Source organism: Camellia sinensis, chromosome 1 (assembly GCF_055761805.1).
Source record: "Camellia sinensis isolate YWXY chromosome 1, ASM5576180v1, whole genome shotgun sequence".
Lineage (NCBI taxonomy): Eukaryota > Viridiplantae > Streptophyta > Magnoliopsida > Ericales > Theaceae > Camellia > Camellia sinensis.
This window is the reverse complement of record NC_138961.1, coordinates 207,447,068-207,591,246: the sequence shown is the minus strand read 5'-3', so window position 1 is coordinate 207,591,246 and position 144,179 is coordinate 207,447,068. Positions and strand designations below refer to the sequence as shown.

At 42.6% G+C, this 144,179-nt stretch overlaps 2 protein-coding genes, 1 non-coding gene and 1 pseudogene across 6 annotated transcripts; 1 reads left to right on the top strand and 3 right to left on the bottom strand.

Annotated features, from left to right (window-relative positions):
- Positions 1-16,080: 16,080 nt before the first annotated feature.
- LOC114277158 (MADS-box transcription factor 27-like) lies at positions 16,081-23,551 on the bottom strand. The gene is made up of 6 exons (XM_082919179.1): positions 23,513-23,551; positions 21,343-21,404; positions 16,912-17,011; positions 16,738-16,779; positions 16,568-16,651; positions 16,081-16,447 (listed from the first exon to the last, which is right to left on the bottom strand). The coding sequence occupies exons 1-6, from the start codon at positions 23,549-23,551 to the stop codon at positions 16,289-16,291; spliced, it is 486 nt and encodes a 161-aa protein (XP_082775305.1). The 3' UTR covers positions 16,081-16,288.
- Positions 23,552-73,241: 49,690 nt separating this feature from the next.
- Positions 73,242-101,680, bottom strand: LOC114277171 (serine hydroxymethyltransferase, mitochondrial-like; annotated as a pseudogene). The gene is made up of 17 exons (XR_014343746.1): positions 101,523-101,680; positions 101,383-101,433; positions 101,212-101,297; positions 92,122-92,243; positions 91,898-91,973; positions 83,126-83,132; positions 82,056-82,180; positions 81,835-81,927; positions 81,261-81,353; positions 75,625-75,822; positions 75,375-75,479; positions 74,765-74,830; positions 74,529-74,606; positions 74,140-74,251; positions 73,943-74,053; positions 73,593-73,756; positions 73,242-73,430 (listed from the first exon to the last, which is right to left on the bottom strand). The product of XR_014343746.1 is annotated as a serine hydroxymethyltransferase, mitochondrial-like (transcript).
- An 8,818-nt stretch (positions 101,681-110,498) lies between these two features.
- LOC114277169 (serine hydroxymethyltransferase, mitochondrial) lies at positions 110,499-127,438 on the bottom strand. 2 transcript variants are annotated; one of them, XM_082893713.1, is made up of 16 exons: positions 127,279-127,438; positions 127,139-127,189; positions 126,968-127,054; positions 120,978-121,099; positions 120,747-120,823; positions 120,331-120,455; positions 120,110-120,202; positions 119,540-119,632; positions 113,216-113,413; positions 112,964-113,068; positions 112,046-112,111; positions 111,810-111,887; positions 111,421-111,532; positions 111,224-111,334; positions 110,874-111,037; positions 110,499-110,702 (listed from the first exon to the last, which is right to left on the bottom strand). In XM_082893713.1, the coding sequence occupies exons 1-15, from the start codon at positions 127,369-127,371 to the stop codon at positions 110,889-110,891; spliced, it is 1,560 nt and encodes a 519-aa protein (XP_082749839.1). In that variant the 5' UTR covers positions 127,372-127,438; the 3' UTR covers positions 110,499-110,702; positions 110,874-110,888. The 2 variants fall into 2 exon arrangements, with proteins under 2 accessions (XP_082749839.1, XP_082749847.1); XM_082893721.1 differs by lacking the exon at positions 119,540-119,632.
- On the top strand, positions 113,420-118,687 carry LOC114259562 (uncharacterized). Of its 2 annotated transcripts, XR_014343754.1 has the most exons (4): positions 113,420-113,971; positions 114,621-114,703; positions 115,154-115,294; positions 116,091-118,687. It is a non-coding gene; the product is annotated as an uncharacterized LOC114259562 (transcript). The 2 variants fall into 2 exon arrangements; XR_014343748.1 differs by having other exon boundaries at positions 115,154-118,687.
- Positions 127,439-144,179: the final 16,741 nt, after the last annotated feature.

Sequence of the window (144,179 nt, the reverse complement as noted above, 5' to 3'; positions counted from 1 at the left end):
AAATTAACTGAAATGATTAACGGCATATACAAAGTTAACAATTGACGGTTAATACCAGTTGTTCGGGGTGAGTCTTGGTTTAAAGACTGTACGGAATTAAGGGTTGACGGTTAACACCGGTTGTTCAGGGTGAGCCCTGGTTTTGAGAATTCTCACGTAAATTGTGTTGCGAAACTCTAAGATGGCACGGGACTTATTTGACCCCTTTTCGGTATTCGGTTTTGGAATAAGGGTGGATGTGCAGGTGGCACACAGGGAGGTTACTTACCCCTGGCAGACCGTTTCCTTGGGGACCACGGATGCCACTACTTGGGTATATAACTCCGGACGTGGGCATCCCTGGTAGTTACGGTTGGTAACACTTAAATATTTGACCAAGGGAGGGTTTCAAATTAACCGTTGCCATGCTTAGTGGTTGGTAAGTTAAATCTCTTTGGCGAGATTTCGAGTGTCATCTAATTTATTAAAATTACTGAAATTATTCTAATGGTTGTAATTTCTGTGTATAATTATATTGTTATCTCATGTTTAGAATATTATTATTTTTCTCTTAAAAAGAATAGTAGGTTGGTTACGTTTTCTTACTGTGTTGCAAAACTCATGGCATATATTTTGTTGCTCTGGCGTTTCATGCCAGATTATGTCGAAGAAGGGACTGAGGCTGAAATTGGAGCTGCTGCCAATATCGAACCTTGGCTGACTTAGAGTCAAGATTTTATTAAAATAAAATCCTGTTATCCCTTGTATTAGGATTTAACTATGTTGTGACGTTGTGTGTGAACTTGTAGTTTTATTTTGTTGTTGGACTTTGACTATGTAAGAACTTAAAAGTTCCTAATTAGTAGTTAAAACTTTATCTAGCAAGTTATCGTTATTTAAATCTTATGATGTTTAAAAAAAAAAAATTTGGAGCGTCACATATCAAATTTGATATATACATAATACGGTGTATAAATATATAAACAAATATGAAAAATATTTCTGAAGTATTTTAAAATTATGACTACCAATTACATGAACGGTGCTTCGAATATGTACTTTATCAAATTTTATTTTTGTTAATTTAACCACTCAAATTACGAAATATAAATTTAAATGGTCTTAACATTCACGCTATTTAAATAGATGAATAGAAATTGAGGTATTTTCAAAATTTTATATGAAATTTTAACAAAATTAAAATAGTCAAATACACATGGTCTTCAAATTATATAATTTGTTTTATTTTATTTTATTTTATTTTTTGAACTGGAAAAAAGGGCTCTGTGGTGTCATCACAGTCCCGTTGGGCCCTAGCCCCGGGGTAACCGGTTGCCAGCTAGGAATTAACCCCCACCAAGTGAGGGACCCATCACCAGGGCACCAATGGAGGGCAACCCCACGCCGCAGCAAAGGCCAGGGCCACCACTAGGGCACCAATGGAGGGCAACCCCACGCCGCAGCAGAGGCCAGGGACCGAGGGGTGTAAAGGCATTGCTCACAGGGAGTGATCTCAAATGCTCCTCCTAAGAATCGACCCTGGTTCCTCGGCTGGGGAATGGGCAGCTTCCTCCACCAGGCCACCAACCCTGGTGGTGTTTTATTTTGATGCATAAAATATGCATGTTATTGTATTTTAGTCCTAATTTTTTTAATTCTGTTTTATTTTTTAAAGTTTCAAAAGTACCTTACCAGTAATCAATTTAAGCAGCATATACATTGGGTCTATTTTATTATAAATTGACAAAGTTAAAATGTTAATCTTAAAAAAAAAAATTAATGGATTACAAAGCACATATTTATAACATTTTAATATAGCTGTATTATAATTTTTTTTAAAATTTAATTCTTAATCAAAGGTATACCACTCATCATCTTTTACAAGAATACAGAAAATGGATTGCGATTATCTCAATTCTAAAGTTGTAACGTAAGATTTTTATTACATTATCAATAGGATGACCATTTTTCCCCATCCGGCTCTACACTAGCATTCCCTGTCCTAACCCAGATGGATTTCCCATCACCCTGATTAAGAAATGGGATGGGGGTGAGTTTTGCTTTCCATGCCTCGTTCCACCCGGACCACACTCTGATTATATTTATTAAAATATATTTATATTTATATGTATATAATATATAATTTATTTATTTTTATTATAATAAAATTAAAACATTAAAATATTATACTTAATATTAATTTTATTCATTTATTTTCTATTTTATGTAATATAATTTTCATTAAGTATAAATTATTATTCATAATATACTATATTATTTGCCTCCTGCCCCGTTTCTGTCATCCCTGATTTGTCCCGCCCCCGATATAATATGGGGCGGGAATGAATTTCTATAAACTTGTCTCAAACCTGATCCGTGGCCATACCTAATTATTCAAAAATTTGTAATGATTGTTTCTAAATTTAAATAGTGATAAATTCTCATAATTATTTTACAATCCTTAAATGTAATGAGATCCTCAATTAAATAGAAATGACTTAAACAACTTGTATACTTAGACGTGTTAAAAAAATTTGGTGAAATGTATTTCAGTATGCGATAAATAAAAAATTAACCCCTATTGTACTTTAGATTAAATTTGAAATTTTTTTTAGGGTCTAAAATATTTTCATGAAAAAAAAAAAAAAAATTTCTACGTTTACCTGAACTGTCCCGCAGCCTCCCTCTCTCCGTTTTGTATCCACCAGCGGAGGCACGCTCCCATTGCCCCCTCTCTCTCTCTCTCTCTCTCTCTCTCACCAGGTGAGAATCCAAAGTCCATTATGTCCTACATATCATCAATATCATACCTACTTATCATCAACATCATAGCTCTCAATCTGTTTATCTTGACATTAATTTGTGTGTTTGTTACACTGTTTGGACCCTAGGAGAGAAAAAAAGAAATGATTACTTAAGTAATAAGAGAAAAAAAAAGAAAAAAAAAATGATTGTAATTTTTCTTATTTTTGTTTGGATAAGAAAAAAATAAAAGAAAAGAAATGATTATAATTTTTCTCGTTCTTGTTTGGTTAGATTTTATTAAGAGAAAAGAAAAGAAATTATTTTATATTATATTACCAAAATAATCTTTTTTTATTTTCAATCATTTTATTTCTTTTATTTTTATAGGGACAAAATTGGTATTATGAAAATAGTGATTTCTTTTCTCTCACAATCTCTCAACTTTTGGAAAGATTGAAAATGAGGCTTATAAGATAAATGAGTTTCTCTCCATTTCTCTCCATTTCTTTCAATTTCTCTCCACTTATGCTGTGTTTGGTTGAGGGATTTGGGGAGGGATTTGGAAAGAGAAAGGAAAAGGTGTGTGAAACTATGTGAAATATAGGCATGATTTTTATTCACATTTCACCTATCTTTTCTATTTTCCTTTCCAAATCCCCTAACCAAACACAGTATTAAGTTATCCAAACAAGTAAGAGAAATGCATATCTTTCCATTTCTTTTCTTTTTTCTCCAAATCACCCAATCTAAACATAGCGTAAATATTCTGATGATGTTGTCCGTCCCGGGTGGATGGGTCGGGTTGGTCCAGGCTCTTCAAGTTCCGGTTTAGGGTGATGATTCCGTCAAATGACCTGCATGCAAGTCCAAAGGGGAACGGGGCAGTCCCCCAGTGAACCCTCCGGCGTGAGAATTAGTAGAGGAAAAAGGAAATTTAGAGAGAGAGATGGATAGATAAAAAGCTTAACCTTTCTCTTGTCTTTCTATTCTTGCTTATATCCTTTGGTAATCATTTCACTGTCCCTTGTGACGTGCCCCCCTTCCGCCGAAAGCCTGTGCCGTAGCTTACCTTGTTCAGGGTGAGGGGGCTCTATTCCGACGGGGGGGTGTTGTCGTAATAAATGCTGTGATGGGATGCATTAATGGTGATGTGTTGTGGTAATAACTCTGCAGATCTTTGTCTGCTGATGTGGCCCGTGTTCCACTTGCCATGTGCCCGAATGCCATTGGCCCCCCATGTCTAGATGGCCTCCAGCTGTCCTGGGCTTTGCCAACCGGGTTATGCTATTGGTCCTAAGCGATGGGTTCGGGGTGGTTTGCTGTGGGCCGTATGCCTCGTGGGCCTATCCATGTCAGTAGTCCCCCATTTCCGAGTGCAGCTTTAGTCCAACGAAGGGAATAGTAATAAGGAAGGGAAGTTCGAACCGAGTGGAGAGGTCTACTGGAAGCCGTGCCGATCGCAAGGGTGACTGAACGGGAGAAGCTGACCGTGAGGGTGGCCGAGTGAGAGGTGTCGACCGTGAGGCGTGCCAACCGCGAGGGTGGCCGAGCGAGAGGGGTCGACCGAGAGGCGTGCCGACCGCGAGCGTGGCCGAGCCGAATGGGTCGACCGAGAGGCGTGCCGACCACGAGGGTGGCCGAGCGGGAGGGGTCGACCGAGAGGCGTGCCGACCAGGACGGTGCGGGGCTCAAAAAGAGAGGGGGTAGGGTGGGCCATGTGATGATTCGAAATGAAAAGGACAGGGGAAGGGGAGGGGACAGTGCATCGTGGCTATACACGTGGTAATATCGTGGGGGAAGTGAAGCGTTGGAGCAGAAATGAAACGATAGGTCACGAGGGGGGTTTTAAAAATGCGGTTTTGGCGGTTGATTTGAAAGGTTTTGAAACGGGCGAAAATTAATGTGGATCCATGGAATACGGGTAAACCGTGGGTGTTTGGTATAATGCGTTTCACCTACCGTTTTACAAAAACTCAAATTATCCAAGTGTTAATTCCTTCACTGCGTACAACACACCTGTGTAGCATTCTCTCAACTTCCTTGCTCCTGCATCAGAAGTGATTTGTAAGCAAACCCTAGAAATGACACAAGAAGAAGTAGTCAATGTGATGGTGGACCCGCTGGGGGATGATGATGCGGAGGAGTTAGCAGCGCGATATAGGACGGAGACACGGGTGGTGGGGGCGGGGGTGGGGGAATCGGTGGGAGAATCGCAGGCGTCGGCCCTGATATTGGCTCCAAAGCCACTAAGCCAGGTAGAGCCAGATCAGTGGCACACTAAAGCGGACAAATCCACACTCACGGCGGCGGATTTGGAGGTTATCAGGGAACGATACCAGATTCCGACGGAGGTAGAGTTACTGCTGCCAACATCAAGGGAAAGGCCGTCTACTGCGAGGCCAGGGGAGTTTTCCCTGTACGAGGAGGTGCTAAAAGGTGGGCTGAGGTTGCCACTGCCTCAAGTGGTGGTTGACGTGCTAAATCGCCTAGAGGTAGCGCCGGGGCAATTAATGCCCAATGCACGGAAGATTCTGCTGGCCTGTGCGAGTGCGTGGCCTAAGGCGAATGGGGGGGAGGCCATGACGGTAGACGAGTTCTTTTCGTGTTACAAGGCGTCGGGGCAGCAAGAAACTTGGGTCACCCTACAGGCGGTGATGGGGAGGGGATTGGTGGCGGGGCTGCCTACGTCGATCAAGGGGTGACGGCCACGGTGGTTCTACGTGTCTGTTAATGAGGGAGTGGGGGTGCGCACCATCTGGAAGGTGCCAACCAGGTCGATGGAGTCGAGACTGGGGGCGATGGCGGAAGAGAGGGTGAAGAGAGTGAAGGAGTGAAAAGAGAGAGAGAAGGCCAAATGGGACGAGCTTGTCCAACCGTCTGCATTGTTTGAGGCGGGGCTGGGACCGCAGCCGAAGGACGGAGACCTCGGCCGGGCAGAATTGGAGGCGAGGAGAAAAGCTCAGGAGGTAGAGGATCGGGCCGTTCTGGCCAAGGCCACGAAGTTGAAGGAAACGCAAAGGGACCGACCGCCTCAACCGATCGCGCGGGAGAGGATCCGACCGTGCCCAAGGCCGTTGGGGGAAAAAGACTTAAGCAGTTTTGAGCCGCGGCCGCCTCCTGTAGACCCTGTAAAAGAACAAGCCAGAAAGGAGGGGGAGGCTCTGAAAAAGAAGAAGAAGAAGAGGAGTGCCCCAGAGGGAGCCGCAGATGAGTCTGGGGCCAAGAGGGCTGAGGTGGCCCCAACTGAGGTGGAGGTCCATGTGGCCAAGGATGCCCCAGAGGTGGTGGAGATCATCCCAACGGTGGAGGTTGTGGAGATTGTTCCAACAGTGCAAGTGGAGGCTGGGCTGACTGAGGCGGTGCCGAGTAGAAGGGAGCAGGTCCAGAAGGGGCTTGACCCCCATAAAGGAGGGGTTCGTCTGGCTACAGCGATCTATCATGCGCGCGCGGTAGCTGGGAGGTTGGAGAGAGAAGAAGGCCTAGCCAGGGCGGGGGCAGACCGCCTGGTGAAGATTGTGGAGGAGACAGCTCTGCGCGCGGCATCAGGATGTAATGAGGCTGACCTGCTGAGGGGGTTATGCTCCGCCCAAATGGAGGTAACTACCTTGGCAGGGGCCCTCCTTAGGAAGGCAGGGGCTGCCAAGTTAAAGGCTGAAGAGGCCAAGGCCCAGTTGGCCAAATTGAAGAAGGACAGTGCCGACTGGAAGACTGCCCATGCTGATCTGCCAGCAGTCAAGTTGGAGCTAGAGGACACACGCCGTAAGGTCGTGTCGCTTGAGTTCCAACTGGCTAGTGAACAGAAAAAGTTGGAAGAGTCTGAAAGGGCCTGCGCCGTGGCGGTCGAGCGGCATGAAGAGGCCATGATCAGCAACGAAGAGCTGGTCAAGCAAAAGGATGAAGCAGATTCCAGAATTGGAGATCTGTTGAAGGAGTTGGGGGAGGAGCGCGCCAGAGCAGAGGAGGAGAAAGGGAGGCTTCTGAGGGAGTGGGAAATAGAGAAGGCGAAAGCGGTGGCGGAGCTGGAGAGTCTGAAGAAGGAGGTGGAAGAGGAGAGGGCGACGGCGGCTGCTGAAAGGGGGGCCCTGCAAAGAGAGCTGGACGAGGAGAGGGCGAAGGCGGCGTCTGAGAGGGAGGCCTACCATGATCTGTGCGTCGCAGCAGTGGAGCAATATAAAGGGTCCCCCGAATTTCAGATGGTGGTAGACGCTGCTGTCGCCAGGAGTCTGGCTGGGCAAGAGTCTGGGGGGGTGGGCCCATCAAGGAAGACTGCTGGAGCTAGGACAGAGGCAGGGGTGATTGAAAGCTTCCAGCAGTCAAACTTCTACAAGCACGAAATGGCCGAGTTCTGGGACAGCGGTTGGAAGATGTTCAAGCGCAGAGCTGAAGAGCTGTTCCCACACTTGGACCTTAGTAGTGTAACAATAGGTGAAGATGATGTGGCCCAGACCCCCCTGGACGAAGGCATTGAAGAAGAAGATCTGGCGTCTAGCGAGGAGGAGTAGCCAAGGAGAAGAAGAGCTGGGCGTGCTCTGTGTTTGTGTGTTTGTTTTTTTTTTTTTTTTGTGATGAATTTGTGAACACATTGTAAAGGAATGAGTGAATGAATGAATGTATGAAAAATTTAATTGTAATGAATTTATGTACAAAGGTTATTTTGTTTATGTTGCCAGTTGAATTTTGTTTATTTTGTTTATGTTGCCAAAATGAATGAAGTGTTGTTATAAAAACTGGTCATAAAGATTGGGTCAATAAAAATATCGTGTAAAGTTAAAGTTAAAAGTTCCTCCCTGCGGAGTGTGATTGGAGTTGTATGAAAATTGAAAGGATAATAGTGTTTGATTGAAAAATTGGAGTAGGAAATTGTAGAACATAATATTAAGCACGGATGAAGAATCCACGGATGAGGACAAGAGGCGGGTTGCAAATTGTAACTAAACAGTTAATTGTAAACTGGGTGAGGTGGCAAATAATCTGATTAGTAAATAAAATACGTGAGAGCATGTTTGGAATTTAACTAGGTAAAAACGTGGTCCTGGAATTGGGAAGAAGCTTCAAAATGTGACTAAGTGTTAAAAATGTGGTTCTGCTTGGCTTTGAAGTGCTCAGTCTGGCCGAGGCTTGAAAGTGCTCAGCTTGGCTGAGGCTTTGAGTGCTCTGACTGGCTGAGACTTTGAGTGCTCGGTCTGGCCGAGGCTTTGAAGTGCTCAGTCTGGCTGAGGTTTTTGAAGTGCTCGGTCTGGCCAAGGCTTTGAAGTTCTCAGTCTGGCCGAGGCTCGAAAGTGCTCAGCCTGGCTGAGGCTTTGAAGTGCTCAGCCTGGCTGAGGCTTTTGAAGTGCTCGGTCTGGTCGAGGCTTTGAAGTGCTCGGTCTGGCCGAGGCTTTGAAGTGCTCAGGTTGGCTGAGGCTTTTGAAGTGCTCGGTCGGGCCGAGGCTTTGAAGTGCTCAGTCTGGCTGAGGCTTTTGAAGTGCTCGGTCTGGCCGAGGCTTTGAAGTGCTCAGTCTGGCCGAGGCTTTGAAGTGCTCAGGTTGGCTGAGGCTTTTGAAGTGCTCGGTCGGGCCGAGGCTTTGAAGTGCTCAGACTGGCTGAAGCTTTTGAAGTGTTCGGTCTGGCCGAGGCTTTGAAGTGCTTTGGCTGAGGCTTTTGAAGTGCTCAGTCTGGCTGAGGCTTTTGAAATGCTGCAAGTGAAAAAGTTATGGGGGCGACATAGAGACAGTTGAATTATGAAAGCCGAGGTCACCAGTCGGAATTTGCATTATGTAAAAAAGGGAAATACAACAATATTGACAATACAAAAGTATGAACTTATTGATAGTAACGCTTCAAATGTTCCGCATTCCAGGGATGGGGCAGGTCTCGGCCTTCCATGTCTTGAAGTCGGTAAGTGCCTGGTCGTGGTCGGGCTTTCACAATGTAGGGCCCCTCCCATTTGGCTGCCAGTTTGCCCTCGATTGGATTCTTTGTGGCAAGAGTCACTTCTCGTAAGACAAGGTCCCCTACAGAGAACTCTCGTGGTCGAACTCGGCGGTTGTAGTGTGTTCTCATTTTCTGCTGGTACAAAGCCAATCTGAAAGCAGCGGTCTCTCTGAGCTCTTCGACGAGGTCCAAGTCTGTTCGATGGAGTTCTTCGGCTGCGGCCAGATCCGGATGTAAAACCCTGGGAGTGGGCAAACCGACTTCTACCGGAATAACCGCCTCGGCGCCATATGTTAAGTAAAAAGGGGTTTCACCAGTGGGAGTGCGAGCAGTGGTTCGGTAAGCCCAGAGTACGTTTGGTAGTTCCTCAGCCCAAAGGCCTTAAGCAGCTTCGAGCTTAGTTTTGATGATTTTCAGAAGGGAACGATTGGTGACCTCAACTTGGCCGTTTGCTTGGGGGTGACCGGGGGAAGAGAAGCATGGTTGAATCTGGAGATCTGCACAAAATTTTCTGTACTTCGCTTTATCGAATTGTTTGCCATTGTTAGAGATGATGGCTTGAGGGATGCCAAATCGGCAAACGATCGATTGCCAGATAAACCTGGTGGTGTTCCGCTCGGTGATTGTGGCGAGGGGTTCAGCCTCGACCCACTTGGTGAAGTAATCAATGGCGACAATCGCGAACTTGGTCTGGCCTCGACCGGTGGGAAGTGGACCAACCAGGTCGATCCCCCACTTGGCAAACGGATAAGGGTTGCAGAGTGTGATTAACTCTGTAGGAGGAGCATGAGGGATGTTGGCAAAGCGTTGACATTTATCGCATTTGAGCATGAAGTCGGTCGCATCCTGATTAAGAGTTGGCCAAAAAAATCTAGTACGGAGTATTTTCTGGGCAAGGGACCTGCCACCTGAGTGATTACCACAAATTCCCTCATGGATCTCCTGCATTACATAAGTTGCTTGAGCTGGATTGAGGCACCGTAGATATAGCCGGGAGAAATCGCGCTTGTACAATATACCGTCGACAATGACGTAATTGGACGCTCGGGATCGGACTTTGGCAGCCTGCTGCTGGTCATCTGGGAGTGCTCCTGTGGTCAAGAATAGGAGAATGTCGGATGCTCAAGGGATGGGTTCGTTTTGGATGTATTGTACAGCTTGCAGATCGGGTGAAATGACTGGGTGGTGTAGATATTCGACGCGGACATCATGGCTGAGAGTAGGATGGTCAGCAGAGGCCAACTGAGCCATCTCATCTGCTTTGGAGTTTTCCGCCCGAGGAATGTGCCTGATGTGGAAGGTATTGAAGAGGCGAGCAAGGGGGAGTGCTAGGTCCCTGTAAGCTCGCATCGTGTTTTCCTTGGCATCAAAGTCCCCCGTCATCTGACCGACGATGAGTTGGGAGTCGCTGAATACTCGGAGGTGGCTGACCCCTATGTCCTTGGCAAGGTGGAGTCCTGCTATTAATGCCTCGTACTCGGCTTCATTGTTGCTTGCTTCAAACAAGAAACGGAGGGCACATTTGAAGTAGCCGCCCTCAGGGGAGGTGAGGATGAGGCCGGCACCACTTCCTTCTCTTCGGAGGAGTATTTGCTTTTGACTAGCATGTCATCGACGTAGACTTCCATATTCCGACCTATTTGGTGATGGAAAACAGCGTTAACCAGCCGCTGATAAGTGGCCCCAGCATTCTTCAATCCGAACAGCATTACACAGTAGTGGTAGGTACCTCGGTCGGTAATAAATGATGTGTGCTCCCGATCAGATGTGTGCATCAGGATTTGGTTGTACCCAGAGAAGGCATCCATGAAGCTGAGCATTTGATGACCGGCCGTGGCGTCGACCAGCAGATCTATGCGGGGAAGGGGGTAGCTGTCTTTGGGACAAGCTCGGTTCAGGTCAGAGTAGTCGACACAGAGCCGCCATTTGCCATTGTGTTTGCGGACGAGGACCACGTTGGACAACCACCTAGGATAGTCCACATTTTTGATGAATTGGGCCTCGAGGAGTTTGTCAACTTCGGCTGGTATAAGAGTGTTGCGCTCCGGATGGAAAATGCGTTGCTTCTGGAGGTGGGGTCGAAAGTGGGGTTCGATGCTGAGGCGATGGGTTATGAAGGAGGGGTCGATGCCTGGCATGTTAGAATGGGTCCAGGCGAATATATCTCTGTGCTCGGTCAGGAGAGCAGTAAGGTCGGCCTTGGCTTGGGAAGGTAATTGGCTGCCAATCTTGGCGGTTTTGATTGGGTTGGTGGGATCAATGTTAACTTCAACAAGTTCCTCTACAGGTTCACCTCTGACCAGCTCGTCCTCGTCTCGGACGTCAAGCCTTTCGACGATCATGGCCTCTTTTAGCTTGACTTCTTTGAGTGAGGTGACATAACACTCCCTGGCCACGGTCTGTTCTCCTTTGACAGTTCCGACACCGAGATCGGTAGGAAATTTGATGGCAAGATGATATGTAGATGTGATGGCTTGGAAGGCGTTGATGGCTGTGCGGCCAAGGATGATGTTGTAAGCAGAGGGGCAGTTGACCACAAGAAAGGTGAGCAACTTAGTGGTCTGCCGCGGGTGCTCGCCAATGGTGATAGGTAGATTGATGAAGCCGATGGAGGTCACACGGTTGCCGGTGAAGCCGACCAGAGGGGTTTGGAGAGGAGACAAGCTTTCTTCCCCAATCTTGAGCTGGCGGAAGCAATTGAGGAAGATAATGTCTGAAGAGCTGTCGTTGTCTATGAGGACTCATCTGACTTTGTAGTTGGAGAGGATGGCGGAAATGACAAGGGGGTCATCATGTGGGTAACGGACTCCTGCACAGTCAGTGTCGGTGAAGGTGATGGGTTCGATCCATTGTTTTGACTGTTTGGGAGGTCGGTCCACCGTCGCCACTGCTTTGTCTGAGCCCTGCCTGATTTTTCTGAGTTCTGCCTTCTGAGCCGAGCGAGATGGTCCCCCGCAAGCAAGGCCGCCTGAAATAACTCGGATTTCTCCGACTGGTGGAGGGGGATTACCAGGAGGCCGAGGCTGTGGTGGTGGGCGATCGTGGCCTTGGTTAGGTGGGGCTTGATTACGGGGTGGTGTTTGTCGGCGATTGTTCCTGGTGAGGTCGGTTCTTTGCCTCTGTGGAGGGCGGGTGTCTGTGAATCGGTTGAGGCGGCCCTGGCGTATGAAGGTCTCGATCTGATCTTTGAGGTTAATACACTCGTCGGTGGTATGACCATGGTCTTGGTGGAAACGGCAGTATTTGGACTGATCTTTTCGAGTGGAAGGGTTTCGTGAAGGTAGGGGCCACTTGAGGAGGTAGTCCCGCTGGATCTGATTGAGGACGTGCTCCATAGGGGAGTTGAGAGGTGTGTATCGCTCAAACCGACCGGGCGGTCGGGTCGGAGTCGACCGGTCGGCACGGGGGGGTCGGTCATTATAGTAGGGTGTTTGGCTATTATACTGGGCGGCTCTGGGTTCAGAGTCTTTCCTCTTGTCTCTGGGGATCGGATTTTTAGGGGTGGGCTCTTGCCGAGCGGCCAGGGAATCTTCAGCATTCATGTATTTCTGGGCTTTGGATAGTAGGGCTGCCATGGTGGTTGGAGGGTTTTTGGAGAGGGAGAAAAGGAAATCCGACGACCGCAGGCCGGCCATGAAGGCGGTGAGGATGACCTTGTCGTCATTCTCCGCTACTTGAAAGGCCTCGGTGTTGAAGCGGGTGACGAAGCTGCGGAGCGACTCCCCCTCGGTCTGACGAATGTTTAGGAGTTGGGTGGCTGGGCGTCTCTGACGCTGGGCCCCGATGAAGTGGCTCAGGAAAGAGTCACTGAGGTGTTGGAAGGTGGAGACGGAGTCCGCCGGTAACTGGCTAAACCACAATCGAGCTGATCCCTTTAGTGTCACTAGAAAAGCTCGACACATAATCTCGTCAGGGAAAGCATGGAGGATCATGAGGGTGCGGTAGGTTTCCAGATGGTCGACTGGGTCTGTCGTGCCATCGAATGAGTCAATGGTAGGCATTTTGAACTTGGCAGGCAACGGTTTGTCGCGGATGGAGGCAACAAAAGGCGAGTTGGCGGTGGCTGAGTGCTTGTGCTGGATGTTCTGCATGACCCCTTGTAGTTGGAGTTTCATAGCTCGGAGTTCTGCGTCCCAGAGGGGAATGTTGTCGTCATGGTCGGTCAATGGGGGCTGGACACTGCTGGCTTCCCCCTCAGGGGCTAGTGGCACGACTGGCGGGCGTGGAGGCGGAGGTGGTAGGCTCATATGTAGAGGAGGAGGGGGTTGTAAACCTTCTGGGTTGGGGGGAAGGGGTGGTGGAGCAGTGTGGTCCGGGGTTCTTTCTTGGTTGGGTGGAATGTCTGGGGGTGGAGCAGGGAGGTTTCTTTGGAGCAAAGCATTGATCAGGGCCTGGTTTTGCTCGGCCATGCGGTTAATACTGTTGGTAAGTTCGATGATGTATTGTGGTGGGTTGTTTGGATGGGAAGGGTCTGTTTGATGATCGGTGGTATTATGGTGGGAGGCCATGGACCTAGTCGTGACCATACACCTGGACGGGTGAGAGGAAAAAGGTAATAGTGAGAAATGAGGGCTCCGGCGATAGCGAACACAACTAGCGCACGAATAAACCACAAGGTTCCCATAGACGGCGCCAACTGATGATGCTGTCCATCCCGGGTGGATGGGTCGGGCTGGTCCAGGCTCTTCAAGTTCCGGTTTAGGGTGATGATTCCGTCAAATGACCTGCATGCAAGTCCAAAGGGGAACGGGGCAGTCTCCCAGTGAACCCTCCGGCGTGAGAATTAGTAGAGGAAGAAGGAAATGTAGAGAGAGAGATGGATAGATAAAAAGCATAACCTTTCTCTTGTCTTTCTATTCTTGCTTATATTCTTTGGTAATCATTTCACTGTCCCTTGTGACGTGCCCCCCTTCCGCCGAAAGCCTGTGCCGTAGCTTACCTTGTTCAGGGTGAGGGGGCTCTGTTCTGACGGGGGGGTGTTGTCATAATAAATGCTGTGATGGGATGCATTAATGGTGATGTGTTGTGGTAATAACTCTGCAGATCTTTGTCTGCTGATGTGGCCCGTGTTCCACCTACCATGTGCCCGAATGCCATTGGCCCCCCATGTCTAGATGGCCTCCAGCTGTCCTGGGCTTTGCCAACCGGGTTATGCTATTAGTCCTAAGCGATGGGTTCGGGGTGGTTTGCTGTGGGCCGTATGCCTCGTGGGCCTATCCATGTCATGTTCTATATTGAATTATCTTCAATACGGTTTTGGGCCTAACAACATGAACTGATCAGATGCCACACAGCAATGTAGCTATCAAGATTAAGAAAATCACTTCTAAAATTAAGTTCAATTCGTAAATGTTTGTGTTCAATTGGTAAAAGCTTGAATTACGAGATTTTGGGGTTAAATCTATGGTGTAAGGCATGTTATGTCACTTATTTTGTGTAGGTTAGTTATGCCACTTTGTGTAAAAGTTATGAATAAGCAAATTAAGGGTTGGTTTGGGATGTTCTAAAAAAGTGCACTTTTTGACTTTTTGGCTTATATGGGTTGGGTTTGATGTGATGTGTTACAGAGGTGATGTGATTTAAATAAGATGATATGACTTAAATAGCATAGTGACTTTTCAACTTTTTGTATTATTTAGTTTATGCCAAACCAACCCTAATTGTGTTTTGTTATGCACAATATGGTTACAAACTATTTCTGGTGAGAAATGTTAAGATATATCGTGGTTTGTGTTTCGAAAAGTATGACCATTTCCACAGTTTTTCCTCTTTATGTATTTATTTTCCATTTTAATTTGCTTTTTATCTGTGGCCGTTGCATGTACTGCCATATGTCGACAAAATCCTCCATGTTACTAGTCTCTGTCATTTTCAAGTCAATTATTTTATGTTCCCTTATGTTTTGCAGGCAAATTTATACTTTGCATTATATTTGTTCACAAAAGACTTTCTTTATGTTGTTCCCGGAATGTGATTATGAGTCATGGCATTAATTGGGTGGTCTTTTGTTTGCTCAGTACTTTCCCTTTTGTAAGGACTATGATATTTGTGGATAAGATATTTCCTGCATGGCTTATTTTGGATGGAAAAGTATAGTGAATTGACGACATTTGTAATTAAACCTTTTATATTTGTGTTAATTTTATGGGAGAAATATATGATTTTGAAGTGGTTTACGGGGAAAAAATAATTACAAATCTGAAGGAACTTTGGGTATAATTCTTGGTTATTTCCTTTTCTTTTGGTGGATTTGTGTTGTATTTTATTGTTTCATATTCATTTGACAAGAGCGTTACACGAGAGATGGTTGTGTCTCTGACTTTGTTTTTGAGCTACCTTCTCTCTGCATATAAAATAAAACTAGGAAAGGCTCCTTGCAAGATGCTGACATGAAAGTGAAAAAGGGCCGTGTAAACTAACTGATAATATTTGGACTAGTCATTTTGGGGGTGTGGTGGGTTTGAACTTTGCAAATTGTGTTGAATACGAATGCGTTCACCTATAAACAGGAGAAAAAATTAACTGATAATATTTCAGTTCCTACCCTTTCAGGAAGATAATATATGTTTTTTGGTTGGGGAAAACAAGGTATGTAGGTTGATTTTCCTTAAAATACTCTGATAATGGTTGGTGCTGTATGCCTATCCATGTACCAATGCATTCAGTGAAACTTCGTTTGGCTAAGATTTTGGGACTAAACAATCATAAAAAGACAAAATTGATTATAAAAACCAATAAGGTAAAATACTATTTTTTATCCATAATCATTACACTTTTTATCTCACAAAAGTCAAAAAAGTCTCAAAATAAAAATCAAACGAGACTAAAAAAGCCAAGCTAAAAAAGTCTCAACACAAAAAAGTTGGCTAAAAATGCCAATGCCAAATGAGCACTTAAGATTATTAAAATTTGAAGACTAAACTTTCATTCCAGTTATGCTTATACTTTGACTGTTCTTGAAGCGAACATAAAAACTGGTGTGTTTGGTTTGAGTTTTCTGGATTAAGTTTTTTGAAAATTGAGTTTTTTGGTTTTCGTATTCTTTTGTTTTTAGTGAATATTTTTTAAATTTTAAACATTTTTTTTTACTTTTTTAGATGTGCCTTAGTTAGATGTATTAAAAAGTAAAAAATTTGTGAAAAAATATTTTAAAAAATTAATAAATACATAAAAATACAAAAAATGTACTGAATTCTTGTATTTTTTTGTATTTTTTTTATTTTTGGTATTTAGTGAATTTTTAATAGATTTTTTTTACAATTTTTTTTACTTTTTAGGTGTATTTATGTTAGGTGTGTCTAAAAAGTAAAAAAATTGTTTAAAATATTAAAAAAATTCAGTAAAAACACAAAAACAGGAAAAATAAAAAAATAAAATTTTTAAAAAGTGTTTTTTGGAAAATGAAAACAAGGATTGGTTATGGGATACGTTATCAGTTGGGTGTGGGTTTGTGTGCATACTGCAATCTTGTGAAACATATTCCATTGATAAACTACTCAATTTCTTACTATACATATATTAAGATGGCCTTGGGTGGTGTGCAATTCTAATGCAATTGCAATTTGAAGCAGTTGATAAATATCATTGGGATCAAAGACTGCACAGAACACTTGGTATTATTGAATTACTTTTCAAGGGTGTGGAGAGAGTTTTACTGTGATCTTGTTTCCCTTGCTGGCATCTCATGACATTGTCGCTCAGGCTGGCTTAGCTGGAGATTGATGGGCACATATGAGTCCACTCCAATGCTGAAACCATGTGAATTTTGCGTGCTTCCTTCCGCTGCAGTCACATCCCTCGTTCCATAAATCTGAGGCAAGAAGTTTTGTCCCTAGTCAGGAAACTAATTTCACATATTATGTGTGCAAGCATTGTAGTATTTGAGTTTATTCAGGGATGCTAGAAGGTTGTTTTTAGTCTAACCAGATACCTTTTTACACAATTCCATGTTTTCTTGACGAATTAGGTTTGCCTTCTTATAGAGTTCGACATTTTCTTGATGCATAAAGTTCTCCTGTAATGAATCCAACAAAGCTTATTTTAGAAAACTGAAATTATTCTTGACAAAAAGTTTGATTAACATCCATCATTTGGAGAGACCTTTTGGCTTAGCTCCTGTATCTCGTCCATTAGAACCTGGTCCTGTTGAAGTTAAGAAAAAAACATCTAATGTAAATAGAAAATTCATGTTAAGTATGATGGACCTTCTGCATAGAAGGCCACACAAGTTCAACTCTTTAGTCTTAAGCATTGCATGAAGAGTAAGGGTATCACCTTTTCCATGCGGACACCTCGCAAACTCATTTCCAGTTGGTTCTCTAGCTTTTGTAGGTCTTGGACGCTCAAACCATAAAGTTCTTCTCCCATCAATTGCCTGTCTCATCAAAATTACAATCTTCTTTTCGCTATCAGACCTTAGTTATAATTCAATATATGATCTGTAAAATAACTGATGTATTATTATTGATTGTATTGATGTTGTTGTTTACAAATGTTGAGGTGCTGTTTATATAGGAGATGTTGAGTGTGGTAGTGGAGTGTAGTAGGTGAGGTAAATTCTAACAGCCCCCCGCAAACTCAAGGAGGATAGAAACTAACCAACTTGAGTTTGGAGAGAGGAACAAAACAAGAAAATACATAAAAATAAAAAAAAAGAAAATACATAAAAATAAAAAAAGATAGGGGACACTGTATGGTCGTGTCAGACCGTTGGTGAAGACTCTGAAAAGTGGTGCCATAACGTGGTAGAGGACACTGGATGGTGGTGTCATAACGGCGTAGAGGACACTGGATGGTGGTGTCATAACGTTGTAGAGGACACTGTATGGTGGTGTCATAACATGGTAGAGGACACGGTATGCTAACCGGAATCAATGTCGGGACAGTTGATGGGGTCATGTCGGACCGTTGAAGATGCTAACCGGAATCAATGTCGGGACAGTTTATAGGGTCATGTCGGACCGTTGAAGATGCTAACCGGAATCAAATGTCGGGACAGTTTATGGGGTCATGTCGGACCGTTGAAGATGCTAACCGGAATCAAATGTCGGGACAGTTTATGGGGTCATGTCGGACCGTTGGAAAAGTTGTACCCTCAAAAGGTGTGCCCAATTTCTCAAAAGGCGTGCCATCAAAAAGGCGTGCCGGAGTCATCATGGCGAGGCACGTGAGTGCCTTGGTTGGCGTGCCCGTTTGTCGGCGTCAAAAGGCGCGCGATGCGCGTGGCGGCCTCGGCTATAAGACAGAGGCTGAGGCTGAGGCAGAGAAAAGCTGCGAGAGATATTCTGAGAGAGAGTGCTGAGAGAGATTCGGTAACACTCTGTTGCGAGAGATAGTCTGTAATACTCTTGTGCCCAGAAAATGGCCTCGTCTTCCCGGAGTCTGCTCACTCTCTTTCCCGACCTCAACGAGTCAACAGGAGAGAGAACTGGTGCGGGGGCACTGGAACCTCAACCAAGTACCGCTGGGTATACTCCGTTGAACTTTCCGATGCGGTCTGTGGAGCAAAGAATGGCAGGGCTGTCGGATGTGGAGGCCAATCAGCATACTTTGAGGGCATGTGTGGAAAGCATGACGGCGGTCACAAATTTGTCGAACCGGCTGCAGAGTAGGACAAATGAGGTGCAGCATTTAAACTCCCAGCTGGCTCTGCTCCAACGCATGTATAAGGATGCGCGAGCAGAGATTAGCGTGCTAAGGGCAGAAAACAAGGAGCTGAAGCGGAAGGCCACCGTAATGTTCCGATTTGGAGGGCCGCCATATGCTGCAGTGGAGGAGCAGGGAGTAGTGATCATGCCCAGTGGAGTGGGAAACACGGAGGCAACGCCGGTAAGGGCCGCCCAGGACGGAGGCAAAAAGAAAAGACTGGCGGCAGAGTAGAGAAGAAGTGAGGTCGATGTGTGGCCGCTGCAGAAAAGAAAACAAAGCTGTGGTTGTTGTTGTTTGTTGTTTGTTGGTTGTTGTTGTTGTTTTTTTTTTTTTTTTTTTTGTGTAAAATTATGATCGGAGTGGATCCCGGAGAGGAATAAAATACGGGTGTTTGGCAAAGCTGTAAATGGTTTGATTTTTTTTTTTTTTTTTTTGTTTTTTTTTTTGTTTTTTTTTTTGTTTTTTTTTTTTGCTTGTTTAATAAAAAAAAATATATATATATAGATATAAAAAAAAAATAGGGAACAATATGATGTCTGAGAGTATCAATGAAGGTTTAGAATAAAAAATAAAATTTGATGAAAAAAATAAAGTGGGCGGTTGCTGTTCAAAAAAAAAAACAATGGAGGAAAATAAATATAAAAACAAAGAAAAGAAAGTGGGGTTGTTGGAAGAATAAAAAAAAAGAAAAGGGGTCTCGTTATGGAGGTGCAAGACGGCCAGTGGAGGGAAAAGGAAAAGAAAAAGAAAGGAAAAGAGAGGGTGGAAAGGGAGAGAGAATCAAGAAAGCAGAATGGGGTGGGGCGCAGAGAGAGAGAGAAGAAGTGGGGTGTGTGTGTGGTTAAATAAATAAAAGAAAAAAAAGGGTGTGTAGTGTAAGGATCACAGAGACTGCCTCTACATCTACACACGGGCATCTCTCTCTATTAGCAATGGCTCGGACCAAGCAAACAACACGGAAGTCCAACGGAGGCAAGGCTCCGAGGAAGCAGCTCGCCACCAAGGCCGCCAGGAAGTCGGCGCCGGCCACCGGTGGAGTGAAGAAGTGGAGTTGTATCAGCTTCTGGTGCCAAAGCCGGTGACACTGGATTGGGTGCAACAGAAGCTTGAGGACTAAGAGCAGCACCGGGAGACAAACAAGAGGAATGTAAGAACCGCGTCGAACCACACCCATCTTACTGGACTCCCCAATCTGGTCTCCTCCGATCGAACCGCGTCGAGGACCACCGACAACAATCCGGCGAGCTGGGCCGACGGAGTGGGTTCGGGTTCAACCAACACAGATCAGAGTTATTTGAGGGAAGTTACATTACTCAGGTTCGGCATCGTCGAATTTTCACAGTGAAAAGGGATCGGAAAATGTTTCAACCAGAGGTGAAGGTATGATGGAATCATGGATATGTTCTTCAGATTAGTAATCTTCTTCAGACAAACAAAAATGAGAACAAAACAATGATGGTGTTTATCATAATACATGAAAGAAACAAGAGGAATGTAAGAAGAAGATGCAGAGGGTCGGAAGGGATGATGCCCACGAAGGTATAAAGAAGGTATGTGTAGAGATCCAGCGGGCGGCCAAGGCGAGGCTGCCGCCCGCCGGTGAAACGAAAGTACTAAGTTGTTAACCTTGCTCTGATACCATGTAAAATAACTGATGTATTATTATTGATTGTATTGATGTTGTTGTTTACAAATGTTGAGGTGCTGTTTATATAGGAGATGTTGAGTGTGGTAGTGGAGTGTAGTAGGTGAGGTAAATTCTAACATGATCAGTCTTACATGTCTTGAAGAGATAAGGGAAGCAATTTTCATTATTTGTCTAGTGAAATCTAGGGATCCTCTAGGTTTTTTTTATCCTTTATTGGAGAATCTTATTGATTGTCAATCATGCCATTGATTTCCAGTTTAGGGGGCAACAATTACATGAACAAAGGATATATATTATCAAAAAAGAAACTGAAATATCTTGTAAATGTTAAAGCAAGCGAGAAATGTACTAAAAGACTTATCTCAACATAAAAGCATAAACAAAAGTGCCATGAGGAAGTCAATGTGCAGGTCAAAATCATGGAAATATATTCTTACAAGAGAGGGCTAGAAATGATGATGAAACATGCAAAAAGGGTGGCCAAAATTGTGTAATTGGATAACGAGAAAGTATAAAAGGAAACTGGATGAAACTTAAGAATGTAGACTAGAACAAAAGAGAAGGGAAAGGAAATCAGCAAGAGGGGCAACATAACATTTTGAAATCCTTTTTAATGCCAAAAAAAAAAAGAGTAATGTTAGGGATCATGAAAAATATATCATGAAATACATCATGAAGATTTTTCATCCCTTGATTAGTCTTGATTAGTGTGTGGTGTTTTATTGTAAGGGTAATCTAAAGGTTGAGAATCTTTCATGATAATATTCATGATATATTTTTCATGATCCCTAGCATTACTAAAAAAAAAATGACATAATGCTTCTGTAGTAGAAAATTTGTGATGTCCAAAATATGTGACCAATAAGAGTAAGAATTAAAAGGAGAAGGAAAAGAAAGAAAAAGAAGAGAAGAATGGGAAGGAGGAGAAGAATAAAGAAAACTGGAGCATCTGGCTCTAGCTTCTATTCTCTAAACCCACAACTGTTTTAAAGAGTGTTATTGAGGACATAATATAATCCTTAGTAGCACAAGCTATGTAACATATGGTACGGCTCTTTTTTTTTTTGTGATAATCATCCATACATTACATATATTTTAAATAATTTATGAAGCATATTATTGACATATAAGGAGGAGAAGAATAAAGAAAACTGGAGCATCTGGCTCTAGCTTCTGTTCTCTGAACCCATAACTGTTTTAAAGAGTGCCATGGAGGACATAATACAATCCTTAGTAGCACAAGCTATATAACATATGGAACAACTCTTCTGTGATAATCATCCGTACATTACATATATTTTAAATAATTTATGAAGCATACTATTTTACCAACTATTGTATGGTATCAAGTGCTATGCTATTTACCAGGTCAATCAAGTATATCCAAGCTAAAGGAGAAGGAATTTTACCGATAATTTTCTTGCAAGTTGTGTAATTGTTGCCTCAAGATTTTTGCCTCCCTTTGCCAAAACTAGCAAGTATGGTGGCACAAATTAAATTGTATACAGTAGAGTATGAGAGACTTCAGAGCGTCATGACTAAACCGCATCAGAGTGTTTGAAAATCTATGTCATGGATGTAACATGACACTTGCCGACAAAAGAAAATATAGCATGACACTTGCTTAACAAATAGGCCAGGCTACTAAAGCATTTGTTGCATTGGTGAGAGGGAGTTTTTATGAGCATTAAGACTGAGCTAAGCCCAGGCGTAGTAAATAGGCCGTTTTATGAGCCGTGGTGAAAAGGGCTTAGCAAGTGGACGTTAGTGTTAGCTCGGTCCAAGTATGATTAGAGTCACCACGGTCGGAGTGGTGATAATTAGCTCGGTCATGGTATTCGGAGCCGAGGTATTATAGCTTCTTATGGTGGACCTTGCTCTGGTTAGCGCGGTCAAAGCTTGCTGTAGTTAGCTCGGTCTCAACAGATAAAACCGAGGTACAAATGAACAAGAGTCGAGCTATCAGTTGCATGAGAAGGCGCTGGATTAAGTATGAAAGTGCTAGTGTTAGCTCGGTCATACTCTCATCCAACCGAAGCAAAACCATCTCACTTGGTTTAAGCAGTGAGGGGGGTGTTGAAGGATAAACATTATCTTTCAGCAGTGTGATTCCTAGGAGGACTCTACGTGGAGGAATAAGAGTCATACTAGGATTGTGCCAGGCAAAAACTATAAAAGATCACAACATAACCTATGTAGAGGTAACACAATTTTGATTCCCGAATACACAGAACTTTCGTCTATTTGCCTTTTTTTGCTGACTTAGGCATTGGAGAGGTATCCGGCACACACCCGCTGGCTAGCTCACGTTTGTGTTTTCAGGGAGTAAAGCGACGACGTTTGGAGGAGCGCAAACTTGATCAACAGGATTATACGAGAAGATAATTTCGTGCTCGTACAATTGGCGCCGTCTATGGGAAGTCCAGAAAGAACAAAACCTCTTGATCGAGTTTTCCTCTCCAAGCTGGAAACAATGGCGCACAATGAAGACTTACCACACTCTGCCATTGATGGGCAAACCCCGGAGGAGGGTGAGAGACGCGAAGGTTTGCCTTTTATCCCTCCCATGGCGGATTTAGAACCCCAGCGACAGAACCCCCGGAAGGATGCAAGGGGGAGACGGGCTGACAGCCCCCGTCGCTCTCAAAGTCCTAAAAGACAGAGGCGGAGGATAGACCCACAAGTTTTGGAGGATCGTGTGAAGGAGCAGGACGAGTTAATAAGGAGGATGGCGGCAGACATGGAGTCAATGAAGCGCCAGATAAAAGGAAAAGGGGTGGCGACAGGAGAGGGGCGCAAAGACAACACGCCCCCTCGCCACTCGGAGGATTATGATAGGCGTACCACACCATCGCAAGCAGAAAGTAGGAGCCTTAGAGCGGGCGACACTTAATTAAGGACTTCCAGGACTCGTTACTCCAGGTCTGAGAGAACGAGAATTGAGAGGTCATATATTGAGGGAAGCACCTATCGACCCTCGCATACGCACCAGACGTCATCTAAGCACACGGAGTTGCCTAGATCATCTAACTTACGAACTATGCTTGAAGAAAGGGCACGATGGAAGGAGGATACCAGGGCACGCGACCCGCGCAGAGTTGCAGCCCTTCAGCGGTTGGCACCTCAGACGCATGGGAGCGTCGTGATAGGAATGCCAATGCCGCGCCTTGCTTACGAACCAACCGACAAAGCATTAGCAAGGTTACAGAGCTCGGCGTTCATTCTGGCAATTGAGAACGCGCCACTACCTTCAGGCTTCCACTAGCCCAAATTCACCACTTATGAGGGGAAGACAGACCTTTACATGCACTTAAGCCACTTTCGCCAGATTATGGCAGTATACTGGCGAAACGAGGCTTTAATGTGCATCATATTTCTATCCAGCCTTGGCGACCTAGGTCTAACCTGGTTCGAAAGGCTACCAGAAGGCAGCATCGCCTCATGGGCACAATTGGCAGAGGCGTTCGTGACTAGGTTCAGAACGAACACCAAGACACCAGTGGAGATTGATCAGCTACTCTCCATTGACATGGGCGACAAGGAGATATTGAGATCCTACAACAATTGCTACTGGGAAACCTTTAACCAGATTGGGAATTGCCCTACAAACCTCGCCATTGCACAATATAAATGGGGCCTGCTAGTCGGAGACAAATTGAGAGACTCAATTACTATGACGCTGCCCCTCACGATGGAGGCCTTAATGGAGAGAGTGCACCAACATATTCGCGTGGAGGAAGATAGCGCCCGTGCTAAAGCAAAATCTGGCACAACAGCAATGTCAGATAAAAAGACTACAGCGAAGGTCAACACGGTAGAACAATCAAGCAGGAATGGGCGAGGCAGGCGGGCCAACAGAGAGGACCCAGATAAAAGGAGGTTAAGAGTTTGCACTGCCATTACCACAGTGTTCAAAAAACCAATCTACTAGATTCTCAGTGAGATACGCAATGAACCTTTCGTCCGATGGCCAGCTAAGTTGAGAGAAGCACAAAAATACTATGACGAGAGGTCCCGGTACACCTTCCATGATGAAAAGGGGCACCGCATTGAAAATTACACGTCGTTGAGGCAGCATTTGGAGGAGTTAGTGGCTGCTGGGCACCTGGACTAGTACATAGAAGGAGGGACACAGCCAGCCCCCCAGAACCACAACAACCCAAACGGGATGCCGGTCGATGCTCTACCTCAAGGCGTAATTAACGTAATACATGGGATATTCGAACCTGAGCGGGTATGTGAGCTTAGGGGGATGATTAAAAAGGCTGAACACTTAAGTGAGGTATTAAGTGCACAACCTACCATCAAAAAGGGGAGAACAGAGGCCACAAATGTCATATCTTTTTCGGACAAAGATTTAGCAAGGATATACTGCCCTCACAATGATGCACTGGTTGTCACTCTACGCGTCAAGAATTTCGACGTCAAGCGGATTTTGATTGACCAAGGAACCTCATGTGAGATAATGTATTACGAAACCTTCAAACAATTAAAACTGGAGGACAAAGACCTGGCACCTGCAACCTCTCCCCTAATCGGATTCAACTCAATGCCAGAGTGGCCAGTGGGCAAGATAATCCTCCCAGTCAAGGCAGGAACCATGACAAAACAGGTGGAATTCTGGGTATTGAAAGTCCCTTCCATTTACAACATAATCTTGGGAAGGACATGGTTGCACGCCATGCGTTCGGTAGCGTCAACCTACGATCAAGTATTGCGGTTCCCCAACGAAGTCGGAGTAATTGAAGAGGTCTTTGGAGACCAAATTATGTCCAAACAGTGCTTCGTCACAGTAAATGGAAGCCGCGCTGCAAAAGGGTATGTACAGATAGTAGAAGAGCCTGAGAGTAATGAACTATTTGCGGATGTTGGCAAAGCAGCTGAACAAAAGGCAGTGGAAGACTTGGCACAGGTAAGGATAGATGAAAAAAACCCAGAAAAGTTCTTTTTGCTCGGCTCGTCTTTGTCCAGCACTAAGAGAATAGAGGTCATGGAATTCTTAACCTCTAACATCGAAGTGTTTGCCTGGACACCGTATGACATGCCTGGCATTGACCCAAACTTCATCTGTCACCAACTGAACGTCCACCCAACTGCCAGACCAGTTATACAGCGTACTCGCAGATCAGCACTCTACCATGCTGAGATAGTGGCGGAAGAAGTGGGAAACTTGCTGGAGGCAGGAGCTACTAGAGAAGTGCACTATCCCAGGTGGATCTCCAATACCGTAGTAGTGCCAAAGAAGAACGAAAAATGGCGTGTCTGCGTGGACTACAAAACAGTCAACAAGGCATGTCCAAAGGACAGCTTTCCCCTACTATGGATAGACTAACTGGTAGACCTGACGGCAGGACACAATTGACTTAGTTTCCTTGATGCGTACAGAGGTTACCATCAGATCGCTATGCATGAACCAGATCAGGAGGTCACATCATTTACAACGCCTAGAGGATTGTACTGTTACAAGGTCATGCCCTTTGGCCTAAAAAATACAGGGGCAACATTCTAACGAATGATCACCAAGATGTTTGAACCATTGTTAGGCAGAATAATGGAGGCTTACATAGATGACATGGTGGTCAAAAGCAAGAATGAGAACGACCATCTCAGGGACTTAGATGAAATGTTCCAGATTCTGAAGACGAACAAGTTGCGCCTAAATGCATCCAAGTGTGCATTCGACGTAGGATCAGGCAAATTCCTAGGCTTTTTGGTGACCAATCGAGGTATAGAAGCAGACCCTTCTCAGATCAAAGAAATCCAGGATCTTGAGAGGCCCAACACAGTCAAGGAGGTGCAGCATCTCACTGGCCTAGCAGCCGCGCTCAACCAGTTCATAAGTCGGTCGTTAGACAGATGTCGACCATTTTTCCAAGCATTAAAGGCCAAGTTTGAGTGGGATGAAGAATGCGACCGCGCCCTAGAAAGCCTGAAAGAGTACATGTCTTCTCCACCGTTGCTAGTAACCCCAATACCTGGAGAAGAGCTTGTGGAGAAGTGATTTTGGAAATACTCTTCAGATCTTGGGAGACGCTAGTGATCCTCAGCTAGTCACCTGAAAAGACACAAATACTCCGGTTGGGGGTGCCGAAATTAGCACTCCGACGGACAAGTCAGTTCTTTTACTCAAAATAGCTTGTCTTCTAAGTTAAGCAAAAAGTGATTGTTACATACCTAATAAATCTGTTATTCTTGTATTTATACCTATTTCTTTTGGGCCTCGGGGCCAGGGCTTACTTTTTAATCATTGTTCTTTCTCTTATTCGGCCCCCTATTCTTGCAGGATACAGCCGTTAATATCAGCCTTCTATAGTGCGTGCCTTCTGACTTTGCTATTATTCGGCTCCCACAATTGCCCCCCGAACTCCCCATTGACGGTAGTTAATCGGCGTGTTTGGTTTTGAATTTGAAAAGTCAAAATAGGTCAGACAGCTTCGCATACCCTAATATAGATGTCAGAATGCACACACCTTTTTGGTCATCATTATACTTTCCCGCCTCGTTCGTGCATCCCTCGCATTTATTACAATCTGAAACTTCAGTCTTTTCGAATGCGTAATTCGTCAAGTATTCGAGACTCTTCGACCGCCAGCGGGTATCCCTTCTCTGACTCGCATTTTCTACAATTCTTCTCCGTCTATCCTTGCCCCGTTTACTCCTTGTAAGTCTTCTTCTTTTTTCTTTGCAATCCTTTTTTTTGTTTGTCATTTTGATTTCGGCGGAACCTTGAATCCCTGCAAAAATGGCTAAACACTTGAAAGACCTCATTTTTGAGGGTCGTATTTCCGAATTCCGGCGACACTTTTCCATTCCCGACGATGTCCACTTATCTCTTGTAACGGATAGTACTCTTGATATGGAGAAGGAGGATCAAAATACAATCGTCTTCCCTCTCTTATTAATAGCGGAGGGCGGAGTCCGTTTTCCCCTATATCCATTGCTTAGGGCTGTCCTTCGCTATTGGAGTCTGATTCCTTCTCAACCCAATGTAAATTTCTTTCAAATCATCATGGGGGTGATAGAGTTGAATCGACGCCTTAGGATCAACCTTGGCATTCCGACGATTCGGCACTGCTGCGCTTTGGCCAAATCTTTCGGTCGGCTGGGGCGATACTTTCTCAGTGCCAAGGACACTGACCATCACTTGATAACCATGCTTGCCAGTTCTGGTAAGAGAGTTGACGACGTAATGGTCAATGTCCGAGGTAATTGGGAGTTCGGTGAAGGCAAAGACCTCCCAGACCCTATTCCCAGACGGAAGGGTGGTCCAGGTTGCCATGTAACGCCTCGTGTTTGTTGATTTGCCTTTTATTCGGCTTTTTTCCTTTAATCACCCCTTGTTCTTTGCAGGTAATAGATTGAAGAAGATTCTTCCCTCAACCGACGACGCAGTCTTTAAGGAAATTAAGTCTGCACTCAGATACTTCGGCCGTCCAAACGTACAAAAGTAAGGGAGAGCTGCTCACATACTCCTTCGATATAAACCTACTTATACTACATTCTCGGCCGCGGACGGCATTCCAATTCCATCCGGCGATCAACACCTTTCGGATCTTCTCTTTCCCAGCTTCAAGAGCCTTAGGCAAATTGGCCTCGAAAATTCAGATTCGGGGAAAGACGCGGAGCCGGTGGTAGAGGTAATTGCCGAACCAACCAAAGAGGTCGCTGAGGAGGCCGAATAGGTCGACGAGGCGATACGCTCGGCGTTCGAGGCTGCCGGACTTAACCAGCCTTCACCGTCCACTTTAGGTCGGGTAGAGTTTTCTTCTAGAGATATTTTTGCGAATTTGGGAGACCTACCTGGCGATTTTTTCGAAGGTATGGCTGGGGAAACCCATTCTGAGCCCACCTTGATTAAAACTTTCATACCCATTATTGAAGAGACGGCTCAGGTTGCTGCGGTCGAAGCAGGGAAAGAGGTTGAACAACAGGTCATTGACGAACGGCTGATTCCGGAGGAGCGGGGTAAAAAGCGTAGTGCCGAGGGAGAGGCTGGGTCGGAGATTAGCCCTACTTCTAAATGGCCTCGTTTAGAAGAGTCGGATGTGGTTGCTCCTTTTATTATTCGGCCAAAGATCAAAGATACGCCAATCTCTTCTGACGCTTCAGCCATTGAGGATCCAGCCGTGGCGTTGAGCCTGGCGGCTTCAATTTCCTTGCCGGCTGACAACGCAGCCTTTCGCACCGTACCAGATGTTATGGCCGTAGCCCTATCTGCGCAGTCGGCGCTTCTGGTAAGTGACCATCTCAAATTCTCTTGAATTTATTTTCATTAAGGTATCTGACGATCCCAACTTATTTTGCAGACGGTTGGCAGGATCGCGGACTTAGGCCACCGCCTGCATGATGCCTTGGCAGCATTGATCGTTTACAAACGGAGGCGGACGGTCAAAAGAGTAGGGCCGAGTTTGAAGTGATGAGAGCCGCAATGGAGAGTGAGCGAGCTGAAGTAGAGGAGGAGAGGGCTCGCTCAGCTGAATAGCTCCGTTCTGACGCTGAGAGTAGGGCAAATGCAAGCGAAGAATCGCTCAAGTTAGCCAAGGAGGCCCTTGCCGAGGTGGAGGTTCAGTTAGAGGAGCTCAAGGCGGCCAAGGAAAAAGTCGATTCTGAGGCTTCTGCGGCATTTGAGGCAGGAAAAAGCGCCGCATTCACGGAATATGTAGATGAAGTCCCCAAATTCGAGAATCGGGGGTTCAAACATGGGTGACTCAAAGCCCTTGCTACCGTTGGAGTTACATTGGCCTTGCCAATTCCCTACGAGCAAGTGGACGTTGAGCCACTTGAATCTGACCCCGAGGATTGATCTGGGAGACATTTCAATTTTATTAAGTATTTTTAATTCCGATGTAAGTTTTTGTTCGGTAGACTTTTGTTGGTTCAAGGTAGTTTTCATATATAAATTGGTTATTATTTGCGCTCAATTTATTAATGAAAATTTCCTTGTTATTTCACCACCACTTGTACACAGTTTGTGAAGTTATGTTAATGAAGAATGTTTTGTCTTTCACTACTTTGGATAAAATCATTGCTGTGTTTGAGCTTTCAGAGATTGAATATCTTATGGCAATATTGATTTATCATTCATATGCCGAGTATTGTCGGCATTCAAGCCGAATAGGTTGGTGAGATTGCCCTGGCCCCAGGTGGTTCATGATCGTTCGGATGCCGGAGAGATAACCTTAAGAATTTTGAAGAATCGATTCGTGAGCCGTCTGGAGCACTTGAGCCGAATAGATTGATGAATCTGCCCTTGCCCCAGGCGGTGCATGATCATTCGGGCGCTGGATGAGACGACCTTGAGAATTTTGAAGAATCGATTCATGAGCCGTCTGGGGCACTTGAGCCAAATATATTGATGAATCTTAAGAATTTTGAATAATCGATTCATGAGCCGGCTGGGGCAGTTGAGCCGAATAGATTGATGAATCTGCCCTTGCCCCAGGCAGTGCATGATCATTCGGGCGCCGGGTGAGACGACCTTAAGAATTTTGAAGAATCGATTCATGAGCCGTCTGGGGCACTTGAGCCGAATATATTGATGAATCTTAAGAATTTTGAATAATTGATTCATGAGCCGACTGGGGCAGTTGAGCCGAATAGATTGATGAATCTGTCCTTGCCCCAGGCAGTGCATGATCATTCGGGCGCCGGATGAGACAACCTTAAGAATTTTGAATAATCGATTCATGAGCCGGCTGGGGCAGTTAAGCCGAATAGATTGATGAATCTGCCCTTGCCCCAGGCGATACATGATCATTCGGGCGCTGGACGATTGAGGTTTTCTCAATTAATGAGATTGCCTCGAGGGCGCTGCCTCTGTAAAGGATAAATGAACAAAGGTACAGCCTTTTTGAGCTTAGTAAACAGCTGACTCCAGCTCTTGGAGGAAGATTTATTGTGTGAATGTCGAACAGGCTCTTCTTTAACAGGAGAGGAAAAGTGAGAACGCTAGCTGAGCTGGGCGGAGACAAGAATCGAGGTGGTGAACCTTCGCATACAGGAAGTAGGAGTTCTAGGGATCGAGAGAGGCGTTAGTCTCCTCGACGTCGAAGTAGGTCACCCAGGCGGGACAAGCAATCGCAGGGCAGATCTCCACAACCCCGAGTCGAGAGGGGATCTGACGCGAATCCGTGCCCATTAAGCTTTGTGGTATTTGTGGGGAATAGACCCATGACAGAGGCGAACTCGATCCTTCGAGACCTAAATGTAGCGGTCGAGTTTGCTCGAGAAATTTTTCCTCTTGAGGTTCAGCAGTCAATTGTAGGTCGACAGGACTATGACGTATTTTGCGAAGGCATTCACGGGGCGGTGAAGGGGCTTTACACTGTCTATGAAATTGGCATGTGGCTGCGCGCTACTCGTCGAGAATTGGAGAAGAAGGAGGAACGTATTCGAAGTTTGGAGGCTCGCGCGGAGGCGGCTGAGCGTGAGTTAAGGAAGACCAGGGCGGCTCAGGCACAACCCGCCGGGCAAGGAAACCTAATTGCGGAGGAAAGGGTTACCAGTCGGCTCATCAGTACCGCGCTCGCCGATCGTGAGACGGCGAGTATGTTTGCAATGGAGTCTGCGAAAGGGAGGGCCTATGAAAAAGGTTTTCATGAAGGCCGAAAAGTTGGAATCGAAAAGACCAAGGAGAAGCTTGCTGAAGAGGTTTGCTGATGTGAGAATCGTGGATTTAGGCATGGTTGGATCAAGGCATCTCAAGTCGCGGAAGCTCTTCGAGCGTCGGGCATTGATTCGGCATCGCCACTCTACCACAGTAAACATTTTCCATTTTCCGCTTTTGAAGTCGAGAGAAGTGAGGATGAGGGTGACGCCGTATAAGAATACGTATTGTTAGGTTGAAATGCAATAAAAACTACGTAATTTATTGTTGGATTGAATAAAAACGTTTTATTATAAATATTTCGTCGTAGTTCGTATTCGGCATATACGTGTTTCGTTTTATTACATGGATGTTTGAATGAATATACAAACATTGATCGTATAGTGATATGCCGGCTTATAGACGAGGTCGGCCTAATCGTGATGGCCGTTTATTCTTGAATGTGGCCACTGTAATTTCAAGAGGCCAAAAGCCAGTACGTGGAGTGGCTGTGGCAAATTCCAGTCGGCGCGGGGTCTAAATACTTGGCCGGTTGGATTGATAACGCTGCCCCTATCCCAGTCAGTGCATGTGTTCCAAAAAGCCGTTTGGGTACCTAGGTCGTGGTGAATGTCAATCGACGTTCGTCTCTTGGGGTTTTGGCGTTAATGAAAATGCCTCGGGGTCACTGCCAGCATTTAAAAATAAATGGAATGGACTCTTCGTGCCAGTGACCTCATTAATATAACGCCATTTGTTGCGTGGGGTTATATAATATTGTGGATGTAAAACAGAGTTTCTTTAATCAGCCAAACTTAAACTTTGGCCGAGCTTGATGCCACAATGGATCGCAGCGGAGAATTCTCCGGTGTGGGAGGTAGGTCGTTAAAAAAGAAACGGGAGGCGCGTCAGCCTCCATGTCGTCGAAGCAGATCACCCCGAAAGGAGACACAACAACCGTTGCCCTTAACCTTCCTTGTCTTGGATCTTGGCCTTGACATTGTCTATGGTGTCAGAGGGAGGTCCAGAGATACGCTAATTCGGGCACGGTTGGTTCAAGGCATTTTGAGCCGCGGAGGCTTTCCAAACGACGTGCATTGATTCGGGGCCTCCGCTGTATCAACGCGATTAATTCCCCTTTTCGCCTTAGAAGTTAAAGATAGATATTGTAATGTTCGAACGCGGATTGCGTCTATGTAACAACTGTTTGATCAAATAAAAAGCTTTATTTCAAACATTTGCGTCTTACTCTGGATTTTTTATATGCTTAGCTAAGCACCTTATTTCGAATGTTGGCATGTTTTGTTTCGTTTTGTTCGTGCCAAAGGGTGCTCCGAATTCGGAGGTATGATCTGCCCTAGGGTGTTATGCACCAAAAGGGGGCTCCAAATCCGGAGACTTAGTTTGGCCAATCGTGATATCCACGAAGGGCGCTCCGAATCTGGAGTCTTAGTTGGCCCTAAGGTGTCAAGCACCAAAGGGGGCTCCGAATCCATAGACTTAGTTTGGCCAATCGTGATATCCACGAACGGCGCTCCGAATCTGAAGTCTTAGTCAGCCCTGAGGTGTCATACACCAAAGGGGCCTCCGAATCCGGAGACTTTAATCGGCCCTAAGGTGTCATGCACCAAAAGGGGGCTCCGAATCCGGAGACTTAGTTTGGCCAATCGTGATATCCACGAAGGGCGCTCCGAATCCAAAGTCTTAGTCGGCCCTAAGGTGCCATGCACCAAAGGGAGCTCCGAATTCGGAGACTTTAATCAACCTTAAGGTGTCATGCACCAAAAGGGGGCTCCGAATCCGGAGACTTAGTTTGGCCAATCGTGATATCCACGAACGGCGCTCCGAATCCGAAGTCCTAGTCGGCTCTAAGGTGTCATGCACCAAAGGGGGCTCCGAATCCAGAGACTTAGTTTGGCCAATCGTGATATCCAAGAATGGCACTCCGAATCTGGAGTCTTAGTCGGCCCTATGGTGTCATGCACCAAAAGGGGCTCCGAATCCGGAGACTTTGATCGGCTCTAAGGTGTCATGCACTAAAAGGGGGCTCCGAATCCAGAGACTCGGTTTGGCTAATCGTGATATCCACGAAGGGCGCTCCGAATCCGAAGTCTTAGTCGGCCCTAAGGTGTCATGTACCAAAGGGGGCTCCGAATCCGGAGACTTTAGTCGGCCCTAAGGTGTCATGCACCAAAAGGGGGCTCCGAATCCGGAGACTTAGTTTGGCCAATCGTGATATCCACGAACGGCGCTTCGAATCCGGAGTCTTAATCGGCCCTAAGGTGTCATGCACCAAAGGGGCTTCGAATCCAGAGACTTAGTTTGGCCAATCGTGATATCCACGAAAGGCGCTCCGAATCCGGAGTCTTAGTCAGCCTTAAGGTGTTATGCACCAAAGGGGGCTCCAAATCCGGAGACTTTAATCGGCCCTAAGGTGTCATGCACCAAAAGGGGGCTTTAAATCGGCGATATGACGAGCACTACAATGGGAGTTGGGAAATGAATTTGAGCAACAAAGAAAAATGGTTTGCATTGCAGAAGTGAAATGTATACAAGTATCAAAGCCCACAGGTCAGGTCAGTGATAAGGTTTTCATAAAATCTCTGCTTGTGCCGATTGTGGGGAGCCACAGATTTCTTCAATGCCGTGGGCTGTCGGAAAGCGTACAAGCTGATGACAAGTGCTTGGAACGACCTTCATAATATGTAACCAGGTTTGCCCCATGATGACGTTATACGGCGAAGGGAGCTTTACGACCAGGAATTCTACTTCGACTGTTCTGGAGCCCGCTCGAACAGATAGTGTGACCTTTCCTAACGGGTACTCAGGGTTCGTGTCAAAGCCTAACAATGGGTGAGGAGCCGGAGACAGATCTGACTTATTGAAGCCGAGTTTGGTGAAAGTCTTGTGATACATAACCTCTGAAGTACTCCCTGGGTCTATGAGAATGCGTTCAATGGTGAATCGATTTACGCGTAATCTGATGACCAACGGATCGACGTGGGAGGCTGTTGCACCGCTAAGATCGGAGTCATTGAAAGTGATTGTCGGAGCTTCTCTGGGCTATTCGGTCGAAATATGTTACTTTTGGGAGATTGGATGCGATTGGATTGCGTGCATGGTTGGGGGCACTGGCAGGCTGTAGATTATATGGATCACGCCAAGTGGGGGTGAGTCCTGCCTCAAGGCTAGTGCCTTGATTGGCTTGCCGTTTCTCACATACTGCTACAGTCAGCCATCTTGCACCAGTTCTTCCAGGTGATCCTTTAATGCGTAACAATTCTCAGTCTCGTGGCCGTGATCTTTGTGATACTCGCACCGCCTATCCCTTCTTCGCGTGTTGGGAGGTCTCACCATCTTCGACGGCCATTTGAAGAATGGAAGGTGTTGGACCTTGGTCATTATCACAGTGATTGGTTCGGACAATTCTGTGTACTTCTTGTCGGCACGCCTCAAGCGTCTGCTGTCGACTTGCAGTTGTTCATTCGTCTGGTGGGAGCATTGATCGCTTGATCGGCGAGAGTCCCACCTTTTGTCTCTTTTAGCGCGTTGTCATGGCTCAGGGCTCAGAGGTGGCATGGAACTTATTGGTTGAGCAATTTCAGGGAGTGTTGTTTTGTTGGACGTTTGTCCGGCTTTAATTCTCAAGGCATCGTCTTCGACTTTGCAATATTTCTTAACTTTCTTCATCAACGCCTAGACTGTTTTGGGGGGTCTTCTGGTCAGGGAACCGCGAAGAGCGCTGTCAGGGTGTAGTCCCATTTTGAAGGTAGTGATGGCCATGGAGTCGTTGCAAGCGTCGTCAACGAGATTGAAGCACTTCCAATAGCGTGCCGAGTACGCTCTGAGCGTTTCTCCTGACTGGATCTGCATAGCCCAGAGAGAGTCGGCCTATTTCGGTTGTACCTCGTTGGTGATGAACCTAGCCCTGAAGGATTTCTGTAATTGATGGAAGCTTTTGATCGAAGCCGGCTCTAGCTTATAATACCACCTGACAGCTAATGGCCCCAGGCTGCTGGGGAATATTCGACACATGAGAGCCTCGTTGTCTGCATGCAATGTCATGGCCTGCTTGTAGTGACAGATATGGTCAGTGGGGTCTAATTTTCTGTCGTAGAAAGTGAATGACGGAGCTTTGAACTTCTTGGACAGGGCCGCCCTTGCAATTTGTCGGACAAAGGGATCATGCTAGTCGTCTTCGTCTGAACTGCTTCTTCTGCGCTTGTTCCTTGTACGAAGACTCTTTTTGGAGGAGCTGGAAATTTCGGATCGTCCCCTCTTGTTGAGCTCCGTGGACAGTGAGTTGGAGTCGCTATTGGTATCCCTTGGCCGGGCTCGAGGTCGTTGTCCACCTGCCTTCGGAGGATGTTCGGGATCTTGGCACACGGCTTCTCTAGATTTTGCCACTTCCAGGGCCAAGTCTTGACGGAGGCGTTCATTTTCAGCGATCATGTTCTCCAGCCTTTGTTCATTCTGCTTTGCTTGTTCCATGATCGCTTGCATTGTCTCTTGCGTTAAAGTCGTTGGTGAATCGAAGTTCAAGGTGCGTCTTGCAGCGATGGTTTCCTTTCTGAGCATATTTGCTGGAGTGAGGTCATCTCTCTGTGTGGTCTCGTCGGTGGTTATCGGAGGATCTTCAGTCACGCTTGCCATGGATGTATTTGAGTATTCCCACAGACGGCGCCAATTGTGGAGAAGTGGTTTTGGAAATACTCTTCAGATCCTGGGAGACGCTAGTGATCCTCAGCTAGTCACCTGAAAAGGCACAAATACTCCGGTCGAGGGTGCCGGAATTAGAACTCCGACGGACAAGTCAGTTCTTGTACTCAAAATAGCTTTTCTTCTAAGTTAAGCAAAAAGTGATTGTTACATACCTAATAAATCTGTTATTCCTGTATTTATACCTGTTTCTTTTGGGCCTCGGGGCCAGGGCCTACTTTTTAATCATTGTCCTTTCTCTTATTCGGCCCATATATTATATTCGGCCCCCTATTCTCGCAGGATACAGCCGATTAATATCAGCCTTCTATAGTGCGCGCCTTCTGACTTTGCCATTATTTGGCTCCCACAGAGCTTTTTTTGTACTTGGCAGTTTCACAGCACGTAGTCAGTGCAGTGTTGGTCAGAGCGGAAGGAATCCAACACCTGTCCATCTTTTATGTTAGCAAGACCTTGCTGGGTACAGAAACCAGGTACTTACCATTGGAAAAACTGGCCTTAGCCTTGATGATGGCCTCAAGGAAGCTGTCACATTACTTCCACGCCCATACCATAATCATCCTAACAGCTTTTCCATTAAAAACTTTGTTTGAGAGGGCGAACTTTTCTAGGCGAATCTTGAAGTGGGCAGTGGAATTGGGACAATTTGATATCAAGTTTTAACCCAAAACTGCAATAAAAGCTCAAGCTTTGGCAAACTTTGTGGCAAAGTTCACAGTAGGAAGTCATCACATCTGCCTAGTTGACTTGACTGGTACAATAGAAAAGGGGATGGAAAGTGCCGCAGGAACTGGGCAACCCCCAAAACAAGATGCCTAATCACATCCCAAGGCATACCGGATCGCAGAATGGGAGGAAGAGGCAAACCATGCTTTACCCAGCAAAGACTCATCCACAAGTAAAAACTTGGTACAGTTAGATAGTGAAGAGCAAACCCCAACAGTAGGCGTGGACTTGGAAGAAAACATCACCAACACTCACGACCCCAAGACATCATCCGACCCCTTCACTTGCTGGAAGCTATTCGTTGGAGAGATGTGGAAGCTCTTTGTGGATGGAGCATCCAATAGGCACGGTGCAGGACTTGGCATAGTCCTCATCTCACTAGATGGCCTAGTAGTGGAACAAGCAGTCAACCTTGGCTTCCTAGCATCAAACAATGAGGCGGAGTATGAAGCACTCTTAGTAGGCCTAAAATCAGCACTTTTCATGCAGGCCACCGAACTAATGGTTTACAGTGACTCCCAGCTGGTAGTAAACTAGATTTTAGACGACTACAAGGCGAAAGATGAGAGGATGGCTAAGTACCAAGAGTTAGTCAGAAAAGAGATCATGAAATTCGAAGTAATGCGTATAGAACAGATCGGCCGAGAAGAAAATAGTAGAGCAGACGAACTAGCAGGCTTCGCTTCGATGGCGGATACATCCATCCCACATCCGTTACTGATCGACTACCTACCAAGACCAAGCATTGAAGAAACCGAAGTAGCTGAGGTATGTTGTGTCGAACTAGGCCCTTCATGGATGGATCCCATTATAGTATTCTTAAAAGACGGCGTCTTACCCGAAGAGAAGAAAGAGGCCAACAAAATAAGAGCAAAGTCACAATGATTTTAGCTCTCCCCATCAATGGCCTTGTACAAAGAATCCTTCACAGGACCTTACTTGGAATGTGTCCATCCTAGCAAGGTCGAGGCATTCTTGTTCGAGATACACGAAGGCGTATGCGGAAGCCACCAAGGGGGAAGACCATTGGCCTACAGAGCAATTTCACAAGGATGTTGGTGGCCTTACATGCAAGCAGATTCGGAGAAATATGTCAAGAAGTACGAGAAATATCAGAAGTTCGCACACCAAATACATCAACCAGTCAGAGAGCTTCTACCATTAACTAGCCTATGGCCCTTTGCAATGTGGGACTTGGACATAGTAGGACCACTTCCAACGGCACCCGGCAACAGAAAGTTCTTTCTTGCAGCCACAGACTACTTTACAAAATAGGTAGAAGCAGAAGCACTCGCCTCAATAAAAGAGAAAGATGTGAAGAAGTTCATCTGACAGAATATCATCACTCGGTTTGGCATACATAAGGCCCTAATATCTGACAACGGCACTCAGTTTGATGGCAAAATTTTTAGAGGCTTTTGTGAGGAGTATAAGATAGAATTCTACAATTCTACACCAACATACCTCCAAGCAAATGGCCAGGTGGAAGCATCAAACCAAGTCGTCTTGGATGGATTGAAGAAAAGGTTAGAGAAAGCAAAAGGAAAGTGGGTTGAGGAGCTTCCTCATGTTTTATGGGCTTACCGTACCACACCTCGGCAATCAACTAGAGAAACGCCATTCTCCTTAGCCTACGGCATGGAGGCAGTAATCCCATTGGAAGTTGGCCTCCCCACAATTAGAAGTGAAAATTTTGACCCAGATTTAAATGGAGAAGCCATAACCTTGGAACTCGACCCTGCAGAAGAGAGAAGAGAAAGAGCACTAGTTCACATCGCCTCATATCAGCAAGAGTTATCTAGAAAATATAACATGGCAGTACATCCGAGGATTCAAGATTGGAGATTGGGTACTACGCAAAGTAATGGGCAGCACTCTGGTACCCGGAGATGGCAAGTTAGGACCTAATTGGGAAGGACCATACAAAGTGGTGGGATTAGTAGGAATATGGGCATACCACTTGGAAGATGAAGACAGCAAGGCCATTCCCAGGCCATGGAACACTGTCAATCTCAAACTATTTTATTTTTAGCTTTTCTTTAAAGTACTTGTAATTTTTTTTTCCAATAATACAAGTAGTTTTCTTTTCAGTATAATTGTTTTCTTCTGTAAAAGCTGTTTTAGTGAGCTAGGGGCAATGAAAAAAAAGTTGGTCAGAATAACCAACACTCCGCTTTAGGTTGGCAAGAATAACCAACTTTGAGCTCTCTTCAGCCGAGATCAAGATCCAGGCTGAAGAAGTTTGGCAGGAATAACCAAACACTTGGCTCTAGGTTGGCAGGAATAACCAACATTGAGCTTTCTTCAGCCGAGATCAGGATCTAGGCTGAAGAGGTTGGTTGGAAAAACCAACACTTATCTCTCTTCAGTCGAGATCAAGATCTGGGCTGAAGGGGTTGGCTGGAAAAACCAACATTTATCTCTCTTCAGCCGAGATCAGGAGGAATAACCAACATTTATCTTTCTTGAGCCGAGATAAAGATCTAGGCTGAAGAGAGTTGGCTGGTATGACCAAACAGATTACAAGGTTAAGACCGAGATAGGTATCTCGCCCAGAAGATACTAAACTTTATACAAGTCACAGTTGAAAAATAAATGCATGAATGAAATAAACTGAGCAAAAAGAAGAAGATTTCATTCAAAATTCAGATCAAAGGTACAAAAGGTGGGGCCTCAGCCCAGTTACAAACTTCTTACAGTTAGCATCTAAAGAAAAGAAAGTACATGATCATGCAAAGAGGTCATCCAAATCAGCATCCAAATCAACCCGAGCTTCACCAGCTGGTAGCCCGGCATTGGCAGGTAGGTCGGTCCTTACCACATCATCAACCACAATGGACACCAATGGCTCCACCCGAGCTGACTGGGCAGTTTGAAGACCAGGATCATTGGCAACGACTGGGGCGTTGTTGGGTTCTGGGGATGCCTCTTCTTCTTCCTCAACTTGAAGAAATTTTTGCTGAATGGCATTGGCATACTCCACCATGTAGCTCGGTATGAAATGTGGAGGAGGGTTCTAGAAGACTTTGGTTTCTTGGCCATGACCGAGCTTCGCCACAGCCGCCTTCCATCCACATTAGAAGAATATATCTTTTGCGGCTTCACATTGTTGGATGTAAGTGGCCTCCCCTTCCTTATAACCCCGATCTTTAGCATCTTCAACACTCTTCTCCAGTCGGGCGATCTCAGCATTCTTCTTTTTGTCAAGCTTGGCAAGGTCGCGCAGGTATTTATCTTTTAACTCAGCTGAAGCCTTTTGCTTATCTGCGTCAGCCGAGTTGACTAGTCCAGTGAGTCGGGCAACAACTGATTGAAGCTCGACCATTTTCTGTTTAGCTTCATTTAGCTCGGCCGTCTTACTGTCGACCTCAGCCACGGCCAGCCTTGTCGTCTTACGCAATTCCAACACACGCTTGTGAGCAATGTGGTTTTTTTGCATGGCCTGCAAAAGGGCGGAAAGAAATTTTGAGTAAAATCGAGCAAACAGATGTACAAAATTGGAAAGCAAAGGAAAAAGTACTTACCAGCACCATCGATTTGGTGGCCAAGCGGATGGCTTTGAGCTTGGTAAGGTGGCCGTGGTGTTCCATATCAGGTGGCAAACACACACTTTTTGCAAGGTTGAAGGCGAGTGAGTGGTCTTTTTCTGCTACCACTGAGTTAGTGTTCGCTATGGCTCGGTTCTTGTACGTCAGTTTTGGTGCCCACTCTGAAGAGTTAGCACGGTCAGATCGTGTGGGCTCTAGGCTTGGCGAAGTGATATGTGGGAGCAAGATTTCTTCTTCATCAACAAGGCATGGCTCGGTTGAGGAAGTGCGAGCACGCTTGCTAGCTTGTCGAGATGATGAGGCCCGGGCTATTGGAAGGGCTACCACGGCCTCATGTGTTTGGCCAGCTTGTCGTATCTCGGTCTGGTCACCTACGGCTAAAGCCGTTGTTTCGGTAATAAGGGCTCAGACAGCTCTCTTCTTAGCCATCTCTTGCTCTTCTGTTAGTGAAATCAAATTGATTTGAGGTAGTGTTGGATCTGGTTTTGGTGAGGGTTCCAGGAGGAAATCTGTCACCCTGGTCTTCCTCCTACTGCTGTATCTGTATGTCGGTTCAAAATTGAGTAGCTCAGCCCAACCTCGATTGCGGTACCGCAGCGCGGCGTGGAGTGCGTCTAGATTGAGGTAACTGTATTGCGACTTTAGTTGGTTCAAATCTGCATAAAAAAAAAGGACAACGGTTAGCACTGTGCCAAACTTATAAACAGAGTAAAGAAAGCACAAAACTGGGCCGAGGTAATTATACCGGCTACTCCTTTATTCCAGTTAATCCGGTCTCCTGGTATTTGGGCCTTCTGATCTTCGAAGTTACCAGAAACCTAGAAAAAGTGGTCGTCGTTTACATCTTTATCTGGAGTGTTTTTCATTATTTTCTCTCGGCAGTGTCTTATTCTTAAGTAGTATACCCAGCCGTCTTCGTTCTGGCCAAGGGAGTATTAGTGAAATCGCTCGGCTAAACTGAGGTTAAGGCCAAGCCGGCGATTTAGTTCGGCGATGCCATTTATTATTCTGTAAGAATTGGTGCTGAGTTGGGTTGGACATATCCTAGTTTGCCTAAGGAATTCACAGAGGAGTGATTGGATAGGGAATCGGAGTCCGGCTTCTACAATGGAAAGGACGGTAAAGGGAATGAAGCCCTATTTTCCCCATGGAGTTGTGTCTAGCTCGGCTAGTGAAAGGTGGACGTCATCAAGGATGTTGTAGTCCTTGCGAAATTCGGCAATAGCCCCTGGTGAGTTTACTAGGACTCTATATTTGCCCATATGGACTTAAATTATGTATAAATTAGCTCGGTGTTGAGATGATGTTGAGTATCTCGGTTGAGCGTTCAAAGGAGTGCCTGGCCAACCTAAGTCAGTCTGCAAAGTGAAAAGGAAAAGTGTTAAGCCCAGATCGTTGGACCGTGCTAAGTATAAAGGCAAAAATAAATGTAAGCCTAGCTTGGTTACGTGGGAGACTATCCGTTCTTAGTTCGGTTGGAGCGAAGGACTTTAGCTCGGCCAAAGGAAGCAAAAGGTTCTTAGACCGACTGAAACTTCAAGTGTGGCATGAAGTTTTAGTTCGGTTATTGGGGGGAGTTATCTGTTTGGCTAAGTGCACACCTAACTACAAACAAGTTCCTAGTTCGGTTGTAAAACCTGAGGAGGCTCCTAGTTTTTTGCTCGGTCATTGGTTAAGCTTTTTAGTTTGAACGTAGTGCAAAGGGTGGTTCCAAGTTTAAGCTCGGTCGATGGGTAAGGCTTCTAATTCGGTCTAAAACGCGCCTATGGCAGACCAGTTCCTATCACAGTCGTGGTATGATTTTGGATCAAAAACATCCCATTTCAGTTTGTTTACAAATACAATTCAAAAGGTTCTTGCTCATTATTGTGAAAACCATTTGGGAGTGTTGTGAAAAAACACGTATAAACAATGTTACATATTGCTAAACTGTACAAATAGAAAGAAAAAGAGGATTAAGCGACTTACGGTTTGAAGACGAGAGGATGTAGATCAAAAACCGCGAAGATGGTGGTGAGAACGTAGGCTCTGCAAGTGCTATGGTTACAAACATGGAGGCTCAAACGGACAAGAGAGAGAAGATGAATAGTAAAAGTGGTTGGTTCAAAATGTAGGGTTTTCGTATAAGGCAAACAAAAGGCGGGATTGTTCAAAAATTTTAGAGTACGAGGGCAGCGTTGACAGCTGTACTCAACCAGTAGGGGCCAGTTACGTGTCTATGGAATAGCAAGTGATTCAGATGTACAGCGTGACTGAAGAGACGTTTTTCGACTAGACAAATCGGTAGCCCGGTAACAATTTAGCTCGGTTGAAGATCTGAAGTTTTAGCTCGGCTGGTAACAAATAATCCCAATCATGCCACGCAGATGGAATTAAGGGCAATTGAGAGGGAGTTTTTACGAGCATTAGGGCCGAGCTAAGCCCAAGCATAGTAAATAGGACGTTTTATGGGCCGTGGTGAAGAGGGCTTAGCAAATGGACCTTAGTGTTAGCTCGGTCCAAGTATGATTAGAGTCACCACGGTCAGAGTGGTGATAATTAGCTCGATCATGGTATTCGGAGCCGAGGTATTATGGCTTCTTATGGTGGACCTTGCTCTGGTTAGCGCGGTCAAAGCTTGCTGTAGTTAGCTCGGTCTCAACAGATAAAACCGAGGTACAAATGAATAAGAGCCGAGCTATGAGTTACATGAGAAGGCGCTGGATTAAATATGAAAGTGCTAGTGTTAGCTCAGTCATACTCTCATCCAACCGAAGCAAAACCATCTCACTTGGTTTAAGCAGTGAGGGGGGTGTTGAAGGATAAACATTATCTTTCAGGAGTGTGATTCCTAGGAGGACTCTACGTGGAGGAATAAGAGTCATACTAGGATTGTGCCAGGCAAAAACTATAAAAGCTCACAACATAACCTATGTAGAGGTAACACAACTTTGATTCCCAAATACACAGAGCTTTTGTCTATTTGTCTATTTTTGTTGACTTAGGCATCGGACAGGTATCCGGCACACACCCGCCGGCTAGCTCACGTTTGTGTTTTCAGGGAGTAAAGCGACGACGTTTGGAGGAGCGCAGACTTGATCAACAGGATTATACGAGAAGATAATTTCGTGCTCGTACAATTGGCTACAGTCATTAGGCTTTTATTAGGTTTCAAAATTGTTTTGTGAATATTTCCATTGTACCCATAAGCAAAATTTTGTAATTCGTTTTCTTTGAACTCATTATAGTGGACTATGGACCTATATCACAAAATTTTAAGAATTTGAGGAGTGAGGACTGGAAAATGTGAATTCTCAGTCAACTGGAGTTGAACATGTCAAATTATGTAACCATGCATTTTCTTTCTTTTACTTATTTTTCCTAATGTAATCTTATCATATTTTTACTTTTTATAATTTATCGTTTCTTTCTCAATCAACTCATGAATTCTATAAACATTGCAGGTTAATGAGCTCGTTCACTAGTAAGACATCCCATTTTTCTAAAATGGTCATCCCATTGTTATAAATATTTAATTGAAGTGGTGATTTTCGTTTGTTAATCTTTATGGGGAACGAGTTCATATTAGGATGTGCATGTTGAAGAGTGTGTGTGTCTCATGTATGCAAGTAACGCCAGAAACATGCTTGTCATATTGTCAATAATTTACGCATTCATGTCTATTTATATCTTGCTACCTGCAAGAAGAAACCATTCAACTCTTTCATGGTATTAACATCATTACAGAACCATTACTAGACCTTTTTTAAATCATAGAATAAATGCCTCTGCTACATGAGAAACAGATCACTCCATGCATCTAGTATCCAAAAGGTTCATTTACTTAATCCATTAACTTGTGAGCAGTTTCTAAAATTTTGAACTTGAAATGAATATCTGCTTTTAGAAATTCTCACAAGTATACTTCTTCTTCTTCTCTTCTCTCTCTCTCTCTTTCTTTTTTTCAATTAAACAACATGCCAGGGTTCCAAATGTTACTCCAGTGGGAAATTACACTACCTTGGTAACAAGATAACATCACAAGGTAACTTTTCACTAGAAGAAATATTTGCAAATACAACCCTTTACATTTTGATTTTAGGTGAAATTATTTTGCAATGTAAGTTTCATTCCTAGAAGAATCATGTGCAGTAGCTATACATATTAATTAAGCCTCAGTCAGACTGAGCACGAAGAGCTTAGCCAGACTGAGTTAATTGAAGCCTCAGCCAGACTGAGCATGAAGAGCTCGGCCAAACTGAGTCAATTAAAGCTTCAACATGGTAGAGCCTTCCCAGTCTTAGTCAGAACTCGAATGAAGAATTTGGCCTGTCCATTTTCATAATTTAATATTACGGTATGGTTGCCATACTTACTTAAAATCCAAGTCCATATTACAACATTTTTAGCGTTTCTTACACTTTTAACATTTTCAGTAGACGTACAAGCCAAACTTTCTTTTTTAACATTTTTCACATTTTCATGACTACCCATTTTTAACATTTTTACATCATGCTTTGGTTACCCAGTTTTAAACTTTTTACATCACAATTTACTAGCAAATTTCGCAATTCACGTATAAGTCTCACTTCTACACCCATTTTTCATTGAATTCTGCTCAGCCATTTTTATTATTCCAAATTTACCACTCAAAAGAAATAACAACAAGAATAAGACAAAGGAAAACTCGTTGTTTTATTTACAAACCTACAGTTACATATAATTCACTGTAGAAATTACACATAACCAAAAAAAAAAAAAAAAAAGCACACAAAACAAAACAACAAAAGTAAAATTTTTACACTCAGCTGCACAGTTCACTCCTCCTCACTGAAGGCAAGATCCTCCTCTTCAATGCCTTCATCCAGGGGGGTCTGGGCAACGTTGTTTTCGCCTACCTTCACCAAGCTGAAATCCACGTCTGGGAACAGCTCCTGCGCCTTATGCTTGAAGGTCATCCAGCCGCTATCTTAGAACTCGCTTATTTCATGCTTATAAAAGTCAGACCACTGGAAGCTCTGGATAACTTCCTCTTCACTCTTACTTCTAACGGCCGCTCCCAACGGCCCAGCCCCCCCATTCCCTTCTCTCGCCAAGCTCTTGGTGACTACGGCATCAATGGTCATCTGGAACTCGGCGAACTCCTTGAAATTGCTCTACTGCCACCTTGCACAGGTCGGGGTACGCCACTCTCTCAAATGCCAACTTCGCCCTTTCTTCGGCTAGAGTCTTCTCCAACTCCGCGATCCGACCATCTGCGTTTTCTTTGTCCTTGATCGCCTGGTCACGTAGCTCTTCATTGTTGGCCATGGCATGTTTCCACCTCTCATTGGCAGTGGTGCAGGCTTGCTGGACCTGCTCTAGTTTCCTCTTCTCGCCTGCCAACTCGAACTCTAGCGACACCGCCTTATGGCGCTCTGTGTCCAGCTCTGACTTGGTTGCAAGGAGCTCGACACCAACTCGGTCTGCTGAGTAGACCTGCACCAACGTCAACACTTCCATGTTCTTCGCCTTGCGCCCATACTCCAGCCCCTTGGCGTATGCACTCCGAGCGACTTTCTTCCAGCCTGCTGTCTCCTCCGTTAGTTTCTGCAGCTGCCCCTTTACCTCTTCCAGCTGAACCCTCAACGACTTTACCTCCATCTTCGCACGCGCTGCTTTATTCAACAGGGCAGCTACCAAGGTCGCTACCTCCATCTAGGTCTAACACAACCTTCTTAGGAGGCCGGCCTCCCCCAACTGTGCCATCGACCGCACGGCAGCGTCCTCTAGCACTCCAACTAGGCGGTCGGCTGCAACCCTGGCCTTCCTCCCTTCATTCACCGAGCGACCTGCCAGCACGCGCGCATGGTACAACGCGGTCGTCAACGTGGCACTCGTCCCTGCCGTGCTAGTCCCAGTCTTCCCTTCACCAGGACTGGGAGTTACTTCTGGTGCAAGAACCGCCGCCACCATTTGGGCACTTGGGCTCAAGTGCTCTTGCAGCACTTGGGCGCTTGGAGCCTTGTCTTCCTTCGCCACCTGGACTGTCTCCAAGTGTTCTTCCAACACTAGGGCGCTTGGGCCCTTGTCTTCGTTCACCGTTTGGGCGGTCTCCTCTTCTAGAGCCTCCTCCACCCTCCCCTCCTTCATTTTCTCCTTTTCTGGAGCATCCTCTGTCCTCTCTTCCTTCATCTTCTTTGAAACGGGGGCGTTCTTACCCCCCTCAACCACTGTTCTCCTCTTCTTCATTTTCTTTAACACTGCATCCACCTCCTGTTTGCCTATCTCCTTCAGCGGGTCTACCGGGGGCGGCAGAGGGGCAAAGTCGGTCAAGTCTTTGTCTCCCAGCGGCTTGGGGCAAGGTCGGACTCTCTCCCTCATCACCAGCTTAGGAGCAGGTCCCAACTGAGACTCCTTATACTTTTCTGCTTTGGCAAAGGTCTTCCGTTCCTCTACGTCCTCCGCCTTTCGCCTTGCCTCCAACTCCTCCACCATAGGGTTCTCTTCCATCAGCTGCGGTCCTAACCCTAAGGCATGAAAAGCTGAAGGACGAACCAGGTCGTCCCATCTAACACCCTCATTCTCCCTTTACTCCTTCACCTTTTTGACCCTACCTTCTGCTTTTGCCTCCAACTTCGGCTCCATCGACTTCGTGGGGACCTTCCATGTCATGCGCACTCCCTCCACCCTAGTTGCCGACACGTAGAACCACCTCGGCCTCCACTCCTTTACAGACGATGGTTGCCCTACTACTAACCCCTTGCCTGCCACCACCTGCAAAGTCACCCACGTCTCTTACTGATCGGACATTTTGTAGCAAGAAAAGAATTCTTCCACTGTCATCGTCGCTCCCTCGGTCGCCCGTGGCCATGCGATCTCGCAGGCCATTATAATTTTCCATGCGTTGGGCATCAGCTGCCCCGACGCAGTCTCTAGTCGGTTCAGTATGTTTACCACTACTTGGGGGATTGGCAACCTCAGCCCTACCTGCAATGCTTCTTCGTACAACGAGAATTCTGCCGGCCGCGCATTTGACGCCCTCTCCTTAGATATGGGCACCCTCAACTCTATCTCTGCCGAAATTTGGTACTTCCTTCGTACCTCCTCCAACTCCTCCGCCGTAAATGTGGACCTATCGGGCTTGGTGTGCCAGTGGTCTGGCTCCACTTGGCTAATTGGCCTAGCGGCGGTGATCATCGTTGTCGGACGAGCCTGCACCACTTGCCCCGCTCCCCTCTCCTCTCTTCGTTCCGCTCGATACTGTTCCGCCAACTCCACCTCGTCGTCGTCTCCCAACGAGTCAAGCCTTGCGGCTGGCACTTTATCTCGAGCCATTCCTCCTATGTGTCTGCGTATCGCTTTAGACTCTGGCACAAGGAAGTTCGCAAAGTGTTGCAGAGGCGTGTCGCAAGAAACGAAAGAATTCACTTCTAGGATGTTTTGGTTTTTTGCGATGAGATAAGTAAAGCGAATAACTCCAAATGCCCACGGTTTGCCTGTATTCCAAGGGTTGAGATTAAATTTCGCTAGTTTGAAAATTTTTAAAAATTTCCAAACTCGCCTTTTCAGCGCCCTATATTACCCTATCCCTTCGTTTCTTGCTAAACACATTGCCTCCCTGTAGACGTGCCCGAACGTCCCGGCTCCGCGCGTGGATGACGCAGAATTCGTTTTGTTCATTAGCTACTACAGTTCGGACTCAATATCACGATTCTGAATCTAATCTCGCAAAGTGCAATGCAAGATCGATGAATCACCAAAGAGTCCAAATCCGGCAAATCATTTTGGAAAATTGATTTTTATAAAGAAGTGCCAAACATGGACTGCTTTGCCAGATACAGAGTCGCCACCTAAATATTTTATTTTGAGAAATTTAGGAAACCCTGACTCGTGCCTAAGGCCATGTGTCCATCATCACTAAAGTTGCCTTGGCTCAGGAACTTGGGTACGAGAGGAGAAGGTCATGCAATGAGCACCCCCGCTCGCCCGATCAAAGATCGGCCTGTACTAACATGATATCTTGTTTTTGAAAACACATGCGTTCTTATTCTGGTTATTAGCCTAGAATTACTATGTGATGTGCACAACACACAAGTATAGCCTAGATCGCCTAAGTTGGAACAAAACATCTCATGTTTGTTTGTTTGTTTGAAAATGGTTTGAAGGTGCTACTCGCAAGTAGGCTGACGTGGATTTGCCACCCTCGAGTGGGCTTAGAAAACATGATTTTGCCACCTCAAGTGGGCTTAAAACTCGCATTTTGATGAATTGTTCCAATTTAAGCAATCCAACCTTCACCCACAGGCATTCAGGCTGTTATATCAGTTAAGGTTGGAGTTATTCACATTTGGAGTTATTCTATTTACTTAACTGATATAACTGCTTGAATGCCTGTGGCTGAAGATTGGATTGCTTGAATTGGAACAATTCATCAAAATGCGAGTTTTAAGCCCACTTGAGGTGCAAAATCATGTTTTCTAAGCCCACTCGAGGGTGGCAAATCCACGTCTTAGCCTACTTGCGAGTAGCACCTTCAAACCATTTTCAAACAAACAAACATGAGATGTTTTCTTCCAACTTAGGTGATCTAGTCTATACTTGTGTGTTGTGCGCATCACATAGTAATTCTAGGCTAATAACCGAAATAAGAACGCATGTGTTTTCAAAAATAAGATATCATGTTAGTACAGGCTGATTTTTGATCGGGCGAGCGGGGGTGCTCATTGCATGACCTTTCCCTCTCGTACCCAAGTTCTTGAGCCGAGACAACTTTGGGGATGACGGACACATGGCCTTAGGCACGAGTCAGGGTTTCCTAAATTTTCTAAAATAAAACATTTAGGTGACGACTCTGTATCTGGAAAAGCAGTCCATGTTTGACACTTCTTTATAAAAATCAGTTTTTCAAAACGATTTGCCGGATTTGGACTCTTTGGTGATTTATCGGTCTTGCATTGCACTTTGCGAGATTAGATTTAAAACCATGACATTGAGTCCGAACTATAGTAGCTAATGAACAAAATGGATTCCGCGCCATCCACGCGCGGAGCCGGGACGTTCGGGCACGTCTACACTTTCTGGCGACTCTGCTGGGGAATTAGAGAGCTTGACTCGAACTCATGGTATCTTGTTTTGATTACACTTATGTGTCTCTTTGCATTGCATTTGCATTGGTGCGCCTAGGACACCATGTTTGCAGTATGCTATTCCTGAATGGTTTGTCGGAGGCTCGCTTCGAGAAGCGTGCCATAAGGCTGACCGGTTGCGGGCTCTGCCACGACGGGAACACAAACCTCAGTTTTTACCGGGGCACCCTTTTTGACCATTCGACCTAGTGCATATCGGAAACTGCAGTGACCATTCCAAGTTAGGACAGGTTGCTTACCCGATTATAGGTTGTTTGAAACCGCTGTGTGCGTAGTGAAACCCTAGCTCTTGACAATAGGACAGGGAAACCCTACCCCTCTATAGGGGTGTTTTGGCTCTCACTTGCTTGTTATGTGCTTTTAAAGTTGGCCTCTATAGGATTGCACGTATCAATTTGTAAGTTTGGGTATCAGGCCTGCGGGCATCAGTATTTGGGAATCAGTTTTACCTGTGGGTATCAGATTCAGATTTGGGGCAGTGATTTGGGAACAGTGATCAGTGGTTGAGAACAGTTCTTTCAGCTTGAGTTTGCCAAACTGTGTGTTGTCTTTATTTAAGCTGTTATGCTGTCCGTTTTTCTGGTTAATTGTTTCCTTATTATGCTTTATTTATCTTTTTGCAAGGTAATTTATCCGACCAGGCAGATATTCCCCGAGCACTCTGGGTTAGAGGTCGTAGACTTAATCGATCCAGGGATCTGATTGACGGACAAGCAGTGTTCCTTTCTTTACCCCCGGTTACCAGACGGAGGTCAAAATGGCGTAGTGTATCGGTACAGCGGTCGCCAGATCAGTGGTCTACCTCACTAGTGAACAGTTAGGCTGAGGTCTAAGTTTTTACTACAGGGACAGATATACTGGTTGTTCAGATAGACCAGCATAATATGGTAGGTATAGAGGAGATGATGCGTCAGCTCCAGGAGAGTATGAAAGCCATGCAGCAGGATGCTACCCGTCAAGCAGAATTTGCCGCACGCTAAGCCGAGGTTATGGCCCAACAAGCAGAGTTGATTGCTAGACTTCAGCAACAACAACCACCACAGCAAGCCGGAGCATCTGCTTCACACCCAGCTCCTCCCTCACCAAGAAGTCTAATACTTGGGGAGACAGCACACGTCCAGGACAATACAGACGTTCCAACAGGGCCGGCTCCGCCCCCAATCCTACCCCAGCTATCCAAAGCACAGACCAACCTGGGGGATACGCCATTTGAGTTCGAGGTGGATCCGACAGCCCTAAAAGTGAGTAAGCTAGAAAAGCTGTTCAAGAAGTCTCAGGGCGTGAAATCCATTTCGAATATTGAGGACGGGTATACGGACTCGGCCGTGACTCTACCAGACCGGTTTAAAATGCCGCACATAGACCGTTTCGACGGGTCTGGAGATCCTATGGTGCATTTGCGGCTGTTTTCGGACATACTAAGGCCGATGTGCCTCTCAAGATTGTAAAAGCTTTCCCTATTTGGCCGGACCCTGCCGGGTGTAGCGGCTATTTGGTATGCAAAACTGGAGGACTCTGTCAAAAGGAACTGGGAGGAGATGGCCGAGGCCTTTGTAGCTCAATACTCCTACAATACACAGATCGAGGTCACAACTCGTGATCTCGAGACAACTAGGCAAGAGCCGAAGGAGAGCATCTCCGATTTTGTGACCCGATGGAGGGCTAAGGCCTCGATGATGACCATTAAGCTTATTGACAAAGATCAGATTCGGATGGTTGTGCACAACCTCCAGCCCAAGCTTATGTAGAAGATGATCGTCCTCCCCCTCCCACCTTTGTAGATCTACATGAGATAGGGGTGCAGATCGAGGATGCCATGAAACAAGGCCTCATTGATCATGAGAGAAAGCAGCCCAAGAAGGCATTCAACCGCAGTATGAATGCAGGCACAAGCAGTGTTGCAGCTGCCAGATCTTCAAATGTGGGTATGGTCACCACCACTACCCTAAGAACCCTTATAGCTACACCATTCACCGGTGTGTCCGGAAGTAGCTCACAAACAACCAAGTTTTCACCTCGAGGCCAGAGAACCTTCACCCCACTATACATGCCTTTGTCCAAGGCTTTGGGGGTTTTGGTCAGGAAAGAGCACTTGAAGCCCCTAGAGCCGCGGCCATTGGCAGAAAAACTTTTCCCCTCCTATAACCCGGCGAAGTACTGCGCCTTTCACCAACAGCATGGTCATGACACCGACCAGTGCTATAGATTACGTCACGAGATTTAGGATCTCGTTGACAACAGGGTGATCGTGCCTCCGGAGAAACCGAATGCCACAACCAACCCTCTCCCACAACATAACCAAGCTCCACCTCCCAAACGCATCAATATGATCCAAACTGGGGTTGTGTCATACGACCCTAACATATATATCACCCATTCTTACCTACCTAAGCCGGAGGTGTTTATTCCTGACAGCATTGACTTGTGCATGTTGGACATCTCCCAAACCCAACCTGAAACGGTGGTGGTGGTGTCTATCGAAAATAGAATTAGGTCGACTGTGGGGGCAAATGAGAATGCAAATGCAGAGCCTGAGGGGTCTACAAGCTTCATGTACAACCCGAGCGGTTACATTACATCAGCAGGCCAGGCTAGGCCGAGAGTGGAATTGCCAGTGGGGGCAGAGATTTGTATAGTCCGGGAAGATGGACCTAATTAGGGGCTAGATGACCTAGCGGATATGGAAGAGGACATTGCTAACCTTCAGTTTTTCAACGAACAAGATCCGGGAGACGTGACAGTCAACTGGTTTGATTTGGATGGGTCAGCAGAGTCTATTGGGTGGCTTGACGACCAGCCGAATGTTGTTGAACAACCTCAGCTAGAACAGGGTCCGTCAGGAACGGGGACATCAGCTGTGGCTGGAAGGGCCGGGAATCAGGATGTACCGTCGGAGAGCACTGGTGTTAAGAATTTTGCTCAGAATATGGGTAGTTTGGGTACGAAAGATACTGAACAGCAGGCTGCACTGAAGCAATTTGAGCGGGAAAGGATCGAAGATTCTGAGAGGGCCAAAAAGGCCAAAGCCCCTGCGGGGACAGAACGTGTTGTGTGAACAAGAACAGAGCATGCTACGAGCACAGGAATAGAAGGTGCTGTGGGCACGAGAATAGTTGTAACAGAGCCGGACAGGTGTCTGTCGGCTATCGATGGCATGTGGTGGGAAGATGACGACCTATGTCTCCCACATCGAAGAAGACTGGGAGCAAAGCCAGCCGGATGATACCTGGTATGTTGGCGAAGTTGACCACATGACTAGGAGCGGGCGGTATTTCAAGCCCCCGCACTTAGATCAACCAGAGGCGTCCAGAAAGGACAAAGAGGCAGATAGGTAGCAAGAAAAGCAGCTCGATGAGGAGGCTGTACTGAAACAGCTTAAGAAGATACAAGTAGACATCTCCATCTGGGGACTGCTTATGGTCTCAAGAGTTCATAGACAAACTGTCCTTTCTGCAATGGACAAGGCCAAACTTTCAATAGATACCACACCTGAGCAGCAGGTAGGATTGGTTTTTTTGGGAGGAGCTTCCCCGACGTTGACCTTCACTAATAAGGAGCTGCCGCCTGAGGGCGCAAACCATAACAAACCTCTCTATATCTCTGTCGAGTGTAGAGAAAAATGAATACGGGTAGTTCTTGTCGATACGGGATCCGCTATTAACGTGTGCCCGTCAAGGATGGCATATGCAATCGGATTGAAGCCCGCAGATTTTGTGCCAACTGCCCAGGTGATAAGGGCATATGACAATACTAGCAGAGAGGTGATAGAGACTTTGAAGATTCTGACTCAGGTTGGTCCAGGACAGCAGGACATTGACTTTCATGTCTTGGACGTTCCCGCAACCTTTAATTTACTCTTAGGGCGGCCGTGGCTACACCAGGTGAATGCGGTCTCTTCCACCCTACACCAAATGTTGAAATACCCCCACGGGAAGGGTGTTGCTATAGTTTTTGGAAATTCTTCAATCCATCCGCCGCCAGAGGTGTCTACACCAGTTTTGGAAATCGAGCATGGCACGGAGGATGTGTTCTTATCAAGATTGACCCTAGCCGAGGCCCAGGTCGTACAGAACATTTTAGTTGTTGATAAGGGGTTATATGTCAGCGCACAATCAGTGTACCTCATGAATAAGCTTCAGCATATCCCTGGGATGGGACTAGGAAAAAGTGGCCAGAAGGGCATTACTGTATCGGCCGAAGTACCGCACAACCCGCATACCTTTGGCTTAGGCTATCTGCCTACCAAAGAGGACTCGATGAGGAAAGGCAAAGAGATGGCTGGAAGAGCTAGGGCTAAGCAGGCCAGAAGGTATTATGGGTTGATGCATCGGCCTATCTAGGGCACCTTGAACGGGCGCTTCGTCCGGGAGGGGGAAGACTTTCCATTCTGCGGCTTCCTAGAGCCATGGCTAAATGCAGAGAAGAGGCGCCTATCGGGATTTGAGATATTCTTTGACTTGCAGTTGTCCGGGGATAATGTTGCCGAAGAACAGACAGACCCATCAGCTGAGGCTGAGCAGTGTAAGGAAGAGAATTCCGAGAGCGCCGAGATTGAAATAGGGGTAGCGCTAGCTTGTCTACTCTCAGATCTTCCGATCGTACATGAGTGCTTGGGGGATAACTCAGTGTCCATGATTGGGAATGAAACGACTGCAAGCCCATCTTCGAACATTCTGGATGCGTCCATCGCATCCTCCATCGTCTGGCAGTACGAGGAGGGATTCTTATCGAACAGCACCGGGTCAGGTAGTGAGCCGGAATCTGATTCCATTGAGTCTGTAGAGTCGGAATCAGGTTCCAGCTCGTTTGAGTCTGAGTCCGGTATTCTTGGGGGTGACAACCCGGATGCCACAGTCCTGTCTAGGTCGTCTTTTTCTTTTTCTTTTGAGTCTGTTGTAACAGAGGAATCAGGCGACTTGGAAGTGATTAATGAGATTGGAATGGCTGTGGCCTTTGAGTATTTTTCTGGGCCCTTGATTTATTGTATTAATCAGGACTTTCAAAATTTTGATGAAAACGACGAGGAAGAAATTCCTCCGGTTTTGAAATATTTGCTTGATCAAGAGCAGGAGCGATTTGTAAAACCGCTGGTTGATGAAATCACCACAATTAATGTGGGTACTGAGAAGGACCCGCGGCTGGTCCAGATCGGGTCCACGTTGTCTTCGGAGGAGCATGAGCACTTAGTCGCTTTATTAAAAGATTTCAAAGATGTTTTCGCGTGGTCCTACGAAGACATGCCTGGAATCGATCCTGAGATTGTACAGCACCGGATCCCTTTTGACCCAGAGGCCCGACCTGTTAAGTAGATTAAAGAAGAGGTCACTAAGCAAATTGACGCAGGGTTCCTGCTGGTATCTGAATACCCAACTTGGTTGGCCAATATAGTTCCGGTGCCGATGAAGGACGGCAGAATTCGGGTATGTATGGACTTCAGGGATTTGAACAAAGCCAGTCCGAAGGATGACTTTCCTCTGCCGTATATCAACGAATTAGTGGACTTCACTGCGGGGCACGTGTTGCTCTCATTCATGGATGGGTTTTCTGGCTACAATCAGATTCTGATGGCACCTGAAGACCGGGAGAAGACAGTTTTCACTACCTCGTGGGGGACCTATTGTTATAAGGTGATGCCGTTTAGGCTGAAAAATGCTGGAGCTACATATCAACGGGCTGCGACCACGATTTTTCATGATATGATCCATAAAGAGGTTGAGGTGTACGTGGACGACATAATTGTCAAGTCCAAGGAAAGAGAGGGCCACTACACCACCTTGTAGAAATTCTTTCAATGGATCAGGGAATATCGGTTGCGGCTGAATCCTCAGAAGTGTACGTTTGGTGTTACAGTAGGGAAAATGCTAGGGTTCTTGATCACACAGAGAGGTATCGAGGTCGATCATTCCAAAATCAAGGCTATCTTAGAAATGCCACCACCAAGGACTGAAAATGAGGTGCGAGGCTTTATGGGTAAAGTGCAATTCATAAGACGGTTTATTGCAAAATGAACCTTGACTTGTGAACCACTCTTTGGTCTTCTGAAGAAAGGAAAGAAGTTCCAATGGGACAGTCGATGCCAAGCTATTTTTGAACAGATCAAGTAATATTTACAGAACCCACCTGTGTTGTCACCGCCTGAGCTGGGGAAACCGTTGATTCTGTATCTTTCAGTGACTGAAACTACAATGGGCTGCATGCTTGCACAAGAGTCTGAGGACAAAGTGGAGAAAGCTATCTATTACCTGAGTAAGAAAATACTGGATTACGAGACCCGCTACACTCCACTGAAAAAGGCTTGTCTGGCCTTGGTATGGGCTACCAAGAAACTGCGGTACTACCTGTTAGCTCACTCTGTAATACTGGTTTCGAGATTAGATCTCATCAAATATCTCTTCGAGAAATTGGCACTTACGGGTAGGCTAGCCCGTTGGTTGCTTCTGCTTTCCAAATTCGATCTGAAATACATGACGCGCAAGTCAGTGAAAGAGAGAGCGGTAGCGGAGTTCCTAGCCGATCACCCAGTGGAAGGGGATGAAGCAGTTGAGTACATGTTCCCAGACGAGGCCATTCTACATGTCGAAGAAGAGTTTTGGACGATGTACTTTGACAAGCGTCAAACCAATACGGGTACGGGATAGGGGTGTTGCTGATAGTGCCCGACAATTCTCGCATACCCTTATCATTCAAACTCCGGTTCAAAGTCTCGAACAATGAAGCAGAGTATGAGGCATGTATCACCAGACTAGAAGCCGCCCTAGAACAAGGGGCAAAACAGTTGGACATCATCGGGGACTCGAACCTTGTTGTATCTCAAGCTAAAGGAGATTGGAAAGTTAAAGAAGAAAAGATAAGAATCTACCACCAAACCTTGGACATACTAATTCCTTGGTTTGAGAAGCTGAACTTCGCTCATCTGTTAAGAGAGAACAACAGGTTCGCGGATTCATTAGCAACTCTATCTTCTATGATAGACATTCCTTTCGGAGTCCGGATACGTCCGATCATCATCGAACAAAAATTTGTGCCGGCCTACGAGCTGATTGCTGCCATAGATGAGGTACAAGATGAGAACCCCTGGTATTACGATGTCTGGAACTTCTTGGAAAAAGAGGCGTATCTACCAGGGGCAAATGCCAAGGATAAAAGGGAAATTCAAAGAATGGCTTCTTAGTTCATCATCTGCAAGGGAAAACTGTATAAGAGAGGTCATCTCGGGATGCATAAGTTGTGTGTTGATACTGAAGAGTCCAAGCGCCTGATGGAGGCCATTCATGGAGGAGAGTGCAGAGCGCACATGAACGGGGTGATGCTAGCCCGGAAGATCCCTAGACAGGGTTACTACTAGTCCATCATGGAGAAGGATTGTATAGGCTTTGTCCGGCGATGCCACAAATGTCAGATCCATGCAAACCGCATTGACATTCCGCCGTCGAAGCTGTACAACATGACTTTGCCATGGCTATTTTCAGTCTGGGGGATTGGTGTGATCGGGGCTGTCACTCCGAAGAGGTCCAATGGGCATGGGTTCATTCTGGTAGCGATAGACTACTTTACGAAGTGGGTTGAGGACCAATCTTATGCGGTGTTGAAGGCATCGCACGTTGCAAAGTTCATCAGGAACAACATCATCTGTCGCTATGGGGTCCCGAACGAGATTATTTCAGATAATGGTTCCCATTTCAAGAAGGAAGTGATCGACTTGTTGGAGAAGTACAACGTGGCTTTTCATAAGTCATCCACATATCGGCCGCAAACCAACAGAGCAGTTGTGGCAGCCAACACGAACATCAAGCGTATGTTACAGAAGATGGTGGAAACCTACCGGGACTGGCCAGATAAGCTGCCGTTTGCTCTATGGGGCTACCGAACTTCAATTCGAACTTCTACTGGGGCGACCCCATATTCCTTGGTCTATGGGATGGAGGCCGTTCTGCCTATCGAAATTAAGGTTCCGTCATTACGGGTACTGGCTGAATGTCAGATAGCTGAGGCAGATTGGCAGCAAAACAGGTTCAAAGAACTCATGCTCTTTGATGAAAGAAGGCTGAAAGCACTGTATCATGTTCAGGGTTATCAACGGAGAATTGCCAGGGCTTTTAACAAGAAAGTTAAGTCCAGGAATTTGAAAGAAGGGGATCTTGTGCTCAAAGACAATCGAGCTCCCATCCACGACCCTAAGGGCAAGTTCAGACCCAATTGGACTGGCCCTTACATCATCAAGTCTATCTGGTCTGGTGGAGCTATCGTTTTGATGGACCTAGATGGCCTAGAGTTTTCCCAACCAATCAACATGAACAAGTTGAAGAAATACTTTCCCTGAGTGGCTTGCTAGGCCGAAAACCTGAAAAGGCGACCTAGGCAAAAGTTAAAGCATGAAAAATTTGAAATTATAAAAACTAAGCTCGCAAGGTTGAAAACCCAGAAAGGGCGACCTTGACAAAAGTTAGAGCGCAAAAGGTGAGGGTTAATACACGAGTGGACCTGAGCCGAACTATGTAAGGCTTGATTCCCATTTTCAGGATACGTAGGCAACTTCATCCTGAAGTCCAGCCACAAACACTTCCAAATCAACTTTGTCCATGTGATCATGTTTGGTCATCTTTGTCTATTCTGCATTCAAGAGCTCGGTTGTGATCTCTAGTACAGTGCTATTCAGACTAGGGGCAACTTTCCAGTTGCTGGGATCCGGGGTTGTACATCTCAATGACAGATCTCAGGCGTGTCCAGTTCTGATCCATATCGAAAATGGTTTTGAAAAGTTTTAATAAAAGTTGATTTTTGCTCAAATTAATCTTTTTACAACTTAGACCATTTTTGGACCAAACGGAAAATTTTCAGTACCCACAACCTTCAATTACATTGATTTCAGTATAGAGTTCTCCTACTCTTGAAAACAAATTGAAGTTGCTTTTATTACATTCATCAAGAAAACTTGAAAGTACTGATTAAAGCAAATAAATTCGGGGCATAGTCAAGTGTTTCTGCATCCCCTCCTAGAGCTTGTGGAAGCCTCTGATGCCAAAGTAGGCCCAATCTGCGCCTCCTCATCAAGCCAAGCTATGCACTCATCAGAGAGGCTGCAACTGAAAATGGGAGCCGGGGGCTAGAAGCTCTCTCGTCCTCCATGCTACAGCATACCGAGCTAGTTGTACGCCTCGGACCGGAAACGCAGCAGGGTACTCTATTCCCTCTTCTGGGCAAGTCTGATCATGTCCGAACTGGCGCCGGAATCGAAATGGGAAGTAAAAGACACAGAGTGTCAAACCAATCAACTGAATCCCAGGCTAGCGAGTCATGCTGTAGCTCATCGCCGGTAGATTAAGCTAGGGGCAGTACCAAGCAATGTCAAGAGCAGACAAACTGCGCATCCATTCGCACCACCATCCCTTATCAGGGGCATCGACTAGACGTCGCTGGAAGAAATAGCCGCAAGCTGAATATGCTGGGCATGAGTCCACAACCTTCAATTTATCTATCAACCATATCTGGGGAGGGATGAAAAATGAGAGATTAAAGAATAGAGAGGTGTACGTTGAGAGAAAAAATGAGAAAAGGGTTTTGAGAGAAAAATCGAGCCTGAGGGCCGAGTGATGTGAGAAATATATATGAGATGGGGTGGGAAACATTACCTACAGTAATAGTGGAATCCCCGCAAATCTAGTCGTCTCCCGGCGATGAAAAGCGTCCAAACCCATCAATGTCTCAGCTAGAGTCATGGCGATGCAGCTCTTGCCCTCTTTTAAGCCCTCGGCGACTTCAATCAAACGAGTGCTAAACCCTTCGGAGTTCGGGGCAAGCAAAAAATGAGACAACATCCATAAGTAAAGCGCATGTCGCCGATAACCCCGCCAATGATGATCGCCGCGGTCACCGACATCAGAAAATCGACGAATCAAGCTCGGAATGTCCAGCTCTCTATCGTGAATCAATGACCAAGCGTCATGCAAAGTAAGGCCGCACATCCGTCCTAAGGCTTGGACGTAGCCGAACCGAAGTTGAGGCAAGATTTCTTCATCGCGCTCAGATTCCATTAAAACTTGGAAATCCTTGAAAGTGGGACACATCTCTTGTCCGCCAAAGCTAAAGACGTGTGTTACTGAATTCCAAAACCTTGCCATGGCATGAAGGAACGGAAAATGCAGCGGGGTGCGACTCAACATGAATAGTGCATTTATGCCAAAGCCCCAGAAATTCAGCTTTTCCGAGCCATCCAAGTTGGCAATCCAATTTGTGAGATTTTGGAGAAGAAATGCTTCCATTTGGTGCAAAAACTGAGCTGAAATGGAGAAAGCTATGAAGCTAAGGCTTTTGTAGAAGATAAGGTGTTGAGTGGAAGATAGGTGTCAGCATTCTGGAGGTGCTTGCCATGTTTGGCCGATCGGCCAAAAAGAGTGCTGACCGACCATCTTTTTTGGCCGATCAGCTAGTAATGTTGGCCGATGGCCATTTCTTGTGGCCGATGGCCTCTCACTTTGGCCGATGGCCTCTCCTCTTGTTCTCTGAGCTGTCTATGTTTTGAAGATGTTGAGAACTTGTGACTGGTTCCACTTCAAATGCCTTTCGGTGATGATTTTGCGAAGTTACGCTTGTGTTACTTCAATTTGTTTATCGAGTTATTGTACTTTTGTTTATTGAGTTGTATTTTGTGTTCTTCAGTCCTTGTCTTGCTTATCTAGTTGTATTTAAATTTGGTTAGCATGTCAAGTTCTTTGTTTTGCTTATCGAGTTGTTTTGTTGTTAGTTGGTTCACTACCTAATTAATTGCAATTCGAGTGTTTAGTTTTCAAAACAAAGGTCAATCTCATTTACATTGTTATGTAATGTGATGCGATGCGATGCGATGCATAGAATGTACAAATGTAACACTTTTTCAACAAAAGAGTTGTTTCATTCCATCATATTTTCTTTTGTAAAAGTACATAGTTTTGAAGAAACATAAAATTTGCCTGACGCAGTACAATGTGCTTAAAACTACCCGTAAAAAGAAAAATAAAGCAAAAAAAAAAAAAGAGCAGCATCAGAATCGGCGCCAGTCGCCTTAAGTGCGGGAGTCCGTCCTAGTCCTTTTCCTGGACGAAGGTCCAAGATCGTCGCCGTCACCTCTGCTGTCTGAGCCATCTCCAGCCTCACCCTAAGACGACGCTGCCTCCTCGTCAGACTCATCATCATCTGGGGTAGGCTCCCGTGAGCTGCTCTCGGTACGAGCACGCCTATGTCTGCCTCGACTGTGTATCGTCATCCCCCGTCTGAATCCCCCTGCTGCTCTGGGAGGCGCTGAAGGTCCTGCTGGAGCACCCCCTACAACCGGTATCTGAAACGGGGCCTGAAAAGAACAAATAGCAAATGCATCAGTTATGCTATGCAAAATAGTGTATGAATATCGAACGCAGTGTATGATTACAGTGTACGAATGCCGTGAGCATTACAGGGTATGAATGCTATGAGTACCAGTGTATCAGTGCCGTGAGTGGTACGTGAGTGCAGTGTATCAAGTGTCGTATTGATAAATGTGATGTATCATATCAGTATGAAACAGATTATGCGAAGTTTTGAGACTGAGGTTGAAAGAACTCACCGGGATACTATAGATACTCAGTAGGTCCATACTCCTCTGAAGCATCCCCATCACCGAGGCTGTCAGCTCCAGGGCCTGCTCAGTGTACTCAATCGAAGCCTGCAAAAGTGTTTGAAGTCATTAGTATTCTGCGGGATGTCAAATGAAATGAAATGAAATGAAATGAAATGACTATACTGAATGCAAAGTATAGTACATACCGGGGTTGAGCCGCGAACTTCGACGAGCTCATGATCAGCCGAAGGAGGAGCGATGGGTATCTGGTAAGTCTCCACACCTTGTCCTCGACATGTCATGGTGGTGGGTAGGGCTGGCCACTCAACTCCCCGTCCCCTCCGGGACCCACTCCTGTCGTGGGCCTGAGTCGCCCTCGGTGCTCCCGTTCCCCCTACTGGCATTGCGGGCCTCTCCCTCTTAACTCGTCGAGCACCGATCAAAGGTCACATGAGATAAGTCTGGACGTACTCAGTGTAGTCGCCCTCATCTCTGAAAAAGTCAGCATCCCAGCCTATCGTAAAATCCATCATCTCCTGCAGGGTGTACCTCTCGGTAGCCCTTGTATAGGTAGGAGGTGACCTCGGGACTATCTGCTTTGGTAGGCCGAGGGTCTGCCGCAGGAAATGCTCCTCAAAATACCAAGCCTGGCAGACCGGACCTTCCAACAAGACTTTGAACCGGGTAGTCTCCCAATCACCCATGAACTGGTCCCTCACTGCATCCGGCAATGCGGCCCAGGGCTGCTAGGTAATCTGCAAATGATATACAGTTTGTTATCTGCTGTTGAAAGTATAATGTAGAGCAAAGCTTAAGTGAACTGCAATGTTTAAAATACCTCTGTTGCGGTAATGGTGTCGAAGTATCTGCGGAAGAACAGGAAAGACTCCCGCGGCCTCCGCTCACACCTCACATCGAATCTATGAGAGTATGGGACAGCAAGGGGCATCTCTACATCCGGCACTGGAGCAAGCCTCGGAAAGTAGGCATACACCCACAACTACAGGGTGTAACAGGGTAAGAATGAGTATGCTTATCAGTAAGGCAGTATGCAGATAAAGCAGAAATCAGAGAATGGTGTGCAGTGTATTGTGCAGTATGTGCAGTGTACAGCCAGTGTAAAGCAGATTGCGTGTGTGCAGTGCACAGCCAGTGTAAAGCAGATTGCGTGTGTGCAGTGTACAGCCAGTGTAAAGCAGATTGCATGTATGCAGTGTGCGTGGTGTACAGATAGCGTAAAGTAGAATTGTAAAACAAAAAGGGAAAATGTACCTCCCAGGCTCACCAGTAGCCTCCTAGCAGGTGTCCGCTGCAGCGGGATGAAGAACTCATGTATCCGTAGAGCGTGGCCAAGCCTGCGCCACCCTAGTCGTAGCGCCAGATTTGCATCACATCTACTAGCGCGCTCAGCAAATAGAGGGCAACAGTGTTCGCCCAGTCAGCGAATAAGGTGGTGCCCAACAAGAACATGATAAACCCACAGGCATACTGCTCCGCCTCCTCACGGGTCGTCGGCGCCTGCACTCTGAAATGGTCCTCGAACCAAGAATACCTCACGAACCCTGGCCGGGAGAGAGGTGGCCGAGCGCCGAGCAAGTAGATCTGGGCAGCATCCCACTCGCCCATATCGGTGTCAAAGGGAATTGGATCACCCCCTACTCCGATGCCTGTGAGCATGGAGAAGTCGAAGGGAGTCATCGTCATCTCCCCTGTAGCAGAAAGGTGGAAGGAATCGGTGGTGTCCCATCACCTCTCTAACAGTGCACCAAGAAGGGGCTTACTCGCAGTGAGGCGCGAGAGTCCCATGCAGAAAGTGCCGAAGCCGGCCTGATTGATGACATGGTGAACCGTATCGGGCAACTCCATGTACCAACCTCCGGCAATGGTGTTCCCATACCCCTGGAAGGCATGAGAATCTCTCTGTGTTCAAAGACAAACAGATGCAAAGCAGTGTCAGAAATACAGTATTTTGAATGCGTTCAGAATTGATGAAAATGCAGTGTATGTACATGTGTTCGGGTCGACATAGATATCGTGTATGATTGTGCTCAGGGTGAACTAAAAAATAAAAGAGGGGAAGAGTATACCTCAGCGGCGCCGTAGGAAAGGTGCGACTCTGGCTCGCGTAGCAAGAGCTCCAATGGCGTACCTCGCGCATAGCTCCTGAACTGGTGGATGCTATCGGGAGGAAGTATGTGTATCACGGGCCGGTATGTCGCCAGATCGAACGGTCGAACACTGAGGGGCAGGAGCTCGACCTCAGGATCCCTATCCATCTCTGAGGGAGTCCCACCTCGTGGAATATCGTCCGCCATCTCAAGAAGAGTGCAAAAGTGGTCGCAGATATGGAAAGTGGGTAAAAATACAAAAAGTCAACCGAAAGTCAACCTCGAGGGATGAAAAACGGAGGAAAATGAAAAGGCTCGAAAGTGGGCATGGGAATCAAGGTAAACTTGGGGGAAACGAACCCCAAGTAGTGGAAATCGAGAGGGAGACACCGAAATCACTTTCTAATCGGTTCAAAGTGTTTGGAACGAAGAGGTTTTCGCAAATCGGAAGTTGCGGGAGGCTCGAAAACAAAGGAAAAGCTCAGATATAAGGGCGGGAAATGACCTAGAGAGAGAGAGCAAGGATTTTCGACAAGGGAGAAGTGAAAGAATAGGGTTTGGAACCCTATATTTAAAGACCCGAGGCAAAATGTCAAAGCTACCCCGAATCTGCCACTTTTGGCCGATAAGCTCAGTTTATGGCTGATGGATGGCCGATGGCCTCTCCTTGTGATCGATGAACCTCCAATGCCCTTGTTTGGGTCAGTATTGTTGATTGGTACCCTCATATTTCAAGAAAGTGCAAGAAAACACACTTTTGAAGCTTAAGCGACCTTCGTGTTAACCTCGAACCGTGTCTTCCATGTGCGGCACTCGATACGCACGAGGTGTATCCTTTTTGTATCCTTTTGTATATTGTGAAACTCGAGAATTGCTTTTGAGTATGTTGCATTACAATGTTTTGTCATGTTTGTAATAAGCGCGCTTGTTATACTTTTTTTTCGCTTTTGCAATGAGCATGCCTCGTCTTGCTTTGAAGTTGCATCTCAACATCGCGAATAACATGCCTTTACCATACTTCCGTTGAATATGTGCCTCTCTTTGTTGTCGCATTGTTATGCACACACTATATGCGTTGTCGCGCACATTTCCTTGCATTGTCATGCACGTCTCACACACATTGCTTGCGTTGTCGCGCATGCTTTACTTACATGTGTTTATGCTTTTCTCGCATTGTTATACACATTGCTTGCGTTTTCGCGCATGCTTTACTTACATGTGTTTATGCTTTTTCTCGCATTGTTATACATATTGCTTGTGTTGTCGTGCATGCTTTACTTACATGTGTTTATATTTTTCCCCGTATTCTCACACACATTGCTTGCGTTGTCGCGCATGCTTTACTTACATGTGTTTATGCACCCCATGGCTTGCGTTGTCGCGCATGCCTCTGTCGCATTATTATGCACACACTATATGCGTTGTCGCGCACATTTCCTTGCATTGTCATGCACATCTTACACACATTGCTTGCGTTGTCGCGCATGCTTTACTTACATGTGTTTATGCTTTTTCTCGCATTGTTTTACACATTGCTTGCGTTGTTGCGCGTGCTTTACTTACATGTGTTTATGCATTTCCTCGCATTGTTATACACGTTGTTTGTGTTGTCGCGCATGCTTTACTTATATGTGTTTATGCTTTTTCTCGCATTGTTACACACATTACTTGCGTTGTCGCGCATGTTTTACTTACATGTGTTTATGCTTTTCCTTGCATTGTTACACACATTGCTTGCGTTGTCGCGCTTGCTTTACTTACATGTGTTTATGCACCCCATGGCTTGCGTTGCCGCGCATGCTTCTCTCGCATTGTTATACACATTGTATGCGTTGTTGCGCATGCTTTACTTACATGTGTTTATGCTTTTCCTCGCATTGTTACGCACATTGTATGCGTTGTCACGCGTGCTTTACTTACATGTGTTTATGCACATTCTTTCGCATTGTTACACACATTGCTTGCGTTGTCGAGTATACTTTACTTACATGTATTGTCATGCTTTTCCTCACATTGTTATACGTACACTTAGGTTGCATTGTCATGCACCCCTTACTTGCGTTGTCATGCATGTTTTACTCGCATTGTCATGCTTGTTTCAGTTGCATTGCTATGTACCACCTTACTTGCGTTGTCGCGCAGACTTGTTGCATTGTCATGCACCTCTTTACTTACGTTGTCACGCACGTCTTGCTCGCATTGTTATGCGTACACTTAGGTTGCATTGTTATGTACCCCTTGCTTGCGTTGTCGCGCATGCCTTTACTTGCATTGTTATGCTCGTTCTACTTGCATTGTTATGCTCGTGTTTATCTCATATTGAAATGATTTCTTCATCTAACAATTGAACATGTGTTTCTACTATATTGTACCTGTTGAATTTTTTTCTTTTGCAGGCACGATATTGTAGGTACGGTTCATTCAAGGGAAGTCCTGGTTCAGTTTAACTGCTACCCTTCTCCACTCGCATTTGGCATGCGTTTGGACGTATCTCTCTTCTCTCGCGTTTGGTAAGCGTTTGGATAACTGCGCTTGCTCGCACAGTCCTTTCCTCTCCTACGTATGATACGCTGAGAGATGTTGTGTTTGAGACTCCGGGTGTCCTCGGTAGTCGCTTTTAGTATTCTCCACGTGAGACGCAGTGAGAATTGCATAATTTTCTTACATCATTTCTGTTGGAATGTGTAGGACAATTCTTTCTTATTCGCTTGCTTAAAATGTTGTATTTATTTTGCATAAATGCTTCATTACAGTTTTCTTTGCATGATCATAAGTTATGTTCGGTATTGTGCATGTCATTTGCATCTTGCCCCTGCCTGCGGGCGTATCTCTTTGTTATCTTGTATGCTTGTCTAATTCTTCGGCCTTGTCAAAAATGGGTCGTCTCTGGGCTTTGACATTCACTCCCGTCATCTTATGACTTTCGAGTTCTATCAAAGAGGGGCAACTGTAGACACCCCATTTTTGACCGTCCTCAAGACTTGGACGTCATCGTTTGAACACTCGATGATCATCCATGCTCGTGTTCGTTTTGAGTTCCCGAAGGTCTCGACTGCGCGCCTTGCCTTAGGATCTCTCAACTTGTTTGTTTTGTGCTTGGTTGTGGACCAAAGACTTATGGTTTTGCTTTTGAGGGAAGAGCATGGCTTGTTGGCCATCCCTACAACCCATCGGCTAAGGCATTGTACCATCGGCCTTCTTTTCTTGCTATCAATCATAAGTGGTGGCCGATCGGCACTCTTTTTGGTCGATCGGCCATATTTCTTGGCCGAGACCTTTTCACCTGTTTTTGTAGATATTTTTGTGCCAGTTGTGACAGCTGGTGAGCACAATTCTCATCCTCCATACACGTGTATGGAGGGATTTGAATCAAGACTCAAGCTTGTTCATCAAACTTGAGAATTGAAATTCTATAAGAAGGGAGGCCCCTCTCCCTTTCTAGAGGTTCTGAAAATCTGATATACAGGTTCTATATATCTCTCTCTATATTCTACCTCGCTCTCTTCATTTACCTTTGTTTGTGCTCAAAAGTGTAAAATCTTCATACTATTGCACACAAACACCTACTAGAACACCATCTTTTTGTTGCTGAGGTACTGAGGAGTTGGTTTTAGTGTTTTTGGGTTGGTTTGAACTCAGAAAAGCTGATGGAGTTGTGTTCTTGAAGGTGTTTTTCAAGGGTGAGAAACTAACCTTTTAATCCCTTGTTTTGGCTTAAGCTTTTAGACCTATTTGCATGTTGATTTAAGCTTAACTTTCTACTGTAAAAAGTTCTGATTTTTCATGCTTGTGATGTTTGTTTAAGGTCACTTTTTGGTTAGGGGTGGTCTATCCCCTCTTAGGCCTTGTTTGGCCTTGTTTTGAGCCATCCCTTTTGGCTCTTGTTCTAGCCTTTGCATGACCTTTCTACCAATGAAATCCAGAGGATTTTCAGTGGTGGAAAGGTGGTTTTGGAGTCTTGAATAGGAGAGGGACACCCCCCTCTCCTTGTGTCTTGCATGCTAGTATAAATGGCTCATAATAGTGGCATGTTTGCTTAGCATGTTTTGGTTCCATTTCAGCATCTTTTTGGTGTTATTTTAGTATGCTTCAACTCTGTTTTAAGTTGGTTTGATAGCATCTTGCATGCTTCACATACTTGTAGAGTAATCTTGCATGCTAGCATAACATGCATCATGTGTTAGGACCATCGTTCTCGCATGTTTTGGCTTAACTCAAAGAAGTTTTCCCTCATGTTTTACCATGTTTAAGCTCTGTTTGATGTTGTTTTAGTCATGCATGCATTGTTTTGTATAGCCATGGTTCAATCTAGCTTGTTAGCTTTGTGTATCAAGTCCACTAGCATGCATTGCTTAGACTATTCTCATGATTTGGCATCATTTGAAATGATATTTTAGTGCATGTTTCATGGTCATACACTTGCCTTTGTCATTCTTTCAATGCTTTGAAGAGTTGGTGTTTTATGCCTTAAGAGTGGGTCATTGTGCATGCCTCTATGCTTAGGTCTTTAGGATACCATCTCAGTGAGTTTTTGGGCTTATTTTGACATGCCATAACTCTGATTTTTATTGGTTAAGTCATGCCATGTTTGGTTTTAATAGGTGTAGTGTAACACCCCTTGTTAGCCTTGCATGCTTCATGCTTTTGGTCTTTTGTTCTAGCTTTTGTTGACTAGGTTCGAGCATGCTTTTGGTCTTGTATTGACCTGCCTTGGGACTGTTTTGGTTGCCCTTGGCCCTTTGGGGCTTGCCTTGCATAGCCATGATTTAAGTCCCTTTGCTAGTTTCAAACTTTGAGCTTTCTTGCATGCTATCCTTGTGTTATGTGAGTGGTTTGGCACCATTCTATGCATGATTTCAGGGCCTATAGTATTTTCATACATCCATGCTTTTCATTCATTGCTCATGCTTGAGAGTAGTTGTCTTCATACCTTGTTTGCGAACCAAAGTGTGTGCATGCTTGTATGTGCATTTCATGCCATTGTTTCATCATTTTGGCCATTGTTTTTGGCATGGCTGAGGTCTGTCCATTTTAGTTTAAGTCCATTTTTGCATGTTGTTGCATGCTTGTCCATCTCTTTGCATGTTTTGCATGCTTGTCACATTGCATGTTGGCACTTCATCTCGAGCCATTCTAACTATGCTATTCTAACTAATCTAATAATCTATTCTTCCATGCTAAGCTAGCCTTCATCTCCACCTTTTACTAGCCGAGCTAGACACAACTCCATGTTGTAATAAGGACTACAACTCCTTGCGGCTGGCACTTCATCTCGAGCCATTCCTCCTATGTGTCTGTGTATCGCTTTAGACTCTGGCACAAGGAAGTTTGCAAAGTGTTGCAGAGGCATGTCGCAAGAAACGAATGAATTCACTTCTAGGATGTTTTGGTTTTTTGCGATGAGGTAAGTAAAGCGATTAACTCCAAATGCCCACAGTTTGCCTATATTCCAAGGGTCGAGATTAAATTTCGCTAGTTTGAAAATTTTTAAAAATTTCCAAACCCGTCTTTTCAGTGCCCTATATTACCCTATCCCTTCGTTTCTTGCTAAATGCATTGCCTTCCTGTAGACGTGCCCGAACGTCCCGGCTCCGCGCGCGGATGGCGCGGAATCCGTTTTGTTCATTAGCTACTACAGTTCGGACTCAATGTCACGGTTCTGAATCTAATCTCACAAAGTGCAATGCAAGACCGATAAATCACCAAAGAGTCCAAATCTGGCAAATCGTTTTGGAAAACTGATTTTTATAAAGAAGTGTCAAACATAGACTGCTTTTCCAGATACAGAGTCGCCACCTAAATGTTTTATTTTGAGAAATTTAGGAAACCCTGACTCGTGCCTAAGGCCACGCGTCCGTCATCACCAAAGTTGCCTTGGCTCAGGAACTTGGGTACGAGAGGGGAAGGTCATGCAATGAGCACCCCCGCTCGCCCGATCAAAGATCAGCTTGTGCTAACATGATATCTTGTTTTTGAAAACACTTGCATTCTTATTCCGGTTATTAGCCTAGAATTACTATGTGATGCGCACAACACACAAGTATAGACTGGATCGCCTAAGTTAGAACAAAACATCTCATGTTGTTTGTTTGAAAATGGTTTGAAGGTGCTACTCGCAAGTAAGCTAAGACGTGGATTTGCCACCCTCGAGTGGGCTTAGAAAACATGATTTTACCACCTCAAGTGGGCTTAAAACTCGCATTTTGATGAATTGTTCCAATTCAAGCAATCCAACCTTCATCCACAGGCATTCAGGCAGTTATATCAGTTAAGCAAATAGCCACATGGCAAGCATGCTATCATGACAGCACTCACACTCATGCAAGATGCTAAAGCGTAAAAGCTTACCTAGTACTCTGAGCCAAAACAATAGCTAGTTAGTAATCATGCATGATCCTAGTTTATGTTAAGATGCCTACTGCAACACATGCAAAATGCAACTAGAAATAGGCTCGGCTATTCTAAGATGGCATATGAGATGCAACTTGATAACATGCTGTTGAACACGTATTCAAGTAAATGTATTTAAAATACAATGCAGTTAGTATGATGCGCCGAGCTCGGTGCATGCAAGACAGATGAATGAATACAAACATTCTAGCATAAGGATGCTAATTGAAATATGCCCTAAAATTAACCATCGTAAGCGGTTAAGTAAAAGGGAAAAAGAAATAGGGGTTGGAAGACATGCATCACACACACGCACGCTTATTACAACAATTGGCCCTCTCGACGGAGGGTCCGAATGAATAACACAAGCTAGCTACGCTAAGCTATTCTAACTAATCTAATAATCTAATTAGACTAATTATTACAACACCAAAACTAATTAACTAACAAGCTAATTAATTATTACAACCCGAATTGAAACAAATAACTACACTAAGCTAAATGAATATTACAAAACCAATTGAATGATTAAATTACACTAACTAATCATGAATACTGAAATGGCCTCGTAGGCGATAAAGAGATGCATGCTCGGTCGGCTTCGCTTGGAAATCCGTTGCCATGCCTCATGTTGCCTCTGTTTGCACTGTTTTACACCTCTGAAGACTTTACAAATCTCCAAAACATTTCTGATCCACCTCATGGACATGCTGAAAGGCCATCGGCCAAATGGTATGGTCATCAGCCAAGAGATAAGGGTCATCGACCACTTTTAAGTCCATCGGCCAAATATTGATAGCCGATCGGCACACCAGATAGCCGATCGGCCATCTCTTCTTACAAACTACTCCTTTTGTTGCAGCAGAATACAAACAGAGGCATGGCAATACATTTGCAAGAAAATGTTGTGCAACTACACCCCTTATCATGTTTGAAACTCAAAGGAGTGTAGTGCTCGACTCTCGAGCCATCAATCACGCATTCCAATGCATGATGGCCAAAGAGGTCGAGTTACACAATTCAATGTGAATGAAATGCACAAAAACACATAAATGCCTTAAACTCTATCATATTTGATCAAGAGTGTCGGCGACCGAGAATTGAGGCACGCTTCATCACTTCAAGTATGAAACGTCCCTCGTTCCTCGTGTTTGGCTTAACACCCAAACCAAACACAATGCAAAGCAAGCATATTGAACACAATGTAAGGCATGCATGATCAACCTAACAAAGCAACACAAGCATGCAAATATGAGGCAATGTAACAAGCATGCAACAACATACAACGCAATAAGCGTGCAACAACATGCAACGCAATACTCAATGGACTTAAACCGAGAATGGACAGACCTCAGTCATGCCAAAAACAGTGGCCAAAATGATGAAACAATGGCATGAAATGCACATACAAACATGCACACACTTTGGTTCGCAAACAAGGTATGAAGACAACTACTCTCAAGCATAAGCAATGAATGAAAAGGATGGATGTATGACAATACTATAGGCCCTGAAATCATGCATGGAATGGTGCCAAACCACTCACATAACACAAGGATAGCATGCAAGAAAGCTTAAAGTTTGAAACTAGCAAAGGGACTTAAACCATGGCCATGCAAGGCAAGCCCCAAAGGGCCAAGGGCAACCAAAACAGTCCTAATGCAGGTCAATACAAAACCAAACGCATGCTCGAACCTAGCCAACACAAGCTAGAACAAAAAACCAAAAGCATGAAGCATGCAAGGCTAACAAGGGGTGTTACACTACACCTATTAAAACCAAGCATGGCATGACTTAACCAATAAAAATGAGAGTTATGGCATGTCAAAATAAGCCCAAAAACCCACTGAGATGGCATCATAAAGACCTAACCATAGAGGCATGCACAATGACCCACTCTTAAGGCATAAAACACCAACTCTTCAAAGCATTAAAAGAATGACAAAGGCAAGTGTATGGCCATGAAACATGCACTGAAATATCATTTCAATGATGCCAAATCATGAGAATAGTCTAAGCAATGCATGCTAGTGGGCTTGATACACAAAGCTAACAAGCTAGATTGAACCATGGCTATACAAAACAATGCATGCATGACTAAAACAACATCAAACAGAGCTCAAACATGGTAAAACATGAGGGAAAGTTTCTTTGAGTTGAGGCAAAACATGCGAGAATGATGGTCCTAACACATGATGCATGTTATGCTAGCATGCAAGATTACTCTACAAGTATGTGAAGCATGCAAGATGCTATCAAACCAACTTAAAACAGAGTTGAAGCATGCTAAAATAACACCAAAAAGTTGCTGAAATGAAACCAAAACATGCTAAACAAACATGCCACTATTATGAGCCATTTATACTAGCATGCAAAACACAAGAAGAGGGGGGTGTCCCTCTCCTATTCAAGACTCTAAAACCACCTTTCCACCATTGAAAATCCTCTGGATTTCAGTGGTAGAAAGGTCATGCAAAGGCTAGAACAAGAGCCAAAAGGAATGGCTCAAAACAAGGCCAAACAAGGCCTAAGAGGGGGTAGACCACCCCCAACCAAAAAGTAACCTTAAACAAACATCACAAGCATGAAAAATCAGAACTTTTTATAGTAGAAAGTTAAGCTTAAATCAGCATGAAAATAGGTCTAAAAGCTTAAGCCAAAACAATGGATTAAAAGGTTAGTTTCTCACCCTTGAAGAACACCTTCAAGAACACAATTCCAGCAGCTTTTCTGAGTTCAAACCAACCCAAAAACACTAAAACCAACTCCTCAGTACCTCAGCAACAAAAGGATGGTGTTCTAGTAGGTGTTTGTGTGCAATAGTATGAAGATTTTACACTTTTGAGCACAAACAAAGGTAAATGAAGAGAGAGAGGTAGAATATAGAAAGAGAGAGAGAGATATAGAACTTGTGTATCAGATTTTCAGAACCTCTGGAAAGGGAGAGGGGCCTCCCTTCTTATAGAATTTCAATTCTTAAGCTTGTTGAACAAGCTTGAGTCTTAATTCAAATCCTCCATACACATGTATGGAGGATGAGAATTGTGCTCACCAGCTGTCACACCTGGCACAAAAATATCTACAAAAGCAGGTGAAAAGGTCTCGGCCAAGAAATATGGCCGATCGACCAAACGATGACGTCCAAGTCTTGAGGACGGTCAAAAATAGGATGTCTACACTCTCTAATTACGAGATTTTGTCACGTGTACGACCACGATCCACTGTCCCCTTCCCTTACCCCATCTATTCCACTTCACATCACAACGTGCCCCGCCGCTCCTCGAGCCCCGCGCACCGCCACTTCCTCTTCTCACTCGGTCACCCTTCGCTGTCGGCCCTTCCCTCAGTCGGTCACCTCGCTCGGTCACCCTTCGCGATCAACCCTTCTCTTAGTCGGCCTTCTCATTTGGTCACCCTTTGCTGTCGGCCCTTCCCTCAGTCGGTCGCCTCGCTCGGTCACCCTTCGCAATCAGCCCTCCTCTCAGTCGACCTTCTCACTCGGTCACCCTTCGCGGTCGGCCCTTCCTTCAGTTGGTCGCCTAGCTCGGTCACCCTTTCCGGTCAGCCCTTTTCCTAGTCGGTCTTCTCCCACTCAACCACCAACACTCTTCGTCTTCTTCCTTATTCCCTTCGTTGGACTGACGTTGCACTTGGGAATAGGGGACTACTGACACAAGTGGGCCCATAAAGGCTATTGGCCCCCCCACTTAGAGCCCAATACACGATCCAAACATTAAGACCCGACATTACTGAAACCAAGTGTAGCACCAAGAACCAATGGCATCTAAACACTTGTCAAGAGGAGAACCAGCCACATAAGCAGACAAAGATCTTGTAAAGTTATTGCACCACACATCAACCATTAATAAGTTTCCCTGCAGCATTTATTACGATAACCCCTTCACGTCGGCATAGAACAGCCTCACCATGAACAAAGCAAGCTAGAACATAGACTTTCGGCTAACATGACAGGTCGGAGTGGACAAGGAAATGATGAGCAAAGGATATAAGCAGGCTTTTAAGACAAAGAGAAGGTTAAGTTCTCTATCACCATCCTATCTCTACATTCCATCACTCTTTCTTCTCCAACTTGCTCGTTGGAGGGTTCGCTGGGGTACTTCCCATTTCTCGTTCAACTCTTGTGCAGGTTTCTCTGTGGGCCCAACAATCGGACGACGGCTTGGGAAGCGTGGATCAACCTGACCCGTCCCATTAGGAGTTAGCAGTATCATCAGCAGTATCATCAAATTTATTTTTAGCTTGGCACGATTTATATATGAGCCTAAATATTTAGCTTGAGCTCATATATTTTGCAAACGAATTTTCAATGAGTCGAACTTGAGTTGTTCATAGTAAAGTTTAGTTTGTAGGCCAATTCAAGTTACCAACACATCCTTGGACATAAGTTTGTCAAATCTCTTTTATATTCATTATTGCATCCTCCAATGTAGTCATACTTTTTCTGCTGAAACAATTAAGCAAAGGGTTTCCATTGTGCATGCAATCACAACAATCATGACAGGGAAGAGAATGAAGCAACTCTTTTTGTAATCAAAGGAAGTTTCTTGATTTGCAGGGCCTCAAGTTAATAAACATACACAATTTCATGGAGTTGGAACACAAGATTCTGCTAGTAATTATAGATAAAAGCTTTAAGTTCATATCCTTGAAATGTTGCCCACACATTACTTTCACCATCCCCCTCCATCAACCGGTGTGATTATCTGTTTTTTTCCGTTTGGTACCTGCACCACCAGAAGATATAACCACCAGTTCAAATAATAAGCGCACAAAAATAAATCTTTTTGAAGTTTGAAGAAAAAAAAAAAGAATAATGTATGGACATCATCCTTAAGGAAAAATGAGACTTATGCTACAAGATCTGATTTCAACAATGAAGCATTTACCTAGTGTAGCAACATTTAATTTTTGTATTTCATGGTTTCTTTCTCAAATCCAATTGTTGGGAATTGTTTTGCATACTCCTCAACATCATGTTTCAGGTTCGTAATCTCATATTGGATGGGAGCACTAGATTGCATTGTTGCCAAAAAGTCTTTCAACTTCGTTCCTGGCTTACAAAAAACAGCAGACACCCCCTAGTTAGCAGTAGAATGTGTGAGTTTTGGTTACTCAGACTGTGTCAAATATATAATGTTCACCAAACAAAATAAGTTCTAGGAGGAGCAGTGTATTTCTACATAAAAATGGACAATATTGACGATTATTAGAATTAGGATACAATCAGGTTACAAACCTTTAGTTTCAGCCTTTATCTTCAAAGCCAACTTTACAGCAGCATCAAAAAAGTAGGCAACTTTGACAAAATCCTCCTCGACAAATCCCCTGAAAGTAAGAGCAGCGATTCCTGAAGCATGAGAGTTCATAAACCTGATTAGTTAAAATAGATTATTGATGTACAAATTACATTCTGATCAAGGGAGAGGACTCTACCCATCCTGATGTCATCAGGAACCATGGCAGACACATCTCCAGGAACAGTGTTTTTGTTGGCTGCAATGTGAACAGATTCCAACACCTTTTCAACTCTGGAACCATCAATACCCTGTGGAAAGGAAATCCAATCAAAAAGTGACACTTCGTCTTTTTTCATGAAAAAAATGAACAATGATATCAACTGGAAGGAGCAATATCTCTCATGCATTTTATGGGGCCATTTGAATTGTCCTATATCAGACCTGTATAGTTAATTGCTTGTGATAAAGCCTTTGGGATTGGTGAAAAAGCTGTAGCTATAGTAGAATTGGACAATTTCCTAAACAAAATTTTCAATAATGAAAATTTTCAAACTACTTAAAGATTGAATTCATTTTCTTCTTTACCTTATTTTTCAAATTCACCAAAACTAAGTGGTTCTCAGTCCCACCAGAAACAAGTTCTTAACCCTTCTCCATTAAAGTCTGCAAAATTGGAGGGCCAGTTAGACTTTTCTATCAAGATGAGGGATGAGTGATAAGGGAGCACCACGTTGATTAAAACTTCAGAAGTATGAGAATGAGAGAACGTTGTACCCATGAGAACTTGATGTAACACGTTTTGACATGTCATTGGGCCATACCTGTGCAAACTTTGAACAATTAGTGAGAACCTGCTCTTGATAGGCTTTGTATTCCGGAGTTATAGCCTGCATTACAGTAGAATATGAGAACACAAAATTAGAGGTTTGAACAATTTATCTTCGTATGTAGACAAAGAGTCCCAAAACAAACTAGCATGCGTACTTGGAATAATTTCAAAAAGTAACCCTCTATGGACCAACAAGAAAACATTTTTCTCTAGACTCCCAAGAATTTGCTCTGAATCATGATACAGAATAACCAAAGAGCCTCAATAAAACTACATGATATCACTACAGAGATCACATATAAACATATATGTCAACAATGATCAATTCAACAGCATGCCACGTGCCATTAACAAAATTAGTTTGTTTGATCTAAAAACTACAACTATGAAAATAGTATTACTTTTTATAGTATTTTAAGACCATTTTGGATCCAATATAGTTTCAAACCTTAAGAAAACCTCATTTTGACAATTGGGCTAAAGGCAATAATCAATTTTTTTTAATACCATAAATGGCTGCAATCCATAGTCATATATATTCACACCATGTAGCATAAAAGTTCTAGAAAGTTTCAATGAATATTGTCCTGTCAGTTTCCAACCCGTTTCAGTGCAACTGCTAAGTCGATAATTTTGTGATTGTGTGGACCACCTTGAAGTCCAGGAAAGACTGCCTGATTGATTTTGTCTTCATAGTCATGCATCACCTTCAAGAAAAGCTAATAGTATTAGTATTTGTTTTACTTCAAACCATACTACCGCAATTTCATTAAATAAAACATAAAGCTCCCGCCAAAAAAGACAAACGAATTATAATAATGGTGCTAAAATGTTTTTCTTTGTACAACTTACCTCTTGTCCTTGTTTATTAATCTCCTTCAGCCCTTTCCTGAAGAAAATCATGGCACCACATGGCCCACGAAGTGACTTGTGGGTTGTGGTGGTCACCACATCAGCATAGTCAAAAGGAGATGGGATGACATCAGCTGCTACCAACCCATTGATGTATGCCATATCTGCCAACATAATAGCTTTCTGGTTGTCACAAACCTATGTAATTGTTAAGTGTTAGGGGTAATTTGGTCTTTGTGTCTTATTAATATAAGTAGTTGTGTGTAAGGGGGAAACCCTATGTTTTGAATCAATATACAGCAGTTGGTTCTCTCTCTCTCTCTCAGTTCTACAACTTCTTCTCCTTCTCCTTCTCCTTCTCCTTCTCATCTATCCATTCAACATGGTATTAGAGCAATATCCTCCTCCTTGAAGATTATTCCTCTCATTCCCTCGTTCTCATCTATCCATTCAACATGGTATCAGAGCAATATCTTCCTCCTTGAAGATTATTCCTCTCTTTCCCTCGTTCTTGTATCTAGTACGTTTCAAAAAAAAAAAAAAATTATTGCAGTATGCTCGAAAATTAATGGGCATTCATTCTATAATCTCCTTTTGATTTTTTGGTTATTATTGATTATGTTTTCCAATTTTTTTGATTTTTCGTAAAAAATGAGTGATTTTTTGAAAGTCACTGGTTGCACCATTTTTGCTTGATTTTTTCCCTCTCCCTCACATCCTAGGGAGCTGACTAGGTCTCTAGAGGGCTGTGTTGTCCCTGTTTTGCTGTATTTTGGCTTTACCTTGGTTTTTTCGTGAGTTTTGGATGATCTGCTTTAGTGTTTGGACTCTTATGTGGTCTGGTTACTTTATTCTAGGATTATTTTGCACTGTTTCAGACTTAGAAAGTGCTTTACTGTGCTGGTTAAGTGTTGTCAGGACTTGTTTGATATATTGTTTGTGTTTCTGCCCCATCTCTCTCTTATCTCATGGCTGAACGCAGGGTCAGTACTCTAAGGGTAAGGAGGATAGTGGGCTGAGTCGTGGTATGACTCTGGGTGATAGTCCTTCCCTCCATATTAGTTCGGTCAAACATAATGGCACCAATTACTTGATTTGGTCCCGCTCCTGCAGTCTTGCCATTGCCGCCCAACATTTGACTGGCTATATTACTGGTAGTATCAAGCAACCTACTAAGGACAGTGCTTTATCTGTTCAATGGATTTCGGAGAATGCTTTAGTGATGACCTGGCTGATCAATTCTATGGAACCTTTCATTAGTAGGACTTTTCTCTTGATGGATACCACTCACAAGATCTGGCTAGCGACATCTCAGATGTATTCTCAATAGGGTAATGATGCACAGACTTATGAATTGCGAAAGAAGATTAGGGGCTTGGATCAAAAGGATCGCTCTCTGGCAGTCTACTATGCTGAGTTGAGTGGTTTATGGAAGGAGCTAGATTACTACCAGAGTTTCCAACCCGTTTGCTCCACGAATGCCACTATGTTTTAACAAGTTGTGGAGAAGGAGTGTGTGCATGACTTTCTTGTTGGCCTATATTTGGAGTATGATCAGATTTGGGTTCAGGTGTTGGGTCGCTCTCTATTTCCCACATTGCGTGAGGCTTATGCGCTGGTTTAGTAGGAGGAGAGTCGTCGTAGTGTTTAGGATCGGTCAGCGATGGTTGTCGGCCCCAAGTCCCGTGATACTCTGCCTTGTCCGCCTTGTCCGCCTCAAGGTGGTGGTAAGGGTCCATTGGTTGATCGAGACTAGTTGATGTATGATTATTGTGGGAAAGATAAATATGATAAAGAACACTGTTAGAAGTTGTATGGTCGGCCTACTCGAGGCCATGGTCGTGGTGGTGGTGTTCGTCCTCAAGCACATGTGTCTGAGACTACTGCTAGTGCCTCGGATGATGCTAGTTCTATTTCCCAAGATGAGCTTCACACTCTCAAACGTTTGATGGTTCAACTTGATTCTTCCTCTACCTTAGCTCCTTCCTCTTTTGTCTTTTCCAACTTTGCCCACACAGGTATTTCTGCTAGTGCACTTACTACCTCTTCGTCGTTTCCTTGAATCATTGATTCTGGTGCTACCGATCACATGATGGGTACTTCTAGTTTTTTCCATTCTTATTCACCTAGTTCTTGGCAAGATAAGGTTAGAGTGGCTGATGGCATTTTATCTTCTCTTTCCAACAAGGGTTCTGTTCATTGCACCTCTTTACTTTCGCTTTCCTTCATTCTTCATGTTCCTAATTTTTTCACTGACTTACTTTATGTTAGTAGCCTTACTATTGCTCTCAATTGCTCTGCAACCTTTTTTCCGACTCATTGTCTTTCAAGAACTGGCTACGGGGAAAATGATTGGCAATGGTAGCGCACACAATGGATTGTACTTTCTGGATGTCGCTTCTGCATCAACTTTGTCCTCTCAGGCTCTTCAATGCACTTCTGGCTCCTTCCTTCGCCTTCTTCATTAGTGGCATTGCCGTTTGGGCATCCCCATTTGGGGCATCATTCCTTTAGTATTTTAGAGAAACTTTTTCCTTCTTTAGTTCGAGATTGTCTTAGGAATAACTTTGCTTGTGAGCTTGCTAAGTATAAACGTACTTGCTATCCTTCAATTAATAAAAAAAATACTTTTCCTTTTATGCTTATTCATACCGATGTGTGGAGTCCTTCCCCTGTGGTTTCTACCTCTGGTTATCGGTGGTTTGTCACATTTATTGATTATTATTCCTGTGTGACTTGGATTTATTTACTTCTCACTAAAAATGAGGTTTTTCCGTGCTTCAAAATTTTTCATAAAATGGTTTCCAATCTCTTCAATGCTACTATCAAAATTTTTATGAGTGATAATGGGACTGAATATGTTAATACATCTTTCAGGGCATACCTTGAGGAGTATGGCATTCTTTATCAGACTAGTTATGTTGGCACTCTTGAGCAGAATGGAGTTGCTGAATGCAAGAATGGCCACCTCTACGAGGTTGCTCGCTCTCTCTTGTTTACCATGAACATTCCTAAGTCTTTTTTAGGGGATGCTGTTCTTACCGTGGCTCACCTTATTAACCGTATGCCCTCTAGTGTCCTCCACTTCAAAATTCCTCTTGAGCTCCTTCCTGTAACTTATTCCACTTCTTCCCTTCCGTCTCGGGTTTTTGGTAGTGTTTGTTTTGTTCATCTTCAATCTCGTACTCGTGGGAAGCTTGATCCTAAGGCTGTCTGGTGTGTCTTTCTTGGTTATTCTACTACTCAAAAGGGTTACAAATGTTATGACCCTCAAACTCATAAGCTACGTATTAGTATAGATGTCACATTCCGTAAATCTGAGTCCTTTTTTCCTTGTCACCCGCTATCTCCTCAGTGGGAGAGTGGTATAGATGAGATTGCGGATGAGACAACATCCTATCAACATGAGTTATCTTTTTTCCTTCCTAATCAGCGGGCTGTTATTTGTGGTGAGGGGGATCCTACAAATTTTGTTGATGAGATTGATGTTGGTGGTCATTTAGACAGAGTTGATCTTAAGACTTATTCACCGCGTCAGAAAGAGCAGGCTTCTCTTGTGCCACCGAGTCAATCATCATCTCCTATGCCAGTTCCACACCCAGTTTTCACTAACTCTATAAGTAATGATCCTCAGCCCATTTTTTCACCTGTTGTTGATAGTCTTGTAGCTGATGATCTGAGTCTTCCTATTACTATCAGAAAGGGGGTTAGAGCCTATACTCAACACCCCATTTCTAAATTCGTGTCATATAATTCGTTGTCTTCTTCATATCGTGCTTTTGTTGCGTCTCTTTTTTCTGTGTGTATTCTGCAGGGTTGGAAAGAGGCCATCAATGATCCTAAGTGGAAGGTAGCTACGGTAAAAGAGATGCAAGCTTTGAGTAAAAATAACACATGGGACTTGGTGTCTCTGCCTAATGGAAAAAGACCGGTCAGATGTAAGTGGGTGTTCATTATCAAGCACAATGCAGATGGGACGATTGAACAGTACAAAGCACGACAAGTGGCCAAGGGATTTACCCAGACATATGGAATAGACTATCAAGAAACTTTTGCCCCGATAGCAAAAATGAATTCCATTCGAGCTATTCTGTCGTGTGCTGTTAATTTGGGATGGCCTCTATAACAACCAGATGTGAAGAATGCTTTTCTTCTTGGGGATTTGGAGGAGGAGGTATATATGGATGTACCTCCAGGATTCTCATCACAGTCTACAGTTGGAAAGGTTTATAGATTGAACAAGATTTTATACAGTTTGAAACAATCTCCTAGAGCCTGGTTTGGTAGATTCCTAAAGGCAATGCTGGGATTTGGGTATCAACAAAGCAATGCCGATCACACCTTATTTGTCAAACACAATGTACATAAGGTAGCAGTGCTTATTGTATATGTGAATGACATAGTTGTGACAGGTAATGATGAGGAAGAGGTGACCCGTCTCAAGATGCTATTAGCCAAGGAGTTCAAGATAAAAGACCTTAGTCCATTAAGATACTTTCTTGGGATTGAAGTTACTAGATCTGATAAAGGCATTTTCATTTCTCAAATGAAGTACATTCTAGATCTTTTTGAGGAAACGGGCATGTTAGGCTGTAGACCAACTAAGTCACCGATTGAGACTAATCATCGTCTTTGTAATGGGGTTGATGAGCTTGTGGAAAAGGAAAGGTACCAAAGACTTGCGGGAAGACTGATATATCTATCTCATACTTGTCTAGATATTACCTATGTAGTTGGGATAGTGAGTTAGTTTATGTATGATCCTCGTGCAACTCATTTGGATGCAGTCTATCGCAATTTGAGATACCTTAAATTTGCTCCTAGAAAAGGAATTTTGTTCTCTAATCATGATCACTTAAGGTTGAAAGCGTTCACAGATGCAGATTGGGCAGGCTCTATAGATGACAGACGCTCTACCTCTGGTTACTATGCTTTTGTAAGGGGAAATCTAGTCACATAGCGTAATAAGAAGCAGGCGGTAGTATCTAGATCTAGTGTTGAAGCTAAATATAGGGATATGGCGCATGTGAACTAATGTGGCTTCAATCTTTGTTGAGTGATATAGGGCTTGATTGTAGTGATCTCATGACTTTGTATTGCGACAACAAGGCTGCTATTAGTATTGCACACAATTTAGTTCAACATGATCGGACTAAACATGTTGAGATTGACAAATATTTTATTATGGAGAAGTTGAATAATGGTGTAATATGTATGCCTTTTGTTAAGTCTGAAGATCAATTGGTGGATGTTTTTACTAAGGGTCTTAATAGTAAAATCTTTCACCCTATTAGTTGCAAGTTGGGCATGCGAGACATCTTTGCACCAACTTGAGGGGGAGTGTTAAGTGTTAGGGATAATTTGGTCTTTGTATCTTATTCTTATTAGTATAAATAGTTGTGTGTAAGGGGAAACCCTATGTTTTGAATCAATATACAGCAGTTGGTCCTCTCTCTCTGAGTTCTGCAACTTTTCTTCTTCTTCTCCTTCTCATCTATCTATTCAACAGTAATACATAGTAAATGCAAACTTGAAGTTTTTAGAGCATTCAAGGGAAATAAGGTAAGCTCAGATGTCTCATTATGTTGACTAAAATATTGACTAAAATGTTTCGTTGATCTATCTAGTGGATTTACCTTGCGAATGCATGCATAATCATAGAGACGTGCATAAGCACTAGCACCGGCAACTATCAGTTTTGGCCTGAAGAGTGTTGCACTTTTCTCCAGCTGCCATTTGACATTTTGAAAGTCATGAAAGGCTTCTTCTAACAAACAGGTAGAGGTTACACAATTTACAAAGGCACACTTAAAATGTCAAAGTAGATAACATGAGTGATTAAAACTGGTTTTTCCCTAACTGACTAGAACCTGTTGAACTTCAACAGTCTATATGCTTGCTTGTATAGGTTTTAAAAAAATGAAGTGTAGGAAATGGAAAAAGGGCCAATAACACGATAATTTGATCAAATGATTCATGCATTATGTTAAAGAAACTCTACTTTTTCCTTCAAGTATTTTCAGAGTTATGTGTAGTTCAAGCATCTCTTCCTATTGTCATCACGATAATTTGACAAAAATGGAATAAGCAAAGGAAAACATTATGAAAAATGCTTTGATTCACATAGAAGGTGCCATAAGAATGAAACTTGAATAGAATGTGGGTCAAGGTAGCAAGGTAAGAACCACAATAATAAGCAAAGAAGAACACCTAATCGTAGTCGATATAGCCAGTGCTCTCATTCAATCTGTATGGCATTGTCTCAAAAAATATTGAAACTGCAGATATCTTCTTTGTGTCAGTCTGCCCAGTAGGAAAAAATGTAGGAAAATGAGACTACTACCATATTATGTAACCAAGGGAGGATAACCATAAGCTGAAAACAGGAACCAGTAATTTAGCAGGAAAAACATAACAAAAGTTGTAAGCACCTGATAGCCATGTGAAAGATATCCACCATAAGGAAGATCCAGAGCCATAATTCTTTCATGAGGTTTTAATAAAGCAGTGTAAACTTGAAAATTAGATGGAGACCTAGATAGGGACTGCACATTCACTGCATCATAAAATAAGATTAGAAATTAAGTTACTTTTAAATTATTTTTTTTACTTAAAGTTTTACCACTCCCCTAAAATCTTCAATATGACTCAGACTGTTTAGAATCTTAAAGACTGCTGATTGCTGGTGCGTGATTTGATGATTGATTTTTCTCATCAAATTTAGGGGTTGTTTGGGGTGTCCTAAATAAGTACACTTTTTGTCTTTTTGGACTAAAAAATTGAGAAAAAAAATATGGATGTTTGGGTTAACTTTTTGACTTTTTATGGAAAAATGTGCATTACAAAATTGTATAAATTAGTGTGTAAGAAAAAATTAGGATTGGGAGTTGTGCAATCGTAATTTTTGACTTTTGATGAATAGTGATAATTTTTTAACTTTTTGAGTAACTTTTTGGTTTTTTGACTTTTTTTCAACTTGCCAAACTTGGCCTTAGAATCTTCCTCAAGAATGGCATGAAGAAAGCCTATGTTCTTTCTATTAAGGTTTTTTTTTTATTATTATTATTTATTTTGGTAAAAATAGATATGGAACTGTAGTGTTTTTAAATAGCTCAAACTGAATAAAAAGCAGACGAGTGTATATTTTTAAATTATATCGGAAGATATCTCTTGCATTTTTGCCATACATATGTATGATACATACCTCCCAATTTTGCAGGATCACTACAAGAAAAGGAGACAAAAAACACGGAAGCAATAGCGACGGCAACTTACACCGTCGCAAATAAAGGATTTAGCGACGGCGTTTTTTACCGTCGCAAAAAAAAATTAGTTTTGAGACGGCATATGTTTGCTGTCGCAAACAGTGGACATTTGCGACGGCAAACTTCCGTCGCAAAAAAGGCTTTATTAAAACGGCACCGTTTTATGATGTAATTAGTAACCATCGGCGACGGTGTAAAACGAACCGTCGCAAAAAGTTAAAAAAAAAAAAAATTACCCCCGCCCTTCCCTTTCATCTTGCCGCTCAATGATTTCAGCCAAATCCCTAAATCTTCGAAACATTTTTTTTTCCCCCAAATTCCTCAAACGAGCTACGAAGGTGAACAGCTCTCTCTAGCGGCGGTGCGGCGGCGACGACAACGGCTCTGGTTGGTCCGGCAACGAATCTCTCTGTCTCTGCGTATGCTCTCTCTCTTTCTCTGTATATATATATAGATGAATGTATATTCGTAAATCTGTAGATGAAGTAAAATAAATAAATCTGTAGATGAAGTTATGTATATTCGACAATCTATACATTGTGTAAATCAGTAATATTGCAAAAAATTATAAATTAGTGATAAGAAGATTTTATTTATAAATTTTGTTGGTGATAAGTAGATTTTATAGTGATGTTTGTCTATTTATCTGGTTTAACTGAAAAATTATAATTTACTTTACGCTAAAGTTATATAGACTGTTATGGAAAATTAGTGAGAAAATAAAAACAAAACATGAAAAATCTATTAACAGCTAATAAAGAATTCAAAGTTTTTCTCTTTAAATTTGAAGTTTTCAAATCTGGGGAAAGAATTTGAAACTTGGAATCTTATGACAGGTTGGGTGAGCCTCTGTTGGATTCAAATATTGTTCTTTTTCTCCCAACTTGTAATATGCCAGTTTCTATTCATATTATTTTGATTCATGCTAACAGAATATATATCTATATATTTTCAACTTTTTGTTGAAGATCAGTATTGGGTTTACTTGATTGTGGTCATTAGGTAAGGATCTAGTGTTTGATACTTGTCATATGGAGTTGGATTTGTGATGTAGCTCCTGAACCTTGAAATACTTTGTTTAGTATATGGTTGTTCAAGTTCAAGTTCAAGTTCAACTTTTTGATTTTCTAGATAAAAAATAGCATCTTGATGAAATGGTTAGAAGCACAATCTTGTTCCTTGCAGTTCTGTGCTTGTATTTTAGGATTGAATAGAAGTGCATTAAAACTAATATTTGCATATAGTTTGTAAATTGTAGCTACTACATGGTATGCAGTACTGCCCTATATTTTAAAACAAGAAATGACAACCATTTTTGTTTTAAACTCGAAAGTGTCCTTGCTCTATCAGTTCTTGTAATGATCTTTCCACATAAATTAGTGGGTGAAAAATACTTCCCTTTTGGAAGGTGCCATTATTCAAGATTGATGTGACAAGGGCACTTTAGAAGGTAATGTGATAATGGTGATAACTTTTGTTTTGCTGTGAAAGGACCAGACACTTAACAGAAAAGAAGGGGAAAAAAAAGGATGAAAAGGAATGGGTTATGACTCATGATATCCATGTTGTATAACTGATTTACACAATAATTCTATACCTATTGACGTTTGACTTCTTTTTAACTTTGAAATAAAATGATCGTTTTTTTCTCATTAATTTCAAAAGTATCATTTCTACATCGGTTTTGGTAGTGATATTTTTGCAATATTACGTGGCCATTTCCCATCAATGGTAAGAAACTAAAAGGGTAGAAAGCTAATTACCCAACTTTTCTAATCTCAGGCTTCGTTACGTTGTAATTTAAAAGTTAATTATTGACTAAAAATATATATACGTATTTGTAAAATCCATACACATCCATTTATCATATGCATCATTAGTTATGTCATTTTTTTTTCTTTAGTTATGATGAATTATCTTCGTTAATTATGATATTATTTTAGTTAAGACTTATAAGATCTTTGGTTGTGCCTCATGTTGTGTTTGGTTATGATTTATTTATTTTTTTAGTTACAACTCAGAAAGTATGAAATTATATCATTTTTTTATTCAATTAATTGATCTCACGTGTTGTTGTATAAGTATTTCATTTTTTATGTTCTCCCATCAAATTGGTAAATAACTAACTGGGATAAGATCACCTACCTATTTGAGAGAAATTGGACGGATAGGTATCATGGTACATGAATACGTAGGTATTATATTTAGAGTTACTTTGATGAGATATTTTTGTGGATGTGTACAGATGACGGATAAGAGTTGGATTGATTTGCCAAATAGGATGTCGAGCGAATACATTAATGGAATTGATGAATTCCTTGTGTTTGCCTACACCAATACGGTTAAAGGTTCGATGATCAGTTGTCCGTGTGGGAAGTGTGAGAATCGTTACTATTTTGTACGAGAGGGTGTACGGGAGCATCTGATTTTGAATGGTTTTTTAAAAAAATACAAACATTGGATTAATCATGGGGAATCTTACGTATCTCTGCATAGTAATCGAGAGAATGAAACATTAACTAATTTAGACATTGGGGATGATATGATTGGAATGATACAAGGGGCTATGGGAAATCCACATGCCGGTACAAGTGTTGAGGGTGATGAACCACAGGGGCTTGATCCCCATACATCTGAACCCCAGCTCGGTCCAAATGCAGAGACTGCAAAGTATTTCAAACTTCTTCAAGATGCACAAAGTGAATTGTATCCGGGTTGTCAGAAGTTCACATCTTTATCATTCATTGTTCGACTTCTACATTTGAAAGTGCTTAATCAGTGGGCAGACAAGTCTGTTGACATGTTGCTTGAGTTATTGAATGAGGCGTTCCCGTTGGGTGTGAAACTCCCGGACTCATATTATAAAGCTCAAAAGGTCACAACAGATTTGGGCTTCACGTATGAGACGTGGGATGCATGTCTGAACAGTTGCATGTTGTTTCGAAACGAGGACGTCAATCTTGATAAATGGGTCATATGCAACAGTTCTAGATGGAAATCAAATGGTGATGGTGGTTCAAATGGTCCTAACAAAGGTGGCAAACAAATAGCTGCAAAATAGATGAGGTATTTTCCTTTAAAGCCAAGGTTGCAGAGGTTGTTTATGTCATCCAAGACGGCCAAGTTCATGAAATGGCATGCAGAGGAACGAACTGATGATGGTGTCTTCAGGCATCCTGCTGACTCCCTTGCATGGAAAGATTTTGACCATCGAAATATTGACTTTAGTAATGATTGCCGAAGTGTAAGGCTTGGCTTAGTATTTGATGGTTTTAACCCATTCAGGACGATGAACATAGTTCATAGCACTTGGCCTGTTGTGCTCATTCCATACAACTTGCCGCCATGGATGTGCATGAAGCAACCATTTTTAATTTTATCCGTGCTTATTAACGGCCCGAAAGGACCTGGTGACAAGATTGATGTGTATATGCAACCGTTGATTGAGGAGTTGAAAGAACTATGGAATGAGGGTGTGTCAACATTTGATGCATCAACAAATCAAATGTTTCAAATGCATGCAGCTTTACTGTGGACAATTAGTGATTTTCCTGCATATGCAAACTTGTCAGGATGGAGCACTAAAGGCGAATATGCATGACCAAGAATGAGAAAGATTTGTTCTTAAAAGTGTTGAAGGAAGTAAGAGTTCCCGACGGGTATTCATCCAATATATCACGTCGTGTGCGCTTACATGATAGAAGCATTGGGGGTCTTAAGAGCCACGATAGTCATATTCTGATGCAACAACTTATTCCATTGGCTATTCGAAAATCGTTACCAAAGAATGTAATTGAACCCTTGATTGAATTGAGCAATTTCTTTAGACAATTGTGTTCGAAAGTGAATCGTACGACAGATTTGCAATATATTCAAGATCGTATCGCTATAACACTTTGTCATCTAGAGAAAATATTTCCTCCGAGTTTTTTTGATATAATGGAGCACTTGCCTATACATCTAGCTGATGAAGTCTTATTGGGTGGAGCGATTCAGTTTCGATGGATGTATCCAATTGAGAGGTATCTTCTTACTTTGAAGCAATACGTGCGTAATAGAGCTCATCCTGAAGGACCAATTGCTAAAGGATATCTTATGGAAGAATGAATGAATTTTTGTGCACAATATCTCAATGATGTGGAAACCAAATCTAGTCGACCCGTGAGGAACTATAGTGGTGCTGATAATTTGGGTCATGCTATTGGTGAAAACACAAGCTTTTATCTTGATAATACTTCTTGGGTACAAGCTCATCGGTACATCTTATTCAATACAAGCACGGTTCAACCATTCATAAAGTAGGTTAAGTCACTCACTCAATATTTTATTATGTTTTATTGAATTTTCAACTAAATTTTTTGTATTGCTAAAATTTCAATCTACACAGCAAACACCTTGAAGTACTTAAGCTCAAAATGCCTCGTGTCGACGATCATCAACTTCGGCGTGAACATTTTGAAACTTTTCACATTTGGTTCAAGGAACATGTATGTATTTAACTCCATAGATTCTAGTTACTTAAGTCGATCTATATTTTAAATTTTACATTTTCGTGTTAAATAGGTCCAAACCTTGCGAAGGACTACTGATGTCATATTTTCTGAAGAGATTATTCTATTGGCAAATGGTCCTCATAACCTGGCAAGGAGGTTCAACGGGTATATACTGAATGGGTTTTGGTATCGAGTAAAGGCCATGGATGATCGTCGAGCCACACAAAATTGTGGTGTAGCTTTGAAGGCAGATACCATAAGTTATGCTAGTCGAAAAGACAAGAATCCTCGTGTGGGGTTTGTGAGATTCGATATTCCAATGAGAAGAAACATGTGTTGTTTAAGTGTGATTGGATTGACAACATTCACAGAAAGAAAGAAGATGTCTTCAATTTCACGTTGGTGAACTTCAATCATTTGTTGTACCGAGATGATCGAATTACCAATGAACCTTTCATTTTGGCGTCCCAAGCAAAGCAAGTTTGGTATGTTGCAGACCCGTTACAACCAGACTGGCAAGTCGTGGTGAAGATGTCTCAAAGAGGTTTATTTGACATGAGTTTGACTGATCCACAAATCGAGCCATACATGAGCCAACAATTGGAAGAAAATATAATGCTTCGTGATGAAGAAGTTGGTTGGGTGAGGGAAGCCGCAGAATGGGAAACAGTTGATGTTCAAATAGGCTGATATTTAATCAACATTAGTAATTCAATTAAGGCCAAGGTTGTAGTTAATCATCAATTTCTTAATTTATTTTGTCTTTGTAATTGTATTAGTTCAATTAATGTCATATTATAGTTGATGACAAACCATTGTCTATGTTTCTAATGTCAATTAATGTTATATTGCTTGCAGATTATTATGGGAAGGAAGAGGAAGCCTGATCATCCCCAGCGCATGATGTCTGATGTGCTACATAACAGGACATCAGTAGCACCACCATCAGAGGAGGCATCACATCGGCCACCATCGGAGGGGCCATTAGTGCCACCACCATCTGAGGGGCCATTAGTACCACCATATCGACCACCATCAGTGGCACCACAGCAGCTATCATCATCAGCTTATGAGCCATCTGCAGGTATACAAATTTGCTTTGATTTGTATGAAAATTATTTACACATACATTTATTTATGCTCATTATATATAACTTGTTTATTCTCATTGTATTTTGCAGACCCTTCGACTTCTTCACAGCCCACCTCAGGTTTATTTGATATGATTTGTATTCACATTATTTAAATTTGCATTTGTTTATTACCATTGCATATTGTTTATTGTTATTGTATCTCGCAGGTCATGTTAGTTCTTCATCAACCCCGATTAGGCGTGGTAGAGGATGTGCCAAGGGCATTAAAGAGTGGGGTACTGGTAAAAAGCTAGACATACAATTTGATGAAAATTACTGTCCAATAAGGGATAACGTGGCTAAGTTAACTACTCAACTTGGCATTATTGTGCGGAATGGTAACATTGCTCCTCTTACTTTTCTTGACTGGAACAATGTGCCTGATGATATTGTTAATGCTATCTGGAAGGATGTGAAGGTAAAAGTATATTTTTGTCCTCAAATTCGAATTCCAAATTTGTGTTATACTTAGCCTTAAACTTTGAAATTGAGTTTTATAGGATAATTTGAATATATGTCCAGAGGAGTACAAGCCAATCTGCATGAAAAACTGCAACAGCATATGGAAGGATCACAAGAACAAGATTAAGGCTAAGTATTTCAAGCCTAGAAGTTCTGATCCTAATCTGAAGGATGATGTTCCTATGCACATTGTGCCAAGCCAGTGGGAACAACTTGTGGAGTATTGGCGTACTTCCGATGCTGTGGTATACAAATAAGTTATATTTATGATATGTAAACATACAAATCATATTTACATACTTACATTTGTTGAACCTGTTATAGAAAATTGCAAGTAGGAACGCTAAAAATCGGCGAGCTCACGGCATAGCTCATACCACAGGGCGTACTACTTTCTCTCAAATACGGCATGAGGTTTACATTTTATTGTTTTATTTTTGTATATAAATAAACATTGTATATTTGCAAATTATTTGGATTCTAATTTTCATATTTCTAAAAAAATGTAGATGACCAGTAAGGGGGAGTCTATTGATAAGATGAATGTTTAGCTTATGACACATAGAGTAGATGACCCAGAGGTTATCCAGACCTTGGTAGTTTCTAAACACCTTTGATTGTATTTAAAGTTTATTTTTTGTGTGTCAACCATCTTAATTTGGCATATACTTGTATGTCTTATTCAATACAGGATGAGTTTAATCGTCAACTCTCTATGCTACCTGAGGATGGTTGGACTTTGGAGGCTAGGAATGCCATTTTCCATGAGTTGATAGGTCATGACGGACATGGATATTGTCGCACATACGGGAGAATTGTGCCTCGGAGAGCGGTGTATAAAGATGGTGCTAGGCCATCACAGTCAACACCCCAGCCATCGACTATTGATCAGATCACGCAGCAGGTTCGTGCAGAGCTAAGGGATGAGTTGAAGGAGGAGCTGCGAGCAGAGTTCTCTACACATTTACAGCAGATGAGAGCTGAGATGATGGCCCTTGTGTCACAGGGGGCGAGTGTAGATCCCAACAGACAGGTTTCATATAAATGAAATTGTTTGATAGTTCAATTGTCACTCAAGATTATGTATAAAATTTGAATATGATTAACACATTATGCATTGACTAACATAGGTTCCTGATGCATCGAGTGGCCACCGGGCATTTAGGGAATTTGCAGAAGACGAGAAACCATATACACCACCACCAGAAGATCAGGTATAAAATGTATCTTTGCATTCTAAGCTAAAATGTATCTTGGCATTCTTTACATTCTAAGTTAAGAGACTTGTCGGAGAAGACGGGACTAGTTAGAGCCAGATTTAGCACGAAACTTGGCACACACGACCACCTAGGCACGAGAGACTTGTGGGAGAAGACGGGGCTCGAATCGGGTTCCCGGTTTGGGAGTTAGAGTCGGATTTCACTTTAGGCAAATTAGTTCCTTAAGAAACTTGAATTCGAGGAGTTAATGTCCCAAAATCACCAAACCGCGTCGGTTTAGCACGAAACTTGGTACACACGACCTCCTAGGCACGAGAGACTTGTGGAAGAAGACGGGGCTCGAATCGGGTTCCCAATTTGGGAGTTAGAGCCGGATTTCACTTTAGGCAAACTAGTTCCTTAAGAAACTTGAATTCGAGGTGTTAATGCCCCAAAATCACCAAACGGCGTCGGTTTAGCACGAAACTTGGTACACACGACCGCGTAGGCACGAGAGACTTGTGGGAGAAGACGGGGCTCGAATCGGGTTTTCGGTTTGGGAGTTAGAGCCGGATTTCACTTTAGGCAAACTACTTCCTTAAGAAACTTGAATTCGAGGCGTTAATGCTCCAAAATCACCAAACGACGTCGGTTTAGCACGAAACTTGGCACACACGACCGCCTAGGCACGAGAGACTTGTGGGAGAAGACGGGGCTCGAATCGAGTTCCCGGTTTGGGAGTTGGAGTCAGATTTCGACCTAGTCAAAATTATTTACTAAACTATCTTTCTAATTATATAGTAGTCAATTTTTTTTATATTTTTCTGTAATTAAAATATTAACACCATTATATGGTTATTAATTATTTTTATCTTGTTTTTTTCAAATATTTCCTGAGTAGCAGTTTGCTTCTTGTGGAATGCGGGCGTATCAAGATTATGACCAACTTTTGTTTTTGTAACCCACGAAAGAATCAAGACGAAAACTTTTGGTTTTGATTTTGATTTATGTTATTTAAATTTGTGAACAACATTATGTATGTAGTACGCGACATTATGTAGTGGCATAATTTTTATTGTTATGAATTTTTATTTATGTATTGTTATGAATGGAACAACATTATGAATTTTCATTATTTGTCAACTTTTGTTTATGTATGTATTTATATTATTATGTAATTTTTGGATTTTTTTATAGTTATTTTTCATTTAATATAGGTTATTTTAATTTTTTTTAATAATTTCCCAACAGGTTTTTTTTTTTTTTTTTTTTTGAGACGGCATAACAACCCGTCGCAAAAAAAAATTCTACGAGGCTTTTGCGACGGCACCCATACTGTCGCAAAAGCTATGGAATGTAATTGAAAAATAAACCTTTAGCGACGGCTCAGGTTGCCGTCGGCAATAGTTATCAGCTACGACACTTTTAGCGACGGCATTCTTGCCGTCTCAAAAAACCCATTTTAGCGACGGAAATACTGTACCGTCGCAAAAACTTAGATTTTCTTCCATTATTGGCGACAGAACATTGCCGTCGCAAAAAAGGCAATCTCCCGTCGCAAAAAACAATGGCGACGACACTTACCGTCGCTAAAGCCCTTTTGCATCCCCCTTTGTCGCGACCCCCACTTGCTGTCGCAAAAAGCCAAATTACCGTCGCAAAAAGTATTAGCGACAGTGTATGGACCATTTGCGACGGCGTTTTGCCGTCGCAAAAAACACTTTTTTTTGTAGTGGATCCAACCGAAATGCCACCAGAGCACCCTTCTGGCATAAGGATTCTGTCATATCAATATACCTAAAAGACAAAATTCAATTGAAGAGGAATTAAACAAACAAAATGTAGGAGCGCTAATCAATAAAAATTTACATATATCTCGAGAAGCATAAGAAAATAAAATAATTTTTTTTTTTTTAAAAAAGAGTAAATTTAGGGATCTTCATACTCATTTCATCCATAACATCTAGCACCGTGATATCCTTCACTGATGCTGTTAGTCATTACTGTTCCAACTGCTTGCATCACAGAGACAGATGTGAAATTCTCTGAGGGTATCAATTCAAGTCCCTTCACAAAACACAAGATGAATTCCCATCAGAGACTAAATTAAAAATGAAACTGTGGGTAACAACTTCATGTTCCAACTGTCCATTTGGTTGCTCAGAAAATGGAACTAAAATACCCAAAATTTGAACCTTAGATTGATCTTTTACTTGAAAACTGAGAAAACAACCCTCCATTCAATAGTAAAATTAAAATGACTTTCTCATCTTTGAGCAAAATTAAGCAATGCAACATAAAGCAATAAGATTCAAAATTCTAAGCTCTTCATCAATTTTTCTGGTTACCGAACTAGTAAAAAGAAACAAATACACCCGATAGTATTCTCTACTAATATTGGTAAAAAAATACACAAATATTCAAATACTCAATCTAATGATACGAATACACAACCATGTTTGTATATAGAAAGACGTTCAACAATCTTCAATGTATTCAAAGAAAGGATTAAAGAAAGGAGAGAGACTGTTCGATTACAAAAATCAAAATAGTATATAAAAAAAAAATAAGACAATAGATTCTTATTTTGTTACAAAAACAAAATCAGAATCTGAAAAGAAAATATTAATTAAACAGAAAAGTAAACTAATCACTTACTTTATTATTTTCTCGAACAAAATTTTGATAAAGTCCAATGTTTAACACTGTGTCCTTAAGACAGATTCGTCCTCTCCTCAGTGCTTTGTGATTATGGACATTTATCTCCCAGGATAAAATGATCAACAACGAATAGTAGCAGCACTACAAACTATTCGCAAAGTGAACACACCTTGTGTTTATACACTTTCTCACAGGAAAAATAAATGCAGCAAAATGCAGAGAGCAATGACAGAATAATGGACAAAAAATTGAGTGAAAATCCAAATGAGGGACTTGTCTATTTATAGGTGCACTAGTGGCTTTTTAGATTTGATTCCAACAGGTAACAAACCTGTTCGGAACAGTGCTAACACAAATAGAAACCTGTGTTTAGTAAAAAAAAAAGAATAGATGCATTGGACTAAATGAATTAATTTGAATTTCAAACCAAAATTCAAATTTCCAAATGGTAAGAATTTTATTTTAGAAAAATAAAATTCAAATATTTTTGGCACCCAACAAGATAAGCATTGGGCCGGACAAGCCCAACACAACCTCACACCATGCACCTAAGCCCAAGCTTGCTTGATCGACCGGACGGACGGTGGCGCGTGTTTGTTTTGAATCCAATGGGTCTAGCCCACTTTGCCCATTGAAAAATCTAGAAATCCCCTAGATGTTGATTTGTGATTATGTATTAATTTTAAGCAGTAAACAACAATCCCAATCAAACAATCAAGACAAATCGACACAACAATTTTACATGGAAAAACCACAATTGGACACCTCTAATTGTGATAAAAAACCACGGGCAGCAGCCACAAAACAATCCACTAAGAAGATATAAAGGAATTACACATGTATATGTAGACACCCCATTTTTGACCGACCTTGAGACTCAGACGTCACCAGTTGAGCACTCGGTGATATTGCATGTTGTGCTTGTTCAGAAGTCTCAGAGTCGCGGCTGCGAGCCCTGCCTCCGGACTTCCGAACCCTCTTCTGTGCCTTGCCTCGGTTTGCGAACCAGACTCGGTTTTCTCTGTTTCTTTTCCTGAGGGAAAAGAGAGGTCCCGTAGACCATCTCTCAGTGACCGTGGGCTACATTTTGTGGCCGTAGGCCATTTTGCCCATTTCGAAGCCCGGTTCCCGGTTTTCGGAGCCGTCAGGCTGTGTGCCTCGGTTCGGGACCGCTTAACCATCTCCGTTTGCTCTAAATTTTGGCTTGCATCTTATTTACTCCCTTTTGAGGGACACTGGGGTCTGAGAGACCCACTTCGTGGTCGAACACCACTCCCGGTGCCTAACAGCCAGTTTTTGGGGCCTCGGGCTGCGCGTTTTGGCCCCCGAACCTTCATTTTGCATCGGTTTGGGCTCGTTTTTGGTGGAGACCTTATTTTCACTGTTAGAAAGCTTGTAGGAGGGTGGGAGGCCAGAAATTTTGCTGAAAATCCAACTTCTTTTTGGTCAAAAGTGGTTCAGCATGAATCCGGGAAGGAGAAAAAGCTGCGCGGCTTCACCGAAACGGGCGTAACTCTTTGCACAAGAGGAATTAAGATATGAGGCCACCACCATTGGAAAGCTTACTTCCAGGGCTTCATTTTTCACTCAAGAATATCCCAAGTCCAAGTCCAGGGGGTAGAGATGTGGTTGGTTGAAGTCCGCTTGGACCGAATCTGCGCGGCTTCACGGAAAAGGGCATAACTTTTTCTACAGGAGGAATTTTAATGCAAGGTTTGCGCCATTGGAAAGCTAACTTCTGGGGCTTCATCCTAAGGGGTGGCCGGCCACTTTTTCTGGCCGGCCGGCCACTTTTTTCCTTTGACCTAGCCGGCCGGCTAGGGGAAGTGACCGGCCGGCCACCTGCAGCCAAAATGTCAGGCTGGCCTGCTTCTTCAGGTTGAGTACATTCTAGTTGTGCCTTGGTTTTCCCCCAAAAATATCTACATCCGGAGGACCCTTTTGGAGGGAAAAAAGGCCTCATTTTCCCTCCACTTTGGCTAGACTCTTCTCTCCATCTCTTATCCATATAGAGAGCCTCCCAACTCTAGAGAAAGGGTTACAAGAGTTGCTTGGAGCATATACATACATAGGACCCCAATTCCTTCAAGTTTTGGGCTCCATTCCTTCATCATCTTCAAGCTCTACCACCACCTTTCCATTCCAGCAGCAAGGGGAAGAATTCCAGCAGCTTAGAGTCACCAAATCTGGTCCAAGAAGCAACAAAAGTGTTGGTCTTCAAAGGTAAGTCCAATTTCCCTCTTTTCTAGCCCATTTTTGCACCATCTCTAAGCCATACATGCTTATTGATTTGAGCTCCGACCAAAACTGAAAATGTCATTTTTTTGAGCTCATTTTCTTGTTTCATTAAGGGCTTAACCCTGTTTGAGGCCCCCATATTGCACTTGCTTCAATATCCCCTTAAATGTCAATTTTCTTGCATGCTTTGGCAACCCATTATGCTTCCATTTTTGGGCGTTTTACAGTTCTGTGAATAGGCTTATTTTGAGCCCCTCTTCAACATTGAAGAAGGGCTCATCACTGTTTGGGACCTCCATATGTCACTTCATGTTATATCTCTCTTTTGGTCCCCATTTTTGCATGCTTTGGCAGCCTATCATGCTTCTGTTTTTGGTCCTTTTACAGGCCTATAGATGGCCTTATTTTGACCTTCTTAACATGTTTCATTAAGGGTCTTTGGCCATTTGTGGAATATTTTGCATACTTCATGTTATAGCCTCTTTTGAACCTCATTTTGCATTGCATTTCTAGCATGTTTGTATACTGTTTTTGGGTTTTTACAGTTCAGTAAATATGCTTATTTTTTGTCCCTCTTCAATGTTGTAGAAGCGAATTTTTCAGTTTGGGCTTTGCATATACCACTTGCCTCTTTGGCCACCTTTTGGCCCTTTTTCTTGCATGGGAGTGCAGCCATACTTGTGTTTGTTTTTAGGGTTTTTACAGTTCTGGAAAACATCATATTTTGGGCCCCTCTTCAACTTTGTTGAAGGGTCCTAACCTGTTTGAGGACAGCAGATGTGAGTTGGTTCTTAATCTCATGTTTAGGGCCATTTCTTGCATGCTAGTTTTGCCCTATCTTTGCTTGCTGTTTGGCCATGTTTTGAACTGGAAAAATGCTTATCTTGGGATTGCCTTGCTTCTGTATTTTCATTGCATGTCCATATTGTGCATGTTTGGTATAGCTATAGGCCATTTCGGGTGTCAAAATTCATGTTTCGGGACCATTCCGTCCATCGGGTGTGTTTTCGCCTCATTTCGGGGCTGTTTTCCCCCACATTTCATTGCTGAAAAACCATTAGCATGCTCATATGCCATTTCCATGCCATTGCATTGCGTATGCATTGCCTCGGTTTGCGTGCCCGTGTGCACGCATTTCGAGGCACTTCATTTTAATCCATCGGCTTCTTATGTGAGTGTGGCTGAGGCCCTCTCATGTTAGTATAAGTCCATGTTGCATTTTGTATGCCATTTCCATGTTATTTGCATTGCGTATGCATTGCCTCGGTTTGCGTGCCCGTGTGCACGCATTTTGAGGCACTTTATTTTCATCCATCGGCCTCTTATGTGAGTGTGGCTGAGTCTATCTCATGTTAGTGTAAGTCCATGTTGCATTCTATATGCCATTTTAGCCATATTGCATTGCGAATGCCATTGCCTCGGTTTGCGTGCCTGTGTGCACGCACTTCGAGGCACTTCATTTTCATCCATCGGCTTCTTATGTGAGTGTGGCTGAGGCCCTCTCATGTTAGTATAAGTCCATGTTGCATTCTGTATGCCATTTCCATGTTATTTGCATTGCGTATGCATTGCCTCGGTTTGCGTGCCCGTGTGCACGCATTTCGAGGCACTTCATTTTCATCCATCGGCCTCTTATGTGAGTGTGGCTGAGGCTATCTCATGTTAGTGTAAGTCCATGTTGCATTCTATGTGCCATTTTAGCCATATTGCATTGCGTATGCCATTGTCTCGGTTTGCGTGCCCGTGTGCACGCACTTCGAGGCACTTCATTTTCATTCACCGACTTCTTATGTGAGTGTGGCTGAGGCCCTCTCATGTTAGTATAAGTCCATGTTGCATTCTATATGTCATTTCCATGTTATTTGCATTGCGTATGCATTGCCTCGGTTTGCGTGTCCGTGTACACGCATTTCGAGGCACTTCATTTTCATCCATCGGCCTCTTATGTGAGTGTGACTGAGGCTATCTCATGTTAGTGTAAGTCCATGTTGCATTCTATATGCCATTTTAGCCATATTGCATTGCGTATGCCATTGCCTCGGTTTGCGTGCCCGTGTGCACGCACTTCGAGGCACTTCATTTTCATTCACCAGCTTCTTATGTGAGTGTGGCTGAGGCCCTCTCATGTTAGTATAAGTCCATGTTGCATTCTGTATGCCATTTCTATGTTATTTGCATTGCGTATGCATTGCCTCGGTTTGCGTGCCCGTGTGCACGCATTTTGAGGCACTTCATTTTCATCCATCGGCTTCTTATGTGAGTGTGGCTGAGGCCCTCTCATGTTAGTATAAGTCCATGTTGCATTCTGTATGCCATTTCCATGTTATTTGCATTGCGTATGCATTGCTTCGGTTTGCGTGTCCGTGTGCACGCATTTCGAGGCACTTCATTTTCATCCATCGGCCTCTTATGTGAGTGTGGCTGAGGCTCTCTCATGTTAGTATAAGTGCATGTTGCATTCTATATGTCATTTCCATGCCATTGCATTGCGTATGCATTGCCTCGGTTTGCGTACCCGTGTGCACGCATTTCGAGGCACTTCATTTTCATCTATCGGCCTCTTATGTGAGTGTGGCTGAGGCTCTCTCATGTTAGTGTAAGCCCATATCATGTTTCCATGTCATTTGCATTGCATATGCCATTGCCTCGGTTTGCGTGCCCGTGTGCACGCATTTCGAGGCATCTCATTTTTACAGCATAGTGCATACTAGGTTGTATCTTAGATCGCATTCTGTCATTTTCTCAGTTTGCGTGCCAGTGTGCACGTATTTCGAGGCATGTCATTCCATAGCATTGTGTATGTTAGGATTGTATCTTAGTTGCATTTCATGCATGTCATGCATATTGCATCGTATCCGGGATAGGAGTTAGCCCGGCTGCGGGAAACGAGGTGCGTTTCGTACTCCGAGTGACGGAACGTGTCTCAATTCCCAGTCACCGACACTCCGGATTACCTATGATGGAGTTAGGTTCTTGTTGTGTTTTCATGTGCATTCATTCTATATTGAGTTGTGCAATTCGACTCCTCGGCCATCATGCCTCGGTATGCGTAATTGGTGGCACGAGGATCGAGGCATGCATATATCTGTGCAAATACATTGCTATGCCCCTTTCCTGCTCTCTGTTGCAGCAAATAAAGAATCAGCAACTTTTCGAAGCTTGGCGCGCATTTCAAGAATAACTGCTAAACAGAGGCTAATTGGGGCATCCCGGTGGATTTTCGCGCAAGACAACCCGGACATGCATCATCCATCAGAAACAAGGCAGTCCCTGGCTTGCATGCCAGTTTTACAGCTTTCGTAGTTAATTCATTAATTAATTAGGAATTTGTATATTATTCGGACTGTAATATTCGGACTGTAATATTCTTTCATTCGGGACTGTATATTTATTCGGACCCTCTACGCGAGGGCAATGTTGTAATAAGTGTGCGTGAGTGTGTTGTATGTCTTCCAACCCCACGTCTTTCTCCCTTTTATTTATCCGCTTTTGATGGTTAGATTAGGGCATGTTTAAATTAGCATACAGTATGACAGCATGTTTGCATAATTCATATGTATTGCATGCACCGGGCTCGGCGCATCATACTAACTGCATTGTACTTTCAATTCCAAATTGAATACATGTTAGCTGTAGCATTTCATATGCCATGTTTAGAATAGCCGAGCCTGCTATAGTTGCATTTTGCATGTGTTGCATTAGGCATTTTTGTATACTTAGGATCATGCATGATTTCTAATGTAATTTCCATTTTGGCTTGGAGTACTCGGTAAGTTTTATGCTTTAGCATCCTTGCATGCGTGTGAGTGACTGCCATGAATAGCATGCTTACCATGAGGCTATTTGCTTATGTGATATAACTGCCTGAATGCCTGTGGGTGAAGGTTGGGTTATTTGAATTGGAATAATTCATTAAATGTGTGTTTTAAGCCCACTAGATAGTGGCAAAATCATGTTTTCTAAGCCCACCCGAGGGTGGCAAATCCACGTCTTAGCCTACTTGCGGGTAGCACCATCAAACCACTTTCAAATAAACAAACATGAAATGTTTTGTTCCAATTCAGGCAACTCAGTCTATACTTATATGCTGTGTGCATCACATAGTAACCTAGGCTAATAACCGGAATAAGAACTCATAATGTTTTTCAAAAATAGATATCATGGTTAGTAGAGGCCGATCTTTGATCGGGCGAGCGGGGGTGCTCACGAAGTGACCTTCCCCAATCGTACCCAAGTTCCCGAGCCGAGGCAACTTTGGTGATGACGGACACGTGGCCTTTGGCACCGAGTCAGGGTTTCCTAAATTTCCCATAAAAAAACATTTAGGTGGCGACTCTGTATCTGGCAAAGCAGTCCATGTTTGGCACTTCTTTCAAAAATCTGTTTTTCTCAAAACGATTTGCCGGATTTGGACTCTTTGGTTCAGACTTAGAATCGTGACTACAAATCGAGTCCGAGCTGTAGCGAGGTCCCCCACGGGCTTGTTACAGTATACTCTCAATTACCTAGCGAATCCATGCCCGAATTGAACCAACCTCTATGTGTCTCTTCCAACCCCGTCTTCACCTCGGAATTGTCTTGACGATAAGCCACTCTGGAATCCACCAAAGCTTCAGGCTCGAATTCTTCAGAATCCACCGAAGAACAACTCTCCCTTTTGTGTAGAACAAACAAATAATCCTTTGATGTATACTCTTTAAACCATGAGTTGAATACTCAATTAAAACATCAAAGAAAACTAGCAAAATATCCGCAGATATAAACCCTATAACCCAAGAAAAAGATCTGGAGAAGTAATCCTAGATTTGGACTGAAACACGTATTTATAGAAACTTGTCCCGCGATCTCCGCTCGAGCGTCAGATTGGCCGCTCGAGCGGACCTACGTTCGAGTGCGGAAAGTTCCGCTCGAGCGGGAAAAAACAACATCCAATATTTTGGCAAGCGAATAAACTTCTGAAACCATGGATTCTCCGCTCGAGAGGGGGAATGTCTGCTCGAACAGATAGGTAACTTCGAATGCACTTTTGCATTTTGCTTCAGGGGCGCTGCCCCTCGACCCCATCATGGCGCTGCCCCGGACCTGCCAAGGGGCGCTGCCCTCTCGACCTCCGCGAGCTGACCAGGCAGCTCGATCCCCGTCATAATCAGTGAAGTGGCAATCTTGAAAGAATTAACATCACAAAACTTCTCTGCAAGGCACAATTCGGGTTGGATTCGCATCTAAAAACTCATAGCCGTACTGAAATAAAAATACGAAAACAAATACAACTAAAAGGACTTTTGTCAAACAGGATTGCCAAGAATAAAAACCTAACACCCATAATCTTACCCTTCTACAAAACTTAGGTACCCCTTGGAGCCCTCCCCAAATTGTAAACCCAAGCCTTATAAACGCACACCAAGGTTGCCCACTAAAACAATGTGGACAAACCTGTAAATCAAAACTAAAAACATGCAGCAGAATAAAATGTTTAGATCATACCTCATTTGATCTAAAATCTCGTGGATAAATCACGTGCTTCCAGAATCTAATCAATCAATCCCAGCAGTGGGGTGATATTACAATGGTGAATATCACCCACACAAACCACAGTGCAAATGACTTGATCGTTGTTTCTTGGGAGAGAGTAAGTTTATGGGTAGAAACAAAACCTACGTTGTTTCTCTCTTGGGTTACCCATAACCATATATCAGATATATAATATATTATTATTATTTATCCATATCAGTTAAAACTGATAATATCTATATCCTGAGTGGTTATCGTAAATAGGTTTGAATTTAATTCAAAACCTATTTGGATAAGATCCAAATTATGTTCAAATGGTCATGCCACATGGGCGCCCATTACTAACAAAACCTTTAACTCCATTATTTATGGAAATTTCACCAAAAATCGCATTTTCATGCAACTCACTTTCGCTTCAATTTTTCATTCATCCGATAATAATTTTGAGCAATCAAATATACGACGTGAATCATTACATAGCAAAGAATACGTTGCCACATGGACTTGCCAACTTTGGTGCATAGATTCCACCTAAAAATTAAACCAAAGTTTAGAAAAAAATCTGTTTTTTCAAACCATTTTTTCTAATCATTTCTTACAAAAGAGGGTGAGAGAGATTGTATACCTTCCATTGTCTAGCTTTTCAAGCTCGATAATGTCGGCAATCTCAGGATCAACAGCTTCAAGCGGAGCATTCAATTGCTTTGGCCACTGTAACATGAAATAAGATCAAAACAAGCTATAAAAAATCACATCAGATAGTGAAACACTATATGAGACAGTTAACGGTCTTAACTGATACGCGCGATTTTTCCTTCTCGTAGACAGCTTTGTTCGGCAAAGACGACTGTAAAACAAAAACCATATAAATGAATAACAATTCGTAGTGAAACAGGGCATGGACAGGCATTAAAAGAGATACAATAGGAAAAGAACCAGGTAGTAGAATGAGCCGCCATTGAAGACACGATGGATTGGCTGCTTGTCCACCGAAGAAGAGAGTCTGCGAAGTGCGGTCGCCATTGCCATCTCGGTTTCTCTCCTCCTTTGGTGTCCTTTTTCTTTTTCTTTTTTTTTTTTGGGTAAATTAGAAATACACCTCTAAGTCTGTTTAAAATATAAATTACCCTCTATAATTTTGCAAATTATATTTTTCACCTTCAAGTTTGTAATGATATAACAAATGACCTATTTTATTTATAAATCGTCAAATCAATTAATAATTTTTAATAATGTCTAAAATACATTTCAATTACTAATTCAAATAATTTTATTGTTATATAAGAGAGTGGTTAGAAATTTTATTTTTCTGTTAATTTTATTAAATAAAAAATTCTTACAATGGGATATTCGTAATTTTCTAAACTATATGAGATAATTTATAATTCAAACAAACCTCATGAGGTCTATTTGTAATTTATCCTAAAATTTTATTTTATTAATTTTTTGTTTTGAACAATCTAATTAGTTGAAAAATTACATGTATATGTCATAGTAATAATCCAAATTAATTTAACCCCTCACACCATCCACTTTCAAGAATTATCATGTGACTTGCAATTTTTGGATTCACATATTGTGAATATATATATATATATATATATATTTCTGCAACTAAATGATTTTTATTTTTTTATTTTTTATAGGCTTTGGTCTTCATTGTATAAAAAAGTAAATGAAAATTTTGAGAATTCAATGTTAACGACTATTTTAGTATACTTGTTTGCGAAATAAAAAGTAAAAAACTAAATTCACACTATGTTACCAATTTCATTTGGAAATTAGATTATACAAATCACCCGAGATTTTTTATTTGATTTTTTTGTTAGGATTTCATTCTAATTAAATTCCTGGTAGATATAATCTACCAATCACATATATCAAATAAGTATTAAACTTAAGTTTTGAAAGTTGATAAATAGAGTAATTGGCTCTTTCTTTGTACATTACATTCATAGGTCAAAATGTAAACATAAAAGCATATAAAAATAATAATTACTCTAGTAATTTATGAATAAAAATACTAGCAAGCAATAAGTAACAACATTTTCATTTTGGGTCAAATGAATAATTATCTAATTCTACCACTTTTAAGTTTTTCATTCTTTTTTTTTCTTTTCTTTATACAATGTTTTTGGAATATATTATATATATATATATATCACCAAAAACCAACCATGAAAGCCCCATCTAAACTCCACATTTGTTAGCCACAAAGAGAATGTCTATCCTAGATAATGCTTGATAGGGCCTGTTTCAACTTCTAATGTCACTTTCAATTTTCAAATGCATAAAATAAATGGGGAAATAACTGGTGACAGTAAAAAAAATTATAAAATCATAAAAAAGTAAAGTATTTTAGTTATTAAAATATATAAATTTTTTCCACTGATTTATAAAATAAATAAATAAAATTACTGTCCAACTGCTTTTTCCCAAAATAAATTATGTGGGCTTTGAGCCTTTAAGTCCATTCGATAACTACACAGACAGAACCCAAACTTCAGCATAAAAGGTGACCCTTCTTTTCACCCGTCAAATGGGCTGGGCTGGATGTCTTCTTTTTTTTCTTTTTTTTCTTTTTTTTTTTTTTTTTGGTTACAGAGAAATCCTCCCACCCTCCCGCAGGTTCAAGGCAGCGCCCCATGAGGAGATCACCAGGGTGTCCTGTTGTCCGTTCCGAGTAAGAGACTATAATCTGGAAGCTTGTCCCGACCTCCCAAGGCAGGAGATCACCAGTGTGTCCTGTTGTCCGTTCCGAGTAAGAGACTATAACCTGGAAGCTTGTCCTGACCTCCAAGGTGTCCTGTTGTCCGTTCCGAGTAAGAGACTATAACCTGGAAGCTTGTCCCGACCTCCCAAGGCAGGAGATCACCAGGGTGTCCTGTTGTCCGTTCCGAGTAAGAGACTATAACCTGAAAGCTTGTCCTGACCTCCCAAGGCAAGTTTCGATTAAGTTAGGACTCGCACAGTCCGTTCCGAGTAAGAGACTATAACCTGGAAGCTTATCCTGAAGCTTGTCCCGACCTCCCAAGGCAGGAGATCACCAGGGTGTCCTGTTGTCCGTTCCGAGTAAGAGACTATAACCTGGAAGCTTGTCCTGACCTCCCAAGGCAAGCTTCGATTAAGTCAGGACTCGCACAGTCTGTTCCGAGTAAGAGACTATAACCTGGAAGCTTGTCCTGAAGCTTGTCCCGACCTCCCAAGGCAGGAGATCACCAGGGTGTCCTGTTATCCGTTCCGAGTAAGAGACTATAACCTGGAAGCTTGTCTTGACCTCCCAAGGCAAGCTTCAATTAAGTCAGGACTCGCACAGTCCGTTCCGAGTAAGAGACTATAACCTGGAAGCTTGTCCCAACCTCCCAAGGCCCGAGTAAGAGACTATAACCTGGAAGCTTGTCCCGACCTCCCAAGGCAGGAGATCAACAGGAAGAGACTATAACTTAGAAGCTTGTCCTGACCTCCAGGGTGTCCTGTTGTCCGTTCCGAGTAAGAGACTATAACCTGGAAGCTTGTCCCGACCTCCCAAGGCAGGAGATCACCAAGATGTCCTGTTGTCCGTTCCGAGTAAGAGACTATAACCTGGAAGCTTGTCCTGACCTCCCAAGGCAAGCTTCGATTAAGTCAGGACTCGCACAGTGGGGGTTTAATAAGAGACTATAACCTGGAAGCTTGTCCCGACCTCCCCTGTTGTCCGTTCCGAGTAAGAGACTATAACTTGGAAGCTTGTCCCGACCTCCCAAGGCAGGAGATCACCAGGGTGTCCTGTTTTCCGTTCCGAGTAAGAGACTATAACCTGGAAGCTTGTCCTGACCTCCCAGGCAAGCTTCGATTAAGTCAGGACTCGCATAATGGGGGTTTAATAAGAGACTATAACCTGGAAGCTTGTCCCAACCTCCCAAGGCAGGAGATCACCAAGGTGTCCTGTTGTCCGTTCCGAGTAAGAGACTATAACCTGGAAGCTTGTCCTGACCTCCCAAGGCAAGCTTCGATTAAGTCAGGACTCGCACAGTGGGGGTTTAATAAGAGACTATAACCTGGAAGCTTACTATAACCTGGAAGCTTGTCCCGACCTCCCCTGTTGTCCGTTCCGAGTAAGAGACTATAACCTGGAAGCTTGTCCTGACTTAATCGGCAAGCTTCGATTAAGTCAGGACTCGCACAATAGGGGTTTAATAAGAGACTATAACCTGGAAGCTTGTCCCGACCTCCCAAGGCAGGAGATCACCAGAGTGTTCTGTTGTCCGTTCCGAGTAAGAGACTATAACCTGGAAACTTGTCCTGACCTCCCAAGGCAAGCTTCGATTAAGTCAGGACTCGCACAGTGGGGGAGCATTAAACCCACACCAAGTAGCTGATTAGGCATCCTTGAGGTCCAACCTCCTAACCAACAGTGCTTCGCCCAAGAGATTGGCCCAAGGGGGGAATTGAACTTGTGACCTTGGGGCTTAAACCCCAAGGCCTTACCACAATGCCACAACCCCTTGGATGTCAATGTGGTGTTACATGCACTAATTATTATACTAATTAGTAGATTAATATTAGGTATGACATTATTATTGATCGCTCATTATATAAATTACAAATATCAAAAATCTCTTAAATTATATTATATTATCAATTGGTACGCTAATTAATGCATATAACATTATTTAGATGTGAAAGGCCTCGGGCAATATTCATCCACCCCAAACCCCCACCATCCACACACACACAAGAAAAAAAACAAAAAAAACAATATTATATATTTTTGGATAAATTACATTAATCTTCACTAAAAGTTTGAGAAAATACACTAATTACGTTAATCTTTATCAATTTTTTTTTTAATGTAAATGATATATATATGAAAAATATTATAAAATAAATAATTTAAATTATTAAAAAGAAATTAGTGATAAACCTCGCAAACTCAACCAACACCCTCTAATTGGGATATACAACTATAGGAAAGCCAGCACTATGCATTATATGTCGATTATATGCGGTTAATATACCTGTAGTTAGCAATCCAATTACAGAGGACAAGTAAAGGAATCCAAAGAAATCTACAACACAGACAACAAAGAGAGATAGCGAGGGGGCAGGTGCTGAAACCTTTTTTTATATGCAGTGTACCTTATTCCAATCGAGGGATGACAATTTGAACTCGATTCGACGGAGATTCGGTCCTCCAATTTCAATTAGAACTGTTTTTTTTTTTTTTTAAATATTCTTAACGGGCTAGGAATGTATTCGAAAATGGATCCTGACAATTTTCGGGCCAATGACAGTGTTAGGTTCCCCCACCCCGACCCCGCCCTCGCCCTCATCCTCGTTTCCGCCCCGAACTAAAATTACTATTATACTCATATATATATATATATATGTGTGTGTGTGTGTGTTTCTCCAGGGATTATTTGACTCATTGTAGGGTTTAGGTTGACAGAATGCTACTTTGCAAAATTCACAAGTGGTGTTTTTTTTTTTTTTTGGTTGTTGTTGCTGTGGTGTGGGGTGTTGTTTATATTGTTGATTGGATGTTTATGTTTAGACATTGCTGAATTATGCTTTTATATATATTATTTTTATTTGTCTAAAAAAAATAAAATAAAATGGGGTATGTAAAATTCAAAAAAAGAAGAAAAAAAAAAGGGTCGGGGATTTTTTGGGGGCGAGGGCGGGGGCGGGGATGGGAGGGGGGTGAAGGGTTCCCCGCTAGGGATCAGGAGCGGGGGCGGGGAGGAGAAATTTTATACCTTCAAAGATTAAAAACGGAAAGTGTAATCCCCAATCCGACCCGTTGCCATTCCTACTCCAATCATACACTTAGACAATAACCAAATGTCCCCACACAAGTTTTGGTGGGTTGGGTTAGGCTCTCAAAAGGATTGGTTCTACCAATATCACATACTTTATGTAGAAATTTAATGTATAAAGAGAAATAGAGAATTGTATTATTGATTGATTTATGTTTGTTCATATTCTGTCTATTACAAATGGTTCCTTATATAGATGTAGGTGTAGTGGATGGTGTGTAGTGGATGGTGATAGTGGTGTAGTGGGTTAGGTTTAGTGGAGTAGGTGAGGTGGTAGTGGTGTAGTGGGTTAGGTTTAGTGGAGTAGGTGAGGTGGTAGTGGTGGTAGGTGATGGTAAATTCTAACAGCCCCCCGCAAACTCAAGGAGGATAGAAACTAACCAACTTGAGTTTGAAGAGAGGAACAAAACAAGAAAATACATAAAAAAAAGGATAGGAGACACTGTATGGTCGTGTCAGACCGTTGGTGAAGACACTGTATGGTGGTGTCATAATGTTGTAGAGGACACTGTATGGGGGTGTCATAACGTTGTAGAGGACACTGTATGGTGGTGTCATAACGGTGTAGAGAACACTGGATGGCAGTGTCAGACCGATGTAGAAGACAGTTTATGGGGTCATGTCGGACCGTTGTAGCAGACAGTTTATGGGGTCATGTCGGACCGTTGTAGAAGACAGTTTATGGGGTCATGTCGGACCGTTGTAGCAGACAATGTTGTGACAGTTGTTGTGACAGTTTACGGAGTCTTGCTGGACCCTTGTAGAAACTAACCGGAATCAATGTCGGGACAGTTTACAGAGTCTTGTCGGACCCTTGTAGAAACTAACCGGAATCTATGTCGGGACAGTTTACAGAGTCTTGTCGGACCCTTGTAGAAACTAACCGGAATCTATGTCGGGACAGTTTACAGAGTCTTGTCGGACCCATAAAGGAGCTAACCGGAATTAATGTCGGGACAGTTTATAGGGTCATGTCGGACCGTTGTAGAAGTTGCACCCTCAAAAGGTGTGCCCAATTTTGTCAAAAGGCGTGCCATCAAAAGGCGTGCCCAATTCATCAAAAGGTGTGCCGGACATGATGGCGAGGCACGTGGGCGCCTTGGCTTGCGCGCCCGTTTTGTCGTCTGGTGGCAAGAGGCGCGCGATGCGCGTGGCTGCCTCGGCTATTTAACCAAGACGGAGGCTGAGGCTGAGGCAGACAAAAAACTTCTGAAAATCCTCTGAAACAAACTCTTCCTTTGCTGAGAAACTCTGTAATACTCTGTAACCAAGAACATGGCCTCTTCTTCCCGTCCAGCTACCCAGAACATGGCCTCCTCTTCCCGTGGTCTGCTCACGCTCTTTCCAGAACTGAACGAGTCCACAAGAGAAATAACTGGTGCGATGGCCAGTGAACCTCAACCAAACACCTCTGGTTTTGCTCCATTGAACTTTCCGATGCGGTCGGTGGAGCAAAAAATGGCGGTGCAAACTGATATTGAGGCCAATCAGTATACTCTGAAGTCATGTGTGGAAACCATGACGGCGGTCACAAACTTGTCGCACCGGCTGCAGAGCAGGACAAATGAGGTGCAACAGTTAAACTCCCAGCTGGCTCTGCTCCAACGCATGTATAAGGATGCGCGAGCAGAGATAAGTGTGCTAAAGACAGAAAATAAGGAGCTGAAGCGGAAGGCCACCGTGATGTTCCGATTTGGAGGTCCTCCATATGCTGCAGTGGAGGAGTATGGGGGAGTGAACGTGCTCGGTGGACAAGGAAAGACGGAGGCAACACCGGCAAGGGCCGTCCAAGACGGAGGCAAGAAGAAGAGACCGGCGGCTGAATAGAGAAGAAAAATCCCACCTGTGGATGTAGTTGTTTTGTGTTTTTTTTTTTTTTTTTTTTTTTTTTTTTTTTGTTGGTGTAAAATTCTGATCGGGGTTGATCCCCGGCATGAAGAAATGACAAGTTTGTGGAAGGAAAACGAGTTGCGTGTGAATGGATTTTTTTTTTTTTTTTGTGAAAGAAGGAAGATAAAATAAAATAAAGAAAAGGGTATAGTGGGATCAGACGGCGTGGTGTGAAAGTGGAGAGGGTTTGAATAATATAGGATAATAAAAAGATATATATATATATATATATAAAATAAAGAAAATTTGGAACAACATGATGGCGGTGTGTATGGATGTGATAATGAGAATGAAATGGGTGTGATTAAATAAATAAAAGAAGAATGGGTTTGGACCGTGAGATGTTGAACTAAAAGTGGACTTTGGGCAGAGAGAGAGAAGTTTGGGTTGTAAAGAATTTGTTGACACTGGATTTTTTTTTTTTTTAAATATAATATTATATGCAATGACAGCCAGAAAAAGCTACCCATGTTGGACCCCACGTGAGCCATTCATGAACCAGTCAAATACAACCACAAAACCCAACAAAACAGCTATAAGTTTTGAACAAAACAGTGGGCAGAATATCACCCACTTGTACACACTGCAGTACACACGTATGGGCGGGAACGCACTGTCCAATGGCACGTGAACCCATGCTGTATCACACTTAAAAGAACCACTCACCAATGGAGCATGAAACACACCCTCCTCACGCACTGTAGTATCAGCGCCGGAGCTGGTACAAGACACCATGGCCAACGTTGAAGCTCTTCACCAAACCATTAAAACAGCCCATCGGCGACCACGACTGTAACGAACACACCAGGTAACAAGCTGGTACATGCCGCAAACGAGACCACCCGTGAGCAATGAAGGGACGACATCGAGGGGTTAAGGTTGACAGTGGTGACAACAGTGAGAAGAGGACAGTGGTGGTGGTTGTTGTTGTTGTTGTTGAATCTGCCATGAAAGAAGAAATTAAGGAAATTTGTGTTTATCCGGCAAGGTTTTGTGGTTGAAGCGAACATCAAATTGGTGTGAGAGAGGTCTTGCGAGTTGATGGAGGTCTCAAATGGTTGAGATCCGGCGAGCGGTCAAGGCAAGGTTGCCGCCCGCCGGAAGGCGGAGAACACCGAGAACACCAAGATCTTTAACCTTGCTCTGATACCATGTAGAAATTTAATGTATAAAGAGAAATAGAGAATTGTATTATTGATTGATTTATGTTTGTTCATATTCTGTCTATTACAAATGGTTCCTTATATAGATGTAGGTGTAGTGGATGGTGTGTAGTGGATGGTGATAGTGGTGTAGTGGGTTAGGTTTAGTGGAGTAGGTGAGGTGGTAGTGGTGTAGTGGGTTAGGTTTAGTGGAGTAGGTGAGGTAGTAGTGGTGGTAGGTGATGGTAAATTCTAACACTTTATATAGATTCTCCTTTTATTTGAAATTTTCTTTTTTGCCCCTCAATAATATATATTTTTTATTTATCAGAGCTCAATAATTCTTTTTAACCTACAAATTTCCCTCCCAATGCATATTTCTCATTATCATAAAAAACACATGCAATGGACTTGATTTTTCTTAAGTTTAAATTTGATCTTTGATTGTTATATTTAGATTTGTAATTGAAATAGTTATTCACTGTTATAAAATAATCAAAATGCAGCATATTTAAAATATAAACACAACATAATATTTTCATTATGCCTTATTTCAAAATAACAAATTTATAGACTCCATCACTTTTACCAATCACAAATTTTCACGTAAAACTACCCGATTCATAAGCATGGAATAACTTATCATTAATCAAATAGTACTTTTGTGCCAACACTAAATATAAACAACGAATTAAAATAAAGCAATGAAAATATATTTGATATATCATTAATATAAATATTAATTTATGTACGTTTTTGTTCTCAAGCCTATCCAATTTAGGCTTGGATTTATTTTTAGCTTGGCACGATTTATACATAGCGTGAATATTTAGCTTGAGCTCATATATTTAGCAAACAAACTTTCAATGAGTCGAGCTCGAATTGTTCATAATAAAGTTTAGTTTGCAGTTTAGTTTCAGTTATCAACACATCCTTGGACATAAGTTTGTCAAATCTTTTTTGTATTCATTGTTGCATCCTCCAATGTAGTCATACTCTTTCTGCTGAAACAATTAAGCAAAAGAGTTTCCATTGTGCGTACAATCACATCAATCATGACAGAGCAGAAAATGAAGCAGCTCTTTTTGTAATCAAAGGAAGTTTATTGATTTGCAGGGTCCTCAAGTTAATATACATATACAATTTCATGGAGATGGAACACAAGATTCTATTGGTAATTATAGATAAAAGCTTTAAGTTCACATCCTTAACATGTTGCCCACACATTACTTTCACCATCCCCCTTCATCAACTGGTATAATCATCTGTTTTTTTCCATTTGGTACCTGCACCACCAGAAGATATAACCACCAGTTCAAATAATAAGCGCACAAAAATAAATCTTTTTGAAGTTTGAAAAAAAAAAGAGAAAAAAAAAAGAATAATGTATGGACATCATCCTCAAGAAAAAATGAGACTTATGCTGCAAGTTCTGATTTCAACAATGAAGCATTTACCTGGTGCAGCAGCATTTAATTTTTGTATTTCATGGTTTCTTTCTCAAATCCAATTGTTGGGAATTGTTTTGCATACTCTTCAACATCATGTTTCAGGTTCACAATCTCATATTGGATGGGAGCACTAGATTGCATTGTTGCCAAAAAGTCTTTCAACTTCGTTCCTAGCTTTCAAAAAACAGCAGGCACTCCCTAGTTAGCAGTAGAATGTGCGAGTTTTGATCACTCGGACTGTGTCAAATGTATTATGTTCACCAAACAAGATAAGTTCTAGGAGGAGCAGTGTACTTCTACATACAAATGGACAATATTGACGATTATTAGAATTGGGATACAATCAGTTTACAAACCTTTAGTTTCAGCCTTTATCTTTAAAGCCAACTTTATAGCAGCATCAAAAAAGTAGGCAACTTTGGCAAAATCCTCCTCGACAAATCCCCTGGAAGTAAGAGCGGGGGTTCCTGAAGCATGAGAGTTCATAAACCTTGTTAGTTAAAATAGATTATTGATGTACAAATTACATTCTGATCAAGGGAGAGGACTCTACCCATCCTGATGCCACCAGGAACCATGGCAGACACATCTCCAGGAACAGTGTTTTTGTTGGCTGCAATGTGAACAGATTCCAACACCTTTTCAACTCTGGAACCATCAATACCCTGTGGAAAGGAAATCCAATCAAAAAGTGACATTTCGTCTTTTTTCATGAAAAAAATTAGCAATGATATCAACTGGAAGGAGCAATATCTCTCATGCATTTTATGAGGCCATTTGAATTGTCCTATATCAGACATGTATAGTTAATCGCTTGTGATAAAGCCCTTGGCATTGGTGAAAAAGCTGTAGCTATAGTAGAATTGGACAATTTCCTAAACAAAATTTTCAATAATGAAATTCTTCAAACTACTGAAAGATTGAATTCATTTTCTTCTTTACCTTATTTTTCAAATTCACCAAAACTAAGTGGTTCGCAGTCCCACCAGAAACAAGTTCGTAACCCTTCTCCATTAAAGTCTGCAAAATTGGAGGGCCAGTTAAACTTTTCCATCAAGATGAGGGATGAGTGATGAGGGAGCACCACGTTGATTAAAACTTCGGAAGTATGAGAATAAGAGAACACTGTACCCATGAGAACTTGATGTAACAAGTTCTGACATGTCATTGGGCCATACCTGTGCAAACTTTGAACAATTAGTGAGAACCTGCTCTTGATAGGCTTTGTACTCCGGAGTTACAGCCTGCATTACAATAGAATATGAGAACACAAAATTAGAGGTTCGAACAATTTATCTTCATACGTAGGCTAAGAGTCCCAAAACAAACTAGCACGCGTACTTGGAATAATTTCAAAAAGTAACCCTCTATGGGCCAACAGGAAAACATTTTTCTCTAGACTCCCAAGAATTTGCTCAGAATCATGATACAGAATAACCAAAGAGCCTCAATAAAACTACATGATATCACTGCAAAGATCACATATAAACATATATGTCTACAATGATCCATTCAACAGCATGTCACGCGCCATTAACAAAATTAGTTTGTTTGATCTAAAAACTACAACTATGAAAATAGTATTCATCATGTTTGGTTTCACTTTTTTGAGTTATTTTTCAAAAAAATGATTTGAAAACTATGTTTTGAAAATGGATGTGTTTGGTTTTCCAAAAAATGCATTATTGTAATTTCAAATTTCCCTCCACAATTGCACAGAGAGAGAGAGAGAGAGCTGCTTCTAGAATACATTTAACAAAATAAAAAAGAAAAAAAATTGTCACATCAGAACTAGTCCCATGTTTGTATTGTGTATGTATGTACAAGGTAGGTCTGAAAAAAGAGAGCAATGTAGAGTTTAGTAGGAGTAGTAGGAGTAGAGTAATAGGCTGTAGTACCTCAGATCACATGAAGAATAAAATTGTTGATTACTTTTTTGAGTATTTTAAGACCATTTTGGATCCAATATGGCTTCAAACCTTGAGAAAGCCTCATTTTGACAACTGGGCCAAACGCAATAATCAAATTTTTTTTTTAACCATGTAGTATATAAGTTCTAGAAAGTTTCAATGAATATTGTCCTGTCAATTTCCAACCTGTTTCAGTGCAACTGCTAAGCCGGTAATTTTGTGATTGTGTGGGGCACCTTGAAGTCCAGGAAAGACTGCCTGATTGATTTTGTCTTCATAGTCATACATCACCTTCAAGAAAAGCTAAGAGTATTAATATTTGTTTTACTTCAACCCATACTACTGCAATTTCATTAAATAAAACATAAAACTCCCCCCCCAAAAAAGACAAATGAATTATAATAATGGTGCTAAAATATTTTTCTTTGTACAACTTACCTCTTGTCCTTGTTTATTAATCTCCTTCAGCCCTTTCCTGAAGAAAATCATGGCACCACGTGGCCCACGAAGTGACTTGTGGGTTGTGGTGGTCACCACATCAGCATAGTCAAAGGGAGATGGGATGACATCAGCTGCTACCAACCCACAGATGTGTGCCATATCTGCCAACATAATAGCTTTCTGCTTGTCACAGACCTGTGCAATACATAGTAAGACAACTTTGGTAAATTTTCATGTTTTATGAAATCCTTTTTTTAAACAAGCATTTTTGTTGATTACTGTTAAAAATGCCTTAGAATCTGCATAGCCCTTCATTAAAACCAAAGGGATCTTTCAGGAGCTTCTTATCCGATGTATTGGACAACACCTAGGCTTCGCAGGGAACAGACCAATTGCTGCTTGTATCATCTACAAATGCCTTCTACAGTGGAGATCTTTTGAAGTTGAGCGGACTAGTGTGTTTAACCGAATCATTCAGACCATAGGCCATGCTATCGAGGTTTGAATAATCTAATCCTATATGCTACTAGTGTGTCTTGTTTTCGCTTTTTGTCATAATTGGCTTCTCATAACTAAGTATTATTATTTGGATTAAAGACCCAGGATAACAATGACATCTTAGCCTATTGGTTGTCCAATTCCTCGACTCTTCTGCTGTTGCCCCAGCGTACATTGAAAGCAAGTGGTGCTGCTGGAATGGCTCCTCAGCACCGTTGATCATCCTCGGCTACTCTGTTTGGAAGGATGACACAGGTAATTTAAAGTTCCCATTTGAATTTCCATGTTCCGTCATCAAACGAAGTTTTAGTCCTTTCGTTAGTTCAGGTGTTTGCTATTATTTTTAATCTTTCCTTTGTAAATGTGCAGAACAAATTAGTTTATCACAAAAAAATGTATATTAGTTTCAATTTCTTGTCTAACAGTTAATTTAGGTTTTGTACTCATAAGCAAAATTTTCAACTGTAATAGACAAATCTGTTTGAAGAACAGATTTTGAAGAACAGATTTAAAAAAAAAAAAAAAAAAAAAAACACAGTAATATAACAGCAGAACGGCTTTTGCAAACAAAAATCTGCAGAACAGATTAGTTTTCACATGGTGCACAAAAAAAGTATGTTAGTTTCAATTTTTGGTCAAACAGTTATTTTATATTATGTACTGATAAGCAAATAATTACTCAATTGTAATTTGTCAAATCTGTTTGAATAACATATTTTAAAAAAAAAAGAAAAAGAAAACACATAGTAATATAACTCCAGAACAGATTATGAAAGCAAAAATTTGGAGAGCTGATTTTATGAAATACATGTTTTCTAGAGGAGAATATTTCTGATTTTATGTTGCAGCTTATTCCCTGTAAATTTCTTCAGTTACAATGTTAATAAGATATCATAAATAGCAGGAAGAAAAAGATGGAGAGGTTTCGAGGGTTCTGCATCTGTATACAGCTGAAAGATTATCATCATTTGGAGAGCTGGCACTAATGTGAGTTCTCTTTCTCTCCATTAAATTTTCCTGTATCTGGATTTAATTGTCAGTAGCATATTTTCCATAAATGCCGTTCATGTTTACTTAAACCGTTAAACGAGTAAAACTCTCTCCATTAATAATTTTCCTGTATCTGGATTTAAGTGTCAGTATCATATTTTCTTTTATTTCTTGTATGTTGTTTGTTTTCAACTAAATTTTAAAATTTTCAACTCAACTATTAGTGAATTCTGTTTTCTGTCGTACCAGATGCTAGAAAATGAGAAACTCATTTTCCAGATTTCCAGCGAAACAAACAGAGAATTATTTTATTTTATTTGTCGTGAGCTGATTCTCATCATTCTTTATTGAAATTAGAATAGTTAAAGCAAATTATGAACTATATGGACTTGTATTGTATTTCTATTTGTCAAAATTATTTATCCTCTGTTGTTCTGCGCTTTGTAGGGTTTGAAAAGGAAATGTTTACAAGGACGAACGAGAAACAGGCTATGGAAAGAGAAGCATATCTTTGGTCTGTCTCAGATATGTGAAGTGTACACCAAAGAAAACGACACAAACTTTATTTCACTGCTTAGAAAGTGCAAGGTTGGTTCACAGAGTTGACCCTAAATATGTCTAGTGTGCTTGTCTGAGCTTCCTATATCTCTCTTATTGGGTAATTTTCAAATTTTTTGTGGAAATTGTGAATGTATTAGTCACGAGGATTAGTTTTGAGAATCGAATAACTTAGCTATGTGGTTGCCATCACTTTTTTTTATTAGCAATTCCGAAGTGAAAACAATTGTGAGGATTTTCCGTTTTGGATTTTTTGTTTGTTTGGGGTCTTATTTGCTCTTTTTTATCTTGTCCTGGAAATAATGGATTCTGCATTTTTGCAACTTTTGAAGAGCTAAGGTCGACTTGAGAACAATGAGGATAGTTGATTTGCTTGTGTAGAGCCTTGTAATTGTTGGCAGCAGATGATCTCTGTCTGTCTGGGAGCAGAGGATCTCTGTCTCTGTCTCTCTCACACACACACACACATTATTCATCATAATATCTGAGCATATTATATACACAAACATGTATATATATAACTGAGCATTTTATGATGTCATTATATGCCGCGAGTGCTTGAAATATGCAGCCTGTGGGGTTTGCCACTCTGATCTTCACGTAATCATAGGTGAACTTCCATTTGCTAGCCCTTGTGTTGTGGGTCATGAGATCACAGGTGAGGTGGTTGAGCATGGGCCCCTCACGGACACCAAAATCATCGAAAGGTTTACTTAAATTTTCTTTAAAAATATGCTGTAATTAATCACGGTTCACTAAGAACTCCCAAAATGATGGACTGGTCCTCAACATGGATAACAGGATTAGTTTTGCCTTGATTCTTCAGATTTCCAGTCGGAGCTCATGTGGTTGGAGCTTTCATAATGCCTTGCGGTAGCTGTTTCTTCTGTAATAAGGTGATTAAATCAACTAATTCCTCAACTTTTCTTTCCCTTTGATCTTATTTTGTCTCTGACATTGCGACTTGCTGGTGTCGATATATATAATACATGGTGTCAATCTTATATAGTAAGTTTTTTTGAGTGAATACAGGGTCAAGATGACTTATGCAAGGATTTCTTCGCTTATAACCGTGCAAAAGGAACCCTTTATGACGGAGAAACCCGCTTGTTCCTCCGCAACAGTGGTAACTGTTTCGTTATCACTTACAATTTACTTCATCGTAATATGAACTTGAATACTCAATTTTCAACACAGTCTAATTGAGCACTTTTAGTTTTCGTTATGTAATTTTTCCTTTTGGATATTCTGTTTGTGTTAGGCATGTTGATTTCTCGACAGAGTAGTTTTAGTTACTCGTCATATAAGTGCTGGCCTCTTCTTACATGTGAAACTCAACAGGGTTGAGTGGCCTCTTCTAAAGCCAAATCTTCTGTCCTTTTTGGTTTGTGTGTGTGTGTGTGTGTGAGAGAGAGAGAGAGAGACAGAGAGAGAGATCAACAAATTCAATCCTGAGCTGTGCTATACAAACCAAGAACAAATAGTTAGACCTATCATCAATGATGTTGGTTATCACTTCTTTAATTAAACAAAATGATTATACAATTGCCGCTAGAAATTTCTGCTACCATTTATTAGATAAACATGACATTTCCTAATTGAATAGGGAGGCTATCATTGGTTTTGTTTTCGTTGATATCTTATTGATTAAATTTATATACACAGAATTAAACCACAGAAAAATGCCAAGAATGTATATGTTAGCACGAAGGGGCAGACCTCTGGTGAAAATAGTGAAGGTATCTTTAGTGGCCCCATGAAGCTGACATGAACATTCTTGATATTTTTTTGTGATTTAATTTTGTATGTAGAAGACTATTTTATTTGGAGATTTTTCTAAACGAATGTTCTTGTATTCTAAACTTTTGACATCTTGATATCTGTCATTTCTTAGCTGTGTTTTTCAACTTCATTGAAAGAATCTTGTGGTACCTACTTATGCGACGTGGTTCTTGCTTGTGGAGCCTACGTTTGAGAACTCACTATTTTTCGAGGTTATTGCCTCCTTTTTGTGTGTTTGTGTGTGGGTGTTTTGGAGAAAGGTCCATCTTAAAGTGGAGATAGAATAAAAACCTTTGTGGGCTGTTGTACTGCTCATGCTAAGTGAATTTGATTGCACACACATTCGTGAGTACTTATCCACTCTTGGCCTACCTTACCAGAGTAAACTCCACTAATCAACAACTGGTTTTCCCTCAGGCTCACCCAACCTTATGTTGCTGTTGGGGAATTTCCGTTGCATCCAACTTGATGCTGGGCTAAGCTATATTGGAAATGAAGATTGAGTAGTTAAGTCCCATAATATGACCCATGAACTCATACCAAAGTCCATGTCTAGCTAATCCAAAGATTACCAAACTACCCCTTGACTGCTTAACCTAATGAAGTATAAATAAATATGTCCAGCAGCATCTTAACTTAGAAGAAAGATAATAAGACTCAAATTGACATACTCTATGAAGCAGTCCAGCTTTGCGATTCTCTGGTTTACATGCTGTCTATCATTTAAGGGTATAGTCTGATTTCATATAAAGAGAACCCAATCATTAGACTTTGCTTTGTTTGCTTGTAGTTTAGAAGGATAACTGTCATTTTATTGTGACATTTGCAGGTATATATAGAGGCAACTGGAGAAAATAGTGCAGAGATGGTAACTGACCAAGGAGCAATTTATGTTACATCAAACAGAGGCTACAACTGGAGGGCTGCTGTGCAGGAGACTGTTTCGGCTACTCTTAATAGGTGAGTTTCTATACAAAAGCTACCTTTGAAAGTGCATCAGTCTGTTCATTGAGTCAGTTTCATGCATTTGGAAAGAGGTGTGAACCCATAATAAATTAGTAACAACATCACCATCTTTATAAGTATTGTCTGATTATCATGGTTTTAATCATTCTCATCTGTCTGTACTCATCTTTATAAGCCAAATCTTACGTGACAGTGCTGCTGAATGCAATAGTTTTTTGAACTTTTCATGATGCTGATGTGTGCTCATAAATTTATGTGAAATAATGATGATGGCACCTTTCTAGTTTTGAAGATATAGAATATTTCATTGATCTTATCTGTAGCATGCTGAGACGACTCGTAGAGGAAAGAAGAGCTTGCCAAGAAACCAAACATGCCATGCTTGGTCTCCTAATGAATGGGGGTGAAGAAAACAGATATAATCTAACAGATGAAGAGATAATTGATCAAATGATAGCAATTTTGTATTCTGGATACGAGACTGTATTCACTCAAAAAACTTACTATATAAGATTTCTATTGGAAATTTAGTCCTCTTATATATAACATATTTTGACTGATAGCAATTTTGTGGCTTTGTATACAAGGTAGTAATTAATTTTTTGGTTGAGAATTGTGAATACAATTTTTCGATATGTTATTTTGGGGGTAATATTAAAATATCATTTGTGGATATGTTATGTTGTGGGTAATGGTGATTGGTGAATGGGAAGTTGAATTAATGATGCATTTGATATTTGAATGTAAGTTATTATTTCATATTAGTGTTATTCATTTTTATTATATGTATTTTTTTAGTTTAATCACATAAATTAGCACAATTTCAAAAAAAAAAAAGAGATATCACGGCGTTTTTTTTAAAACGCCGCTTAAAACCCAAAATATTAACGGTTAGCTTTTTTAAAAAGATATGACGGCGTTTAAAAAATGTCGCTAAATATCATAATGACGTCATGGTATTGTCAAGTAAGGTATTTAGCGGCGTTTTTTAAAACGCCGTCTATACTAAAATAACGGCGTTTTTAAAACGTCAGGAAGTTATAGCGACGGCCGCGTCTTCGGCGCTTGATGCTAAGCGTCGCAAAAAGAATTAGCGGCGTTTTTAACACTTATAGCGGCGTTTTTTAAACGCCGCTAAAAGCAGAATTTCCTGCAGTGACGAAGTGACTTGTGGGTTGTGGTGGTCACCACATCAGCATAGTCAAAGGGAGATGGGATGACATCAGATGCTACCAACCCACAGATGTGTGCCATATCTGCCAACATAATAGCTTTCTGCTTGTCACAGACCTGTGCAATACATAGTAAGGAAAATGAGTGGGAACACTAATTAGTGCCACCACTAAGGATGTGGCAGTGGGTCCCACCCACTGCCACAATGTTGTTGTGTCTCTTTTTTTTTTTTTTTTAAAAAAAAGTAGATGCCACGTCATTAGTGGTTGCTTTAGAGCATCACTTTTACTGGTCTCTATCATTGCCCTACTAAAATATTGACTAAAATGTCGTTGATCTATCTAGTGGATTTACCTTGCGAATGCGTGCATAATCATAGAGACGTGCATAAGCACTAGCACCGGCAACTATCAGTTTTGGCCTGAAGAGTGTTGCACTTTTCTCCAGCTGCCATTTGACATTTTCAAAATCATGAAAAGCCTACTTCTAACAAACAGGTAGAGGTTACACATTTTACAAAGGCACACTTAAAATGTCAAAGTAGATAACATGAATGATTAAAACTGGCTTTTCCCTAACTGACGAGAACCTGTTGAACTTCAACAGTCTATATGCTTGCTTGTATAGGTTTTAAAAAAATGAAGTGCAGGAAATGGAAAAAGGGCCAATAACACAATAATTTGATCAAATGATTCATGCATTATGTTAAAGAAACTCTACTTTTTCCTTCGAGTATTTTCAGAGTTACGTTCAAGCATCTCTTCCTATTGTCATCACAATTATTTGACAAAAATAGAATAAGCAAAGGAAAACATAATGAAAAATGCTTTGATTCGCATAGAAGGTTCCATAAGAATGAAAGTTGAATAGAATGTGGGTCAAGGTAGCAAGGTAAAAACCACAATAATAAGCAAAGAAGAAAACCTGATCGTAGTCAATATAGCCAGTGCTCTCATTCAATCTGTATGGCATTGTCTCAAAAAATATTGATACTGCAGATATCTTCTTTGTGTCCGTCTACCCAATAGGAAAAAATGTGGGAAAATGAGACTACTACCATAATATGTAACCAAGAGAGGATAATCATAAGCTGAAAACAGGAACCAGTAATTTAGCAGGAAAACCATAATAGAAGTTGTAAGCACCTGATAGCCATGTGAAAGATGCCCACCATGAGGAAGATCAAGAGCCATGATTCTTTCATGAGGTTTTAATAAAGCAGTGTAAACTTGAAAATTAGATGGAGACCCAGATAGGGACTGCACATTCACTGCATCATAAAATAAGATTAGAAATTAAGTTACTTTTAAATTATTTTTTTTACTTAAAGTTTTATCACTCTCCCAAAATCTTCAATATGACTCAGACTGTTTAGAATCTTAAAGACTGCTGATTGCTGGTGCGTGATTTGATGATTGATTTTCCTCATCAAATTTGGAATCTTCCTCAAGAATGGCATGAAGAAAGCCTATGTTCTTTCTATTAAGTTTTTTAATTTTATTTTTAAATTATATCTGAAGATGTCTCTTGCATTTTTGCCATACATATGTATGACACATACCTCCCCATTTTGCAGGATCCAACCGAAATGCCTCTAGAGCACGCTTCTGGCATAAGGATTCTGCCATGTCAATATACCTAAAAGACAAAATTCAATTAAAGAGGAATTAGACAAACAAAATGTAGGAGGGCTAATGTTAGCTGATACATTAATCAATAGAAATTTACATATATCTCGAGAAGCATAAGAATAAGAAATAAAATTAAAAAGTAAATTTAGGGATCTTCATACTCATTTCCTCCAAAATATCTAGCACCTGGATATCCTTCACTGATGGTGTTAGTCATTACTGATCCAACTGCTTGCATCACAGAGACGGATGTGAAATTCTCTGACGGTATCAATTCAAGTCCCTTCACAAAACACAAGATGAATTCCCATCAGAGACTAAATTAAAAATGAAACTGCAGGTAACAACTTCATGTTCCAACTGTCCATTTGGTTGCTCAGAAAATGAAACTAAAATACCCAAAATTTGAACCTTAGATTGATCTTTTACTTGAAAACTGAGAAAACAATCCCTCCATTCAATAGTAAAATTAAAATGAATTTCTCATCTTTGAGCAAAATTAAGCAATGCAACATAAAACAATATATCATTGTGTTAATATATAATTGTATATATCCCTTTACCTTTAGTCCACTTTCGGTGGTAATTGTATAATTGTATATCTTCACCTTTAGTCTACTTTAGGTGGACATCATCATAGGCATGCTTTCGGTGGACATCCTCCAAGGCATCCATTTCTCTCTATAAAAGAGAGTGCCTTCTCTGAGTGTAAATACATTCTTTTGACAGATAAAACAATTGTGCCTCTCTCTCTCTCTATCCTCTCTCACTTTCTCAAATTATTGTTTCATGGTATCAGAGCCCAGAGTTACATTTCTGGCAATTTGCGATTTTGGTGTTTAGTCCCATACACAGCGGCACTACACCAAACCACTCGAAATTTCCTCACGATTCCAACGGCACCAAGCCCGGCCTCAGAAAACCTTCCACGCGCCCACACGCGCCGCCGGTGTCCACTGCGCGTCATCATTTCCGCCACCACTCTCACACGCGCCCGCACGCGCCATCCGTCGTCTGTCACTTCCGACACGCGCCCACACGCACCCACAAGATCCGCGGCTGACGTCAGCCCTGTCTCTTCCGTACGCCGCGCCTGCTACTGTGCGCCTTTCGTGCGCCATTTCACTACTGTGCACCCGCGTGCGCCGAAACAACTACCGTGCGCCGCGTCTGCGCCTGGCCGCTATCGTGCACCGCCGCTTCCTGCTAACGTGCTCCTTTCTGCACTCTGCTAACGTGCGCCGCTGACATCTTTGCTGACATCATCTCTGTCCAGCATACCTTTCCTGGCTATTTTCGACCTTCCGGACTCACTGGTACACTCTGTTTTACCTAATTTTGCTCCTACAGGTCTATCCTATTACTTTAAACCCTATTCAACTAGTATTATGGATCGTCTTGATGCCTCCCATCCTATTTCCGTTATTTTGAATGGTTCAAACTATGTTCTGTGGGCCCAACCCATGTCCTCCTTCCTCAAAGGAAAGAAGCTTTGGCGAATTGTCACCGGGGATGTGACTAAACCGGTGAAAGACAGTGACACTAATGAAACTACTGTTTCTACTGCTACATTTGAAGACCGACTTGAGGAATGGGACAATAAGAATTACCAAATCATTACCTGGTTTCGTAATACCTCTATTACCTCTATCAGTTTTCAGTTTGGTCGCTTTCAGCTTGACTCTGTAACTACTCCTGCAAAAGACATCTGGGATTTCTTGAAAGAACGATACCAGACTACTGGTCTTGCCCACCAGTATCAACTTCAGACCCAACTTCACCGCATGCGCCAAGAATCCACTCAGTCCATTAATGACTTCCTTTCTCAAATGTACTCTGTTTGGGATCAGCTTGCTCTTTCAGAACCAACTTGGCATGCCCCCGAAGATGCTGTTTTATTTACTATCTATCGCAACCAGCAAAGGTTAGTGCACTTTCTTGTGGCTCTTACTGCCTCCTTTGAGCCCGTACGTGCCTCTCTGCTTCATCGCCATCCCTTGCCCACTCTTGAACAAGCAATTTCTGAGTTGCTATCAGAGGAGACGCGTCTCGGTACTCTTCACACTCATCATGTGGACTCTGTTCTTGCCACTCCTCCGTACCGGCCATCATTTACCCAACGGACCACTGCTTGCCTCTATTGTCAGAATCGGGGCCTTCCTTCAACCCATCTCCTGGTCAATTGCCCCGTCCGATCCTGCCGCTACTGCAACAAACTTGGTCCTGGTCATCTACAACAGGATTGTTTTCGCAATCCATCCCGATCATCATCCAATAGCCACTCCTCTCGCGGTGGCTCCTCCTGGGGAAGCTTTCATCGTTCCCAGAATCAGTCTCATCACACTGCTACTACTGCTTCTAGGAATCAGACTCATCACACTGCTGCTGCTGCTTCCGGGAATCAGTCTCCTCACACTAATGCTGCCACCTCTGCGGGATTTTCTGAGTCACCTGCTCCGTCTACCCCTAGCTTTTCTCCGACGGATGTAGAGGCCATGCTCAAACAACTTCTCTCCCCCTCTGGTACACCTCCTCCTACTGCTTTGTCTGTAATCCCAGGTAACTCTTCTTGGTATTTTGACTCTGCCTGTTGTAATCATATGGCATCCAGTTCTACTATCTTTTCTTCCTTCTCTTCATCTCCTCATATTCCCTCAATACATACTGCTGATGGTTCCCTCATGTTTGTCCGTCATGTTGGTACTGTTTCCACCCCTTCTTTATCTATCCCTCAAGTTTATCATATCCCTGCTCTTACCTTAAACCTTATTTCCATTGGTCAATTATGTGAACTTGGTCTAACTGTCACATTTTCTGCTACTGATTGTTTGGTACAGGACCCTCAGACAGGGCAGACTATTGGGATCGGCCGTAAGCATGGACGTCTCTATGAACTCCTGCACCTTCATGTGCCTGCCTCTCCTCAGATTGCTGCTCCTACATCTACTTCCTCATTATCTCCCTTTCATCTTTGGCATTGTCGTTTAGGGCATATTTCTGTTAATCGCTTGAAGTCTTTGGTTTCTAGTGGACAGTTGGGTCATGTAATTCCTGATAATTTTGATTGTATCCCCTGTCAACTTGCCAAACAACCTGCTTTATCATTTAATAAAAGTACGTCTGTTTCCCTTGCACCTTTTGATCTTATACATTCAGATATTTGGGGGGCCTCCCCTACTACTACTATGGGAGGATCCCGCTATTTTGTTGTTTTTATTGATGATTTTTCCCGGTTTACTTGGTTGTTTCTCATGAAAAATAGGTCTGAACTTAAACACATTTATTATAAGTTTGCCCAAATGGTCCACACCCAATTCTCCAAAACCATCAAAAATTTTCGCTCTGACAATGCTATGGAATATCGAGATTCCGATTTCCTTTCCTTTCTTCAACATCATGGTACACTGCCTCATCGATCTTGTGCTGGCACGTCCCAGCAAAATGGCCGCGCTGAACGGAAACATAGGCACATTCTTGACACTACTCGCGCTCTACTTCTCTCTTCTTCCTGCCCTGAAAACTTTTGGGGGGAAGCTGCCCTCACTGCTGTTTACACTATCAACTGTGCTCCTTCCCCTGTCATCCATAATCAAACTCCCTTTGAACGTCTGCATGGCACTCCCCCTCCTTACGCCAATCTCCGGGTTTTTGGCTCTGCCTGCTTTGTTCTACTTCAATCCCATGAACACACCAAGCTTGAACCTCGTTCTCGTCTTTGTTGTTTTCTTGGGTATGGGATTGAACATAAAGGCTTTCGTTGTTGGGATCCTCTCTCTCAACGTCTTCGTATCTCCCGCCATGTCATTTTCTGGGAGCACCAAATGTTTTCCTCGCTATCCTCCTTTCACTTACCCGCACTTTCCACTACTGTACTGTTTACTAATCCTTCCATAGATCTTTTTTCTGCTGATTTTGATACAGGTTCCTCCTTCATCGAGACGCCCTTGCTCGCTCCTGATCCTGTTCAGCCTGCTCTTCCTGAAGGTCTACCTCTTATTGCCACACCTCCTTCTCCACCAGTTCTTCCTCCCACCGATCCTCCTACAGGTCGACCACGCCGGGTAACTCAACCTCCTCTCCATCTTCGTGATTATATTGTTGGATCTGCTGCCTTCTCTACTTATGAACCTACCTCCTATCGTGAGGCTTGTACTAATCCTCTTTGGCAGCAAGCTATGACTGATGAACTCCAGGCCTTGGACAAAGCTCATACTTGGGATCTTGTTGATCTTCCTCCTGGCAAGACTGCCATTGGTTGCAAATGGGTTTACAAAATCAAAACACATTCTGATGGCTCTATTGAACGCTACAAAGCTCGTCTTGTTGCCAAGGGTTTCAACCAAGAATATAGTATTGATTATGAGGAGACATTCTCTCATGTTGCTCGGCTCACCTCTGTTCGCAGTTTACTTGTTGTTGCTGCTGCTCGCCACTGGGGGCTCTTTCAGATGGATGTCAAAAATGCTTTCCTCAATGGTCATCTTCTTGAGGAGGTCTACATGCAACCTCCACCTGGGTCCACTTTTCCCCCTCATCAGGTTTGCAAACTCCAGCGTGCTCTCTATGGCCTCAAGCAAGCACCTCGTGTTTGGTTTGCTACGTTCAGTTCTACCATTCATGACTTCGGGTTCACCTCTAGCTCCTATGACTCTGCTCTTTTCATACGGACTACTTCTCATGGTACCACTCTTCTTCTTCTGTATGTGGATGATATGATTATCACTGGTAATGATGAAGCTGGTATTCTCCACCCCAAACAGTTCCTCCACCGCCAGTTTGAGATGAAGGACCTTGGTACTCTTAACTACTTCTTGGGCCTTGAAGTCTCTCATGACTCTACTGGTTCCTATTTATCCCAGGCCAAATATGCTTCTGATCTTCTGGCTCGTGCTGGTCTTACTGATTGCAAAACTACCTCTACTCCAGTTGATCCTCAGATACGTCTCACTCCTCTTGATGGGACTCTTCTCTCTGATGCTACTCTTTATCGCCAACTCGTCGGCAGCCTTGTCTATCTCACAGTAACTCGTCCTGACATTGCCTATGCTGTTCACATTGTCAGTCAGTACATGTCGGCTCCTCGCACTCCCCACTATACTGCTCTACTCCGCATCCTTCGTTACCTCAAAGGCACTCTGTTCCATGGCCTTCACTTCTCTTCTTCCTCCTCTCTTGAACTGCGTGCCTTTTCTGATGCTGATTGGGCTGGGGATCCTACGGATCGACGCTCCACCACGGGATTCTGCTTCTTCTTAGGGGATTCTCTTCTTGCTTGGCGTAGCAAAAAACAATCCCTCACTGCCCGCTCTAGCACCGAAGCTGAATATCAAGCTCTTGCTGATACTACTCAGGAACTTCTCTGGCTTCGCTGGCTCCTTGCTGATATGGGTGTTTCTTCTTCTGATTCTACCCCTCTCTATTGTGACAATCAGAGTGCCATTCAGATTGCTCACAATGATGTTTTTCATTATCGCACCAAACATATTAAGATTGATTGTCATTTCATTCGCCAGCATGTTACCTGTGGTACTGTTCGTCTTCTCCCTATTGCTTCCATCGATCAACCTGCTGATATCTTCACTAAGGCTCATCCTCCTGGCCGCTTCAATGATCTTGTTTCCAAACTCAACTTGGTTGATGCTTTCCCTCCTTGAGTTTGCGGGGGGATGTTAGTATATCATTGTGTTAATATATAATTGTATATATCCCTTTACCTTTAGTCCACTTTCGGTGGTAATTGTATAATTGTATATCTTCACCTTTAGTCTACTTTAGGTGGACATCATCATAGGCATGCTTTCGGTGGACATCCTCCAAGGCATCCAAGGCATCCATTTCTCTCTATAAAAGAGAGTGCCTTCTCTGAGTGTAAATACATTCTTTTGACAGATAAAACAATTGTGCCCCTCTCTCTCTCTATCCTCTCTCACTTTCTCAAATTATTGTTTCAAGGTTCAAAATTCTGAACTCTCCATCAATTTTCCTGGCTACCAAACAAGTAAAAAGAAACAAATACACTCGATAGTATTCTCCACTAATATTGGTAAAAAAATACACAAATGTTCAAATACTCAATCTAATGATACGAATACACAACCATGTTTGTATATAGAAAGAGAGAGAGAGAGAGAGAGAGAGAGAGACTGTATACCTTCCACTGTCTAGCTTTTTCGAGCTCGATGATGTCGGCAATCTCAGGATCGACAGCTTCAAGCGGAGCATTCAATTGCTTTGGCCACTGTAACACGAAATGAGATCAAAACAAGCTATAAAAATCACATCAGATAGTGAAACACTATATGAGACAGTTAACGGTCTTAACTGATTTGCGCGATTTTTCCTTCTCATAGACAGCTTCGTTCGGCAAAGACGACTGTAAAACAAAAACCATATAAATGAGTATCAATTCGTGGTGAAACAGGACATGGATAGGCATTAAAAGAGATGCAATAGGAAAAGAACCAGGTAGTAGAATGAGCCGCCATTGAAGACACGATGGATTGGCTGGTTGTGTACTGAAGAAGAGAGTCTGCGAACTGCGGTCGCCATTGCCATCTCTGTTTCTCTCCTCCTTCTGGTGTCTGTTTTTTTTTCTTATGCGCTCTGTTTCTGTTGGTTATGGCTGAGGTTCTGGCGGTTGGTTAGATAACAATTTTGTGTAAATTAGAATTACACCTCTAAGTTTTGTTTAAACTATAAATTACCCTTTATGGTTTTGCAAATTACATTTTTCACCTTCAAGTTTGTAATGACATGATAAATGACTCATTTTATTAATAAATCATTAAATTAATTAATAATTTTTAATGATGTCTAAAATATATTTCAATTAATAATTTAGATTTTATTGTTGTATGAGAGAGTAGTTAGAATTTAATTTCTTTCTATTAATTTTGTTAAATAAAAAATTCTTACAATTTTGTAATTTTCTAAACCACATGAGACAATTTATAATTTAAACAAATTTCATGGGGTGTATTTGTAATTTATCTTAAAATTTTATTTTATTAATTTTTGGTTTTGTGTTAACAAACTAATTCATCTTTTAACAATTTCATCAAACATAAATGAAAAAAAGAAATTATTGTAGATTTGATTAAATATATAATTCATCCATCATTTGATTAAATATTTAATCAAAATTTGATTTCATATAAGTTTGACGGATGGATTGCATTTTTTTTAACTAAACTTTTAATTAAATTTAAATTTAATGAAGAGTTAGAGATGCTTTCATGGTGATCAAACACAATACTATGTGACACATTTTCATGCAGAGTATTTTTGTTTTTGTTTTTGTTATTGTTTTAATTTTTGGATTTGCATGCAGAGTGTTTTTGGACAGTTTAAAGTGATCATCTTTGATCAATTGAGTTGGAGGTAAATTCGGTCCAATTTACTGTTTTTGAACAATCTAATTAGTTGAAAAATTACATGTATATGTCATAGTAATAATCTAAATTGATTTAACCCCTCACACCATCCACTTTCAAGAATTATCATGTAACTTGCAATTTTTGGATTTTATATATTTCTCCAACTAAATGATTTTTTATTTTTCTTTTTATGGGCTTTGGTCTTCATTGTCTAAAACATTAAATGAAAATTTTGAGAATTCAATGTTATTGACTATTTTAGTATACTTGTTTGCGAAATAAAAAGTGAAAATGTTACCAATTTCATTTGGAAACTAGATTATACAAATTACACGAGATTTTTTATTTTTATATTATTTTTTGTTAGGATTTTGTTCTGATTAATTTCCTGATACATATAATCTACCAATCACACATATCAAATAATTATTAAGTTTAAGTTTTGAAAGTCGATAAATAGGGTAATTGGTTGTTTCTTAGTACAGAATATTCATAGGTCGAAATGTAAACATAAAAGCATATAAAAAATAATGATTACTCTAGTAATTTATGAATAAAAAAACTAGCAAGCAATCAGTAACAACATTTTCATTTTTTGGGTCAAATGAATAATTATCTAATTATATCACTTTTAAGTTTTTCATTCTTTTTTTTTTCTTTATACAATGTTTTTGGAATATATATTTTATTCCCAGTTTCGAGCATGATATATATATATATATATATATATCACCAAAAACCAACCATGAAAGCCCTATCTAAACTCCACATTTCTTAGCCACAAAGAGAATGTCTATCCTAGATGATGCTTGATACGGCCAGTTTCAACTTCTAATGTCACTTGCAATTTTCAAATGCATAAAATAAATGGGGAAATAACTGGTGACAGTACCAAAAAAAAAAAAATTATAAAATCATAAAAAAGTAAAGTATTTTAATTATTAAAATATATAAAATTTTCCATTGCTTTATAAAATAAAATAAAAAAATTACTGTCCAACTGCTGTTTTTTTCCCAAAATAAATTATGTGGGCTTTGAGCCTTTAAGTCCATTCCATAACTGCACAGACCCAAACTTCAATATAAAAGGTGACCCTTCTTTTCACCCTTCAAATGGGCTGGCCTGGATGTGAAAGGCCTCGGACACTATTCATCAACCCCAAACCCCCACCATCTACAGACACACACACACACACAAGAAAAAAGAAATGAGAAAAAAAGAAAAACAATATTATATATGTTTGGATAAATTATATTAATCTTCATTAAAATTTGGAGAAAATACATTAGTTACATGAATCTTTATCAATTTTTCTTTTATAAATTATATATACACAAAGAATATTATAAAATAAACGATTTAAATTATTAAAAAGAAATTAGTGATAGAACTCACAAACTCAGCCAACACCCTCTAATCTGGATATACAACTATAGGAAAGCCAGCACTATGCATTGGGGGTGTTTGGTAGAGCTTAAATCCAGCTTATTTCAGCTTTTAACTTAAATTAAGTGATTTTTGTGTATTTGGTGTATCTCAAGTGGTCAACTTTTAACTTAAATTAAGTCAAAAGGGTGATTATTCTTTGAGTTGGGAATGAGGTGCTTTTTGATTCAGCTTAAGCGTGCAGCTAGGATTTGAGGGGATAAAATGACTTAAATGCCTCTCACAATTTCAAGTTATTGCAAGTGTGCCATGTATATAAACTAAACACACTCATTTCTCTCGCTAGAACCAGAGAGGTGATTTCCGGCGAAGGGAGGTGATTTTCAGCGAACCCCAGCTCTCTCTCTCTCTCTCTCTCTCTCTCTCTCTCTCTCTCTCTATGTTTGGATTCAGATCTATGCAATAAAAGCATGACTAATAAGTGATTTCATTTGATGTATCATAACTATCTTCGCTGTAAATCTGAATTTGAACAAATCTGAGGGAAGACAATCCATTGAGAATGACGATCACTACCCTAGAGAGGCTCGCGGTGACGAAGGGTGACGGAAACCTAGCTTTCGACTTGGTGAAAAATATGGGGAAGTACGAGGAGTGACAATTTCGTACAACAATGGCGGTGTCTAATGGAGCCAAATCGACAGCCGCGATCAACGGTGGCCAGAGGCGGAGGCATACAAGGGCCGGGGGGGTCACGTGCCCCCCCCTAGGTTTTTTGGAATTTTTTTTTTCAAACATAAAGAAAATATTTAAAATAAAAAAATTTATAAAAATATTATTTAAAGTGAAATGTCAATGACATTTTTTAAATTATGAGAACAATAATAGTTATTTTGATTGAAAGTAAAGAGATCATGATAAGTTATATTATTATTTATGAAAATTTCAATATAATGGTGATATTTATCATTATTGACATGCAAACATAGTTAACCTCAATGAAGATATATGAAATTTATTGGATTGTTAGGTACATTTAACATGTAGAGTTTGTCCTCCATATGCTTTTTCCATTCATAACTAAAATGGCCACTATATAAATTATAATCAAGCAACACATCTTCAATTATAAATAAAAACAAAATTACAATAGGTCATAACTGAGAGGGTAATTTTTGGTAAAAATTGGGCCGAGCTGTGAGATGGACTTGGTGGCCCAAAATGCCAAGGACTGGGTAAAAGGCCGAAATGTTACTGCGGCCCAAAAGAGATAAAAGTCACTCCGGCCCGAGCTGTTGAAGTGACTCCGGCTCAAGAACGATAGATTTACTCTGGCTCTGCGGAGATGATTGACTTACTTCGGCTAAAGGAATGTAAAGCTGCTTCGGTTTTGACAGCTTGAGTTAGTCCGGTCTCAAAAGGTAGTCCGGTCATAATTGAATTCGGGATAGGTCGGTTGTAATGTTGTTACTCAGTGATCGGTCCAAACACACCACGGTTCATGTATGAGAACCGAGATATGGTGTAACATGAAGAAGAACCGAACTACTGTTAGTATGGCCTACTTTGTGGCTCGGCATAGCCATTCTTACTTCGGTCGAATGGGAGTTCGGCCATAAAGAAAACCATCCCACTTGGTTTAAGCAGTGGGGGAGGGTGTAAAAGGATAAGCATTATCCTTAGGAGAATGAATCCTAGGAGGACTCTGCATGGAGAAATACAAGTCCTACTAGGATTGTGCCACGGAAAACTTATAAAAGCCCACAAGCATCACCTTGGAGGAGGTAATTAAACACAACCTTTTTGAGAACATAAAACTTTGTCTATTTGTCAAGCTTACTGACTTAGGCATCGAAGAGGTTTCCGGCACACACCCGCCGGCTAGCTCACGTTTGAGTTTTCAGGTGATAAAGCGACGTCGTACGGAGGAGCGTGGACTTGGTCAACAGGATTATACGAGGAGAATTATTTCCTCCCCGTACAATTGGCGCCGTCTGTGGGAATAACAGACAAGAACAAAAACCTCTTGACTAAGCTTCTCCTTTTCTCATTCAATGGCACACATTGAAGACTTGCCGTAGTCCGCCGTCGACGGACTAACTCCAGAGGGGGGCGCAAGGCGTGAAGGATTACCCTCTGTCCCTCCTATGGCAGATCTGGAGCCCCAACAACATAATTCCAGGAGGAGTGGCAGGGGAAGGCGGAATAGCAGCCCTCGACATTCTTAGAGTCCTGACAAGCAAAGGAGGAGGATTGATCCTCAAGCCCTGGAAGACCGCGTAAAGGAACAAGATGAACTAATTCGAAAGATGGCGGCGGACATGGAGGCTTTGAAACGCCAGATGAAGACTAAAGATGTGGCGACAGGAGAGGGGCGCAAGCACAAGACGCCCCCTCACCACTCAGAGAATCGTAGTAGGAATACTACACCCTCCCAAGGAGAGAGCAGAAGCCTCAGGACAGGCGACACTCACTCCTTATCTTCAAGGACTCGTCACTCCAGGTCTGAGAGAACGAGATCCGAAAGATCATACACTGAAGGAAGCACGTATTGGCCTTCACATTCACACCAAACCAGATCCAGACAAACAGAGCTGCCCAGGTCATCCGACTTACGAACCGTGCTAGAAGAAAAAGCACGATACAAGGAGGATGCCAGGGCAAGAGATCCACACCGAGTTTCGGCCTTACAACGGTTGGCTCCTCGGACGCATGGAAGCGTCGAGGTTGGAATGCCAATACCGCGACCGGCCTACGAACCAACGGACAAGGCATTGGCAAGACTACAGACTTCGCCGTTTGTCCCAGCGATCGAAAACGCACCCCTACCATCAGGCTTCCTTCAGCCGAAATTCAATACATATGAAGGGAAGACGGACCCGTATTCACACTTGAGCCACTTTCGCCAAGTCATGGCTGTGTACAGGCGAAACGAGGCCTTAATGTGCATACTCTTCCCGTCAAGTCTTGGCGACCTAGGCTTGACTTAGTTCGAAAAGCTCCCAGAGGGCAGCATAGCCTCCTGGGCCCAATTGGCAGAAGCGTTCGTAACAAGGTTTCGAACAAACACTAAAACACCGGTGGAGATAGACCAATTACTCTCCATCGACATGGGTGAAAAAGAGACCCTCAAATCTTACAACAGTCGCTACTGGGAGACATTCAACCAGATTGGAGACTGCCCCACCAATCTAGCCATTGCGCAATATAAAAGAGGCCTACCAGTAGGGAACCGACTAAGGGATTCAATTACCATGACGCCACCCCTCACCATGGAGGCCCTGATGGAGAGAGTGCATCAGCACATCAGGGTAGAAGAGGATGGCGCACGTGCAAAAGCAAAATCTAGTGCAACCGTGGTACCAGAAAAGAAGACCTCAGCAAAGGTCAATACAGTAGATCGGCAGAATAAAAACGGGCGTGGCAGACGAGATAACGGAGAAGACCCAGACAAAAGATGGTTGAGAATCCGCACTGCCATAACAACAGTGTTCAAAAAATCAATATATCGGATTCTGGGCGAAATAAAAGACGAGCCATTTGTGAAGTGGCCAGCCAAGCTAGGGGAAGCCCAGAAGAATTACGACGACAGATCACGGTGCACCTTCCACAAAGAAAAGGGGCACCGAACTGAGAATTGCACGCCACTGAGACAGCACTTGGAAGAATTGGTGGCAGCAGGCCACTTGGACAAGTACATTGAAGGAGGAGCGCAACCGGCCCCCCAAGATCATAATGACCATCCCAATAGAATGCCAATCGATGCACCACCTCAAGGCATTATCAGTGTAATTCATGGAGTTTTCGAACCTGAGCGCGTATGCGAGCTCAGAGGTTCAATCAAGAAGGCTGAGCACTTTAGGGAAATATTAAGTGCCCAACCTGCCATCAAGAAGGGGAGGACAGAGGCAACAAACGTCATGTCCTTTTCGGATAAGGACTTAGAACGAATTTACTGCCCCCATAATGATGCCCTGGTTGTCACTCTCCGAGTCAAGGATTTTGACGTCAAGCGGATTCTGATTGACCAGGGTAGTTCATGTGAGATCATGTATTACGACACATTCAAACAACTAAAGCTGCAAGACAAAGACTTGGCGCCTGCAGTTTCTCCCCTGATTGGATTCAACTCCATGCCAGAGTGGCCTGTCGGCAAAATAATCCTTCCGGTCAGAGCAGGAAGTGTAACAAAACAAGTGGAGTTCTGGGTATTGAAGGTCCCCTCCACATACAACATCATCTTGGGCAGAACATGGCTGCATGCCATGCGTTCGGTAGCGTCATCATACCATCAGGTAATGCGGTTCCCCAACGACACCGGCATAATTGAAGAAGTCTATGGCGATCAGATCATGTCAAAACAATGCTTCGCCACAGCGAATGGAAGCCGAGCTACCAAAGGATACGTTCATTCGGTGGAAGAACCAGAAAGTAATGAACTATTCGCGGACGTCGGCAAAGAGGCTGATCAGAAAGCGGTGGAGGACTTGGTGGAGGTAAAAATAGATGAGAAGAACCCGAATAAGTTCTTCTTGCTTGGCTCATCGTTGTCCAGCACTGAGAGATTAGAGGTCTTGAAATTCTTGACCTCTAATATCGAAGTGTTTGCCTGGACGCCCTACGACATGCCAGGCATTGATCCAAACTTCATCAGTCACCAACTCAATGTCCACCCATCCGCCAGGCCAGTCATCCAACGCACGCGCAGATCGGCACTCCACCACGCCGAAATAGTGGCAGAAGAGGTAGGCAACCTGCTGGAGGCATGAGCGATAAGGGAAGTGCACTACCCAAGATGGATCTCCAACACCGTCGTAGTGCCAAAAAAGAATGGTAAATGGCGTGTCTGCGTCGACTACAAAACAGTCAACAAGGCGTGCCCAAAAGATAGCTTCCCTCTACCAAGGATAGATCAACTGGTGGACCTAACGGCAGGGCATAACCGACTTAGCTTTCTGGATGCATACAGAGGCTACCACCAGATCGCCATGCATGAACCAGACCAGGAGGTCACATCATTCACAACACCAAGGGGGTTATATTGCTACAAGGTCATGCCCTTTGGCCTAAAGAACGCAGGGGCGACATTCCAAAGGATGGTCACCAAGATGTTTGAACCATTGTTAGGCAGAACAATGGAGGCTTACATCGACGACATGGTGGTCAAAAGCAAGGATAAGAATGACCATCTAAAAGATTTGGGCGAGATGTTCCAGATCCTGAAGAAACACAAGTTGCGCCTCAACGCGTCCAAATGCGCATTCGGAGTTGGATCTGGCAAATTCTTGGGCTTCCTGGTGACCAACCGAGGTATAGAAGCAGACCCCTCTCAGATCAAAGCAATCCAGGAGTTGGAGAGACCAAACTCAGTCAAAGAAGTGCAGCATCTCACTGGTATGGTGGCTGCACTCAACCGGTTCATAAGCAGGTCATCAGACAGGCTACGACCATTCTTCCAAGCTTTAAAGGCCAAGTTTGAGTGGGATGAAGAATGCGACCGAGCTCTAGAAAGCTTGAAGGAATACATGTCTTCCCCACCACTACTTGTTACTCCAGTACCTGGTGAAGAACTCTTTTTATACCTGGCAGTTTCTCAGCACGCAGTCAGCGCAGTGTTGGTTCGCGCAGAAGGAATACAACACCTGCCCATCTTTTATGTCAGCAAGACATTGTTGGGAGCCGAAACAAGGTACTTGCCCTTGGAGAAACTAGCATTAGCATTAATGATGGCATCCAGAAAATTGGCGCACTACTTTCACGCCCACACCATAGTCGTCCTCACGGCCTTTCCACTAAAAGCTCTATTTGAAAGGGCGAACTTTAGTGGGCGAATCTTAAAGTGGGCAGTGGAGTTGGGACAATTCGACATTAAGTTCCAACCCAAGACCGCAATAAAAGCCCAATCTTTGGCAGACTTCGTCGCGGAGTTTACTCCTGGAAGTCATCATATCTGCCCAGTCGACCTGACTGACACAGCCGAACTAGGGACGGAAGTTGACGCCGGAATAGCGCAACCCCTAGTGGAAGGTAGTCAATCAAGCACCAAGGCAGACCATACTAAGGACAACAAGGAAGAAACAAACAAAGGCTCACCAGCATTTCAAACAGAGGACAAAGGACAGACAGCCAACATGGACCTTGAAGAAAACACCATTCTTGACCTCACGACATCATCTGATCCTTCCACTTGCTGGAAACTATTCGTTGGAGAGATGTGGAAGCTCTTTGTGGATGGAGCATCCAACCGACATGGTGCAGGGCTTGGCATAGTCCTCATCTCTCCAGACGGCCTGGTTATAGAGCAAGCAATCAACCTTGGCTTCCCAGCATCCAACAATGAAGCGGAGTATGAGGCGCTTCTCGCAGGACTCAAGTCAGCACACTTCATGAAAGCAACCGAACTAATGGTATACAGTGACTCTCTACTGGTGGTAAACCAAATTTCTGGCGAATACGAAGCAAAGGACGACAGAATGGCCAAGTACCAAGAGTTAGTCAGAACGGAGATCAAGAAGTTTGGTGTGGTAAGGATAGAACAAATTGGCAGGGAGGAAAACAGCCGAGCGGACGAGCTAGCAGGCCTTGCCTCAATGGCAGATACATCAATTCCTCATCCATTACTCATCGACTTCTTACCAAGACCAAGCATAGAAGACCCCGAAGCAGAAGAAGTATGTTGCACAGAATTAGGCCCTTCTTGGATGGATCCCATCATCCTATTCCTAAAAGACGGCATCCTATCAGAAGAAAAAAAAGAAGCCAACAGAATAAGGGCAAAGTCGCAGCGGTTTTGGCTATCTCCATCTTTGGCATTATACAAGAAGTCGTTCTCTGGGCCTTACCTCAAGTGTGTTCATCCCAGCAAAGTAGAAGCATTCCTGTTCGAAATACACGAAGGGGTGTGTGGAAGTCATCAAGGGGGAAGGTCGCTCGCTTACAGGGCTATTTCGCAAGGATATTGGTGGCCATATATGCAAGCAGACTCAGAAAAATATGTGAAGAAGTGTGAGAAATGCCAAAAATTCGCGCACCAAATACATCAACCAGCAAGAGAACTCCTACCATTAACTAGCCCATGGCCTTTTGCAATGTGGGGCTTGGACATAGTAGGACCACTTCCAACAGCGCCCGGGGGAAGAAAATTCTTTCTCGCAGCAACAGACTACTTCACAAAGTGGGTGGAAGCAGAAGCATTGGCGTCAATCAAAGAAAAAGATGTGAAGAAGTTTGTCTGGCAGAATATCATCACTCGGTTTGGCATACCAAAAGCACTCATCTCAGACAATGGTACTCAGTTCGACGGCAGAATCTTCAGAAGCTTTTGTGAAGAATACAAGATAGAGTTCTACAATTCCACACCGGCATATCCTCAAGCAAATGGACAAGCTGAAGCATCAAATAAAGTCGTCTTGGATGGACTAAAGAAAAGGCTAGAGAGAGCAAAAGGCAAGTGGGCAGATGAACTTCCTCACGTCTTATGGGCTTACCGCACCACGCCCCGGCGATCAACCGGAGAAACACCATTCTCCTTAGCTTATGGAATGGAAGCAGTGATCCCACTAGAAGTTGGCCTCCCCACAATTCGAAGCGAAAATTTTGATCCAGACTTAAATGGAGAAGCCATAGCCTTAGAACTCAACCTTGCAGAAGAAAGAAGAGAAAGAGCGCTGGTCCACATCGCCTCATACCAACGAGAGTTAATCAGAAAATACAGCAAAAAGGTGCATCCAAGACAATTCAAGACTGGGGATTGGGTACTACGCAAAGTAATGGGAAACACCTTGATCCCAGGAGACGGCAAGTTAGGCCCAAATTGGGAAGGTCCTTATAAGGTGGTTGGGTTAGCAGGCAAAGGGGCATACCACCTAGAAGACAAGGATGGCAAGGCAATCCCTAGGCCATGGAATACGGCCAATCTCAAGTTATTTTACTTTTAGCTCTTCTTTTTTCAAACATGTGTAATTTTTTCTTCCTTCAATAAAATGAGAAATTCTTTTTAGCACAAATTACTCTTTGTAAAAGTTAGCTTTAAAGACTTGAGTCTATTGCAAGCATTCTATTCTAAAGTTAGCTGGAAAAACTAACTCAGAGGTTGGCTGGATTAAACCAACACCCTTCCTAAGCCCAGGATAAGGATCCAGGCTGCAGGACGTTTTGGTCGGAACAACCAAACATTGTTCTAAGTTAGCCAGAAAAACTAACTTAGAGGTTGGCTGGAATAAACCAACACCCTTCCTAAGCCCAGGATAAGGATCCGGGCTGCAGGACATTTGGTCGGAATAACCAAATACTATAAGTTAGCTGGAAAAACTAACTTCCATAGTTGGCTGGAATAAACCAACAATTGTTACTCTTCAGCCAAAGTAAGTGTATGGCTGAAGAGTGGTTGGCTGGATTAAACCGACACCCTTCCTAAGCCCAGGATAAGGATCCAGGCTGCAGGACATTTGGTCGGAATAACCAAATACTATAAGTTAGCTGGAAAAACTAACTTCCATAGTTGGCTGGAATAAACCAACAATTGTTACTCTTCAGCCAAAGTAAGTGTATGGCTGAAGAGTGGTTGGCTGGATTAAACCAACACCCTTCCTAAGCCCAGGATAAGGATCCAGGCTGCAGGACATTTGGTCGGAATAACCAAATACTATAAGTTAGCTGGAAAAACTAACTTCCATAGTTGGCTGGAATAAACCAACAATTGTTACTCTTCAGCCAAAGTAAGTGTATGGCTGAAGAGTGGTTGGCTGGAATAAACCAACTCTTGTTACTCTTCAGCCGAAGTAAGTGTATGGCTGAAGAGTGGTTGGCTGGAATAAACCAACTCTTGTTACTCTTCAGCCGAAGTAAGTGTATGGCTGAAGAGTGGTTGGCTGGAACAAACCAACACTTGTTACTCTTCAGCCGAAGTAAGTGTATGGCTGAAGAGTGGTTGGCTGGAATAAACCAACTCTTGTTACTCTTCAGCCGAAGTAAGTGTATGGCTGAAGAGTGGTTGGCTGGAACAAACCAACACTTGTTACTCTTCAGCCGAAGTAAGTGTATGGCTGAAGAGTGGTTGGCTGGAACAAACCAACACTTGTTACTCTTCAGCCGAAGTAAGTGTATGGCTGAAGAGTGGTTGGCTGGAATAAACCAACTCTTGTTACTCTTCAGCCGAGGTAAGTGCATGGCTGAAGAGTGGTTAGCTGGAATGAACCAACACATTATACTCCTCAGCCGAAGTGATTATATCGGCTAAGGAGTGGTTGGCTAGTAAGCATATTTTAACCAGCCTAAACCGAAATAACAATTGAAGTAATAGAAGACATTACAAATGCAAGCATACACACAACAACCGGAATAAGAGTTGTGTAAAATTTTCATTCAAAGAAAAGTCATTACAAAGGGGCATACTTCGGTTACAAAGAGAAGAAAAAATTAAGAGAAAAGTTCATCAATTTCAGCATCAAAAGCCGCATCATCACCAACTCGAAGACCGGTCTCAAGAGGAAGCTCACTCTCGGCTGCCATGATTCCTTCGGTTGGAACCACGTCTTCATTCGGCTGCTCGATAGGAAGGTCCTCTACCATGGGTTCCAACCGAAGTGATGGGTCGGCACCAACAACCGGAATGTCTTCAGGAGCAGAGGAGTCATCAGTGTCTGAGTCCTCCAGAAACTCTTGTTGCAGAGCGTCTGCATACGCCGCAAGGGACTTCGGTATAAAATAAGCTGGAGGGTCGAAGACCTCGGTCTGTTGATCATGACCGAGCTTCTCCACAGCCGCCCTCCAGCCACACTTGAAGAAAAGCTCCTTGGCGGCGTCGCATTGTTTGACATAGGCTTCCTCTGCCTCCTTGTAACCTCGCTTGTACCCCTCCTTTTCGGCCGCCTCCATGTTCTTTTTTAATTCGCTTATTTCGGCGTCTTTTCTCTTCTCAAGCTTCAGCAGCTCACGCAGATATTTGTCTTTCATTACAATGGCCGCCTTTTGCCTCTCTGCTTCAGCCGAACTAACCACATCGGCAAGTCGACCGTTCTCTGCTTGAAGCTCGGACAGTTTTCTTTCAGCCTCCGCTAGTTCGGCCGCCTTTGCCTCGGCTTCTGCCATTGCTTGCCTTGTAGTTTTTCTTAGTTCTTGAACTTTCTTGTATGTAATATTGTTCTTTTGTAAGGCCTGGCAAAACAAAAATTTCTTTTCAGCCGAAGTAAAAGTTGGAAAATACGGGCAGAAAAAACAGACAGAGCTACTTACCAAGATCATGGACTTGGAAGCAGACCGAATTGATTTCATTTCGGTGTTCAGTTGCTTCAAGTGGTGCTCCATGTCCTTGGGGAGGCACACACTTTTGGCCAGGTTAAAGGCCAGTTGGTGGTCTTTTTCAGCCACGACCGAGTCAGTAGCTTTGATGTCTCGGTCGTTGAAGGTCAGCGGCGGAGCCCACTTCGAAGATTCAGCTCGGTCGGTTTGCTCCGGTTGGGGGGAAGGTTGAGGACTCTGGGGGATGGATTCAACCTCATCGACTAGTTGCTGTTCGGTCGATGTATTTCGGACGCGTTTGGAAGGGCGAGATGAAGAGGGCTGCTGAGAAGGGAGGGCCACAACAGCAGGCTGCACCTCGACGGATGGCTGTACTTCGGCTCTGGTTGATGCAGTTAGAAGGGCCCTGACTCTGCTCTTCTTTGCCATTTCTTCCTCAGCAGTTAATGGAACAAGTCTTATTTCGGGCAAAGTTGGGTCCGGTTCTGGTGCTTCCTCAAGAAGGAAATCGGTTACCCTTGCTTTTCGGCGACCGCTGTACCGGTAGGTCGGCTCAAAGTTCAGAAGCTTAGCCCAACTTCTTTCTTTAATCCGTAGTGCGGCTCGCAAAACCGCAAGGTTGGGATAGCTATACAGGGAATGGAGGTGGGCGAAATCTGCAAAAAAGAAGAAGTGTTAGTTCGGTCAATAGATTAAAAAACCGAGATAACATACAAGGAACAAGACCGAAGTTAAATTACCAGGCTCTCCCATTTTCCAATTTATAGGTCGGCCAGGAATTTGGGCTTGAAAATCCTCAAAATTCCCAGAGACCCAGAAGAAGTCATCGTCATTAAGGTCTTTGTCCGGTGTGTGCTTAACAATCTTCTCTCGGCGGCGGCGGATCCTAAGGTAATAGACCCATCCAGCATCTTTCGAGCCGATGGAATATTGATGGAATATTTCGGCAAGGCCAAGGTTTAAACCGGTTTGGTGGTTTAGTGCGGCTATTCCCATAATAATACGGTATGTATTGGTAGACAGTTGGGTGGGGCATAACCTAGTTTGCCTAAGGAACTCACAGATCAATGGTTGTACAGGAAACCGTAGTCCGGTCTTTATTATGGATTGAAGAGTAAAAGGAACGAAACCTTCGTTGTCCCATGGAATGACGTCCTTTTTTGCTAAAGTCAAATGAACGTCATCCGGTATATCATAGTCCTTCCTGAATTCGGCCATCCCACCAGGGGTCTCAACTAAATACCTATACTTACCCATTTGTTGTATAATTTAACGAGTAAGTTATTTCGGTGCGATAATCGTGCTCAGAAGCTCGGTTGAGCGCACGCGGGAGTGCCTGGGTAACCTAAGTCTGCAAAGTAAAAAACAGAGGGGGTTAAAGCACTGATCAATGGACCGTGCTACAATTTACAAGCAAGGTATAAAAGCCCTACTTCGGCCTCAAAGAACTAGTTCTTTCATCAGAAGGTCTGGTAGCTCGGTTTGAGCAGGTTGCTCGATAGACCGGTTTAACGTCTAGGGGCAGCTTTCTGAGTTCGGTCTAAAAAAAAAAAACTAAGAAAGCTGGTTTAGTCCCAAGGCCTAAATCGGTTGCAGTGTGAGGAAAGTTACGTCGGTTGAGCCCCCTAGGGGCGGCTTTCTGAGTTCGGTTTAAGAACTAAGAAAGCCGGCTTGGCCCCAAAAGCTTAGCTTGGTTATGGACCGAAGTACCTTGTTCGGTATGTGCACGTTTGTTCGGTGATCTTATCTTGGCTAGAGTGGTTCAGAAGAAACTACTGATATTCCTACAAGTTCTAGTTCGGTTATTTTCTGAATCTATCTACATACATAACACAAACAGTATCCTAGTTCGGTTGGGACGTGATTCTGGATCAAAATCGAGTTTTCTCTAGGGTATATGACATATAGTCATGGGCTTTACTGATTTTTTTTCCATGAAAGTACTAAAGTAAAATAGAGCTGGAAGAAAAATGTTTTGCAAAAGCAAGCAGAGCATGGAAAACAGAATATGAAAACAAAACAAAGGAAAGGAAAAAGGATCGCTTACCAGGAAAAGATGAAGCAGAGGGCAGGAGCAACGGAACCAACGAAGAACACAGACTCAGGAGGCTCAGAGGCTGGAGAAGCAGAGGCACAGAGAGAGAAGAAGGTGAATGGTACGAAGGTAGAATGATCGTTTTGTGGAAGGAGAGAGAAAGGGCGGGAACTGTTCAAAAATTTCGTACTACGAGGGCGGCGTGACAGCTGCTCCCAGCCAATCAGAGCTTGCCACGTGTCACTGGAATGGGAAGCGTTACAGACGCTATGATTGAAGAGACGTTTTTGACCGGGCAGAACGGAGCCCGGAGTGAAATTAGCTCGGCTTAAAAATTCGAGAGTTTTTAGCTCGGCTGGAGAGGCTAAAGTATTCTTAGCTCGGCTGGAAAAGCTTAAAACGACGCCAGCTCGGTTGATAGACTGATAATCCCAATCATGCCATGCAGACGGAATTAAGGGGCAATTGAGAGGGTAATTTTTGGTAAAAATTGGGCCGAGCTGTGAGATGGACTTGGTGGCCCAAAATGCCAAGGACTGGGTAAAAGGCCGAAATGTTACTGCGGCCCAAAAGAGATAAAAGTCACTCCGGCCCGAGCTGTTGAAGTGACTCCGGCTCAAGAACGATAGATTTACTCTGGCTCTGCGGAGATGATTGACTTACTTCGGCTAAAGGAATGTAAAGCTGCTTCGGTTTTGACAGCTTGAGTTAGTCCGGTCTCAAAAGGTAGTCCGGTCATAATTGAATTCGGGATAGGTCGGTTGTAATGTTGTTACTCAGTGATCGGTCCAAACACACCACGGTTCATGTATGAGAACCGAGATATGGTGTAACATGAAGAAGAACCGAACTACTGTTAGTATGGCCTACTTTGTGGCTCGGCATAGCCATTCTTACTTCGGTCGAATGGGAGTTCGGCCATAAAGAAAACCATCCCACTTGGTTTAAGCAGTGGGGGAGGGTGTAAAAGGATAAGCATTATCCTTAGGAGAATGAATCCTAGGAGGACTCTGCATGGAGAAATACAAGTCCTACTAGGATTGTGCCACGGAAAACTTATAAAAGCCCACAAGCATCACCTTGGAGGAGGTAATTGAACACAACCTTTTTGAGAACATAAAACTTTGTCTATTTGTCAAGCTTACTGACTTAGGCATCGGAGAGGTTTCCGGCACACACCCGCCGGCTAGCTCACGTTTGAGTTTTCAGGTGATAAAGCGACGTCGTACGGAGGAGCGTGAACTTGGTCAACAGGATTATACGAGGAGAATTATTTCCTCCCCGTACAATAACTAATATCAAAATGAGTCATAACTAATTATTACTTGATATATAGTCATAACCAAAATAGCAACCACAAGAAGTTATAACTAAATTATATCTAACACTATAATGTGTCATAACTAAAGATCACGAATATCATAATTGCAACATATGATAGACATTTTTTTTATGGTGTGTTTTATAGAATTTCTCTATTAAAATATATTATTTCTATCTCAACTTATTTTCTTTTTTAATTTTCCAATCTACCTATAAATAGTTACTCCCCAATATTTATATAAAATTTAATCTCAAATCCTTTAATTTAAAATTCGCATTTATCCAAATGGACTTTTAATATTTAAGTTTAGTAATATCTCATTGTTGTTTATTATTATAAAAAAAATAATAATAAAATTGCTTGGTTAGAATTTTTCAAAAACATTTTTCAGAAAATTATACTTTCTTGTTTTCCGTGTTTTTTATTTTTATTTTTACTGAATTTTTTTAATATTTTAGCAATTTTTTTAATTTTTAGACATACCTAACATAAATATACCTAAAAAGTAAAAAATTTATGAAAAAAACCTTTTAAAAATTTACTAAACACCAAAAATACAAAAACAAAAAATACGAAAATTCTGTTCATTATTTGTATTTTTATGTATTTATTAATTTTTAAAATATTTTTCACAATTTTTTTACTTTTTAAATACATCTAAGTAAAGTGCATCTAAAAAAGTAAAAAAAAAAATTTAAAATTTTAAAAATATTCACTAAAAACAAAAAAATACGAAAACCAAAAAACTCAATTTTCATAAAATTTAATCCAAAAAACTCAAACCAAACACACTGATGTTATCATTAATTTGTGCCCTCTCTCCATTAAATTCCTGGCTACGCCACTGACGGTGGCGAATCCACCACCACCACCACTACCTTCGTTCTGCTTCCTCCTCTACCGCCTAGTGTTTTCGAAATTGAGAGAGAGAGAGAGAGAAAAGAGGTGTCAGAGGCGGTGGTGGGTCTACCATTGCCCAGATTTGGTCTCTCTGCCTTCGGC

Coding starts and splice junctions, on each gene's coding strand:
- LOC114277169 (XM_082893713.1), bottom strand. CDS start 127,371: ATGGCAATGGCGACCGCAGTTCGCAGACTCTCTTCTTCAGTACACAAC. Junction 127,190..127,278: donor GCGGCTCATTCTACTACCTG/GTTCTTTTCCTA, acceptor TTTGTTTTACAG/TCGTCTTTGCCGAACGAAGC. Junction 111,038..111,223: donor GATAAAGGCTGAAACTAAAG/GTTTGTAAACTG, acceptor TTTGAAAGCTAG/GAACGAAGTTGAAAGACTTT.
- LOC114277158 (XM_082919179.1), bottom strand. CDS start 23,551: ATGGCGAGGTTTGTAGGGCAATTCCCAATCTGGTTAAAG. Junction 21,405..23,512: donor AATTCCCAATCTGGTTAAAG/GTTTCCCAGTAG, acceptor CATACTTGCTAG/TTTTGGCAAAGGGAGGCAAA. Junction 16,780..16,911: donor GAGGTGTCCGCATGGAAAAG/GTGATACCCTTA, acceptor TAACTTCAACAG/GACCAGGTTCTAATGGACGA.